At 46.7% G+C, this 144,179-nt stretch overlaps 2 protein-coding genes across 4 annotated transcripts; both read left to right on the top strand.

Moving 5' to 3' along the window:
- The first annotated feature begins 1,828 nt into the window (after positions 1-1,828).
- Positions 1,829-69,102, top strand: LOC119951661 (sodium- and chloride-dependent neutral and basic amino acid transporter B(0+)-like). 2 transcript variants are annotated; one of them, XM_038774850.1, is made up of 14 exons: positions 1,829-1,900; positions 2,708-2,861; positions 5,184-5,315; positions 12,608-12,775; positions 19,226-19,364; positions 23,823-23,955; positions 26,134-26,274; positions 28,584-28,812; positions 36,315-36,440; positions 42,067-42,185; positions 54,905-55,004; positions 62,732-62,841; positions 62,933-63,103; positions 68,826-69,102. In XM_038774850.1, exons 1-14 carry the CDS (start codon positions 1,829-1,831, stop codon positions 68,961-68,963), a joined length of 1,932 nt encoding a protein of 643 aa, XP_038630778.1. In that variant the 3' UTR covers positions 68,964-69,102. The 2 variants fall into 2 exon arrangements, with proteins under 2 accessions (XP_038630778.1, XP_038630779.1); XM_038774851.1 differs by lacking the exon at positions 1,829-1,900 and adding an exon at positions 4,124-4,277 and having other exon boundaries at positions 2,609-2,861.
- Positions 69,103-74,407: 5,305 nt separating this feature from the next.
- Positions 74,408-140,361, top strand: LOC119951665 (sodium- and chloride-dependent neutral and basic amino acid transporter B(0+)-like). 2 transcript variants are annotated; one of them, XM_038774856.1, is made up of 14 exons: positions 74,408-74,430; positions 75,250-75,403; positions 76,151-76,282; positions 87,406-87,573; positions 90,649-90,787; positions 106,054-106,186; positions 107,614-107,754; positions 111,982-112,210; positions 118,005-118,130; positions 119,474-119,592; positions 130,135-130,234; positions 137,712-137,821; positions 137,925-138,095; positions 139,695-140,361. In XM_038774856.1, the coding sequence occupies exons 1-14, from the start codon at positions 74,428-74,430 to the stop codon at positions 139,788-139,790; spliced, it is 1,821 nt and encodes a 606-aa protein (XP_038630784.1). In that variant the 5' UTR covers positions 74,408-74,427; the 3' UTR covers positions 139,791-140,361. The 2 variants fall into 2 exon arrangements, with proteins under 2 accessions (XP_038630784.1, XP_038630786.1); XM_038774858.1 differs by having other exon boundaries at positions 75,250-75,298.
- The last annotated feature ends 3,818 nt before the right edge of the window (positions 140,362-144,179 follow it).

Consider the following 144,179-nt stretch of genomic DNA (forward strand, 5'->3'; position numbering starts at 1 on the left):
TGGTACGTGTTCCCGATTAGGGACCCCACCCAAAATTATTTACCAGCATCACGATGTCCAGGACCACCAAGGGGCAGGGGCCAAGGCTGAATGAATTATGGGATTCTGCAGATGGCCAGCAGAATGGCATTACGTCGATAACTGCATATTCTGATCCCAGAAAAATCCTGACAAGTATACCCACCAGGGAGAACTGAGACACACCCACCCCATGGAAGGTCCCTGACAAATCTGCAGATTGATTACATCGGTCCCCTCCCACCTAGATCAGGGGGTTATAAATACATCTTGGTCATCATCGACACTTTGAGTTGAAGCCTTTCCCACTCAGACCAATACTGCCACAGTCACGGCAGACATCATAGAGCAGCAAATCTTCACTAGGTGGGGTCTCCCTCGAAGTATAGATTCCGACCAAGGCACTTGTTCCACCACTCAGGTGATGCAGAAGGTGATAAACTTATTTGGGATCAGCCAAAAGTTCTACATTGCATTTTATCCTCGATCCAGCGGGATAGTGGGAAGGATGAACCGCACCCTCAAAGAAATGATCCTAAGACCTTCCCAAAAAATAATCACACCGGGAACAAAGTCCTGTCCTTTATTCTATTGATAGTGTGGAACTCAGTTTCCAGTTCCACTGGGTTCATTCTCCGCTCCCACTCCCCCCCTCACCCCCCCAGCCCCTCCCCCCCTCCCCCCCACTCATCCCCTCCCCTCCCCTTATCCCATCCCCCTCCACCCCCTGCGCCCCCCTCCCCTAACTCCATTCCCCCCTCCCCCCCTCCTACCCCCACTCCCCACGCTCCCCCCTCTCAACAAGAAAGAATCTAACCATTGACCCTTGACATTACTGACATCAGCTACTATTAACATCCTGGGTGTTACCATTGACCAGAAATTGAACTGATCTGTCCACATAAATATTGTGGCTGCAAGCGCAGGTCAGAGACGAGGAATTCTATGGCAAGTAACTCACCCCCTGACTCCCCAAAGCCTGTCCACAATCAATAAGGCACAAGTCAGGAGTGTGAGGGAATACGCTCCACTTGCCTGCACAAGTGAGGACAAAGCAGCCCACTGATTGGCATCCCTTTCCACAAACATTCACTCCGTCCACCACTGACGAACAGTAGCAGCCATGTGCACCATTTACAATATGCACTGCAGGAGCTCCTTAAGGCTCCTTCAGCAGCACCTTCCAAACCCAGGGCCACCCAGGACAAAGGCTGCAGATGGATGGGAAGTTGGAAGTTCCCCTCCAAGCCATTCACCATCCTGACTTGGAAATATATTTCTGTTCCTTCACTGTCGCTGGGTTAAAATCCTGGAACTACCTCCCTAACAACACTGTGGGGGGCACCTACAGAGGTTCAAGGAGACAGCTCACCACCAACTTGTCAATGGCAATTAAGGATGGGTAATAAGTGCTGGCCTAGCCAGCGAAGTTCACAGCCTTTAAAAAAAGCTACAGGTTCGCTTGCTGTTCTCTTTAAAAATGTCACTCTTGTCAAACCTGTAGAAGCAGAATAACTGCAATTTGAGACTGAGTGATGAGAAACTAATGCAAGTAAACTGTGCTAAAAACAGGTAGTATGGAAATTGACAAATGAACAGCAGAATTATTTAGGGAACTTGGATATCACCAGTAGCTGAATATTCAGACTTACAACACTTTTAGCAGTCTCGGAAACTCATTCCTGACTGGAGGAATTATTAAATGGTGAGAATCCAAACTAACTAGAGACTGGGAGCAGCTTGTTGACCTTTGTCCGCCTTAAGACTTACATCCAACCTCGAGTGGAAGAATCATACCATCGTCCAAAAAATGGACCAGAGCAAATTGGCTCTATTTGGGTTTTCACAGAAAGGCTATCAAACCCATCTTTCAGAAAAAATGGTGAGTAATTTTGTCAAAATGTGACAGCAAACTCCTGTACAACTCTGAGAGATGCTGATGATTTGGGGATTTTGGTTGTTGTGAATTGCAGAGTCTCTCTGTGGGGTTCAGGGTGTTTCCAACTGATTGCTGTAAAATGGAGATCAGCACACTGGGCTGGGTTTCTCGGAGGGGGTGGGGTTTGTGGTGAGGGTTTGTGGGATAGAAACCGAATGATCCACTTGCTGCTGTCCTCACCATCTCTGCTCAGCGGGCAGGTCTTTTCTACTGCCCACGTGAAACTGATGCAAAAGACTCTTAAATTCTTAAACGTCTCCTGGTCCGACGGCCGAAAAATGCTGGTTCATTATCTTGTCAATTAGTCATTTCAAAATGGTGGATGGGCGGCTAATTTTGGCACCTGCTTTGTAATTCTGATGACACCAGGTTAAAGTCCAACAGGTTTATTTCAAACACTTGCTTTCGGAGCACTGCTCCTTCCTCAGTGCTCCGAAAGCTAGTGATTTGAAACAAACCTGTTGGACTTTAACCTGGTGTTGTTAGACTTCTTACTGTGCTCGCCCCAGTCCAACGCCGGCAACTCCACATTGTAATTTTGATGTCTGGGGTAATGCCAACATAAAGGCGCCACGCCTAATTTTTTGACAGCACAGGGGGAGGGTGTGATGGGAACATGCCCTATTTAGCAATGTGAAACCAGCCTAACAGCACTGGGTGACGGCTGCACTCTTTGTTAGAGTTCTAGTCTGAGAAAGTCTAATTTCTGAGTTGTTCGTTTCCTCTCTTCCCCCCCCCCCCTCCCCCCAGTCTGTCACCAATGAAGATGTGGTTGAAAATGACGTCAATGTGGAACGAGGTAACTGGTCGTCGAATGCTGACTACTTGCTCTCGGTGATCGGCTGTGTTGTGGGTCTGGGCATCATCTGGAGTTTCCCTTACGTGGCTTACAAAAATGGAGGAGGTAATGTAGAATAATGTAGAATATTCTTGGAATATTCCTTTGGGCAGTATGCCAACCTTGGACCTGTTGCAGTGTGGAAAGCTGTGCCAATGTTACAACGTCCGTATTTATTCTGCAGCACACGTTTGACAACCAATTAAATGAGTAGCAGCGTTTAATTCACATTAATATACTAGTTATATATTCCTCTTGTAGCTGTGAGGAAAAAGCTGTTCCTATGTCTGGATGTGCGGGTTTTCATACTTCTGTACCTTCTGCCTGATGGAAGGGTCTGAAAGAAGGTAATGCCTGGGTGGGAGGGGTCTCTGATACCATCTCCACTTCAGAGAGATTAATGCAGACGGGAGTGCGTGGCATGCTACGCTTCCTGAAGTCATGGGCATAGTTGTAAATCATTTGTTAATCATTTATAGATAACATTACGTTCTGTAAAGGAATTCCAACTATTTTTTTACATTATAAATTTAGAGTATCCAATTATTAGTTTTCCAATTAAGGGGCAATTTAGTGTGGCCAATCCACATACCCTGCACATCTTTTGTAGGTGAGACAAACGCAAACACGGAGGGAAAGTACAAACTCCACACAGACAGTGACCTGGGGCCGGGATCGAACCCGGGTCCTCGGCATCGTGAGGCAGCATTGCTAACCATAGTGCCACCATGCCGCCCTATTCCCACAAATATACCACTGTATATGGTCCCTTGTTATGAACTGTGTCCTTGTCATTTTGAAATGAAAATCTGATTACCGCTCAAGATCAAGGCAGGATTCTCATTCCTAGGTTTCTTCCTGGTTTATGACTGTGGTTCATTGTCCAGTGTGCAGCTTATTAATTCTTGACAATAGTCTTGGAGCGGTAAAAAGTTTGACGACCTTTGTGTCCTCCTCAAGTTTTAAATTCGATCCCTGGGCAAGTGGAAGGAACATTGTTCATCATCGTCCAAAAAATGGAGCAAAGACAAATGCCTCTATCTGAGTTCCCACAGAATCACTGTCCAACACACCCTCCAGACAAGACGGCGAGTATTTTATTGTGCTGATGATTTGGGGATTTTGGTTGCTGTGAATTGCAAAGTTTCTCAGTGAAGTTCAAGGTGTTTTCAAACTACCAACCAAATGTTATTAAATGGAGAACAACAAAGTGTTTCTGTAGCGGGCCAAAACTGTACTTTTGCTTAAGTTCCTGCCTTAGAAAGTCTAATTTCTGAATTGGCCATTTCCTCTCCCCCCCCCCCCCCCCCCCGCCCTTCCCCCCTCAGGCTGTCACCAGTGAAGATGTGGGTAAAAGTGATGAGAAGGTGGAGCGGGGTAACTGGTCGTCGAAGACTGACTACTTGCTCTCGATGATTGGCTGTGCTGTGGGTCTGGGCAACGTCTGGAGATTCCCTTATCTGACTTACAAAAATGGTGGAGGTAATGTAAAAAAATCTGAAATACAAGAGAGAGAAAGAGAAAAGTTAAGGGGAACAAATTATAAAGAATCTTAAATTCACTGGAAAAGGAAACTTCTTGCACAAGGTAACTAATACAAAATTAAACAACACTGATATAAAGAATGATGAAGTCAATCTCACACCTTTGAACTATTTATACAATTTGTCTTGGGATGTGGGTGATGTGTCAATGTGATAGTTGAGAACTGTAGGCAAGAATGAGATCCATCAATGATATTTTAAAATAAATATGAATGGACCTTGACAGTTGAGTTAAATTGCTGATTTATTAATTTTGAATATCTTTTAAAGTGATATTGTTTAAATCTCATGAACCGTCCGCATCAGTCACGTTTACTGCCCAATATCTGAAACACTCAGTTTTTCGCCACAGGCTATGGGGTCAGGTTTGGAGGTTGGGTTCAAACCTGCTCATTTTTGGTGCACTTCACACGCAATGGAAAACCAACAACAAATGTGTAAAAATACTATAACACCATTGCAAAAAGAGAGAGAAAAAATGTTGATTCAGTTAGTGAATGAAATTCACAAAATGGGAATTTCTTTACAATTTCATTCAGTTACTGAACATCCCGCATTGGAGCTAAGCACCTCTCATACACTAATGAATAATCACACCATAAAATCCCATCGGAATGAAGATAAATGGATTCTTTGTATCGCGACGTGTGGAAATAAAGATATTTCTGGACAAACAAGACTGACAGATTCAGATAAACAGAGAGACAGATAAACTTGTTTTCGTAGCGATCAGAGATACTTTTAACTCAATTTCCCTGGGAGGAACAATAATGTTCAGTTTGAAAACTTGTTAATTCCACTAGTTGTCACGATCCACACTAATGTCCTTTACTATATTTTCCAGGTGCGTTTCTCATTCCCTACACACTCATGCTGGCACTGGTTGGGATGCCAATGTTTTTCTTGGAATCTTCCTTTGGTCAATTTGCCAGCCTCGGACCTGTGGCAGTTTGGAAAGCCGTGCCAATGTTCCAAGGTTAGCGATTGTTCAGCAAAGGTGTTTGGCAGTAGTTTAAATGGGTAATAGCGTTCAAATCATAACCTGCTGGTTTTATTTTTGTCATGAAACAAGGATTTAAGGTAGATGTGCTGAAGTACTGATCGACTATATATTTTGCAATATCGTAGATGCACTGGTAATGATCTTCCAAGAATCCTTAAAATCTGGAAAAGTACCTGAGGATTGGAAAACTGTCAATGAAACACCTTCATTCAAGAAGGGCGGGAGACAAAAACATGTAACTATAGGCCAGTTAGCATTACATTAAGAAAATATTTGTGTCCATTAGTCCATTATAAATGAAGTGATAGAGGAGCATTTAGAAATGTAATATAATCAAGCAGAATAAGTGTGGCTTCATGAAGGGGAAATCGTGCCTTCCAAATTGATTAGAATTCTTTGAGGTGGTAACGAGGTGGATAGATAAAAGGGGAATCAGTGGAGGGGAACCAGTGGATGTAACATATTTGGATTTCCAAAAAGCGTTCAGTAAGGTACCGCACAATAGCCTGCTTAATAAGATAAGAACCCATGGTGTTGAAGATGGTATATTAGCACGGATGGAGGGTTGGCTAACTAACAGAAGGCAGAGAGTTGGGATAAGAGGGACATTTTCAGAATGGCAACCTGTAACTAGTCGAGTGCCGCAGGGATCAGTGCTGGGACCACAATTATTCACAATATATATTAATGACCTGGACAAGGGAAGTGGATGTATTATTGCCAAGTTTGCAGATGACACAAAAATAGATGGGGAGGCAAGTAGTGATGATGGCACAAAGAGAAATATAGATAGGTTCAGTGAGTGAGCAAAACCCTGGTGAGCTGGAGACCATGTTGGACACCGTGGAGGAGAGGTGGGCTACCAGGTACCCCGTGGTGGGAAGGAGGCTGCCATCCATGCGGTACACCAGGGCTGGGCACGAGAGCACCGTGGGCCCTGCCACCAGGACCGGACAGCAGTGCCACAAAAAGCTGCACGGCCTCCTCAGGGCGACCAGGGTAAGTAAGTAATGGACAGCGACAAGAGCCCCCAAACCACAGCCCGAGACACCGCAGAGCTCCAGTCTGGGGTTGACACTGACTTCCCATCACAGCCTGTCTCCAACACCCTCCATCATCCTAGGTGCACTAACCTGAGTTGGTCATGTTAGCAAAGAGGCTCCTGGGGCACTACCTGTTGTGCACCACCATGTGCTGTGGTACATCAGGTGGAGGTAGGAATGCCCGAGGTGGCAGACGGTCGGAGGGCAGCTCGACCCCATGTACTAGTTGCCATCCAGACAGGTCTCGGACTACTGAAAAGTGCAGTCCCATCGATAGTGGTGATGCCAGGGTCTACATGAGGGGATATCCATGACTATCCAATGTCTGCAGATGCAGTTGGAGGAGTCCAACTGCCTGAAGGGCAGGAGGCAGTGCTGACCATGCCTGCTACCCAGGCCAACACCACACGGGTGGCATCTGCAGTGGTTGTCTTTGGTGCAAAGTTATCAGCTATGGATCAGTTCCCAAGGCCTGGAGCACTCTGTGTGGGCAGTGGTCAAGTCACAGGACAGAGCTGACCTGTCACAGGAGATTGCAGCGGCGCTCCAGAGCGAAACCCAGTCACGGCGGGTCATGGCAGAGAGCATCTGCGGCTTTGCCCAGGCGCAGGCCGACCTGAGCCAGTCACAGAGGCAGGTGGCACAGTCACTGGGTGATGTGGCACAGACCCGGTGGGAGGTGGTCCAGTCTCAGATGGACCTGGCACAGTCACTGGGTGATGATGCACAGTCCAGAGGCAGGTGGCGCATCCCCTCTGCTCCTTGGCCGTGAGCATGGTTGAGATGGGGGTGGGGCCTCCAGGACTGGCAGTGCCAGATAATGGGGGAGCTTCACGGGTTAGCTCCACTTGCATCCACTTCCTAAGGAATATCCCGGGGGCATCGGGCACCCTGAGGGGGGAGGAGGCAGGGGAGGTGCCAGAACACCACATGCCTCAGTGCACCCCCCCCCCCCCCCCCCTGCCCTCTATCCCTGGTGCATCTGATGGGCAGCAGGCAGAACATGCTGGACTACGCCACCTGGGACAGCAGAGTGGCAGAGTGACTGCCAGGTCCATCCAGGCCTGGTCGCTGCAGAGACCAGCCGTCAAAGGGTCCCATGTAACAGGGTGGGAACCGCAGCAGACTGCCTCCACTCCTGATGTACCATTTGGGGATTCAACGATGGGTAGCATTAGGGCCCATAAGGCCAGAAAGGTGGACACCAGTTCAGTTGGCACCGGTGCAGCATACAGTATAGAGTCAGGGGCTAGGGCACAGATCTGTACATATATGTTCACCGCTTCACAATAAACACCTGTTAAGATCATTGTAACTTGCCTCGGTGTTCTGTCAGAAGGGTGTGAGGGATGGGCTTCGAATGGGCAGACAATGTGGAGCAGCAGAGCTCATGATGAGTCATCATCATCCCCATCCCATGCACCAGACCCAGTGTTACTGCCAACCCAGGGCCTACACCCCGGAGGGGATTGCAAGGGTGGGGGAGGAGGGGTGGTGACACAGGGGGGTTGGTCATGGGAGGGGTTGGTCGGACGGGGGCAGATGTAGGGGTGGGGTGGGGTGTCCGTGCCGCTGGCTAAGCCTCCAAGTCGATGAACCTGGGGCGCTCAGGGCATCCTGTTCACACAAGCCCAGGCGCACAGGTTGTGCGGCCTCCTGTGCCTGCCCGGGCCCAATGTCCTGCCCATCCTCTCCCTTCCTGCACCCCCATGTCAGGCATGACCTGGCCTTCGTCACCGTCCTCCAGCACATAGCACCTCTGCCGCACGATGTTGTGAAGAATGCAGCTGGCCACCATGATGTGGAAGACTTTCCCAGCACTATTCTACAAAGAAAAGTACAGCACAGGAACAGGCCCTTCGGCCCTCCAAGCCCGTGCTGACATTGCTGCCCGTTTAACTAAAATCTTCTGCACTTCCTGGGTCCGTATCCCTCTATTCCCATCCTATTCATGTATTTGTCAAGGTGCCCCTTAAACATCACTATCGTCTCTACTTCCACCACCTCCTCCGGCAGCGAGTTCCAGGCACCCGCTACCGTCTGTGTAAAAAACTTGCCTTGTACATCTCCTCTAAACCTTGCCCCTTGCACCTTAAACCTTTGCCCCCAAGTAATTGACCCCTCTACCTGGGGAAAAGGCTCTGACTATCAGGTCGCCCCTCAACCTCCGTTGTTCCAGTGAGAACAAACCAAGTTTATTCAACTGCTCCTCATAGCTAATGCCATCCATACCCGGCAACATCCTGGTAAATCTCTTCTGTACCCTCTCTAAAGCCTCCACATCCTTGTGGTAGTGTGGCGACCAGAATTGAACACTATACTCCAGTGTGGCCGAACAAAGGTTCTATACAACTGCAACACGACTTGCCAATTCTTATACTGAATGCCCCGGCCAATGAAGGCAATCATGCCGTATGCCTTCTTGATTACCTTCTCCACCTGTGTTGCCCCTTTCAGTGACCTGTGGACCTGTACACCTAGATCCCTCTGGCTTTCAATGCTCTTGAGGGTTCTACCATTCACTGTATATTCCCTACCTCCATTAGACCTTACAAAATGCATTACTTCACATTTGTCCGGATTCAAAGGCCTTACTGAAGTCCATATAGACAACGTCCACTGCCCTATCTGCATCAATCATCTTTGTGACCTCTTCGAAAAACTCTATCAAGTTAGTGAGACACGACGTCCCCTTCACAAAACCACGCTGCCTCTCACTAATACGTCTATTTGCTTCCAAATGGGAGTAGATCCTGTCTCGAAGAATTCTCTCCAGTAATTTCCCTACCACTGACGTAAGGCTCACCGGCCTGTAGTTCCCTGGGTTATCCTTGCTACCATTCTTAAACAAAGGAACAACATTGGATATTCTCCAGTCCTCCGGGTCATCACCTGAAGACAGTGAAGATCCAATGATTTCTGTCTAGGCCTCAGCAATTTCCTCTCGAGCCTCCTTCAGTATTCTGGGGTAGATCCCATCCGGCCCATCCTACCTTAAGATTTTTCAAGACGCCCAACACCTCGTCTTTTTGGATCTCAATGTGACCCAGGCTATCTACACACCCTTCTCCAGACTCAACATCCACCAATTCCTTCTCTTTGGTGAATACTGATGCAAAGTATTCATTTAGTACCTCGCCCATTTTCTCTGGCTCCACACATAGATTCCCTTGCCTATCCTTCAGTGGGCCAACCCTTTCCCTGGCTACCCTCTTGCTTTTTATGTACGTGTAAAAAGCCTTGGGATTTTCCTTAACCCTATTTGCCAATGACTTTTCGTGACCTCTTCTAGCCCTCCTGACTCCTTGCTTAAGTTCCTTCCTACATTCCCTATATTCCACAGAGGCTTTGTCTGTTCCCAGCCTTCTAGCCCTGACAAATGCCTCTTTTTTCTTTTTGACGAGGCCTACAATATCTCTCGTTATCCAAGGTTCCCATAATTTGCAGTTTTTATCCTTCTTCCACACAGGAACATGCCGGTCCTGAATTCCTTTCAACTGACATTTGAAAGCCTCCCACAGGTCAGATGTTGATTTACCCTCAAGCATCCTCCCCCAGGGCAGCACGGTGGCCTAGTGGTTAGCACAACTGCCTCAAGGCGCTGAGGTCCCAGGTTCGATCCCGGCTCTGGATCACTGTCCGTGTGGAGTTTGCACATTCTCCCTGTGTCTGCGTGGGTTTCGCCCCCACAACCCAAAAATGTGCAGAGTAGGTGGATTGGCCACGCTAAATTACCCCTTAATAGAAAAAATAATTGGGTAATCGAAATTTATTAAAAAAAACATCCTCCCCCAATCTAGGTTCTTCAGTTCCCGCCTAATATTGTTATAATTAGCCTTCCCCCAATTTAGCACATTCATCCTAGGACCACTCTTATCCTTGTCCACCAGCACTTTAAAACTTACTGAATTGTGGTCACTGTTCCCGAAATGCTCCCCTTCTGAAACTTCGACCATCTGGCCTGGCTCATTCCCCAATACCAGGTCCAGTACAGCCCCTTCCCTAGTTGGACTGTCTACATATTGTTCTAAGAAGCCCTCCTGGATGCTCCTTACAAACTCTGTCCCGTCCAGGCCCCTAGCACTAAGTGAGTCCCAGTCAATATTGGGGAAGTTGAAGTCTCTCATCACAACAACCCTGTTATTTTTACTCATTTCCAACATCTGTCTACCTATCTGCTTCTCTATCCCTTGCTGGCTGTTGGGATGGCCTGTAGTAAACCCCCAACATTGTCATTGCACCCTTGTATTCCTATTCTCTACCCATATAGCCTCACTGCCCTCTGAGGTGTCCTCCCGTAGTACAGCTGTGATATTCTCCCTAACCAGTAGCGCAACTCCGCCACCCCTTTTACATCCCCCTCTATCCCACCTGAAACATCTAAAACCTGGAACGTTTAGCTGCCAATCCTATCCTCCCCTCAACCATATCTCTGTAATGGCAACAACATCATAGTTCCAAGCACTAATCCAGGCTCTATGTTCATCTGCCTTACCCGTAATAATTCTTGCATTAAAACATATGCACGTCAGGCCACCAGACCCGCTGTTTTCAGCTACATCTCTATGTCATCTCTTCCTCAGAGCTATACTGGCCCTATTCCCTAGTTCTCCCTCAATGCTTTTACCTTCTGACCTTTTGTTCCGGTTCCCAACCCCCTGCCATACTAGTTTAAACCCTCCCGTGTGACACAAGCAAACCTCGCTGCCAGGATATTTATGCCTCTCCAGTTTAGGTGCAACCCGTCCTTCTTACACAGGTCACACCTGTCCCGGAAGAGCTCCCAGTGGTCCAGATAACGGAAACCCTCCCTCCTACACCAGCTGTTTAGCCACGTGTTTAGCTACTCCAGCTTCCTATTGCTAGCCTCACTGGCACGTAGCATGGCGAGTAATTACAACCCTAGAGGTCCTGTCTTTTAACTTTCTGCCTAGCTCCCTAAACTCCTGCTGCAGGACCTCATGCCCCTTCCTGCCTATGTCGTTAGTACTAATATGTACAACAACCTCTGCTTGTTTGCCCTCCCCCTACAGGATGCCCGCTACCCATTCGGAGACATCCTGGACCCTGGCACAAGGGAGGCAACATACCATCCTGGAGTCTCTTTCATGTCCACAGAAGCGCTTATCTGTGCCCCTGACTATAGAGTCCCCATGACTATTGCTCTTTTGCGCTTTGACGCTCCCTGCTGACCATCAGAGCAAGCCGTGGTGCCACTGCTCTGGCTGCTGCTGTTTTCCCCTGATAGGCTATTGCCACCGACAGTATCCAGAGGGGGTCAACCACAGGGGTTTCCTGCACTGACTGCCTGTCCCTTCTGGTGGTCACCCATTTCTCTGCCTACACCTTTGGTGTGACCACATTTATATAACTGCTATATATGATGCTTTCCGCCACCTACATGTGGTCTGTGAGGAGCTCTAGTTGGTTGTACTTTCTGCAGATGAAGCCATCCGGGATGCGGGAAGCCTCCTGGACCTGCCACATCTCACAGTCAGAGCACTGCTTCATTTTTAAATTTAGTGTAGATTCAAAACCAACCAATCAGGTCACTGCTTTACTGTGATGTCACTTCAGTCCCGTTCTCCCCCCCCCCCCCCCACCCCCACACAATTTGAAAAGGTAATAAAAATAAAAATGAATAAAAATCACTTACCTTCCCAGGTTCTCAGATGCTCTCTGGTTCTCTCCCTGCAGATTAAAAGTTATAGGCCAGAAGAAAGAGAGAGAACAAAACAGTAGGGAAAAGCACCTTCTCCCACTCTGCACCGAATTACCTCACTGCACCAAATTACCAAGTTCCAAATTCCCACTCTGGATGTGTCTCCTTCACTTGCGCAAAGGGGCCCTCGAGAGTGGTCCAGGCACCTGAATCGCATCTTCAGAATATCTTCTGTGAGCGTAGTGCATCTGTGGAATGGTTTATCCTAGAGGGCTATAGATGCTGAGTCATTAAGTATGTTCAAAGCTGAGGGAGCAGATTTTTAATTAGGAAGAGAATCAAGAGTTATGGGTATAAAACAGGAAAGTGGAGTTGAGGATTATTATTTCAGATTAACCGTTACCTCATTGAATGTCTCAGCAGAACCGATGGGCCGAATACCCTACTTCTGCTCCTATGCCGTACAGAAAAAAATACAATTGATTTGTCTGACCAGCAGAATCAGTTTAATTTAAAAACCAAAATTCCCAATCTAAAGTCCTTTTTTGTTTTATTTTAAGGTGTGGGGATCACCATGGTCATTCTGATTACAATTGTCAACATTTCCTACAATAGCATGATTGGTTACAGCCTGTATTACTTGTTCGCCTCCTTCCAATCCCCCCTGCCGTGGGCAGACTGCTTCAGTTGGTGGGGCGCAGATGAAACATGCAGCAGGACTCCCAAAGGTACTGTCTGAATGTCTATTGGGTAAAGTATCGAGACCGACTGTTTATTCTTCATTCTGTCAGACTGAATGTGAGGGGAAAATGGACAGTAGTTTCAGTGACCATCTTCATTGTGATCACACAGCAGAGATACTGGGATAGAAATCAGCTGAAGTAAGCATGGGCAACACGATAGCACAGTGGTTCGCACTGTTGTTTCAGAGCGCCAAGGTCCCAGGTTCATTACCCAGCTTGGGTCACTGTCTGTGTGGAGTCTATACATTCTCCCTGTATCTGCCTGGGTTTCCTCCGGGTGCTCCGGTTTCCTCCCACAAGTCCTGAAAGACGTGCTGTCAGGTAATTTGGAAATTCTGAATTCTCCCTCTGTGTACCCGACAAGGCGCCGGAATGTGGTGACTAGGGGCTTGTCACAGTAATTTCATTGCAGTGTTAATCATAGAATCTACAGTGCAGAAGGAGGCCATTCGGCCCATCGAGTCTGCACCGGCTCTTGGAAAGAGCATCACACCCAAGGTTAACACCTCCAGCCTATCCCCATAACCCAGTAACCCCACCCAACACTAATTTTGGACACTAAGGGCAATTTATCATGGCCAATCCACCTAACCTGCACATCTTTGGACTGTGGGAGGAAACCGGAGCACCCGAAGGGAACCCACGGGGAGGATGTGCAGACTCCGCACTGATAGTGACCCAAGCCGGAATCGAACCTGGGACCCTGGAGCTGTGAAGCAATTGTGCTATCCACAATGCTACCGTGCTGTCCACTTGTGACCTACTTGTGACAATAAATATTATTATTATAATAATGTCACCATGTCATCGTGATTGCAGGATAATCAGTAATGAATAAAAAATGAACAGTGGAATAAAATTAAAGAAAATATTTGAACTTCCATGACTTGTTCATGGAAAAATGAGTTTCTTTCTTCTTTGCCACTCAGAGGTTCATCGTCTTCTTTCAATTAGATTTATTTCTGTCTAGTGTTTGACGTCTGTGTGTCTGTATGTTTGGCTGTCTGTCTGTCTCTCTCTCTCTCTCTATTTTTGCATGTCCCACATTAACTCTCTTGTCTCTGTATCTCTGTGCTTGCCCAGGAATCTTTTTCTCAATTTTTCTCCTCATCTGAGTTTTTCCCTAAATCTCTCCCATCTTTTTTATTCTGTCAGCTTCGCTCAATCTCTCCCTTCTGACTGATTTTACTTCAAAGTTTTATTCCTTTTCCTTTTTTCTCATCCTTCCATAATGAATCGCTGTTCCACTCAAGATTCCAAACAATTATTTCTAAAGATATTGAAGGTTAATTCTGTTTGAATTGATCCGAGCAAGTTTAAAAATTATGGGTCACTATGAAACTCCTGAAAGAGATGAAAAGTGCTTTGATTTTTGGATCCCAACAATATCTGTACATATGTGAGTGAATCTGGGTTCCACTTCTACCGCTAAGCGATAGGAACCCCAGTAGAAACCCATCAAAACATTATAAAAATTAACACCACTGTAAAAATGTAAATTAGTATCCGGCGATGCCACATCCCATTAATAAATAAAATGAAAAAAAAAACAGACCAGCCATTGCTCCATCGGCTGACCAACTTTCCATTGTCCTATAACATGACCCCCATGCTGCCACGGGAGTCACACTGGCTGAATTGCTTCCGGGTCATTGCCTCAGAACCTGTTTGGACGTGATTTTTTTTTCAAATTTTGCGGGCAGGGTGGAGGCACATCCGGCCTCCCAGAAACAAGTTAGGACTGAGATTTTATTGTTAAAACTCACTCAGGTAAAAGTGTAAGACTTATTAAAAAGGTAAAAACACATTCCGACGTTCCTCTGGTGGTCTTGAAATTCCAGTCGTGTTACAGCTGCTGTGAGCTGAATGTGTTTCTGGAGACAGTCTCATTTAAACTGTAATCCATCGCTTTCTAAAGTGAATGCTCTGATATCCGAAGATGCAACAGAGATAAGGGCCGAGATTCTTCCCCAACCGCCAAAGAAGGCGCGAACCACTCCGGCATCGGGCCGCCTGGAAGGTGCGGAGTCCTCCACACTTCCGGGGGCTAGGCCGGCACTGGAGGGGTTGGTGCCGCACCAACCGGTGCTGAAGGGCCTCCGTCGGCCGCCACGAGGTGGCGCAAGCGGGATCCCTGCACATGCTCAGGGGGTTTCTTCTCCGCGCCAGTCATCGCAGAGCTTTACAGAGGCCGGCATGGGGGGAAAGAGTGCCCCCACTGCACTGGCCCGTCCACAGATCGGCACTGCCCCCCCCCCCCCGCCCCCCCCCCCCCAGGTGCCGGATCCCCCCGCTCCCCCCGAGGACTCCGCCGGCCGCCCTCAGAGCCAGGTCCCGCCGGTATCGAGCTTGTGCATTTCATGCCGGTGGGACAGGCCGAAAAGGGGCGGCCGCACGTCCCATCGGGGCCCGGAGAATCGCTGGGGGGGGGGGGGGGGGGGGGGTCACTGCCAACAGCCCCCAATCGGCGCAACGTGATTCCCGCACCCGCCAAAAAACTGGTGCCGGAGAATTCGGCAGCCGGCGTCGGAGCACCCCAACGTTTCTCCGACCCGGCGGGGGTTTGGAGAATCCCGCCCAATGTCCCAAGCCTGATATTAGCAGAGTGGCAAAGAGAGAGAAATGGCATGATATTCTGAAGCCGTCTTCCTGATGTTATCGTGCATTCTGCAGACTACTTCAGTACCATATAGATTATCGTATAGTCATAGATTTTCACAAGTGTGACAGCTGGCTATTGGCACACAATGGAGGACAATTCATATTAAATAAAGGAGCTTCAATCTCCCATCAAGACGCCATCGAAACAGATAGGGGAGCCTTAGCACCCTTCTTGCACAATGAGATTCACGAGTCTTTCTTTGTTCCTGGCTGTTTCTGGAGCCAAGAAGTCAAGTGGCCTATTGTCTATCGCCAGTAACTTTCAACCTTGATGGTGTCTTAACCCAGAGATGCGTTGGGAAATCAGGGTGCGCTGTGTGGGAGGTGGGGTATTTGGGGGGGGGGGGGACCAGAAGGGCCCACCTCATCACCAGGTGATCCTGCAAGACACAAGATAAGATGCATGATTTGACCGAGGGTTGGGGTGGTGCTGGTGGAGGGGCAGGGTGGGGAGGTTCGGTGTGTGGGAAGTGGTGGCTGTGGAGAGCAGTGTGGAGGTGGCACTGTGTGGGGGGGGGGGGGACACACCATTTTCCTTTGGAATTGGTTGTGTTCCATGTGCTAATGGTGCCGGTGCTAACCCATTAATGGTTGATGAATCGCTCTGGTAACGCCACCAATTTCGCTGTCGTAGAACACCACTGATCCAGTCCCGACGTCAACACGTAGTTTCTGGCAGGGAGCATTTTGCCAAGTGCCTTTGCAGTTTTAGCTGGGTTTTTTTTCTTTTATAAACAATCCAAGGCCATACACCAGCTGATGAAAGTAACAATTATTATTCCGCATTACACAAGCCACATTATGTGACAGCCCCTCCTGCCCTCCCCAACTTCCAGATGCTGAGTCCCTCAATTAGGCGCTGCATGCCATCGAATGAAGTATGCTCCACCCCCCCAACCCATCTTCCAAACCCGCGACCACTATAATCTAGAAAGACAAGACCAGCTGATACTTGGGAACATCACCACCAAGAAGTTCCCCTCCAAGTTGCTCACTATCCTGACTTGGAAATATATCCTTGTTCCTTCACTGCTGCTGGGTCAAAATCCGAGTATTCCCTCCCTGATAGCACTGTGGGTGTACCTAGCCCTCAGGAACTGCAGCAGTTCAAGAAGGAAGCTCACCGCCACCTTCTCAAGGACAATTATGGATGGGCAGCAAATGCTGGTCTAGGGGGGGTGAATGAAAAACAAATTATGGGCCTCAATTGGCAGTAGGCCAGAAAACTCAACCACAAGCTAGGGTCAGTTACTAATGGTGTACCGCAAGGATCTGTTTTGGGGCCACTGCTGTTTGTCATTTTTATAAATGACCTGGAAGAGGGTGTAGAAGGATGGGTTAGTAAATTTGCAGATGACACGAAGGTCAGTGGAGTTGTGGACAGTGCTGAAGGATGTTTTAGGATACAGAGGGACATAGATAAGCTGCAGAGCTGGGCTGAGAGGTGGCAGATGGAGTTTAATGCGGAAAAGTGTGAGGTGGTTCACTTTGGAAGGAGTAACAGGAATGCAGAGTACTGGGCTAATGGCAAGATTCTTGGTAGTGTAGATGAACAGAGAGATCTCGGCATCCAGGTACATAAATCCCTGAAAGTTGCCACCCAGGTTAATAGGGCTGTTAAGAAGGCATATGGTGTGCTAGCCTTTATCAGTAGGCGGATTGAGTTTCGGAGCCTCAAGGTCATGCTGCAGCTGTACATAACTCTGATGCGGCCGCACCTGGAGTACTGCGTGCAGTTCTGGTCACCACATTATAGGAAGGATGTGCAAGCTTTGGAAAGGGTTCAGAGGAGATTTACTAGGATGTTGCCTGGTATGGAGGGAAGGTCATACGAGGAAAGGCTCAGGGACTTGAGGTTGTTTTCGTTAGAGAGGAGAAGGCTGAGAGGTGACTTAATAGAGACATATAAGATGGTTAGAGGGTTAGATAGGGTGGACAGTGAGAGTCTTTTTCCTCGGATGGTGATGACCAACACGAGGGGACATAGTTTTAAATTGAGGGGTGGTAGATATAGGACAGATGTCAGAGGCAGTTTCTTTACACAGAGAGTAGTATGGGTGTGGAACGCCCTGCCTGCAACAGTAGTAGACTCGCCAACTTTAAGGGCATTTAAGTGGTCACTGGATAGACATATGGATGAAAATGGAATAGTGTAGGTCAGATAGGCTTCAGATGGTTTCACGGGTCGGCGAAACATCGAGGGCCGAAGGGCCCGTACTGCGCTGTAATGTTCTATGTTCTAAGCCTTCCCGCTCATGATTAAACTGGGATGGACGAGCCGGATTGCCCATTGGATTGGATTGGGTTTGTTTATTGTCACGTGTACCGAGGTACAGTGAAAAGTATTTTTCTGCGCGCAGCTCAGCAGATCATTAAGTACATGGGAAGAAAAGAAAATACATAATAGGGCAACACAACATATACAATGTAACTACATAAGTACTGGCATTGGATGAAGCATGCAGGGTGTAGTGTTAATGAGTTCAGTCCATAAGAGAGTCATTTAGGTGTCTGGTGACAGTGTGGAATAAGCTGTTTTTGATTCTGTTTGTGCGTGTTCTCAGACTTCTGTATCTCCTGCCCGATGGAAGAAGTTGGAAAAGTGAGTAAGCCGGGTGGGAGGGATCCTTGATTATGCTGCCCGCTTTCCCCAGGCAGCGGGAGGTGTAGATGGAGTCAATGGATGGGAGGCAGACTCGTGTGATGGACTGGGCGGTATTCACGACTCTCTGAAGTTTCTTGCATTCCTGGGCCGAGCAGTTGCCATACCAGGCTGTGATGCAGCCAGATAGGATGCTTTCTATGGTGCATCTGTAAAAGTTGGTAAGGGTTGATGTGGCCATGCCGAATTTCCTTAGTTTCCTGAGGAAGTAGAGGCGCTGTTGTGCTTTCTTGTTGGCAGCGTTGACGTGGGCGGACCAGGACAAATTCTAGGAATTTGAAATTGCTAACCATCTCCACCTCGGCCCCGTTGTTGCTGACAGGGGTGTGTACAGTACTTTGCTTCCTGAAGTCAATGACCAGCTCTTTAGTTTTGTTGCCATTGAGGGAGAAATTGTTGTCACTGTACCACTCCACTAGGTTCGCTATCTCCCTCCTGTATTCTGACTCGTCGTTATTCGAGATCCGGCCCACTATGGTTGTATCGTCAGCAAACTTGTAGATGGAGTTGGAACCAAGTTTTGCAACGCAGTCGTGTGTGTACAGGGAGTAGAGTAGGGGGCTAAGTACACAGCCTTGCGGGAGCCCGGTATTGAGGACTATTGTGGAGGAGGTGTTGGTGTTCATTCTTACTGATTGTGGTCTGTGGGTCAGAAAATCGAGGATCCAGTTGCAGAGTGTGGAGCCAAGTCCTAGGTTTTGGAGCTTTGACACCATCCTGCCTGTGGGCGGGATTTCCCGTCCCGCCACATCAGTTTCCTGGTGCGGCGTGCCCCCGCCGGCAGCGGGATGCTCCAAACCGCCAGCTGGCCAATGGGGTCTCCCATTGTGGGCAGCCCCACGCCATTGGGAAATCCCTGGGTGTGGGTACGCTGCCGACGCAATGGAGAATCCCGCCAGGGGAGAATTCAGCCCACCCTCCTGTATCTAAATTTACCACTGAAGACGGGAAATAATTCTGGTCTGTACCACTGTGTTCTGAACCATCTGTAACATGCCCCATGTAGTAAAGGAGTTTGGGCTGAGTGAAGTAGTGACCCTGATTACATCACGTGAATTAACAGCTTCATTCCCAGTGAAATGGAATTCTAAAACACATTCCCCATTTTCCAGATCCACTCTGCAATCTCACTCTGGATCATGGATATTTTGAAATGGTGAATACAACATGGCTGCATGTAAACAATGCAACTTGCCCAAATGGATCAGAAATCTACGTTCCTCACCAGGGCCCAAGTGAGCAATACTGGGAGTAAGTAAATGACTACAGAAAGCTGCACCTAGAACCTGCACGGCTGTACCAGCAGCTTCCTCTTGGGACAGTTCATTGGGGGAATGTCCTGTTTATTGAATGAAAAGCTGTTTGATTTAGATAGAGGTACTGTTTACACTATACACCTGTTACAAAATAACATCTTGGGCAAGTGACCACTTGGAAACGACAACTGTGGAAAACGTTTGATTTATTTCCTTAAATATTTACATTTTCTACTCCCCAAAGGGTCTCCCGGCACTGGCGGGGTCTCCCGCGCCCGGCCCACACTCCTGCTGCAGCTGGTGTAATGGCAGATCAATGGAGGACACGCATATTTATACAACTCCTAGTGGGCGGGGCCAGCCGGCAGGAGCTACTGGCGAACCTGTAGTACAGGTCCTACCTTACATCCCCCAATACAGTGGGTCACCACATTCACCCCCTGTTAAAAATTAGTCCGGCGGGGGTGGTGTGGAACTATACACAATGTTGCGAATTATGTACAGTGTCTTATAAAATGAGTGGGTAAGGACAAAAATGTCTACTTTGACGGTTCGGTGCCCGTCAGAGGTTCAGTCGATCCGGTGCTTTGACGATTCACTGGGAGCGCCGTAACTGTGGCGGCGATGTCGGTGCTGGCGGTGCTGGTGTCACCAACATTGGTGCTAGCTGTGCTGGTGCCGGCCTGTAGTCAGATGACCCCGGGGGCGTGCCGAAATCTTCTTTGTCCTCTTGCGTGGGCAGGGGAAGGAGGGATGGACTTGGTGGGGTTAATGTTGGTAGCGCCGGTAGCGGGAGGGTGGCACATGGGTGGGGAAGTGTGTTTGGCTGGAACCTGACAGTGCAAGGTCCCTGAGGGAGACAGTACCTTGGCGGCCATCAGGGAACTCCACGTAGGCATACTGGGGGTTGGCGTGGAGCAAGTGTAACCTGTCCACCAAGGGGTCCGCCTTGTGGAGTCGGATGTGCCTACGGAGCAGGACCGGTCCTGGAGCTGCGAGCCAAGTCGGGAGCGACACCCCGGATGTGGACTTCCTGGGGAAGGTTCATGGGGTGTGTTATTTGTGGCCGTGCACAGTAGTGACCGGATGGAGTGAAGTGCATCAGGGAGGACCTCCTGCCGGCGAGAGGCTGGGGGGTTCCTGGACCGTAGGGCCAGCTAGACGGCCCCCCAAACCGTCCTGTTCCCCCTCTCCACCTGCCCGTTTCCCCGGGGGTTGTAGCTGGTCGTCCTGCTAGAGGCGATACCCCTGCTGAGCAGGAACTGACGCAGCTCATCACTCATGAATGAGGATCCCCTGTCACTGTGGATGTAGGCGGGGAAACCGAACAGAGCGAAGATTGTGTTGAGGGCCTTGATGACGGTGGCAGACGTCATATCGGGGCATCGGATGGCGAGGGGAATCTGGAGTACTCATCGAACACACTGAGAATATATGTGTTGTGGTCGGTGGAGGGGAGGGGCCCTTTGAAATCCACGATGAGTCGTACAAAGGGGAGGGAAGCCTTCACCAGGCGCGCACGGCCCGGCCGGTAGAAGTGCGGCTTGCACCTGGCAGTCTCTGGTGACTGCCCGTAATTCCTCGACGGAGTAGGGCAGGTTGTGAGCCTTGACGAGGTGGTACAGTCACGTGACCCCCGGGTGACAAAAGCTGTCGTGCAGGGCCTGGAGTTGGTTTACTTGTGCGCTGGCACATGTACCTCGGGAGAGGGCGTCTGGGGGCTCGTTGAGTTTGCCGGGACGATACAACATCTCGTAATTATAGGTGGAGAGCTCGATTCTCCAACGCAAGATTTTATCATTTTTGATCTTGCCCCGCTGCGTTTTGTTGAACATGAAAGCTACCGACCGTTGGTCAGTGAGGAGAGTGAATCTCCTGCCGGCCAGGTAATGCCTCCAATGCCGCACAGCTTCAACGATGGCTTGGGCCTCTTTTTCGATGGATGAGTGCCGAATTTCAGAGGCATGAGGAGTGCGGGGAAAGAATGCCACAGGTCTGCCTGCCTGATTTAGAGTGGCGGCATGGGCAGCATCTGAAGCGTCGCTTTCTACTTGAAAGGGCAGTGTCTCGTCTATCAGTGCATACCGGCCTTGGCTATGTCTTCTCTGATACGGGCGAAGGCATGTTGTGCCTCGGCCGCGAGGGGAAATTGAGTGGACTGTATGAGTGGGTGGGCCTTGTCCGCATAGTTTGGGACTCATTGGGCGTAGTACGAAAAGAACCCCTGGCAGCGTTTGAGGGCCTTGGGGCAGTGGGGGAGGGGCAGCTCCATGAGGGGGCGCATGCAGTCGGGATTGGGCCCCAGAATTCCGTTTTGGACTACATAGCCGAGGACGGCTAAGCGGGTTGTGCTGAACATACACTTCTCTTTATTATATGTAAGATTGAAAAGAGTGGCGGTGCGGAGGAATTTAGTGAGGTTAGCATCGTGGTCCTGCTGATCATGGCCGCAGATGGTGACGTTATCTAAGTACGGAAATGTGGCCCGCAAACCGTACCGGTCGACCATTCGGTCCATCTCCCTTTGGAAGACAGAGACCCCGTTAGTGACACCGAAGGGAACCCTAAGAAAGTGATTGAGCCAACCGTCCACCTCGAAGGCAGTGTATGGACGGTCCAATTTATGGATGGGGAGCTGGTGGTAGGCGGATTTCAGATCAATTATTGAGAAGACCCGATACTGCGCAATCTGATTGACCATATCAGATATGCTTGGGAGGGGGTACGCGTCGAGCTGCGTGTACCGATTGATGGTCTGGCTGTAGTCCACCACCATTCTGTGTTTCTCCCCTGTTTTAATTACTACCACTTGGGCACTCCAGGGGCTATTGCTGGCCTCGATGATCCCCTCCCGAAGCAGCCGCTGGACCTCGGACCTGATGAAGGCCTTGTCCTGGGCGCTGTTACGTCTGCTCCTGCTGGCAATGGGTTTGCAATCCGAAGTTAGATTGGCAAAGAGGGAGTGGGGGGGGGGGGGGGGGGGTGAACCTTTAGGGTCGTGAGGCCGCAAATGGTGAATGGAGGTAGAGGCCCGCCGAATTTGAGGGTGAGGCTCTGGAGATTGCACTGGAAATCAAGGCCCAGCAATAGTGTAGCGCAGAGGTTGAGGAGGACGTAGAGACAGAAATTGCTGAATTCTACACCCTGAACTGTGAGAGTGACCGTACAGAATCCTCGGATTGGGACAGAGTGGGATCTGGAAGCCAGGGAGATCCGTTGATTGGCGGGGTGAACCGCGAGGGAGCGGCACCTTACCGTATCCGGGTGTATGAAGCTTTCGGTGCTCCCCGAGTCCAGCAGGCAAGAGGTCACGTGGCCGTTGATTTTCACCGTTGTCGAAGTGGTGGCCAGGTTGTGTGGACGAGACTGATCCAGCATCATCGAGGCACGGAACATACCTCTTCATTCACCTGAGGAAGGAGCAGTGCTCTGAAAGCTAGTGTTTGAAACAAACTTGCTGGATTTTAACTTGGTGTTGTAAGACTTCTTACTGTGATCACCCCAGTCTAATGCCGGCATCTCCACATCATGGCCCAAGTAAATGCATAGACACAGACAGACCCAGTATTAACTGTTAGGAATGGGTTAACAGACCTTCCAATTAAATACTACTTTGATATCAATTATCTAATAAAAGTCACTGATATCTAAAGGGGTTACCGATGATACTACTTTCTGGTGGAGATTTGTGTGTGAAGTTGGATCAAAGAAATAAAGGTGTTTTGTAGAGAAACAGTACTCTTGTCTCCTTTGCTTTACAGCAACCCAGGAGGTGTATCATTAGCCAGGGTCCACCACGTGGTGCTGTACAGGACCCCGCATCCCGACCTCCCAGTAACTACGTGCTTTTACCACAAAAGTGGCTAAACTCAGCATGGTGGATGACATCCTACTGTGGGGTTCCGAGTGGTCATTCCCGAGTGTGTCAGAGGGCAGGGAAGGAGGCAGCTTTCAATTGGGCACTTATTTGACACAATTCACTGTGATTCCTGTTGATATGCCGAGACATATTAAGGTTTTGGGTTGGGCATATTGGGTTAACATCCCAATGCTTATCGTGCCACATTTACCTTCCACTCTGCCTCTGAAGGTTGTCAAAATCCACCCATTCCACAGTGAGTAGTACAGGTAGTTTTAACAGTGAATGAAGCACTGTTAACAACTCCTTCAAATAATTTCTGCTGAGAATTTCATTTGCACTCACCTTTAAACAAATGTGTATATTTGCAAAGTGCCATAGGGTGGTGAGTGATATTGTAACGGATGCGAAATGTAATCTCAATTCTTAGTAATAATTAACTCCCAGTAATGAACTACAAATTGTATTTTGTTTAAATCTATCATATTTAATACAAATATAATGATATAAATACTGATGCGCTATATCTAGTAGTGAGTGTGTGTAACGAATAGTATTCTTGCCTAAGTTGTTCTCTGTTACTGTTTTATTCAGTAAAGCGGTTTTACGCCGTACCAGTTCAATCGATGAGACTGGGGAGATAGTCTGGTATTTAGCCCTCTGTCTGCTTCTGGCCTGGCTGATTGTTGGGGCAGCATTATCGAAAGGAATCAAATCTTCAGGAAAGGTAAAATAATTGGTGATGAATAGGTCAGCATGGTAGAACAAGTAGATAGCACTATGGCTTCACAGCGCCAAGGTCCCAGGTTCGATTCCCCGCTGGGGCACTGTCTGTGGGAGTCGGCACGTTCTCCCCGTGTCTGCGTGAGTTTCCTCTGGGTGCTCCAGTTTCCTCCCACAGTCCAAAGACGTGCAGGTTTAGGTGGATTGGCCATGATAAATTGCCCTTAGTGTCCAAAAAAAGGTTAGATGTGGTTATTGGGTTATGGAGATAGGGTGGAAGTGAGGGCTTAAGTGGGTCGGTGCAGACTCAATGGGCCGAATGGCCTCCTTCTGCACTGTATGTTCTATGTATCTATGTATCTATGAATTGAAATGAAATGAAAATCGCTTATTGTCACAAGTAGTCTTCAAGTGAAGTTACTGTGAAAAGCCCTAGTTGCCACATTCCCGCGCCTGCTTGGGGAGGCTGGTAAGTTAAAACCAGTTATAAAGTACCAATTTCTGCAAAAATAAAACAATTGGCGTGTTGCCCGCTGTTGGGATTGCTGGAAAACAGAGGAGGGTCTGACCTGGCATCAGAGAGGGGAGGTGCATGGTGGGCATGACAGAGGGTGAAAGGTGCACATGGGGAACAAAATTGTTGGCCAGGGGAGCCTCTGATAGATGCTGCATGGCACAGGGGGCCTGGGAAAGGAGGCCTCACTTTTATTGACCAAAAACATGCAGGGCTAAAACTGCGGAGTTACACATTGGGTGCCGACCTCTCCAACCGTCCATTATATCAGATCAGTGGCACAGTGAAGCCCTTTATTGGGCATTAATTGCCAATGGGAAAGCTCCATTTCCATTTGTACAATCACGGCAGAGTAGGGATGAGTGTGCTGGAGGCGGGTACACTGTCAATGGCACGGCACCCTAATTTACATGGCCACCCAACTGTATACTTTACCCTCGAGTGACCGTTACAATTCAAACCATGGGCTTATTTCAATCAAGTGAGATTTGTCTGAACCAAGAGAATGACCAAAAAAGCGAAGGAGTAAATATGAGGAGTAAAATAGATTCATCACATTGTTTTCTATTTTCCTGTTGCCATGTGAATGTCTCTTTAAGAAAAGTGTGCTTATCAAATGGCTGCAGTGATGTCATTGTGTGGGTGGAGCTGAATGCTCTTTTTGGCTCTCTGTTAAGTTCCACTTTCAGTTGGAGAGCTGTATTCAAACCAATGTGAATTGATCTTTCTCTCTGCAACCTGAAGAATGTCTCCAGATCACTTGATGATTACAAAGTAATACCTGTTTCTGTAAGGAATGCAAACCTACTGTCTTTGTTACAAAGGGTTTTTTGACTTATGGATGTTGTTTGGAAAGTTATTAATGTTAATCTATAGAGTATTGTATCTTTTTGGGGGGTTATCAGGGTTGGTAGTTGATAAGATGTTTCCTGTGTGTTTATAAAATGTTAACTGGATTCATAGAATAAACATTGTTTTTGTTTAAAAATACTTTTGGTTCTCTGTTGCAAATGGGTCCTTGTGCTCCACACAACCAAAATCTATTCAAAGTTGTGGGCCAGCTGAACTCCATGATATACTTTGATGTTCTCTAAACCCTAGCCCATAATACCTGTTTAAATGTTACTTTCCTGACTGAGAAACAATGAAGTTGGAATAACATTGTATTATTCAAACATTATGCAGCTCAGTGTTAAATATACTTTTATGTAATTATTACCACTCCAATTGTTATCTGCCTCATTTTCTGCTTTGATCACAGTCCCATCAGTTTACTATTCGATTGGATTCAATGCAGTAAATGTTGTACGAGCAACACTGTGGATAGCACTGTGGCTTCACAGCACCAGGGTCCCAGGTTCGATTCCCCACTGGGTCGCTGTCTGTGTAGAGTCTGCACATTCTGCCCATGTCTACGTGGGTTTCCTCTGGGTGCTCTGGTTTCCTCCCAAAGACATGCAGGTTAGGTGGATTGGCTATGATAAATTGCCCTTAGTGACCCAAAAAAAGGTTAGATGGGGTTATTGGGTTACGGCGATAGAGTGGAAGTGAGGGCTTAAGTGGGTCGGTGCAGACTTGATGGGCTGAATGGCCTCCTTCTCACTGTAGGTTCTAGGCACAATGTTGTTCTAATACAGGAAAATCTAACAAGCTCCTCTCCCTGGTCAGGTGGTTTATTTCACTGCGACGTTCCCTTATGTGGTCCTGACCATTCTCCTAATCCGAGGTCTTACCCTGGAGGGAGCCTATAAAGGAATTGAATTCTACATAGGAAGCCAGTCAGACTTTTCTAAACTGGCTGACGCTGAGGTAAACAAAATAATATAATTGATTGGATTTCAGATGTAATATTCTTAGAATTGATTTTTGTCAGCCCGTGATAGTCAGTTCAAAATAAGAGTGCTGATTTTGGCGTCTTGTCCAGAAGTGGAAACAATAATTTTAGATGTTACCAAGTTTTAACTAAGACTTTGTGACGAGATTGTATTGGATAATTTAGGGTTTTTATCATTTTGGGTCTGGATTTTCATGTTTGAGGTGGGAATGAGGAATTGTGCAAATTTCCCAGCATTGCAATCCTGCTGCCTGCCTGGGAGTGACAGCCAGCATGCTGTGGAGGTGGGCCGATGCCAAAACAATCTGTTAAAGTTCGGTCTCTGTCAACAGAACAATCACCCCTGTTCTACAGAGCAGTATAAATGTGAATCACATTAATATCTAGTCCTCGGCTCACACCATGTCAGCTCCCATGCCCCTTTGAATTTCTCCACAATCCCTTACCCTTCAGCCTCCAACTCTCACTCACACCCTCATTCAACCATCTCTGCACTACATCCCCTCAATACTCAACCACAAACCTCACTAACTCCCTCATTCCCCTCACCTCACTGCCTTAGCCCCAAACCCATTCAACAAGTATCCACCACGTACAAAACTCACAAGCCCTATTATAACATTTGAAATTGTTTCAAAAGCTCAGATATCTATCAAAATAAACAAATGTTGCTTGAATAATCACCTGAAAACCATTATCCTCTCCAGAAGATCCTTGAAAACAGTCAAAAGCTCAGACATCTTGGAAAGCTTTAAAACAGCCAAATAGATGGCTGACCTGAATTTCGGTGGAATCAGAAATGAAGCTTTGGGGGCATTTCACACACAGATCAGGATATCTAACTGGTATAGCCTTTCAAAATTGTATGACGCAGAATAATACTTTATCAAGTGGATAATCTACTCTGATGCATCTGAAAACCTTTGAATTTACAATGGACACGATTCAACAAAAAACAGAGTCCTATTTTGGGAGCGATAGGGGAGTGTTTCACAGAGTCTGCAGCACCAAGAATAACCCCGCTATTAAATGACACTTTGTTTTTTTGAGGGGCCTCTGAAGCTGCACTTACATTCATTTCTTACACTGACGAGCTCTGCAAGAAGAGATTGGGGGGGCCATTTTTAAATGCTGCCTTGATTTCTCAACCTCACACCATAGCCTCTGGACCCTCCCCTCCCAATGCTTCAACTTATAAATTAGGGGGTACTTGAGACCCCCTCACCCCATCTCATAAGGACAGGGCACCCCCGGGTCTGGTGCCTGGCACGGGCAAACTGGCACCTGGGACACCTTGCACTGCCAGCCTTTCACCCTGGCAGTATCCCTTCCAGCCTGACAGTGCCAAGGTGGCACTGCCAAGGTGCTCAGGTGACAATGCCAAGGTACCTGGATGGTATCCATGATGCTATGCTACCACCCTGCCCAGAGCCCGACCACTCAAGGGTCTTCAATTGCTTTTGAAAACCCCCCAAGTGCCATCACACCTGGTCCACCTTTGTGAAAATCAGTGCTAAATGGCCCTTTGTGAGATTTAACAACCACATTACATCACTGAATCGGGCACGAATAGACCGTTCGATCGCGTTCAATGCTGTTTTGCACCCCTGACAACTTGCCAGTTGTCAAAAGTTACACAATGGCTACCACATTATTTAATGATCATTTACCTGAATATAAACACTACAATAACTCATTGTAGTTATAACATATTGAACCTAGACTGCAATAGCTCATAATAATGTCAAATAGAAAACAACTTTTCTACTGATGTTTCATATGGTTGCACCCTCCAAACTATGGTTCACCTACTGTCCATGGCTTTGCTGCTCCAGTGTTATTTATATTTCCTATTTCTTTCCAAAACCCCCCCCGCCTCCTTTAAAATTGTGCATGTTGGGACTGCAGTGTGCAGGCTCTTGACCCACTCTGCACCCCACACAGATGAAAATTGCTTGCTCCGTAAGTGGGGCTGGCAATCCCTCCCTAGATGTTCAGAGGAGAGAAAGGATGGCAAAAACTGAGATAGGCAGAGCAGAGACAGGATGGAACTGGGTGAGACTGAGTGACAAGAATTGGGATATGATGGGATTTCGTCTTGATGTCTCCTTGTTGCCAAAACCTTGGAACAGATTCAGTAGGAATATTTTCAACTGAAATGTCTGATCAATGTATCAATGTATGGGTAAATGCCTGCCCAAAATTGGCTGCAGACGGCCCTCTCTCCTAGTTAGAATTGTGTGAAATTTCCCTCTCCTAATTAATTCAACTTTCTATTTGCCAGGTCTGGAAAGAAGCAGCAACACAAATTTTCTTTTCTATCTCAGTGGGCTGGGGCAGTTTAATCACATTGTCATCCTACAACAAATTCCACAACAACTGTTACCGAGACACCATCATTGTCTGCGTTGTTAACTGTGCCACGAGTGTGTTTGCCGGATTTACCATCTTCTCCGTCCTGGGACACATGGCTCACATACAAGACAAACCTGTTTCAGAGGTTGTACAGTCAGGTAACTGTCGAGTCAAACCTATTGGATTGGATGTTGCTGCGGTCCGACATCTTGTGATGTGCCTCATTATTTGGACTTCTTTATGCACACTTCAGCTCATAAATATTCGCACTGTAATCCACTGAAAGGGCGATCTGGCGGTTAACGTGACATCTGTGAGCCTCTTGAATGGTGGGGTCAATGATGTATCCCAGCTATAAGGATTCAGGAGGAAACAGAGGAATGATGGAGGGTAAATTAGAGTGGCTGAATTAATGACATCAAGTACACATGAATAAATGAAGATAGATTTAACTAAGAGGGAGAAAGAATGGGCCAAATAAAAAAGTACCAAAACAATTTCAATATTTTGAATTGGTCATTTTAAAAATCTCCAACAACAATTGATGAAGTGCAGGAGTGAGATTTTGGCTCCTTTTTATGATGATCTGCATAAGCAATCATGTATACAATGAAACACAATCTCTGACCACCTGGTGGCAGTGTAAATCTACCCTGGGGGACTCTGTACCCTGGGGAGTTGGGAGTTAGTCGTGTTGGTGGATAGTCATACTTGCAGTAGCTCTAAGATCATTTATTAGTATTAGTATTTTGTAATATATTTCTTACAGTTATCTTTACCACGCATTTATATTATATAATAAATTATTTTATCTCGTCAAGAACTAGATGTTCTATTCTACATTATTCCCACTGGCCATAGCACAGGAACATGACACTTTCATGGCCTCAAACATTGATTTAAATTTAGATTTATTGTTATGTGTCGAGACAGAGTTTTAGACAAAAGAGTCGAAGCGACAGTGAGCGACTGCACACAAGAAACATTCTAAATAGCACTGAACACAGGCGGTATTTGTCAAACTTATATAAGAGTTCTTCAGAAAACGCTTGAGAAGACAACTCAACTTAACACAGTAGTTGCCGACCCAAAGGAAAACACTCATTAACTCAAAACACAAATGCAAAAGAAGGAAGATTGAATTGAATTTGAATTTGATTTATTATCACGTGTACTGAGGTACAGTAAAACGTATTGTTCTGTGAACAGTCCAGGCAGATTGTTCCATACATGAAAAACATAGGACATACGATAAATACACAATGTAAATAGACAGACATAGACATTGGGTGAAGCATACGGAGTGTTGTGCTGCACAGTAGAGAAGATGCATGGAGAAGTCAGTTCAGTCCATAAGAGGGTCATTCAGGAGACTGGTAATAGCAGGGAAGAAGCTGATTTTGAATCTGTTCGTGCTTGTTCTCAGATTTTTGTATCTTCCGCCCGCTGGAAGAGAGAATACCCCGGGTGTGAGTGCCATATCCTGTTCTTAAGAATTGATTGCATTCTGGGCACATGCAACTCCATCAAGGACAGACACCTGAGCACTTCACTCTGCTGGAAGCCCACGGATAACCTCATGATGCTCCACTTCTACAGCTTCCACCCTAAACACATTAAAGAAGCCATCCCCTATGGACAAGCCCTCCGTATACACAGAATCTGCTTGGACGAGATCCTACAGATGCCCTTGTAAGAATGGGATATGGCGGTCGACTCATAGATCGACAGTTCCGACGTGCCACAGCGAAAAACCACACCGACCTGGTCAAACGACGACCACAGGATACAACTGACAGAGTACCGTCCATCGAACAGTACTTGTGGAGTGGAAAAACCATTACACCTTGTTCAGAGCCTTCAACATGTCATCGATGACGACTAATATCTCACCAAGGCCATCCTCACACCTCCACTACTTGCATTCAAACAACCACCGAACCTCAAACAGCCCATTGTTCGGAGCAAACTAGCCAGCCTTCAGGAGAACAGCGACCACGACACCACACAACCCTACCACGGCAACCTCTGCAAGACAAGCCAGATCATTGACATGGATATAACCATCACATGTGCACACGGTGCATACTCATGCGACTCTTCCAACATTGTCTCCCTCATAAAATGCAGGAAAGGATGTCTCAAGGCCTGGATTACTCAGCGAGACCATGCAGACACTGTGACAACGGATGATCGGACACCCAACAACAATTGCCAGGCTGGAGTGTTCCCTTCCTGTCGGGAAATACTTCAGCAGTCAAGGACATTCACTCTCTGATCTTTGGGTAAACATTCTCCAAGGTGCCCTTCATGACACACGACAACACAGAATTGCCGAGCAGTAACTGGTAGTCAAGTTCTGCACCCAACCGGGATCTCGGATTCATGTCACATTACATATAATCCCCACCATATTACCCGGGTTTGCAGAATCCTATCAACTGTCCTGGCTTGAGACAATTCACACCTTGATTACCTGTGATTAACGCTCACTCCACTAACCCTGTTTGTGCCTGTAAAGACTTGCCTACCTGTAATGACTGCACATTCCAACCACTCATCACATTATCTTGCAATTGTGTCTCTCTTATATATGCTGTGTTTGTGAACCTGCCTCCACTTCACCTGATGAAGGAGCAGTGCTCTGAAAGCTAGTGATTTCAAATAAACCTGTTGGACTTTAACCTGGTGTTGTGAGACCTCTTACTGTGCCCGCCTCAATCCAGCGCCAGCATCTCCACATCATTTATATAGCACATTTCAAGGCTACAGGAACTCTGAAGGCACTTTGCAACCACAAAATATTTTTGCAATGTGGTCACTGTTGTATGTGGGAAACACGGCTGCCAATTTGCACATAGTAGGTTCCCATAAGCAGTAAAATGAGAATGGTCAGATAACCTGTTCTTGCAACGTTGATTGAGGAATACATTTTGGCCCTGGTCCCGAGGATAACTCCTTGTTCATCCTTGTGATAGTGGACATTGTAATTTTTACATCCTCCTGAGAGTGTAGATGGGGTCTTGGTTTAATATTTGATCTGAATGAACAGTCAACAGCCTAAGTTGTTGTTATTTATTGATAATAACAAGTACTGCATTATTGTAAATGTACTGATGGTACATTTTGTTTATATAAAGTTTTGATACAAGTGAAATCCACGTAAGCATTCTGTGCAATACCAGTTACCGGACTAGATGCTGCTGTGATGAGTTTTAGAATAATGACCAGCTAACAATGCAATAAAACAACCTACAATCGCCTCAAGAGACAAGCAGCAGTACTACAATCTGAAGGCAATGGTCCAGCATAAAACCCACAACATCAATAACAAATTGTGGGAGATCGAACAACTCGCAGAGTGCAGTTTCTTCAGTGTTATCAAGGCAATCTATCACCCAATTAAATAAGGGTGTCAAGCATGGAGAGGAGCTCATCAAAGACAAGAAGGAGTCAGTGCTTCACTGGAGAGACCATCTTGAAGAATTCATCAACCGAGATTCTGGGCCAGATTTTAGAACATAGAACATAGAACAGTAAAGCACAGAACAGGCCTTTCGGCCCTCAATGTTGTGCCGAGCCATGATCACCCTACTCAAACCCACGTATCCACCCTATACCCGTAACCCAACAACCCCCCCTTAACCTTACTTTTATTAGGACACTACGGGCAATTTAGCATGGCCAATCCACCTAACCCGCACATCTTTGGACTGTGGGAGGAAACCGGAGCACCCGGAGGAAACCCACGCACACAGGGGGAGGACGTGCAGACTCCACACAGACAGTGACCCAGCCGGGAATCGAACCTGGGACCCTGGAGCTGTGAAGCATTTATGCTAACCTGCTGCCCTTAAATCTTCTGGTGAAATCAGGTGAAATCTTCTGGACCTGCTGACGGCGATCCCCTGCTGCAGGTCCCCCAGTGGGGGAGGATGCAAACAACAGAAAATCCCTTTGACAGCAGCAGCAGGAATGGAAGATCCAACCAATGGCAGGCCATGTTTGCCGCCCCAAAACACGCCATTGGCGAGTGTAAGATCCTGCCCAATCTGTCTTCGACTTAAACACCCACAACTCCCTTCCTCAATGACCCATCTAACTCAATCCCAGCACGACCCCAGTCCAGAGCAAAGCGACAAGAACCATTCAACAGTTGAATAGCACCAATGGAGCAGGTGAGATCCCTGCTGAAAATCTGAAACATAGCAGAGGTACACTCCTGGCACAGCTTCACAACCTCATCTTTAAAAATTCATTTACGAGATGTGGGTGTCGCTGGTTAGGCCAGCATTTATTGTCCACCCCTCAGAAGGTGGTGGTGAGCACTTTTCTTGAACTGCTGCAGTCTTTGAGGTGTAGGTACACCCACTGTGCTGTTAGGGAGGGAGTTCCAGGATGTTGCTCCAGCGACAGTGAGCGCACGGCGATATATTTCCAAGTCAGAGTGCTGAGTGACTTGGAGGGGAACCTCCAGGTGGTGGGATTCCCAGGTATCTGCTGCTCTTGTCTTTCCAGATGGGAGTGGTCTTGGGTTTGGAAGGTGCTGCCGAAGGAACCTTGGTGAGTTACTGCAGTGCTTCTTGTAGATGGTACACACGGCTGCCACTGTTCGTTGGTGGTTTGAATGTTTGTGGAACGGGGAGCAATCAAGCGGGCTGCTTTGTCCTGCACGGTGTCAAGGTTCTTGAGTGTTGTTGGAGCTGCACTCATCCAGGCAAGTGGAGGGTATTCCATTACACTCCTGACTTGTTCCTTCTAGATAGTGAACAGGCTTTGAGGGAGGCAGGAGGTGAGTTACTCGCTGTAAGATTCCTTGCCTTCGACCTGCCCTGGAAGCCTCATTATTTATATGGCTAGTCCAGTTCAGTTTCTGATCAACGGTAACCTCCAGGCTGTTGATTGTGGGGGGATTCAGTGATGGTAATACCATTAAATGCCAACGGGCGATGGTAGATCACTCTCTTGCAGGAGATGGTCATTGCCTGACACATGTATGACGCAAATATAATTTGTCACTTGTTAGCCCAAGCCTGGATATTGTTCAGGTCTTGCTGCATTTGGACATGGACTGCTTCATTACCTGAGGAGTCGTGAATGGTGCTAAACATTGTGCAGTCATCCACAATCATCCCCACTTCTGACCTTATGATGGAAGAGAGGTCATTGATGAAGCAGCTGAAGATGGTTAGGCCTCGGACACTACCCTGAGGAACTCCTGCAATGATGTCCTGGAGCTGTGATGATTGACCTCCAACCATCACAACCATCTTCCTTTGTGCCAGGTATGACTCTAGCCAGTGGAGAGTTTCCCCCTTGACTTCCATTGAATCCAGTTTAGCTTGGGCTCTTTGATGCCATACTTGGTCAAATGCTGCTTGCTGTCAAAGGTAGGCACTCTCACCTCACCTCTGGCATTCAGTTCTTGTGTGCATGTTTAAACCAAGGTTGCAAAGAGGACAGGAGCTGAGTGACCCTGTCAGAACCCAAACTGAGCATCCATGAGCAGGTTATTGCTGAGTGGGTGCTGCTTGACAGCACGGTGATGACTCCTTCCATCACTTTGCTGATGATGGAGAGTAGACTGATATGGCAGTAATTGGCTGGGCTCGGTTTATCCTGTTTCTTTTGTACAGGACACAATGTGTTTTCCACATTGGCAGGTAGGTGCCAGTGTTGTAGCTGTACTGGAACAGCTTGGCTAGGGGTTCGGCAAGTTCTGGAGTACAAGTCTTCAGTACTATTTTAGGAATACTGTTAGGGCCCATAGCGTTTGCAGTATCCAGTGCTTTCAGCCATTTTGATATCACGTGGAGTGAATCGTATTGGCTGAAGACTGACATCTGTGATGCCGGGGACATCCGCAGGAGACCGAGATAGATCATCCACTCAGCACTTCTGGCTGAAGCTTGTTGCGAATGCCTAGGCCTTGTCTTTTGCACATATGTTCTGGGCTCCTCCATCATTGACGATGGGGCTATTTGTGGAGCCTCCTTCTCCAGTGAGTTGTTTACTTGTTCACCACCATTCAAGGTTGAATGTGGCAGGACTGCAGAGGCTCGATCTGGTGCATTCATTGTGCAATCACATAGCTCTGTCTATTACTAGCTGCTTATGCTGTTTGGGGCACAAGTAGTTTCAAGAGTAGCCACAAGAGGGAGCTACAATTACAATTATATAAGACAGTGTTGCTAAGCCTTATGGGAGTTAGAAAGCAGTTGAAGATGGTGAGGCAGAGGAGCAGTTGCGAACTTGAGAGTTCTGTAGTTAAAGATGGCATAGTTTACTATAGTATCTTTCTACTTTTGGAATGTGAACAAATTATAGTTGGTGGTGTTAATACATTTGTAGTTTTGATCGTTAACAAAGCTTGGTGTTCTTTCTTCAACACTATGCATCTGAGCCAACCAGGCAAAGCAAAGTAGAGAACAACACAGATGACAGGTTTCCTTCCCTTCCCTGAAGGGCATTAGTGAACCAGATGGTCTTTTACACCATTAACAGTGGTTTCATGGTCATCATTAGACCTTTAATTCCTAACATTTTATAGAGTTTAAATTCCATCACCTGTCATGGGGAGATTCGAACCTGGGTCCCCAGATCACTCTCCTGAGTCTCTGGATTACTAGTCTAGCGACAATTCAGGGAAGCACGGTGGTAGCATTGTGGTTAGCACAATTGCTTCACAGCTCCAGGTTCCCAGGTTCGATTCCCGGCTTGGGTCACTGTCTGTGCGGAGTCTGCACATTCTCCCCATGTGTGCGTGGGTTTCCTCTGGGTGTTCCGGTTTCCTCCCACAGTCCAGAGATGTGCAGGTTAGGTGGATTGGCCATGCTAAATTGCCCTTAGTGTCCAAAATTGCTCTTAGTGTTGGGTGGGGTTACTGGGTTATGGGGATAGGGTGGAGGTGTGGACCTTGGGTAGGATGCTCTTTCCAAGAGCCGGTGCAGACATGATGGGCCTAATGGCCTCCTTCTGCACTATAAATTCTATGATTCCTCATCTGGGAAAAGTAATGCATGCCAGGGGATCTCAGGGATTCTGTGATGATGAAGAAGTGAGAGAGGTTTTCATGTGGATGGAGGATACAGAGGCACCAGGGAGTCCAGAGAAGATTTACAAGGATGGTACCAGATATATACTGGGATAGGATTGAAAGGCTGGGTAACTTTTCCCCTGAAAAAGAAGGCTGATATGACCAAATAAAAGTCTTTAAAATTACAAAATGCCTTGACAACTTGGATACTGAAAGAGTGTTTCCACTTGTGAGGAAGAGCATAATCATTCAAGGTCATCAATACAAGATGGTCACCAAGAAATCAGAAGAAAACATGGTGGGAATGTAGAACTCACGATCACAGGCAGTGGCTGAAGCAAGTAATGTAGATGCATTTAAGAAAAGTTTAGAAGGCAGAAGGGAATGAAGAGATACAATGATGGCTTGAACCGAATGGTTCTGTATCCTAAGTAATCCAATGTGCACAATATAAATTCAGTGAATTATATTACAAACGTATTATCATTGTAGCTTTCATATAATAATCCATTTGCAAATTTTGATTAAAATTGACGAGCTGGATTCTAAATAAATTGATGGATTTGAAGTAAATAATATGTCTACTCAGAGCTCCATTAATTGCATAATTTCATTTGTAACCAGGCTTCAGTTTGGCTTTCATCGCCTACCCAGAGGCCCTTGCACAGTTGCCATGGGCACCTCTGTGGTCCAGTTTATTTTTCTTCATGTTGATCACCCTGGGACTCGACACTCAGTTTGCAGGTTTAGGTAAGAATTGAATAGCTTCATTTATGCAATCTCCATCCACTTCGATAAAAGGAGATTATCCAAATTATTTTGTTCAGTATATAGAATGAGAAATTACTGTTGGTGAAATACCTGGACAGATGAAAAATATTTATTTGTGGATATCCTCTGCTCGCAGTTTTCAGGGAGCACATTCTGTTCGACCTCAACTCATGCAATATGGGTCAACGTGGACCCAATGTCTTGAAGATTTCGTAACATAATTTCTTGGCGTCTCAACTATATTCACCTTTTAAAATTCTCATTCTTGGTCTCCAATCCCTCCATAGCCTTGCCCCTCACTATCTCAGATATCTCTTCCAATCTCACAACCATCTGCGCTCCTCTCATTCTGCCACCTTGTGCATTCCCAATCATAATTGCTCCATTTAGTGGTCATGCCTTCTGTTTCTTTGGAAGTAGGGGTAAAGTTTTTTATTCTGTTATTGTGGGTCCATCTTAGGATTCATTAGCTTCTTACTCGGGAAAAGATCTTGTTGGATGCAAAGGTCTTTAGTCCAAATGCATTTTATTACATGCTAACTATTTACAAAGGTTACAGAAGGCCAAGACATAGCTGGAGCCTAATCTGTCAGATGCTTCACACTCAACTCCTCTCAGTTTGTCACATCACTGTGACAGATCTCATTACACATATGTTCAGTGGCTATCATTAGATAGCTTTGCATCTCTCCCCTCCCCAGCCGCGTTTTTATCCCAATATTATCATTTACATATTCTCCTACACTTCAACTAATTGAGAACAAAGTCCCATAGCGAGCGCATTTAGCTGCGTGTTTCCCGGCGGGGTCTCAGCAGGGAACGCGTGGCTGAGGCCGCACGTAGCCCCATTTTATACACCGATCTCTGAGGCCCTGAAGCAACCCCCTACCCCCAGCCAGAGAGCACTATGGGAGCATCCCCGGCCCTCCCCAGCACGCACACAGACCCCATCACGCGTACGCAAATAATGCCAGTTTGGCACCTTGGCAGTGCCAACCTGGCACACTGGCAGTGCCCCTGCCAGCTGTCAGTGACACCTGGGCACCTTGGCAGTGCCAGACTAGCATCCATGTGGTGCCAACAGCGCCAGGGCACCACTCTACCGCAAAGGGCATGCAGCTGGGGGCCTCCGATCCCCTTGGAGACCCCCACGTGCCGTTCCGTCTGGTCCCCGGTTGCGGAGACCAGTGCTGAATGGCGCTCGCCTGAGTTCCATGAGGCGAAGGGGATAAATCCCAAAGTTTCTCATATCTTGGGAATCTGCATGTTCGAGTGAGACTCGCTTTTTCCTTCGCAAATACAGATTTTCCAAAATGTGATTCTACCCACAATGGAACTTGCATCGCAACATTGGATCGCGCGAGGTGTTGCGATCTAGGTAGATCCCAGGAGCGGTGTCTCCTGGCTTATATTGGCCATGCTGCGCCACATCGCGCTGCTTTTTGGGCACAGCATACCATTGGACCACGTGCAGAGTCTCTTCTCTGAAGGGGAAGGTCACTTTGATGCTTTCACAAATCTTCCTGAATGTGTGCAGAGCTCCTTCTGCAGTAAATGGGAATCCCGTTGCTGCGTGGTCAGGTTGTGTGTATTGCCATTCCTGGTTTCTATCATTTAGAATTCTGATATCCCTACAATTAAATTTTAATGATTTATCCAGCTGGCCTTGAACATTTAACTTGATTCCCCCCCCTGGACCTTGAAGTTGAATAGAGAAACCCTGCCACAGTTATTTATTTATGAATTTCTTTTTGGGGGGGTGTTGGAGAGGTGTATGGGAGCATAATTTGCAAATAGCTTAATTTGCAGGAACATGTGTTTGTGTATATATACACCTCACTGGAAAAGTTAAATCTAAATCGCCAAAACAAATCACTTTCACGCAAGACACATTATTTTTGTGAAGCATGGATTAACACTTCAGTGAGTCACAGGCATAGAGCTGTTCAGCACAGAAAGAGGTCCTTCGGCCCATTGTGTCTGTGCCTGTAATCAAACACCTATCTATTCTAATCCCATGTTCCAGGACTTGGTCTGTAGCCTTGTATGCTATGGTGTTTCAAGTGCTCATCTAATTGCTTCTTAAATGTTGTGAGGGTTCCCGCCTCTACCACCCTTCCAGGTAGTGAGTTCCTGATTCTCACCGCTGCCTGGATGACAAAGCTTTTCCTCAAATCCCCTCGCAATCTCCTGCCCATTACATTAAATCTATGCCTGCTGACTATTGACCCCTCAACTAAGGGGAAAAATTTCATCCTATCTATCATATGTCCTTTATAATTTTGTACACCTCATTCAGGTCCCCCCTCAGCCTTCTCTGCTCAAAGGAGAACAACATCAGTACAACCAGCCTCTCTTCATAGCTGAAATGCTCCAGCCTAGGCACCATCCTGGTGAATCTCCTCTGCACCGTTTCTAGTGCAATCACATCCTTCCTGTAGTGTGGTGACCAGAACTGCACACAATACGCTAGCTGTGGCTTAACGACCATTTAATAGAGCCCCACCATAACCTTCATCCTCTTACTTTCTATGCCTCGGCTAATAATGGCAAGCAACCCACATGTCTTCTTCACCATCTTATCTACCTGTTCTGCTTCCTTCAGGCATCTTTGCACATGTTCTCCAAGGTCTTGATCATCTGTTATTCCTAGTGTGCTACCATTCATTGTGTATTCTCTTGTCTTGCTTGTCACACACTGTCACTTTATTCAGCCTGAAACACTTGTCAGGTAATGCTGAGAAACCAGGGCCAGGATTCTCCCCTACCCGGCGGGGAAGGGGGTCCCGGTGTGTCGGAGTGGCGTGAACCACTCCGGCGTCGGGCCGCCCCACAGGTGCAGAATTTTCCGCACCTTTAGGGGCCAAGCCTTCACATTGAGGGGCTATGCCCGCGCCAGAGTGGTTCCCACTCCGCCAGCTGGCATGAACGGCCTTTGGCGCCACGCCAGCCGGGGCCGAAAGGACTTCGCCGGCCACGTAAGTCCGCACATACGCCGGAGTGTCAGGAACTGCTGACGCCATACCAGCGCATGCGCAGGGAAGGGGGTCTCTTCCGCCTCCGCCATGGTGAAGACCATGGCGAAGGCGGAAGAAAAAGAGTGCCCCCACGGCACAGGCCCACCCGCCGATCGGTGGGCCCCGACTGCTGGCCAGGCCACCGTGGGTGCACCCCCCGGGGTCAGATCGCCCCGCGCCCCCCACTAGGACCCCGGAGCACACCCGCGCCGCCAATCCCGCCGGTAAGGTAGGTGGTTTAATACAGGCCGGCGGGAGAGGCCTGTCAGCGGTGGGACTTCGGCCGGAGAATCGCCGCGGGTGGCCTGCCAAATGGCGCGGGGGGCCCGCCGACCGGTGCGGCGCGATTCCCGCCCCCGCCGAATCTCGGGGGGCAGAGAATTCAGGACACGGCGGGGGCGGGATTGACACCGACCCTGGGCGAATCTCCGACCCGGCGGGGTGTCGGAGAATCCCACCCCAGCTCCTGGTTGAATTCCCATTTGCATCAATGTCAGCGCTCCAATATTATTTTTACTGTTTTCTTTTATTTCTTCTAGGAAGGTGCTTTCCTGGTTTTCAAGGGTTTGAATTTCTTGCATGGAGGTTCCTTTTACAGATTTCTCCCTCTGTCTGCTGAATACTGAGTTCCTGGAATGGCAGATTACTTTAAAATGGCTTAACTTGGCCCACCCGTGGCAGAACACAGTTTGGGTATGTCATGCTTCCCACGTGTGGATCTTCCCCCCATAACAGGGACATTGGAAAATTGTAGTTGGCACCTTTCCAGGGAATTTCCCTGGTTGTTGCCGTGCTATACTTTTGGATTTGCAAGCCACAAATTGAACAATTTCATTGAGCTATTTTGGGGAAATTTCCCTTGGGTCTCTGACAAGAGCCTTATACTGCCCTTGCTTTTTGACTTGTTGGCCTATTGTACAGTTTTGCATGAATTTAAATCTTCCAGCGATCATAAGGAGCCATTCATGTAGTTCAGAGAGATTCTGAACTAAAATGCCGACAACTGGTCTGTCTCTGATCATGTCATCTTTTTGTGTTCCATGCTCACAACTTTCAGTAAGAAACAGAGAAACTTTAGAAAATAGGAGCAAGAGGAAGCCATACATCCCTTTGAGCCTTCATTATGATCATGGCTGGTCATCCAACTCAAGGGCCTAATCCTGCTTTCCCCCCATATCCTTTGATCTCTTTCGTGCTGTATCGAACTGCTTCTTGAAAGCGCACAATATTTTGGCCTCAGCTACTTCCTGTGGGAACAAATTCCACTGGCTCACTACTCTCTGGAGGAAGAAATTTCTCCCCATCTCTGTCCTAAATGGCCTACCATATCCTCAGATTGTGGCCCCTGATGCCGTACACACCCACCATTGAAAACATCCTTCCTGCATCTATCCTGTCCAGTCTTTTTAGAATGTTATAGATTTCTGAGATCTCTGTTCATTCCACTGACCTCCAGAGAATGCAATCCTAACCAATTCAATCTCTCGTCATACGTCAGTTCCACCATCCTATGATGGTATTCTCTGATACTCAAAAATGAATTTTTGCTGGAGGTAATGGCCTTTTGTTTAAAAATGTTTATTTACCTGCTAACTGTTTAGAAAAATTAACAAAGAGTAACTGGAGTCACTCCCTGTGATTCTTCACACTCATCTCCTCTCAATGAGTGACATAGCCCCTGAGACATTGGCTCAGCAGCTATCATTAGAGTTAACCCTTTACTCTACATTCGCCTGCTGGTCTGTCAAGTCCCAAGACTCTAGAAAACTGATTGACTTGAGTTAAATTCCAAAAGCAGAATGGCATTGAGGCTTGCAGCCTCTTTATCAGATTGAAATTACCCACCTGCATTCTTTACGTTGGTTGTCTGCCTATTCACCCTCCAACCTCAGTTAAAGCCGGCAACGGGCGATTGGTGTGTGCTTTGATTAGGGCAGCACGGTGGCATTGTGGTTAGCACAATTGCTTCGCAGCTCCAGGGTCCCAGGTTCAATTCCCGGCTTGGGTCTCTGTCTGTGCGGAGTCTGCACGTTCTCCCCGTGTGAGCGTGGGTTTCCTACGGGTGCTCCGGTTTCCTCCCACAGTCCAAAGATGTGCAAGTTAGGTGGATTGGCCATGCTAAATTGCCCTTAGTGTCCAAAATTGCCCATAGTGTTGGGTGGGGTTACTGGGTTATGGGGATAGGGTGGAGGTGTGGACCTTGGGTAGGGTGCTCTTTCCAAGGGCCGGTGCAGACTCGATGGGCCGAATGGCCTCCTTCTGCACTGTAAATTCTATGAAATTCTATGCAACAGATTCCTGGGACTTAAGCCTCTCCTTCCCACTCGACCCAAGCCCACCGTTTTTAAAATTCATCCCTTGGTGTCTGAGGGTTGTAATCATATGGGTTTCCTTAAAAACGTCCCACACGCCAGAGTAATAGGAATGGGATTGGGAAAATACTTGGCTCAGAGAATGGACATGCGGATTGAGGAATCTGTCCCCATCTGCACCTCTGGTCCGCAGGGACTTGGTCTCCCCAGTGGTCTGTCTGGACTGTGTAAATTATGAACTAATTACTGATCACATTTGACATTTTCTTTCATCAGAAACAATTTTTACAACCCTGCTGGACCAGTTCCCGAAGTTTCTACAATCAAAGCGCCTTTATATGACAGCTGGTGTTTGTGCATTGTTTTATTTCCTTGGTCTTGTCTATGTGACACAGGTAAGTTATCCTTTAATAACTTGTTTCTTCCACATGTCATGCTGGTTATAACTCTAAAAGGAAAAACACTTCACAGGATGAAGTTTTGAAGAAGAAATCCGTTTGTTGGTCCTGTTGTTTTTCCATTTGTTGAATATTGTTCAGTGATGCTGTGGGGCTGACTAAACCTTCCTCGTCTTCTAAATATAGAATTTGGATAAACAGATGAAATTCAGCTTTATTCACATTCTGACAATCAGATTTACATTATGTTCATTGCTTGAAGTCTTTTCTTTCAGAGCAGCGATGACAACTCTGGTATGTTTCTAACTCAGTATCAGCTTGGTCAATTAAAAACATCTTCACCTCTCATCAGAAGCTTGTGGCTTGTGAAAATAGGATTCATGCATATTAACTAGGTCGACACTCCAGTGAAACACTGAGGAAGTGCTGTATAGCCAGAACTGAATGATGCTGAGGCATTTGAGAGCTTTGATGTGTTTGTAACAGCAGAAATATGGGGAAATTAAGACTGTAAATAAAAATAAGATCTAGGGGTTTTCAATGTTCAGGAAAGTCAAGATGGGCAATAATTTAAAAAAATTAAAAACAAGATATTTTTTAGAGTACAAAATGCTTTTGCTTATCCCCATTTAAGGGGAAATATACCGTGGCCAATTCACCTACCCTGCCTGCCCATCTTTTTTAGGTTGTGGTGGTAAGACCTATGCTGATACGGGGAGAAAGTGCAAACTCCACACGGACAGTGACCCAGGGCCTGTATCAAACCCGAGTCCTTGGCGCCGTGATGCAGCAGTGCTAACCACTGTGCCTCCGTTGTGTCCCTAAGATGGGCAGTTATAAAAGGAGAAGGTGCAAATCAAGTGTCAGGGATACCTGGGCAATAAATGAAGTTAATTCTGTGGGAAGTAGAAAGTTACAAATTATACAAACTTGGTTTGCCATTTAGTCTGTGAAATGTATCGCACAAGTAGGTGGGAAGAGACAGGAAGTGTATGAGGTTTTAGAGAAATCTTGATGGAGAAAAGCTCAAAAAGACAAAATGATTAAAGACCGTAGCTACCAAAGGTGGGTAGCTTGAACAAGGAAATTTCCCCCATTCACCAGACCCGTCTCAGTAAAAAGGTGCCCGGAATCGGGAGATTTTTGCTTGGATGAGGGCGGGTTGGCATGAGGTTGTGCCTGCTGACCCCTAAAGCAGAGTGTAGGTAACTATGGGGATGGACAAGTGCCAAGGCCGGCTTGTTAGAAAGCCTGCCTCGGCTTTCCAGGACTTGCTCCCAGTTGTCTTCCAAGATGTCTATGCCCTCTATCTCTCATATCCCCTCACTCCTTCACCTACATACTGTGGCCCCTCATACCCTATACAAACTCAGGTCCCCTCCCAACCCTTATAGCCCTTCATATGCCCCATGCCAATGACCCAGTATCCACCATGGACCGACTTCAACTACTTCCATGGAAAGAAAAACCATTGATAACTGTTACATGTTTTTATTCTTCTGGTTTAAAAGGCACAGTGGATTAAAAAAAACTTCAGATCACGACAGTTAATCAGAACTTACCTACCCTTCAAGATCATTTACATCTACTCTGTCAATTTATGACTCCAACATTGCATGTTAAAGCCCTTGGCACAGTCAAAATGGGGTCCATTTGAACTTAATACTAAGTTCAAATGACCATGATGGGATTGGGTTTCCTTCACAGAACTGTTAAAGCGCAGAAGGAGGCCATTCAGACAATCATGTCTGCATCTGCTTCTTGGATTGAGCAGGGACCGCACGTTGGCACAGTGGTTAGCACTACTGCCACACCAGTCCAGGGATCGAGGTTCGATTCCGACCTTGGCCGACTGGTGGAATTTGTACTTTCTCCCCCGCCTGCGTGGGTTTCCTCCGGGTGCTCCAGTTTCTTCCCGCAGTCTAAGGTTGTGCAGCTTAGGTGGATTAGCCATGCCAAATTGCTCCTTTGTGTCCAAAGGTCAGGTGGGGTTACAAGGATAGGGCGGGAAGAGTGGCCCTGGGTTGTGGCGCTCTTTCAGACGGTCGGTGCAGACTCGATGGGCTGAATGGCCTCCTTCTGTACTGCAGGTAGTCTATGATTGTATGAATTCCCAATCTCTCCCCGTAACCCGACACATTCTTTCTTTTCAGATACATCAATAATTCCCTTTTGAATGCTTTGATTGAACCTGCCTCCATCACATACTTGGACAGTTCATTCCAAACCCTAACCACTTGCTGCATGAATATGTTTTCACTCATATCATTTTTTGTTTCTTTTGGCAATTGCTTTAAATCTGTGCCCTCTCCTTCTCGGTCCTTTCACGAGTAGGCTCAGTTTCTCCCCATCTACTCAATCCAGACACCTCATGATTTTGAATTCTTCTATCAAATCGCCTCTCCGCCTTCGTTTCTCAAAGGAAAACAGTCCAACCATCTCCAATCTATCTTAATAACTGAAGTTCTTCATATCTAGAACCATTCTTGTGAAGCATTCCTGCTTTCTCTCCAATGCTTCACATCATTCGGAGATTGAAACATCCAGTAATGGATGCAATACTCCAGCTGGGGCTGAGCTAGTGTCTGATACAAATTCAACATAACCTCCTTGCTCTGGTACGCTATGCCCCTATTAATAAAGCCAGACTACTATATTCTTTATTAACTGCTCTCTCAACTTGTCCTTCCAACTTCAATAACTAATGCACATATATGCCCAGGTCCCTCAGTCCCTGCAACACTTTAGAATTTTACTCTTCATTATATATTGTCTCTCCATGTTCTTCTTGTCAAAATGAATCCATTCACATTTCTCTGCATTGAACGTCATCGGCCACCTATCTGCCCATTCCACCAACCTTCCGATGTTCCTTTGAAGTTCTGCAATCCCCTCCTCACAGTTCACAATGCTTCCGAGTTTTATATCAGCTGCAAACGTTGAAATTGTCCCCTGCACACCAATGCCGAGATCATTAATGTGTATCAAGAGAAACAAGTTCCATAACTGACCTCTGGGGAACTCCACTACAAACCTTCCTCCAGCCTTAAAAAACATCCAGTAACCATTACTCTCTGTTTCCCGTTTTGTCATCCAATTGCGTATCGATGTTGCTACTGACCCTTTGAGTCCATGACCTGTAACTTTGCTCACAAGTCTGTTGTGCGGCATTTTATCAAATGCACGGTAGCATTGTGGATAGCACAATTGCTTCACAGCTCCAGGGTCCCAGGTTCTATTCCGCCTTGGGTCACTGTCTGTGCGGAGTCTGCACATCCTCTCTGTGTGTGCGTGCGTTATCTCCGGGTGCTCCGGTTTCCTCCCACAGTCCAAAGATGTGCAGGTTAGGTGGATTGGCCATGCTAAATTGCCCTTAGTGTCCAAAATTGCCCTTAGTGTTGGGTGGGGTTACTGGGTTATGGGGATAGGGGCGAGGTGTTGACCTTGGGTAGGGTGCTCTTTCCAAGAGCTGGTGCAGACTCGATGGGCCGAATGGCCTCCTTCTGTACTGTAAATTCTATGATCTATGATAAGTCCATGTACACCACATCAACATTACCCTCATCAACCCTCTACATTACCTCATTAACAGACACAAGCAAGTTCCATGCTGACTTTCCTTAATTAACATGGATTTGTCCATCTGACATTTAATTTTGTACCAGGTTATTGCTTCTCGACGTTTTCTCACCGCTGAAGTTAAACTGACTGGCCTGTAGTTACTGGGGTTATCTTTATCCACTCCTTTGGCAGTCCTCTGGCACCATCCCTGAGTCTAAAGAGGACTGAAAGACTACGATCTCCACAATTTCCCCTCTCACTTCCATCAGTGTGCTAGGATGCAGCTCATCTGGTCCTGGTACCTTTTCAACTTTAAGAACAGGCATTCTATCCAAAACCTCCTCCTGAGCACATTTGAACCTTTCTAGTGTCTAAATTGCACTTTTTTAAAAATCATGGCCTGAGTAGCATATTCTTTCTTGGTAAAGACCGAGCAAAGTATTCATTCAATACCTCAGCTATGCCTTCTGCCTCCATGCCAAAATCAACTTCTTGTTCCTTAATCTGCCCTGCTTCTCCTTTTACCACCCTTTCACAATTTTTAGATGTAAAATAGACTTTGGGATTCCATATCATGTTAGCTGCCTGTCTCTTTTCATACTCTCTCTTATTTGCTTTTTCATTTGTCCTCTGGACCCTCCGCATTCGGCCAGATTCTCAACTTTATTTTCTACCTGGCATCTGACATCTTTTTCACAGGAGTATTATGAAAGAAAAGTACCACACTGAGCCACACAAGGAGATAGTTAGTCAAGCGATCAGAAGATTGGCAGGAGGCATGTTTGAGGGAATGTCGTAAAGGGGAAAAAAGCAGAAATCTCAGAGAGGGAACTCAGGAGCCTGGGGCCGAGGTAACTGAAGGTCTGACCACCAATGCTGTAGAAATTAAAATTGGAGGAACTCAAGATGCTGGAATATTGCAGTGCAAGATTGAGAATTTTAAAATCAAAGTGCTGCTTGACCAGGATCCAACAGAGATCAGCAAGCACAGGGATTATAAATGTGTAAAGAGACAAGCAACAGAGATTTCACAAATCTTGGGTCCATGCAGTGTAAAATATCGGAGACCAACCAGAATGTGTTGGAGTAGTTAAGTCGAAAGGTAACAGGGACGTGACTAAGGGACCAACAGCAGGTCAGTTAAAGCTGGACTGATATTATGGAGGTAGAAATAGAATAGAATAATTGTTATTATTACAAATAGGCTTACATTAACACTGCAATGAAGTTACTGTGAAAAGGCCCTCGTCGCCACATTCTGGCGCCTGTTTGGGTACACAGAGGGAGAATTCAGAATGTCCAAATTACCTAACAGCACGTCTTTCGGGACCTGTGGGAGGAAACCGGAGCAATCGGAGGAAACCCACGCAGACATGGGGAGAATGTGCAGACTCCGCACAGACAGTGACCCAAGCCAAGAATTGAACCTGGGACCCTGGCGCTGTGAACAAAGAACATAGAAAAATACAGCACAGAACAGGCCGTTCGGCCCACGATGTTGTGCCGAACCTTTGTCCTAGATTAATCATAGATTATCACAGAATTTACAGTGCAGAAGGAGCCACTCGGCCCATCGAGTCTGCACCGACTCTTGAAAAGAGCACCCTATCCTAGGTCAGCACCTCCACCCTATCCCCATAACCCAGTAATCCCACCCAACACTAAGATCAATTTTGGACACTAATGGCAATTTATCATGGCCAATCCACCTAACCTGCACATCTTTGGACTGTGGGAGGAAACCAGAGCACCCGGAGGAAACCCACGCGCACATGGGGAGGATGTGCAGACTCCGCACAGACAATGACCCAAGCCGGGAATCGAAACTGGGACCCTGGAGCTGTGAAGCAATTGTGCTATCCACAATGCTACTGTGCTGCCCTTAAGAACAAATTAATCTACACTGCATTATTCTACCATAATCCATGTACCTATCCAATAGCCACTTGAAGGTCCCTAATTTTTCCGACTCAACTATTACCTCAGGCAGTGCATTCCATGCCCCCACTACTCTCTGGGTAAAGAATCTACCTCTGACATCCCCCCCATATATCTTCCACCATTCACCTTAAATTTATGTCCCCTTGTAATGATTTGTTCCACCCGGGAAAAAAGTCTCTGACTGTCTACTCTATCTATTCCCCGATCATCTTATAAATCTCTACCAAGTCGCCCCTCATCCTTCTCCGTTCTAATGAGAAAAGGCCGAGCACCTTCAACCTTTCCTCGTAAAACCTACTCTCCATTCCAGGCAACATCCTGGTAAATCTCCTTTGCACCTTTTCCAAAGCTTCCACATCCTTCCTAAAATGAGGTGACCAGAACTGCACGCAGTACTCCAAATGTGGCCTTTCCAAGGTTTTGTACAGCTGCATCATCACCTCACGGCTCTTAAATTCAATCCCTTTGCTAACGAACGCTGGCACACCATAGGTCTTCTTCACAGCTCTATCCACTTGACTGGCAACTTTCAAAGATCTATGAACATAGGCCCCAAGATCTCTCTGCTCCTCCACATTGCCAAGAACCCTACCGTTAACCCTGTATTTTGCATTCATATTTGTCCTTCCAAAATGGACCACCTCGCTTGTCAGGGTTAAACTCCATCTGCCACTTCTCAGCCCAGCTCTGCATCCTATCTATGTCTCTTTGCAGCTGACAACAGCCCTCCTCACTGTCCAGAACTCCACCAATTTTTGTATCATCTGCAAATTTGCTGACCCACCCTTCAACTCCCTCATCCAAGTCATTAATGAAAATCACAAACAGCAGAGGACCCAGAACTGATCCCTGCGGTACACCATTGGTAACTGGGCTCGAGGCTGAATATTTGCCATCCACCACCACTCTCTGACTTCTATCGGTTTGCCAGTTCGTTATCCAACTGGCCAGGTTTCCCACTATCCCATGCCTTCTTACTTTCTGCATAAGCCTACCATGGGGAACCTTATCAAATGCTTTACTAAAATCCATGTTTAAAAAACACTACATCCACTGCTTTACCTTCATCCACATGCTTGGTCACCTCCTCAAAGAATTCAATAAGACCTACCCCTCACAAATCCGTGCTGACTATCCCTAATCAAGAAGTGTTTTTCCAGATGCTCAGAAATCCTATCCCTCAGTACCCTTTCCATTACTTTGCCTACCACCAAAGTAAGACTAACTGGCCTGTAATTCCCAGGGTTATCCCTATTCCCTTTTTTGAATAGGGGCACGACATTCGCTACTCTCGAATCCCCTGGTACCACACCTGTTGACAGTTATGATGAAAAGATCATTGCCAACGGCTCTGCAATTTCATTTCTTGCTTCCCATAGAACCCTTGGATATATCTCGTCAGGCCCGTGGGGCTTGTCTATCCTCAAGTTTTTCAAATTGCATAAAACATCTTCCTTCCTAACAAGTACTGTATCTCCGAGCTTTACAGTCTGTTTCACACTGTCCTCTCCAACAATATGACCCCTCTAGTTTGTAAATATTGAAGAAAAGTACTTGTTCAAGACCTCTCCTATCCCTTCAGACACAATACACAATCTCCCACTACTGTCCTTGATCAGACCTACCCTCGCTCTAGTCATTCTCATATTTCTTACATATATGTTTTCCTTGATCCTACCCACCAAAGATTTTTAATGCCCTCTCTTAGCTCTCCTAATCCCTTTCTTCAGTTCCCTCCTGGCTATCTTGCATCCCTCCAGTGCCCTGTCTGAACCTTGTTTCCTCAGCCTTACATAAGTCTTCCTCTGAACAAGACATTCAACCTCTCTTGTCAACCATGGTTCCCTCACTCGACCATCCCTTCCCTGCCCGACAGGGCCATAGATCATTGATCATAGAATTTACAGTGCAGAAGGAGGGCATTCGGCCCATCGAGTCTGCACCGGCTCCTGGAAAGAGCACCCTACCCAAGGTTAATACCTCCACCCTATCCCCATAATCCAGTAACCCCACCCAACACTAAGGACAATTTTGGACACTAAGGGCAATTTTGGAAACTAAGGGCAATTTATCATGCCCAATCCACCTAACTTGCACATCTTTGGACTGTGGGAGGAAACTGCACATCTTTGGACTGTGGGAGGAAACTGGAGCACCCGGAGGAAACCCACGCACACACGGGGAGGATGTGCAGACTCCGCACAGACAGTGACCCAAGCCGGAATCGAACCTGGGACCCTGGAGCTGTGAAGCGATTGTGCTATCCACAATGCTACCGTGCTGCCCACATACATACATATCAAAGACACGCAGTACCTGTTCCTTGAACAAGTTCCACATTTCACTTGTGTCCTTCCCTGACAGCCTATGTTCCCAATTTATGCACTTCAATTCCTGTCTGACAGCATTGTATTTACCCTTCCCCCAATTGTAAACCTTGCCCTGTTGCACGCACCTATCCCTCTCCATTACTAAAGTGAAAGTCACAGAATTGTGATCACTACCTCCAAAATGCTCCCCCACTAACAAATCTATCACTTGCCCTGGTTCATTACCAAGTACCAAATCCAATATGGCCTCCACTCTGGTCAGACAGTCTACATACTGTATTAGAAAAGCTTCCTGGACACACTGCACAAACACCACCCCATCCAAACTATTTGATCTAAAGAGTTTCCACTCAATGTTTGGGAAGTTGAAGTCACACATGGCAACCACCCTGTGACTTCTGCACTTTTCCAAAATCTGTTTCCCAATCTGTTCCTCCACATCTCTGCTGTTATTGGGGGGGCCTATAGAAAACTCCCAACAAGGTGACTGCTCCTTTCCTATTTCGGACTTCAACCCATATTACCTCAGTAGGCAGATCCCCCTCGAACTTCATTTCTACAGCTGTTATACTATCTCTAATTAACAATGCCACCCCCACCTCTTTTACCATCCTCCCTAATCTTATTCAAACATCTATAACCAGGAACCTCCAACAACCATTTCTGCCCCTCTTCTATCCAAGTTTCCGTGATGGCCACCACATCATAGTCCCAAGTACTGATCCGTGCCTTCAGTTCACCCACCTTATTCCTGATGCTTCTTGCGTTGAAGTATACACTCTTCAACCCATCTCTGTGCCTGCAAGTACTCTCCTTTGTCAGTGTTACCTTCCCCACTGCATCACTACATGCTTTGGTGTCCTGAATATCGGCTTCCTTCATTGCTGGACTACAAATCCGGTTCCCATTCCCCTGCCAAATTAGTTTAAACCCTCCCGAAGAGTACTAGAAAACCTCCCTCCCAGGATATTGGTGCCCCTCTGGTTCAGATGCAATCCATCCTGCTTGTACAGGTCCCACCTTCCCCAGAATGCGCCCCAATTATCCAAATACCTGAAGCCCTCCCTCCAACACCATTCCTGCAGCCACATGTTCAACTGCACTCTCTCCCTATTCCTAGCCTCGCTGTTACTTGGCACCGGCAACAAACCAGAGATGACAACTCTGTCTGTCCTGGCCTTTAACTTCCAGCCTAACTCCCTAAACTTGTTTATTACCTCCGCACCGCTTTTCCTACCTATGTCGTTGGTACCAATCTGCACCATGTCTTCTAGCTGCTCACCCTCCCCCTTCAGGATCCTGAAGACACGATCCGAGACATCCCTGGCCCTGGCTCCCGAGAGGCAACATACCTTCCAGGAGTCTCGCTCGCGACCACAGAATCTCCTATCTATTCCCCTAACCATTGAATCTCCTATTACTATTGCTTTTCTATTCTCCCCCCTTCCCTTCTGAGCCCCAGAGCCAGACTCAGTGCCAGAGACCTGGCAGCTAGGGCCTTCCCCCAGTAGGTCATCCCCCCCAATAGCATCCAAAACGGTATAATTATTTTGAAGGGGAACGGCCACGAGGGATCCCTGCACTGTCTGCCCGTTCATTTTCTTTCCCCTGACTGTAACACAGCTACTCTTGTTCTGTACCTTCGGTGTGGCTACCTCCCTGTAACTCTTCTCTATATCCCCCTCTGCCTCCCGGTTCATCCAGCTCCAGTTCCCTAACATAGTCTCCGAGGAGCTGGAGTTGGGTGCACTTCCCACAGGTATAGTCAGCGGAGACACCGGTGGTATCCCTCACCACCCACATCCTACAGGAGGAGCATGCAACTGCCCTCGCCTCCATCCCCTCTTACTTTACAGAATATAGCTGCCCTGTGGACCAACTGGAACTCCGCCCTCCGACTCTGCTCCCAGTCAGCTGCACTCTCTGTAAACACCTGGCTCCCTCTTTGCAGAAATGAAATGAAAGGAGCACCTTGCTCCCTCCTCACCTAACTCCCTCAGTCACCAAACTCTCTCTATAGCTCTCAAATGCACCAGATTTAGCACTCAATACGAACAAAGTCTGCATTGTAGCTGGCTCACTTTTATACTGTGAATCTTGCCTCTGAAAACTGGCCTAATCCAATTAACTAATTAACAAGCTCCAGCTGCAAGTACCCACAAGTAGAACCTTGTTTAAAGCTGATTGAAAATTCACCTATTAAACGAAACGGCAACTTTTAAGTTAATTAACTAAATAAAAGGAAGACTAGACTTTAGATAAAAATGAACCCTTATACTCCCTCAGTCACCAAACTCTCACTATAGCACTCAAATGCACCAAATTCAGCTCTCAGTGCAAAACAATAGTGAAGGTCTCAGTGAAGCAACAGTGTTAACCGTGCCGCCCAGAGTCTGCCTGAGTGGTAGCACAGAAATGTGATTTGAAGCATCTTGGGATTAGGGATCGTTTCAGACAGTTGCGAGGGAGAAGTATGGAGTTAGTAGTTACAGAACAAAATTCCGTGGCGGGTGAAAGACATTGGGCAGAATCTTGGGAAGCTCCCAGGAGTGGGAAACAAGGTAGATGGGGTACGTAACTGAGCAGGAAGTTCAAATAAATCAGCTTCCAGATGGGGGATGATACTAAAAAAATTAAGTTGGTGGCGGATGATGATGGATCAAGGTTCCAACAATCTTCCAAGAATCCTCTTTTTAAATATCTTTGTAGTTCATTAACATGCGACCTCGCCAGAATTAAGTGTCTATTTCCAATCCAGTGATCAACCAATGAGAAAAACATGCCTTCAGATTCACCACTGCTTAGCTGTGAAATGCAGTAGACCAAGTTGTCTCCATGATGGATTTGGAGCAAGCAGGAGATATTTTTTCATTTCTCAGGTGCTTTGTCCAGTTGCTGAAGAGGAAGTATTAATGGCTGAACCACTTTGCAGCTTTCACCAGAGATCTGGGCATGGATCTGACCCGAGGGAGGGAGGTGGCAACACTCTGAAGTCTTGTGGGGGACAGAGGGAGGAAGTTGGACTGTACAATTTCTGTATAGTTGAGGATGATGAACAGCTGGCCAAGGATAACAGGAGGACTTTTCAGTTGCTGGAGGGCTAAATAATGGTGAAGAAGGAAAACTTCAGGGTCAAGGATAGGTGGTCAAGTGTGATGGGGGCTAAGTCAAAGTTCATAAAGTCAGGGCAATCATGATGGAGTGAGAGTCAAGGGTGATGGAGTGGTGTTCAAAGTTCATTGACGCTGGTTCAGGAACTTGGCTTCCAGTTCTCAAATCACTCTGAGTGACCACAGACGAGTTTGTGTCAACAAGAGGTGTTCTCTGCAGGGAACCTCGAGGCTGGAGTTGACCAGGGTATTGTGAGAGGAGACCAGGATGTGGCTAATAATTATAGGGCTCCCCTTAGTCAAAAGTGCTCAGGACAGGAGAGGGTGGAAGACTGTACTGACCAAATCATCACCTGCCTCAGGCAGAAAAAATGGGTCAAAGTGTACCCAAATCTGCCGCACGCTCTGGCACAGCAGCTGGGGAACCAGCAGACGGTATCCCAGGTGTTCACAATTGGCACGTAATCAAATATATCACAGGCGGTGTCACTACTGACAAATGTCAGTCATGCAATGTCCAAAGCAGCTGAGATGATCACAGTCTTCTATCAGGACCTATGCCAGCTCCTTCACAGAGATCTATGTCCTCCTGTATTGGGAGGCAATCCATTGTAAACTGTTTTAAAAGTCACCACAGCATTGAAATGCTATTCCACCGGGTCATTCCACGGCTCCACGGCAGATAGCAGGACAATTGAGCAATGCACAAGACAAACTCGTGACAGCCTCGTTACAGCTAGATTCTAACTAGAATGAGGAATTTGCAAGATGTACTGGTTTGCTCCATTGTAAAAATTGCTCTGTTTGTGCCAGAAGAGCTGAAATATTCCCTCCAGACCATCAGTGTGACCTCTGGCACCGAGAGGTAAAAATGCAGCAGGCCCTGGGTATGACCAAGCCTATTCGGATGGTTTCAAGAGCACCACATACAATTTGGAAGGATGTTGCACTGGACTTAATGACACACACACTCCGAATGCCGGCAATGCCGATGAACTCCATTCACTCACCTGCAAGATGTGGAGTGCCTCAGCTGCAGACGGTGTTTTAACAACAGCTTCAGGTGGATGAGGAGGAGGTGGCTTAATTGCTGGGTTCCAAAGCCCCCAATCGTCTTGTCCAGGATAGAAATCTGCACAGATACTCGGAGATGCCACCCATTCCACACTGTAACTGACGTTTCCATTGGCCCACATCACCCACCATTGTTTGTTCATGAAGTACCATGCCCTTAAATGCATCCATCCATTATTACAACTCCCAACATAATGTTCATTCATATCTGAATCAAGTGGTCTGAAACATATATTCACACATGAGTTATATCAGTGCAGTGATTGAATACAATATAGCGACCTTTGTGGCATTATAATTTAAAAAACCTTTAATTTCCCTTCGCTCTGCCATGGTGCCAGCCTGACAGCTGCAGCTGAGGTGGAGTGTGCTGTGTGCTATGCCCTGGTTCCTGAGATGACCTTGGTGGCCATCCTCTGGTAGTCTGAGGCCTAGAGGGCTCCAGCCTGCTGAGGGCCTCACGCACAAGCCCAGATTCACCCTCTCCAGCCTGACCTACTGGAGGTGATGTTGTATCTGGTAGAGGGGAGCAGGGGTGGCAGTGCACCCTGGGAGCGCTCTGAGACAACAGGTGAGAATTGAGTGCTTTGCAGTTGAGTTAAGTGTAAATTTTCCGCATCCTATTAATCTCTTATTCTGAATTTCAGAATGATATGTTTTTTTTTCAAGTGGCACTTTCTAATTTACCATTTAATTTTAGGCTGGGATTTACTGGTTAAATTTTGTGGATTATTTCTGTACTGGATGGATTCTCATCACAGTAGCTCTGTTGGAACTCATCGGTCTCAGTTGGATCTATGGTAAGTACAAGAAAAGCACTGAAATCAAATCAAATAATTGTTAGGACCTCGGAAGAGCCCCCAATCTTTGTTCGGATCCCAGATGAGACACCCAACAATTTGCATTTATAAAACTATGAGGAAAGGGTACTTCATCCAGGAGTGTTAATCCCAGGAGTGTTGACCAATCGGTATCTTTTATGTGAAAACAAATTTTAATTTAAACACAGAATCAATCACATTAGCATCAAAGCATTACAGTTAACAGTTCAAATAGCCCTTTAACAAAAGAAAAATAACTTTAACTTACTCCCATGCACCTGAAACTATATTATTGAGATTCCAATTAAGCAAATAATATAGTTCAAAAAACACTTCCAAATAAAGTTAGCAGTCAGGTTTACTTGCTTTCCTCTGTGCAAAGACCTTGGAGAGAATCATCTATCAGCCTGCTGACTCCTGGGCCGGAATTCTCCCCCAACTAGCGGGGTGGGCCGTACCGGCACAAAAGAGTGGCGTGAACCACTCCGGCGCCAGGCCGCCAGGAAGGTGCTGAATTATCCGCACTTCTGGGGGCTATGGCCAGCGCATGTGCAAGAGCGCCAACGTGTTTCTGGCGCATGCGCAGAATCATTGGTGTGATCCCTGCGCATGTGCAGGGGGGTTTTCTTCTCCGCACCGGCCATGGCGGAGCTTTACACAGGCCCGGCACGGAGGGAAAGAGTGCCCCCACAGCACAGGCCCGCCTGCAGATTGGTGGGCCCAGATCATGGGCCTAGGCCACCGTTGCCCACCGTGGCCCACCGTGCCCCACCCCCCCACCCCGGGGCTTCGATCCCCCTGCCCTGCCGCTCCGATCCAGCTGTCGAATTCCTCACAGCGCCGTTTTATTGCCGGGGCGGGGATCACGTCGCGCCGGTCGGGGGCTGTTGGCAGTGGCGCGCACCGGCCGATTCTCCGGGCCCCGATGGGCCGAGCGGCCGCCCATTTTTCAGCCGGTCCCCGTCGGCATGAAATGGACAAGGTCCATACCAGTGGGGGGTCGGAGAATTGTTCGACTAAAATCTTATGGCAAACTACAAAACTACAGACAGACCTGGCTCCATCCATTAATTACATCATAAGGCATTATTCGGTCTCCTCCCACTGAGATGTTCCAACACCTTTTTTTATCCAGGGCTAACCACAATCCTTCATCAATTACCTACACCCCAAGGATCCTCCAAAATCAAAACAATGTTCCATTAGCCATCTATCTGTAAACAAGTAAATCGTTAAAACCAATGATAACCTCAATTTTGCAAACCCTTAATCACAGCTTTAGCAGACACTGCCTGTATGTATCATAAAGCAATGTTTTAATAAATTTACTGTAAATGTGGAATATAATATATAACAGTTTTGTACCTCCATCATATAACTAAATTAAATGGTACTTGTGTGGATCTTGAGGTCTCTTTACAACAATCAAGGCCATCAAATTTGGTAATGTGGTGTGGATGTTTCTTCATATTTGAGAACGATGAGATTTTAAATGCTCGCGTTGATTCTGATCGATCTCTCCACATTTGGCTCCAAAACCCAGGCAGGCAGTTCATTCAGCATCCTTCACTCATAATCCCCATATTTGTGCTGAGTTACAGCTCGTTACTGTTGGAGTACATTTTGCTGCAGCCATTTTCCTGTTATTGATGATGGGGACATTGTTCAAGCATCTTTCCCCTGAGTTATATAACTGCTAACCGTCTCAGCTCAGTCAGTCACTGGTGTTTCCCATCTATCAGGGCAGAAGGAACAGCAGGACAATCTCAACTTCAGTGTGTTCATGATGTTTCTGCTGACCTCCTGGCATCCACCTTGTATTCTTCAACTCTTGACAAAAGTTTCACTTTGAATGCCCATCCTCGCCATTCTAATGGCAGGGCCTGTCCATCTCTGAAACATGACCCTTGACTAGAGTCAGTTCTTCATGATTCATACAAATGTTTTACTTTCACTGATAATCGGGTTGGTGACAGGGAGCAACTTACCCACCCTGTTTGAAATGCTGAGTGAAATCTGCTGGTGGATCAGGTCTAGCCACCCATCTACGCACCTCCCTCTAGGATGGTTGATAACTTAACTGTGAAGCAAGCCCTTGCCCTCTGCTAATTTTTCCATAGAATCCCTAAAGTGCAGAAGGAGGCCATTCAGCCCATCGGTTCTGCACCTACCTTTTGAAAAAGCATGCTGCGGAGGCTCCCCCAATCCCCTCCCCCTCTATCACCATAACCCCATCTAATCTTTGGACACTTAAGGACAATTTAGCATGGCCAATCCTGCACATATTTGAACTTGTGGATGTTTGCAGCAATATCGTGGCCTTAAGAGAAACCTAGCTGAATGTTACTGACACGTTTCCCTTCAATGAAGCCTCCCCACCTGACTACATCTTCTACCACTCGCTCTATAAAGACCATTGCCATGATGGTGTGGCACTTATCCCCAACCTATCACTTGACCTGGCCCTCTGCTGTGAGATGAATTGGACATTCTGAATTCTCCCTCAGTCTACCCAAACAGGCGGTGGACTGTGATGACTAGGGGATTCTAGTGGATTTTCACAGTAGCATTATTGCAGTGTTAATGTAAGCCTACTTGTGGCAATAACAAAGATTATTATTATATTATTATATTATTCTCCTCTGGCACTTTCTTCCAATTGTGTATTTCACCTTTTTCCAACAATTTAACATCTCTTTCAAAACCATCCTCTACAACCCTTCCGACTGCAATACATTTTTGTCAATAAGTTATCTTATTGCACCAAACAGCTTGTCTTCCTTGATGACTTCAACCTCCATCTCAACTCATCAGGCTCTTCCCCCTTTTGAGTTCACTGCCCTCTTGTGCTCTCTCAATCTCTCCCTCCGTGTAAATGCTCACAGACACCACTGAACCTGCTATCTTACCTGGTAGTCCTATTGTATCAATCACAGATAAAGCCATCTCTGATAGCTTCACAGTATCACTCACCACCCATATTCCTCTTTCACACTCCAACTTGATCTCGTTCTGTACCCATCCCTGCAGAAGACTCTCACTCAATTCAGTTAAAGCTCTCCTTTCAAAAACGTGGGCATCTAGCCCACGTTCGCAACATTTCTCAGCTACTGATTTGCTTAGCCACACCCTCACCTCCACCATCCATGCTGGGATCCGCTGCAAAGCCACTAGTCTTTCTGACCTTGGGCCAAGTACACCCTCATCTCCGCTCCGTTAAATTCAAGGGATACCAGACTTGAAAGGATTGAGTGGATAACTGCGTTAACCATCCATTGCTGGATCTGACTGGATGACTCAGAACAGTGGATAATCCTGTAAGGCAAGATAACCTCCATCTTCTCCTCCACTGCAAACAATTTTGTTAAAGTCCTTCCTTGCCTCTGTTCCATCCACCCTCCTAGAGAAGATGCTTATGGGCTTTTTTAGCAGTAACATTGAAAGCATCTGATCGGCTGCCTCTTTAATAATCTTTTTTAATAATCTTTATTATTGTCAAAAGTAGGCTTACATTAGCAAATTGGGCGGGATTCTCCGACCCCCCGCCGGGCTGTAGAATCAGCAGGGGGTGGCGTGAATCTCGCCCCACCGTCCCGACACCGGCTGCCGGGTTCTCCAGCGCGGTTTTTCGGCAGGGACAGGAATCGCGACGCGATTGGCAGCGGCCCCCCCGGCGATTCACCGGTCCGTGATGAGCCGAGTGGCTGCCCGTTTTCGGCGGGTCCCGCCAGCGTCCCGCTGGTGTATATTACGCCAGTTCTGCACCGGCGGGAGTGGCTCTGCGGGCGGCCTGTGGAGTCCTCGGGGAGGCGTGGGGCAATCTGGCCCCGGTGGGGGGGGGGTCCCCCACGGCGGCCTGGCCCGTGATCGGGGGCCCACCGATCCGCAGGCGGGCCTGTGCCGTACGGGCACTCTTTCCCTCCTCCAAAGCTGTGTGATTCCTTCCTTACATCTCACACTCTTTCCACCTCACTTTTATATTTTAGGATGCTCCTTAAAACCTGCCTCTTTAACGATGTTTTCGGTCATGAGTTATATTTTTTTATTCGTTCATCCCTAATTGTATTCCCCATCCCTAATTGCCCTTGAGGGGGCAGTTAAGAGACAACCATATTGCTGTGGTTCTGGAGTCGTAAGTGGGCCAGACCAGGTAAGGACGGCAGATTTCTTTCCCTGAGGACATTAGTGAACCAAATGGGTTTTTACGACAATGGTTTCATGGTCATCATCAGACTTCTGATTTTAGATTACCTTATCAAATTTAAATTTCACCATCTGCAGTGGTGGGATTCAAACCCAGTTCCCCAGAGCATTACCCTGGCTTTCTGGTTACTAATTCAGTGACAATACCACCATCTCACCACCCTCCCCGCTCCTTATGCGGCTCAGTGTTATACTTTGGTTTGCCGTGTTCCTGTGATGTGCCTTGGGAAAATTAATCAGCGGGATTCCCCGTTTCGGAGACTATGGGTGGATACTCCAATTCTGCGGAGATGTCCTGAGGGTGCGTCTGGTCTTACGACCAAAACATCAGCACTTCCCCCGCACTGATGCGCCGCTCGGTAGGGGGCTAGCAGCCGCACGACGTAAAGACCACCGCTTTACCTGCCAATACGGACGTTAAATGGCGGGTCCATGGCTGCACATGCGCACGGAGACGGCCTGCAGCAGCCGTGGCGTACAACATGCCGCCGGTCGATCGCAGACCCGGCCTGCCAAATACTGACCCCCCTGTAACCCAGAGGGAGGCCAGTCCCAGAAGGAGATGATGCAGTCACTGGGTAATGTGACACAGACCCAGACAATGGTGGCACAGTCGCAACGCGATGTGGCGCAGTCCCAGATGGCGCAACTCCCTGTGCTCCATGACCGCAAGCATGCAAACCCTGGTCGAGACCAGAGTGAGCCTCCAAGCCTGGCAGCACCAGATAGCGGGGGGCCTCAGCGGATGGCTCCGCTTGCACCCCCATCCCATGGAGTAGCCCTGAGGGCCATCGGGCACCCCAAGGGAGGAGGAGGTGCCTGAACACCGTAGCACCTCGGAGTCCCCCACTCCTGTCCCTGGTGCATCTGGTGGGCAGTGGGCGGCACCACACCATGCTGGACACCCAAGCATCAGCTGGGTTCATCCAGGCTCGGTCCACCCAGAAGACGTGCACCAATGGGGACCCAGGTTGCAGACCGCCTCAACTCCTGCTGTACCAGTTAGTTGGCACAGGTACAGGTACTGTTTGTTATTGGGTCTAAGGCACACATCTGTAAATATTTGTGCACATTAAACACCTGTTCACACTGCCACAGCTGCCTCAGTGCTCTGTCAGATGGATAGGCTGATCTGGGCAGGGCTGGCCAGAGAGGGTGTGCAGGGGGGCAGGCGTTGTGGGTGGGCTGGCCTCCCCACCATCCCCCCTACTATCTCCACCAACGTCACCCCAGGGATCTGATGGGACCATTTGATGGAAGGGCCAGCTCGCATGCAGGGATCACTCAGGTGGACGGTGGACAGGGCTTCCATGAGCAGGAGCATGTTGCCAAATGATGCGGAGCACCAGAGCTCATCACAGAGGGGTTGTCATCATTCTCCATCCCATGGACCAGAGCCGGCGTTACTGCCAACCCAAAGTTCCCAGCCTATATTGCGGCAGATGTGTAATACGCAAGGAAGGAGGGGGATCTGGCCGGGGTGGCTGGGAGCGGATGTGTGGGGGTGGGATGTGATGTCTGTGCTCATGGCCAGTTTCCTCCTCCCTCCCGATAGTTGGTGAACCTGGAGGCAATCAGAGCATCCTATCCGCCTGTCGTGCAGCCTCCCATGCCTGCCCACCCTCGCCGTCCCCCACATCCTCCTCATCGGAAAAGGACTGGTGTTCATCCTCTTCCTCCAGCACGTCGCCGCTCTGCTGCACGATGTTGTTGATGACACAGCAGCCCGCTACGATGCAGGCGACCCTCTCAGTGTCATACTCCTGAAGCAACTCTCGCTCACGTCCCTGGTCGTTGCATGGGCGTCATTGTAGCGGTTCTCGGCATTTGCCTTTGGCGTCTGGATGGGCATCATCAGCCACAACCGCAGTGGATATCCCCATGTCGCCTAGGGGCCAACCCCCCAACTGGGGGCCCGGGGGCATCTCGAAAATGTCAGGAGTCGTCGAGTGTACCAGGATGAAGGTGCCGTGCACGCTGCCCGGGTACCGGGCGCAGACACGCATGATGAGCATCTAATGGTCACATATCAGCTACACATTCATCGTGGGGAACCCCTTTCAGTTTGTGCAGAGCGGCCTGTCATCTGCAGATGCTCGGGTACCTGGTGGACATGAAATGGATGTATTGTGCCGACTGGCCATATCGGGCCTTCGTGACGGCGCCGATGTACCTGTTCTCCGAGGTTTGTGAGATCCCGAACACGTCCCTACTTGGTGTCTGGAAGGAAACTGTCACATAAACGTTTGGGGCGACCGTCACCTAGACAGCCACTGGGAGCAGGTGTCCTTCCCCATACCCCTGCGGCGCCAGGTGTGCCATCACCTGGCAGTTATGTTGCTCTGCCGTCGCTTCTCAGCTGGAGTCTTCGATGGCTTGCCCGATCCGGCAGCTCTTCTTCCCGTCAGCCTATTGGGCAGCTGGCTCACAATCCTGGGTGGCTGCCGTCTGTTCCTCTGGTGCAGGCTCTGCTGCTGTCTGCTCTGCTCCTAAAGCTTCCTCTTCCTCAAGCAGCACCCGCTCTTTCAGCTGCAGGGCATCGCCCCTGCTGGGCTGGGGCAACCAGTAAGAAGACCAACATTGCTGGTTGAATTCCAATATTCATTGTCTGCAGGGGATAAAAGGCCGACATGTTAACATGGTGCGTACCCACATACCCAACGAGGTCCAATGGGCTACACGGTGGTCCTGGGATGGCACTGTGGACCCTGCCCCTGCATGTCGTCCTCTACCCCCGCAAGATCCCCGCACCCCTGGCCCAACGGTGCCTGGCACTGAGATGGCCTCTGGCGTCTATCCCTGCTAGCACTGCCCTTGCCAGCAGATTGCTCTGCGGCCCCCGTCCTGCGCCCCCTTAGGGGTTACAGTGGGCATTGACCTGGGTGGGCTGCCTGGTGCCCTGCCATCGGGTGGCGGCCGTTTGGGTGGTGGGGGTATGGCAAAGGGTGGGGTGCGGGGGTGGGGAGCTGGGGGCACCCATACGGCCAGTTTCACTTTACAGAAGCAGGGGCTACTGTGGGTGGCCAGTGCGGTGCACAGCAAGCTGGCTGCCTTGCAGGCCATGGCAATGGTGGTCAGTGGCAAGGCACCGCCCCAGTCCTGTGGGGGGAGGGTCACCCCAGCCACTCAGCCCATTCACCTTCCCACCCCCCCATTCCGGACCGGGCAGGGCCCCCCTCACTCCAGCCAGCCCGACAAGTGTCCGGCCCGGCATCCCACAGTCAGGCCTCTGTCTAGGCGACGGAGAATTGTGATTTGGTGTCAAATCGGCCTCACCATCATTTCGGTGTCGGAACTGATTCTCCACTCAATCGCATTTACCAACTTTACCATCAGCCGAGGAGAATCCTGCCCATTATTTTGGTTGCTGCTGTGATCCCTTGTCTGATTTAACCTGTTCATTAGTGACAGCCAGGATGAGATGAACTTCTACAATAAACAAGCTGCCCTGAAGACTAGACAGGCCAAATGATTGTGTCTCTTTGCTTTCTTGTCGCCCACAGGAGTAAACAGATTCATCAAGGACATTGAGATGATGATTGGGGAAAGGACTTGGCTCTTCTGGCTGTGGTGGAGAGTCTGCTGGATTTTTATCTCTCCGTGTTTGCTGGCAGTAAGGAACTGTTAAATCTTCTAGTGATTTAAAAAAAAATAATCAGACTGTAGATATTGTATCTAATTGTTTATCCCATCACATCATCCAGGTAATCTTAATATGGTCCTTAGCAACATTTGCCCCACCAACATATGGACCTGTTGAGTATCCTGCCTGGGCAATAGCACTTGGCTGGTGTATGATTATCTTCTGTATTATGTGCATCCTCATTGTCGCCATTGTGAGAGTTGTCCAAGCTGAGGGTGCCACCTTGTGCCAGGTAAGGAAAAATGTCATACAGATTGGACAAACCATTGATCAAGGGTGGCCTGTGGGATGTGTTCAGAGAGTGCATTTCGGACAGTTTCATACAACTACACATTGTGGAACCAACTAGGGAACAGGCTATTTTGCACTGGTAATAAGCCACCCAATGTAGTTAATCAGTGAGTTCATACTCTGCGTGGGAGGAATGATCATAACATGCTAAATTTTCATGTTCAGTTTCAGCGTGAGGAACCTTTGCTGGAACCTCATGTCGAAAGTTAAATCAAGAAAATTATAAAGGTATACAAGCAGAATCTAAGAAAATGTGCCGAAAAAAATAACAGTTGGCAGATAAGCAACGGCAGGCATTTAAGGGGGTATTAAATGACTCTCAGCAACCATATATTCGATTGGCAAAGGAAGGGCAGAATCTTTCTGTCCTACCTTGGTGGGGGCAGGGCTGGAAAATGTGTTGAGCCATTCAATAGTCCATTGACTTTGCGGGTGTGGAAAATTCTGCCGTCAGGCAACCTATAATATTTTGCCCATGGACTCTTGAGAATATTGATCCATCCATGGTTAATAAAGGAAGTTAGGATGGCAGTAAATTTTCCAAACCAAATTGTGGGTGTAACTACAGTGTTTGGAATACAACGGTTCAAGAAGGCAGCTGATACCATTTTCGCGACATCAATTCGGTGCGGGCAATAATGCAAGATGAGCCAGTGAAGCTCACATGAGAGAAATATATAAAACAAATTTAAAAGATATGCATAAATTTTGTGAAGATTAGTGTAGGCCAGAAGGTTGGGATCATTTTGGAAACCTACAATGGATGACTAAAATAGTAAAGAGGGAGAAAATAGATTATGTGATTAAACGGGGAAGAAATATAAGTACATAAAGTAAAAGATTCTACAAGTATATAAAAAGGAGAGAGTACTTAAAATAAACATTGATCCCACAGAGTGTGGGACTGGAGGTTTGAAAATGGGAAACAAGGAAATGGCATAGACTTTACACCAGTATTTTATATCTGCCGTCATGGTATAAGACAGTAAAAGTATCCCCAAAATATTAAAAATAGCAGGCCCAAATGAAGAAATCATACCACCAGAACAGAAGATTTCGGCAAACGAATGGCTAAATGGGACTAAAGGCTGACAACTTTCCAAATATTGATTGGAACCTCTGTCGGTCAAACAGTTCGGATGGGGCAGTTTTTGTACAGTGTGTGCAGGAGGGTTTCCTGACACAATTTGTGGATAAGCCGACAAGAGGGGGGGGCCACATTGGATTTGATACTGGTAAGGAACCGGGCCAAGTGTTAGATTTGTTTGTGGAGGAGCACTTTGGAGATTGTGACCACAATTCGGTGTCTTTCACTATTGCAATGGAGAGGGATAGGACCATAGGGCAAGGTTTATAATTGGGGGAGGGGTAATTACGATGCGATTAGGCAAGAGTAAGGGAGCATAAGATGAGAACAGAAACTGTCAGGGAAAGGCACAAATGGAAAGTGGAGCTTGTTCAAGGAACAAATATGGCGTGCCCTTGACAGGTATGTCCCTGTCAGGCTGGGAGGAAATGGCTGTGTGAGGGAACCATGGTTCACAAAAGAGGTGAACGTCTTGTCAGAGGAAAAAGGAAGAGTATGTAAGGATGAGAAAAACAAGGTTCAGTTGGGTCACTTGAGGGTTACAATGAAGCAAGGAATGAGCTAAAAAAAAAAGGGCTTAGGAGAGCTAGGAGGGGCATGAGAAGTCCTTGGTGGGTCAGATCAAGGAAAACCCCAAGGCTTTTACCCTTAGGTGAGATATAAAAGAATGACCAGGGGGAAATTAGGGCCGGTCAAGGACAGTAGTGGGAACTTGTGCATGGAGTCAAAAGAAATAGGAGAGGCATTGAATGAACACTTTCTTCAGTGTTCACCAAGGAGAGGGGCCATGTTTTTGAGGATGAGAGTGTGATTCAGGCAGGTAGGGCTGGAGGAGGTAGATGTTTTGAGAATGGATATATCAGCAATTTGAAAAACCTGAGGGTCGACAAGTCCACCGAACTAGATGGGATATAGCCAAGGGTTCTTTGGGAGGCAAGGGATGAGATTTCAGAGCCTTTGGCTTGATCTTTGGATCCTCACTGTCCACAGGGATAGTGACAGAGGACTGCAGAGTGGCGAATGTTGTTCCTCTTTTCAGAAAGGGAATAGGAATGATCCTGGTAATTATAGGCCAGTTAGTCTTACTTCGTGGTCGGTACGTTAATGGAAAAGGTCCTGAAGGATAGGATTTATGACCATTTGGAAAGATGCAGCTTAATCCGGGATAGTCAACAGGATTCATGAAGCATAAGCCTTTCCTCAAAAATTTGATTGAATTCTTTGAGGAGGTAATGTGTGTAGATGACGGTAGAGCAGTTGATGTCATATACATGGATTTTAGTAATGCTTTGATAAGGTTCCCCATGGTTGGCTTATGAAGAAGTGAGGAGGTGTGGGATAGAGGGAAATTTGGCCATTTGGATAAGTAACTGGCTATCACATAGAAGACAGAGGGTGGTGGTGGATGGAAAATTTTCAGACTGGAGACCAGTTATAGCGGTGTACCACCGGGATCAGTGCTGGGTCCTCTGCTATTTGTGATTTTTATCAATAACTTGGAGGAGGGGGCTGAAGGGTGGGTCAGTAAATTTGCTGATGATACCAAGATTGGTGAGTAGTGGATGAGATGGAGGGCTATTGTAGGCTGCAAAGAGACATTGGAGAGGATGTAGAGCTGGGCCGAAAAAATGGCAGATGGGCGTTTAAGCCTGATAAGTGCAAGGTGATTCATTTTGGTAGAAAAAAATTTGAATGCAGATTACAGGGTCAACGGCAGGGTTCTGAGGAATGTGGATGAACAGAGAGATCTTGGGGTTCATGTCCACAGATCATCTGAAGTTTGCCACTCAAGTGGATAGAGCCGTGAGAAGGCCTATAGTGTGTTAGCGTTTATTAACAGGGGGCTTGAGTTTAAGAGCCGCGGCAGTATGCTGCAACTGTACATGACCCTGGTGAGACCATATTTGGAGTATTGTGGGCAGTTCTGGTCACCTCATTATAGGAAGGATGTGGAAGCATTGGAAAGGGTGCAAAGGAGATTTACCAGGACGCTGCCTGGTTTCAGGATAGGTCTTATGAGGAAAGGTTGAGGGAGCTAGGGCTTTTCTCTTTGGAGCGGAGGAGGATGAGAGGTGAATTAATCGCGGTTTATAAGATGATGAGGGGGATAGATAGAGTGAACGCTCAGAGACTATTTCCTCGGGTGGATGTAGCTGTTACAAGGGGGCACAACTATAAGGTTCAATGTGGGAGTTATAGGAGGCATGTCCGAGGTAGGTTCTTTACTCAGAGTGCGGTAAGGGTGTGGAATAGACTGCCTGCTGTGCTGGTGGAGTCGGACACATTAGGAACTTTCAAGCGGTTATTGGATAGGCAAATGGAGCACACCAGAATAACAAGGAGTGAGACAGCTTGATCTTGGTTTTGGCCAATGCATGGCACAACATTGAGGGCCGAAGGGCCTGTTCTGTGCTGTACTGTTCTATGTTCTCTATGTTCTATCTTCTAAACCAAGTCCCTTGGTCTTGATAGCTTGCCTCCCAGAAGTGGCTGCAGAAATGGATTCACGAGTTGTAATCTCCTAAAATCCCTAGATTTCTGGGTCGACCCAATTTTGTCCGTTAAAATTTCCAGAATATCCAGAGGCTTTACTAATCTCTCACTGTTTCTTGGATAGCACAGCAGCGACTTGTATGTATTTGGTGGCTTTAATGAAATAAAATGCCCAAGGTGTTTCACAGGTGGGTTCTATAACAAAATCTGACTCCCAGTCACTTCGGAGATGTTAGGGCAGAAAACAAAATATATGGTCAACAAATAGTTTTTGAGCAACCTTTTAAAGGAGGAAAGAAAGGGGGAGAGATTTGGGGAGGCGGATGGGAGGGGGGTGTAATTCTAGACCTTAGGAACTCAGCAGCTGAAGGCTGAAAAGGCACCAATGGTGGAAGAATTCAATCAGGCGATGCATTTCTTAAAATTATGACAAAATATTAATATATTCATAAAAGGAAGAGAATCAGAATTCATGTATTTAGGACACATAGACCAGAACTCTCTGCCAATTCACGCTAGAGGGATTCTCCAGTCTCACTACAGTTAGCAGGGCAAACTAGTTGGTTTGTTTTAGATTTATTGTCACCTGTACTGTGGTGCAGTGAATAGTATTGTTCTGCATACAGTCCAGGCACATCGCTCCATGCATGAAAAACATAGGACATACGATAAACAAACACACAATGTAAATACATAATAATAACCTTTATTGTCACAAGTAGCCTTACATTAGCACTGCAATGAAGTTACGGTGAAAAGCCCCGATTCGCCACATTCCGGCGCATGTTCGGGTACACAGAGGGAGAATTCAGAATGCCCAAATTAGCTAACAGCATTTCTTTCGGGACTTGTGGGAAGAAACCGGAGCACCAGAAGGAAACCCACGTAGACACAGGGAGAACGTGCAAAGCCCGCACAGACAGTGACTCAAGCCGAGAATCAAACTTGGGACCCTGGTGCTGTGAAGAAACAGTGCCAATCACTGTGCTAACCGTGCCGCCCAGACAGTTGACATAGAATCATGGAATCCCTACAGTGCAGAAGGAGGTCATTTACCGACCCTAGGAAAGAGTGCCCTACCTAGGCCCACACCTCCACCCTATTGTTGTAACACAGTGATCCCACCTAATCTTTTGGACAGTAATGGGCAATTTAACCTGGCCAATCTGCCTAAACTCTTTTTTTTATAAATTTAGAGTACCCAATTTGTTTTTTCCAATTATGGGACAATTTTGCTCGTCCAATCCACCTAACTTTCACATCTTTGTGTTGTGGGGGCGAAACCCACGCAAACCCAGGGAGAATGTGCAAACAAAGTGGCCCAGAACCGGGATCGAACCTGGAACCTCAGCGCCGTGAGACTTCAGCGCTAACCACTGCACCACTGTGCTGCCCTCCAATCCACCTTACCTGCACATCTTTGGACTGTGGGACAAAACTGGAGCACCGGAGGAAAACTTGCAGACACAAATAGAAAGTGCAAACTCCACACTGATAGTCACCAAAGGCCGGAATTGAATCCGGGTCCCTGGCACTGTGAGGCAGCAGAGCTAACCACTGTGCCACTGTGCACCGGGTAAAGCATAGGGAATATGATAATAATAATATAAATAAAGGTTTGGTTTCCACTTTAAGCACTCTTTAGATCTCTCTTTTGTTAATGTGTGGCCTGTCAATGCCTGTGAGCAACGCAGGTCTAATTTCATAAAACTCCTTTATTTACATTCCAGTACATTCTAAGCTTCTAGTTAAGTACATTCCTCGATTCTACATCAAATCCATCTTATCATCTCATCTTTTCCACATGACAGCTGATGTCACGGTTACATCATGAAACACATCTCATTACCATAACTCTGAACCTATTATTCTCCAAATGACAATATATACTTCCTGATCAATTCGAGTTTCAACATGGGAGCATAATTTCTGATCAGCATACATGTTAAATATTTTTCAATATAATATGAATTATCATCTGTTGAAACAAACTGCAGGAGAATCTGATCAGAATGTGTTTTTTTCTAGTTGTTGGTTAAAAATCCAGCAGGAGTGGTTAAACATTTAAATTTTCCTTCCGCAGAAAATCTCTGCTGCTTGCACATCAGCTCCTGATTGGGGTTCAAACATGGAAAAACACAAAGAGGAAAGAAATAAGAACAAGCCCGATTCTACAGAAGCTGTTAACTCCGTGCTACTTCTTGTCATCCCAGAGATGTGAATATTTCTGCTCAAATTGTAAACAGTGGCTCTGAAAATTGTCAGCTGCGCTGGTATTCTCTGATTGTAACGAAAGCAGGCGTTCTCTGGAACAGTCAATAACTCGGCCAGGACCCAATTAAAATGATGTCTGAAGTTTCCTCTGCAAGCATCAATTTGGGGCAGGGTGGTTCGGGGTAGAATTACCGAGGATCAGATTTCATGCATCGTGAACCTTCAGTCATTCTCCTGCCTGAATCCTGGTGTTCATACAGAGGATTTCAGTCACTGAACATAGAACATAGAACATAGAACAGTACAGCACAGAACAGGCCCTTCGGCCCTTGATGTTGTGCCGAGCCATGATCACCCTACTCAAACCCACGTATCCACCCTATACCCGTAACCCAAAACCCCCCCCCAACCATACTTTTCAGGACACTACGGGCAATTTAGCATGGCCAATCCACCTAACCCGCACATCTTTGGACTGTGGGAGGAAACCGGAGCACCCGAAGGAAACCCACGCACACACGGGGAGGACGTGCAGACTCCGCACAGACAGTGACCCAGCCGGGAATCGAACCTGGGATCCTGGAGCTGTGAAGCATTTATGCTAACCACCATGCTACCGTGCTGCCTAACATTGTGGACAAGGTCTCCAGCTCTCACACAAAATTCTCACCTACAGTACACAATGGCTGGGTTCCCCTTCCATTAGCCACGGGATGTGGGTGAGTTTCACGCAGAGGGACCTGATTCACACTTAGCCTTATCACCAAATGTCCCACTGACTCAAAACACTGAGGGCGCGATTCTCTCCAAAGGCGGCGGGTCGTGAAGGCTGCCACGAAAACAGCCGTGTTTCACGGCAGCCCCCAAGCCCCCGCCCGGGACCCGATTCTGCTCCCCGGTCGGGGCTAGCATCGCGGCCCCGTGAACTATGGCATCGCGGGCTTAACGAATTTTGTTAACCCCGCGCGCCAAAGTTAGCGACGGCTGACGCATTGATGACGTCATCCGCGCATATGCGTTAGACCTGCGCATGCGCGGTTGGTAATGCCCCTCAGCCGCCCCGTGGACTGATCCAGCAGGGCGGCGGAGTAACAACGAGTGCGCGGGGTGAGTACCCGCTGTCCACGATCGGTGCCCACCGATCGCGGGCCCATGCCACCCTTAGCACGGCCGTGGTGCAGCCGTGCCAATCGGTGGCATGGTTGTGCAGAACGGCACTTTGGCCCCGTTTTCACGAACTTGTGTATTCAAATTCGTGAAAACAGCCGTAAAGGCCTTGGAAATCGGCCCATCGGCCAGGGGAGAATCGCTGCTCGCCGTTTTTTTTACATTCGGGGGGCGGGCGTGGGGGGGGGGAGAATAGCGGGACGGCGCTGCCCGCTATTCTCCCTCCCCCCGTCGTGAGTGCAGAGAATCTCGCCCTGACTGTCCATGTGTAATGCTGACAGTCGGAGTACCTGCTGACACAATTTACTCACGACTTGTTGATAGATTCCATGTCTCCCCAGGAACTGCGGTATGAAATATACGGGTCATTAGATCTAATCGGATCAACTCATGCTGAATAATTACTTTCTCACATTTGTATATTTGTGACAATATGTATTTTTATATTCACTATCTTCTGTAACACTGCACTGTACATGATAAGGTTGGTGTGCTTTAATCAAGGTAGAAAAATCTCCAACGTGTGTATCAGTTTGCGACTGTAGAATCTACAGTAGAAAACATTAACAGCATGTTTTCATGGCACACTTTCATCTTTCCATTCTCCGCTGTTCTATTTTTCCACCAAAGTGGACAAGGCCAGTTTTCCACATTACATGTCATCTGCTAAATTTTTTGCCTGTTCACTTAAACTAAGGGTGTCCCATTGTAAATTCTTCATATCACTCTTACAAATTGCTTTATTACTTGTCTTTGATTGTCAACAAAATAGTCTACAATAGAATCAGCCCTTCATGGATGTCATTATTATAGATTGTATATCTTGTCAGCGCTGATGACTGTGGCATTCCACTAATTCCAATTTGCCATCTTGAAAGTTTATTTCAGAACTATTTAGTTCCTGTTAGCTAACTCTCAGCATGTGTTAATCTTTACTTTTTGCAGCGACCATTTATACGACTCCTTTTGAATATCTTTTGGAACATCTTTGGAATGTCTTTTCTACATCTTCAAATAATTCTCAGAAACCTCTCAGACAAGATTTCCCTGTCAAAAATAAAAACATTTTAACTGTGCTTGATTTATTTGATTTCTCTAAATGTCCTGCTTTTTTAATAAAGGAGTTCAGCATTTTCCCAATGACAGATGTTCTAACTGGACCACATGGGGCAGCATGGTAGCATTGTGGTTAGCACAGTTGTTTCACAGCTCTAGGGTCCCAGGTTCGATTCCCGGCTTGGGTCACTGTGCGGAGTCTGCACGTCCTCCCCGTGTGTGCGTGGGTTTCCTCTGGGCGCACCGGTTTCATCCCACAGTCCAAAGATGTGCGGGTTAGGTGAATTGGCCATGCTAAATTGCCCTTATTGTCCAAAAAAAAGGTTAAGTGGGGGTTACTGGGTTACGATCGAGAAGACACATGGGCTTGAGTAGGGTGCTCTTTGTAAGGGCCGGTGCAGACTCAATGGGCCAAATGGCCTCCTTCTGCACTGGAAATTCTATGATTCTATGTATGTCTGCAATAGTTTAACTGAGTTTCTGCCACTGTGGGCAGCTCGAGGATTTGTCTCAGTAGGCAGGATCCATTTACCATCTGCGCATCCACTAAAGTGTGTTTTTCAGAATGCCCAAGGTCATGATTACGGCATCATTAAAGTTAAGCCTATCAGAGAACCTCCCCAACTGGCAACATGAGGGCAGATGAATTGGCCAAGCAGGACATCTGGGAGGGGGAGGCATGGCAACCCCCCCCCCCCCCCCCCTTCTTACCAAATGGATTAATGCCCTGAGGGTAAACCAGGCTATGGTTGATGACCTTAAACAAACTCAGCGCAGCGACCAGTACCTGAAACAGATCCAGGAAGGAGCAGCACACCCTCCTCCTTTTATAAGTGGCGAGAAACAATTACAATAAAGGACGGGCTCATTCTTAAGGATGGCTGGTACGTGTTCCCGATTAGGGACCCCACCCAAAATTATTTACCAGCATCACGCTGTCCAGGACCACCAAGGGGCAGGGGCCAAGGGTGAATGAATTATGGGATTCTGCTGATGGCCAGCAGAATGGCATTTCGTCGATAACTGCATATTCTGATCCCAGAAAAATCCTGACAAGTATACCCACCAGGGAGAACTGAGACACATCCGCCCCAACTGTGCTAACCACAATGCTACCATGCTGCCCCATGTGGTCCAGTTAGAACATCTGTCATTGGGAAAATGCTGAACTCCTTTATTAAAAAAGCAGGACATTTAGAGAAATCAAATAAAATCAAGCACAGATCTGACAAATCTGCGGCCCGTACCAGCCTCCCCGGACAGGCGCCGGAATGTGGCGACTAGGGGCTTTTCACAGTAACTTCATTGAAGCCTACTCGTGACAATAAGCGATTTTCATTTCATTTCACATCGGTCCCCTCCTACCCGGATCAGGAGGTTACAGATACATCCTGGTCATCATCGACACTTTGAGTTGAAGCCTTTCCCACTCAGACCAATACTGCCACAGTCACGGCAGATATCATAGAGCAGCAAATCTTCACTAGGTGGGGTCTCCCTCGAAGTATAGATTCCGACCAAGGCACTTGTTCCACCACTCAGGTGATGCAGAAGGTGATAAACTTATTTGGGATCAGCCAAAAGTTCTACATTGCATTTTATCCTCGATCCAGCGGGATAGTGGGAAGGATGAACCGCACCCTCAAAGAAATGATCCTAAGACCTTGCCAAAAAATAATCACGCCGGGATCAAAGTCCTGTCCTTTATTCTATTGATAGTGTGGAACTCAGTTTCCAGTTCCACTGGGTTAATTCCCCCCTCCAACTCCCCCCCTCACTCCCCCCTCCCCCGGCTCCTCCCCCTCTCCCCCCACTCATCCCCTCCCCTCCCCCACTCCCTCCCCTCGCCTTCCGCACCCCCTCCCCCCACCACCGCACCCCCTCCCCCACCCCCGCATCCCCCCTTCCCCCTCCTCCCCCACCCACACTCCCCCAACCCCTCACCCTCCTCCACCACCCCCTCCTAAACCCACTCCCCCACCCTCCCCTCTCCTCCCCACACCCCCACACCCCCTCCCCCACCTCCTGCACCCCCCTCCACCCCTGCACCCCCTCCCCAACCCCATTTACCCCCTCCCCCACACACCCCCCCCCACTCACCCCCCCCCCCACTCACCCCCCCCCCCACTCACCCCCCCCCCCCCACTCACCGTCCCCCCCCACCCCAACAAGAAAGAATCTAACCATTGACCCTTGACATTAATGACATTACCTACTATTAACATCCTGGGTGTTACCATTGACCAGAGATTGAACTGATCTGTCCACATAAATATTGTGGCTGCAAGAGCAGGTCAGAGACGAGGAAATCTATGGCAAGTAACTCACCCCCTGACTCCCCAAAGCCTGTCCACAATCAATAAGGCACAAGTCAGGAGTGTGAGGGAATACGCTCCACTTGCCTGCACAAGTGAGGACAAAGCAGCCCATTGATTGGCATCCCTTTCCACAAACATTCACTCCGTCCACCACTGACGAACAGTAGCAGCCATGTGCACCATTTACAATATGCACTGCAGGAGCTCCTTAAGGCTCCTTCAGCAGCAGCTTCCAAACCCAGGACCACCCAGGACAAAGGCTGCAGATGGATGGGAAGTTGGAAGTTCCCCTCCAAGCCATTCACCATCCTGACTTGGAAATATATTTCTGTTCCTTCACTGTCGCTGGGTTAAAATCCTGGAACTACCTCCCTAACAACACTGTGGGGGGCACCTACAGCGGTTCAAGGAGACAGCTCACCACCAACTTGTCAATGGCAATTAGGGATGGGTAATAAATGCTGGCCTAGCCAGCGAAGTTCGCAGCCTTTAAAAAAAGCTACAGGTTCGCTTGCTGTTCTCTTTAAAAATGTCACTCTTGTCAAACCTGTAGAAACATAATAACTGCAATTTGAGACTGAGTGATGAGAAACTAATGCAAATAAACTGTACTAAAAACAGGTAGTATGGAAATTGGGACAAATGAACAGCAGAATTATTTAGGGAACTTGGATATCACCAGTAGCTGAATATTCAGACTTACAACACTTTAAGCAGTCTCGGAAACTCATTCCTGACTGGAAGAATTATTAAATGGTGAGAATCCGAACTAACTAGAGACTGGGAGCAGCTTGTTGACCTTTGTCCGCCTTAAGACTTACATCCAACCTCGAGTGGAAGAATCATACCATCGTCCAAAAAATGGACCAGAGCAAATTGGCTCTATTTGAGTTTCCACAGAAAAGCTATCAAACCCATCTTTCAGAAAAAATGGTGAGTAATTTTGTCAAAATGTGACAGCAAACTCCTGTACAACTCTGAGAGATGCTGATGATCTGGGGATTTTGGTTGTTGTGAATTGCAGAGTCTCTCTGTGGGGTTCAGGGTGTTTCCAACTGATTGCTGTAAAATGGAGATCAGCACACTGGGCTGGATTTCTCGGAGGGGGTGGGGTTTGTGGTGAGGGTTGGTGGGATAGAAACCGAATGATCCACTTGCTGCTGTCCTCACCATCTCTGCTCAGTGGGCAGGTCTTTTCTACTGCCCACGTGAAACTGATGCATAAGACTCTTAAATTCTTAAACGTCTCCTGGTCCGACGGCCGAAAAATGCTGGTTCATTATCTTGTCAATTAGTCATTTCAAAATGGCGGGTGGGCAGCTAATTTTGGCACCTGCTCACTTCCGTAATTTTGATGACACCAGGTTAAAGTCCAACAGGTTTGTTTCAAACACTTGATTTCGGAGCACTGCTCCTTCCTCAGTGCTCCGAAAGCTAGTGATTTGAAACAAACCTGTTGGACTTTAACCTGGTGTTGTTAGACTTCTTACTGTGCTCGCCCCAGTCCAACGCCGGCATCTCCACATCGTAATTTTGATGTCTGGGCTAATGCCAACATAAAGGCGCCACGCCTAATTTTTTGACAGCACAGGGGGAGGGTGTGATGGGAACATGCCCTATTTAGCAATGTAAAACCAGCCTAACAGCACTGGGTGACGGCTGCACTCTTTGTTAGAGTTCTAGTCTGAGAAAGTCTAATTTCTGAGTTGTTCGTTTCCTCTCTCTCTCTCTCTCCCCCCCCCCCCCCCCCAGTCTGTCACCAATGAAGATGTGGTTGAAAATGACGACAATGTGGAGCGAGGTAACTGGTCGTCGAAGGCTGACTACTTGCTCTCGGTGATTGGCTGTGTTGTGGGTCTGGGCAACATCTGGAGATTCCCTTACGTGGCTTACAAAAATGGAGGAGGTAATGTAGAAAAATATGAAACACAGGAGAGCGAGAAGGGCAGAATTAGGTGGATAAATTAATGGATTTCTTATTCCTTACGCACTCATGCCGGCACTTACTGGGATACCCATGTTTTTCTTGGAATATTCCTTTGGGCAGTTTGCTAGCCTCGGACCTGTGGCAGTGTGGAAAGCCGTGCCAATGTTACAACGTCTGTATTTATTCTGCAGCACACGTTTGGCAACCAATTAAATGAGTAGCAGCGTTTAATTCACATTAATATACTAGTTATATATTCCTCATTAGACAAACATTCGAGCCATCATTGGCAAAGTAGTAATTGCATTCCGACCTGCTCCGCACTTTTACAAAGATAAACATTTTTTAGAAGATGGGATTCCACGTTTTTTAATGAAGCTTCTGGAACTGCAGCTGGGAACTGAACATCCCCCACATGTTAATGACCAATTCACGTCATAACATCGTTCAGTAACCATGGCAAACAAAATAGGAGCGAATGAAGTCAAACTGAATTGCTGTACTGGGATAAAAGGAAGTAAAAATATTTCTGGTAGATGAAAGCTGGATGGATAGAAGATAGATAGCTAGATAGAATGAAGCACACAGACAAAAATGCTTTCATGGAGGTTTCAGGGGTCATTTTAACACAACCCGCCTGGTGGAAACAAGGTTGTTCAGCGTGAATGGGTGATTTTACCACCCACCCCCCTCCCACCCATTGAAATCTGTTACTATATTTTCCAGGTGCATTTCTCATTCCCTACACGCTAATGCTGGGACTCGTTGGGATACCAGTGTTTTTCTTGGAATGTTCATTTGGGCAGTTTGCTAGCCTCGGACCTGTTGGAGTGTGGAAAGCCGTGCCAATGTTACAAGGTTAGTGATTATTCTGGAACATGTGACTGGCAACCAATTAAATGAATAATAGTGTTTAATCCATATTAATAGATTTGTTATGGATGGCGCAGTGGCTAGCACCGCTGCCTCATGGTGCTCAGTACTGGGGTTCGATCCCAGCTTCGGGTCACTGTCGGTGTGGAGTTTGCACATTCTCCCCGTGTTTGAATGTGTCTCACCCCCACAACCCAAAGATGTGCAGTATGTAGTGATCTCTATGTGTGCATGTACCCAAGGGATTAATGTTTAATCACTATGATCACTAGAGGGCCGGACCAACAGGCATATAAAAGGTAACCACATTGGGTCTCTGGCTCTCTCGGGGCTGCACTGTGGCCAGATCAATAGCAGAGTAGTTCAGATGGCTAGTGGAGTTACGTATAGTTACTGTAGTTAGATCTTGTTCACCTTATCACTAGTATCAAAGTTAAAGTAAAGAACTCATGCAATAATTGTTATAGTTACTCAATAAACCTTTTGTTACTACTGGATGAGTTTGAGTCTTCTTCATTGAGATTCAGAAGACCTCTTCATTAGTCAAGGATTGAGTAGCACATGAAATGAAAATCGCTTATTGTCACGAGTAGGCTTCAATGAAGTTACTGTGAAAAGCCCCTAGTTGCCACATTCCGGCGCCTGTCCGGGGAGGCTGGTACGGGAATCGAACCGTGCTGCTGGCCTGCTTGGTCTGCTTTAAAAGCCAGCGATTTAGCCTTGTGAGCTAAACCAGCCCACCATGTTACCGACCACACAGGTACAAAACGCAGGGTAGGTGGATTGGCCACGCTAAACGGCCCCTTAATTGGAAAAATGTAAAAAAAGATATACTAGTCATATTCTCCTCATCAGACAGACATTTAAGCTTGGCTTGGTGAAGTAGTTAGAGTTAGATAGTCATACAGCACAGAAGCAGGCCCTTCGGCCCATCGTGTCAATGACAACCATCAAAAAGCAATCTGTACTGATCTTATCAGTTGTTGTATTGTGATCTGTTGTGTGTTTTTAGAAAGATAATTATTGACAACACATGGTGCATGAATTTATTTTTGGCCTTGTTCCAAATTTAATCAGATATTAGGCCCAATCGCTGGAGAATCCTACCATTCCAGTATTATTGATCAGATATTAGGCCCAATCGCTGGAGAATCCTACCATTCCAGTATTATTGATCAGATATTAGGCCCAATAGCTGGAGAATCCTACCATTCCAGTATTATTGATCAGATATTAGGCCCAATCGCTGGAGAATCCTATCATTCCAGTATTATTGATCAGATATTAGGCCCAATCGCTGGAGAATCCTACCATTCCAGTATTATTGATCAGATATTAGGCCCAATCGCTGGAGAATCCTACCATTCCAGTATTATTGATCAGATATTAGGCCCAATCGCTGGAGAATCCTATCATTCCAGTATTATTGATCAGATATTAGGCCCAATCGCTGGAGAATCCTACCATTCCAGTATTATTGATCAGATATTAGGCCCAATCGCTGGAGAATCCTACCATTCCAGTATTATTGATGCTGATGTTGGTTGGACTTCTCATTTTCTAAAAGAATTGTTAATTGTTTCAAATTTAGGTAGAAGAAACAAAAGAAAATCAACAATTTATACGAATTCTTCAGGCGTTGGGATCATAAATGAATCATTAGGCGGAATTTACCGCATAACCTGCGGGAAGTGGCTTGCCATTGGCCGGCAGTGGGATCTTTTGGTTCACCCGTTGTCAATGGGATTTGTCATTGAATGCACCCCTGGCTGCCGGGAAACCCACGGCAGGGGTGTGCCGTTGGTGGTACCAGAATAACCTGCTGGCGTGAATGGCCAGGAAGTTCCCTCCATTAAGTCGGGTGACTGAAAGCCTGGTCAAAGTCATAGGAGTGGATTCTCCACTGTCGGGATTCTCTGTTTTGCCGGCAGCCCAGGGATTTCCCAACGGTGTGGGGCCGCCCCACAATGGGAAACCCCATTGGCCGGCTGGCGAGACGGAGAAGCCCGGGAGCGTGCCGCACCAGAAATCTGGAGACGAGGCCGGTCCGTCCGGTGTCTCCCCCTGGGGGGGTACCCAGGCACAGCCCCGAGATTCACCTGCCGATGAGGTGGGACTCGCTGGTGACCCGCAGAGCCTCCCGTTGCAACCCCACGACATCCTGGAGTACATGTCCGGGGGAGACACCGACTTTTTGTCACTGCCGTCACCAACACCCTCCACCATCCCAGAGATACGCACCTCAGCTTGGCTTAAGTGAACAGGCTCCTGTGGCACTATCTGTTGTGCACCACACACATCAGGTGGAGGTAGGATAGTAGGAGGGCTGCCTGACCCCAGATGTGTCTTGTGCTTCTGGAAAGGGTGGTCTCATCAATGTTGGAGATGCAGATGCAGAGTTGGGGACTACATGAGGGGGTGTCAGCAACAATCCAGTGCCTGCAATTGCAGTTTAAGGAGTCCAGCTGCCTGCAGAGCCAAGAGGCAGTGTCGACAATGCATGCCATTCAAGCCAACACCGCATGAGTGGCATCAGCATAGAGGTCTTGTATGCAAAGGTATTGGCCATGGGTAAAGATTTCCAAGGCCTGGGCGCTCTGTGCGGGCGGTGGCCGAGGCTCACAACAGGGCAGCCATGTCACAAGCAGCTATGTACCAGAGCAACACGGACATTGCAGCAGCACTCCAGAGCTTGGTCCGGTCACAACAGATCATGGCTGCTGGCATTGAGGGTATTGGCCTGGCATTGCCTGATCCGAACCAGTCACAGAGGGTCCGAGCTCAATCGCTGTGTGATGTGGCGCAATCCCAGAAGTACATTGTACAGTCCCAGGGGACCCAGGTCACAGGGTGAGAAACACAGCAGGCCGCTTCCAGTTCTGATGTACTGCCTGAGGAACCCACTAGATGGCACTCTAGGGCACTAAGGTTAGAAGCTAGTAGACACCAGTTAAGTGATGCACACAAGTTAGCGATAGGGGCGAGGGCACCTGTTGACCAACATTCTGAACTGACTCGGTCTTCTGTCTGAAGAGTGAGGTGGGTAATCTGGTGCGGAGGCTGTGCCGGGTGGGGGAGGGGTGATTGGACGCTGGCGGTGTGGGACACGGTTTGTAGACATGGGCACAGGCAGTGTCCCCTGGGGTCCCCCTCGGAGGCGGCAGGGGACAGGGCCAGATATGTGGGGACACCATTTGGTAGGGCCTACTGGGTGAGTGACCCACCGCCGAACATCGGCCCGGTACCCACAAGCCACCCCTCCCCTCCCCCTCCCACCCCCACCCCCGCCCTCGCCAGGATCCTGTTCCCCAATCCCACCACCACAGGAGTTCGATGGGACCGTCAGATGGAGTGGTCAACATGCATGCAGGGATCACCTGGATGGATGGTGGAGGAAATGCAACTAAGGGCAGGTAGGACCTCATCAAACGGCACTGAGCACCAGAGACCATCGCGCAGCAAATCATCATCATCCTCCATCCCATGGACTAGACCCACTGCTACTGCCAACCCAGGACCAGCACTGGAGTTGGTGGGAAACATGGAGGGAGGTGCAGATGCAGGGGTGGGACGGGATGTTCAAGCTGCTGGTGCAGACCACTTGTCAGTAAACCTTAAGCCGATCAGATTGTCCCGTGCACGGTATCCCTGGCTGGCATACTGTGTTGGCGCCTGTGGCTGCCCGGGTTTCATGCCCTGCCCATCCTGGCCCTCCTCCATATCCTCCCAGTCGGATGAGGCCTGGCATTCACCCTTCTCCTCCAGCATGTTGCCCCTTTGCTGCGCGATGTTCGGGAGGATGCAGCAGGCCATGACAATGTGGGAGGCTGGAGGGCCCCACCAGAGCAGTCTAGGCAGCTGAACCACCTCTTCAAGATGCTGGTGTGCCACTCTACTACGCTTCTGGTCGCAGCATGGGCATCGTTGTAGTGGTTCTCCGTATTGGTCTGTGGCTTCCAGATAGGTGACAACCGCACGGATGGTCCCTGTCACCCAGGAGCCAGTCCCTCACCCAGTGGAGTACCTCGAGTGTGCAAGGATGAAGGCATCCTGCACACTGTCTGGGTGTCGGGCGCAGATGTGCATGATGTGCAGCTGGTGGTCAAACACCAACTGCACGTTCAGCGAGTAAAACCTTTTTCGTGATGGGCACCCCCTCATGTGGTGGTTCTTGTAGGGGGACATGCATCCTGCTGAACACTCCCTGGATCTGAGGCATCCCGACATCAGGTACCCACCCTGGCATACTCCCGATCGCAGAGCACGCGTGACGCCAGTGACACCCTCAGCTCGCCCACCCCACATGTCGACCAGCTGTTACCAAGTGCTGCCTGCTCATTGCAGACCCACCCCAATCCATCTTGTCCCGAGACAAGCAGGCACAAAGGACTCCCACCACCCTGCAGCTGCGGCTCCTTCCACGGGCCCTGCCATCAGGCATACCACCAAGCATGGGGCCGGTTGGCGAAAGGAACTTGCTGTGAGCTAAGACACGGGCAGCAGGTCTTTCTATGACCTCAGGTTTACATAGTGTCGAATGTGGGAGGCCATCCGGGTGAGCATTTAAATAGTCAAGTCGACGTTAATAAAGTAAGAAGTCTTACAACAAGAAGTCTTTCTGTGCTCCGAAAGCTAGGGATTCAAAACAAACCTGTTGGTTTACATGGGACAGTAACCCAAAGTCTCATCTGCCTTGTCAGATGGAACTAAAATTATTTCAAAAGATGTTTGGGAGAGCTCTCCTCAGTGTCCTGCAGAAGATTTATCCATAGCCCCACAGCGAGAAGACAGATGATCAGTTTTCATTTCCTCATTGTTTGCCAGATCTTGCCAGATCTTCTTATGCACAAGGTTTCCGCCACATTTCCCCACACCACAGCAGCAAAGCTAGTGATTCGAAACAAACCTGTTTTACTTTAACCTGGTGTTGTGAGACGTCTTGCTGTGGCCACCCCAGTCCAACGCCGACATCGCCGCATCAAAGTTAATAAAGGCATGGTTGAGGATATCAATAGCAGTCGAACTGACAAAGGTGCGAAGTCGAACTAAGCTATGGAGTTGGAAATAATTGGATTTAGAGATGGTGCGATTATGAGATTAGGAACTCATCCTTGGATCAAATGTGACACCAAAGCTGCAAACAATCCTGCTAAATCTCAGGCTGCCGTGAGGTAGAGCAATGGAGTCGCGAGTGTGGGGTGTGGGGTGAAAACAACGGTTTCAACCGCAATCGGAGGATATTTCTGCTCATCCACTGCCAGACGTCATGGGAGGTGGAGGTGTCGAGAGAGGTAGTGGTGGGGTGGAATTGGGTGTCATTTAGCATAGATGAAGAAACTAATCCTGTGCCTTTGCTGAGGGGTAGCACCTAGATTAGAAATAGGAGGGGACCAATAGATGGTTCCGAGCAGGATACCAGAGGTAAGGGAGAGGAGCAGGGAGATAAGGCACTGTAAGCGAATACTCTGGCTTGGGGAGAGACTTCCCACCCAGCTGGGGGACAGTGGAAAGATGTTGCAGGAGGATGACGAGGAAACATGACCCGCATTTCAATTGCATCATCCATGATCATACAATGCTCGAAAATGTATGTGGAGCTTCTGCTGCTGTGGTGTGGAGAAATGTAGCGGAAACCTTGTGCACAAGCCAGATCTGGCAAACAATGAGGAAATGAAAACAGATCACCTGTCTTCTCGATGTGGGGTTAAGAATAAATCTACTGCAGGACACTGGGGCGAGCTCTCCCAAATGTCTTTTGAAATTATGCAATGAGAACTTTTAGTTCCACCTGATAAAGCAGACGAGACGTTGGGTTGCTGTCCCATTGAAAGGACAGCACCATCATTTGTTCAGCATTCCCTTGGTATCACACTGAAGTGTCACCCTGGATTACATGCTCCTGTCTGTAGAATAGGACTTGAACAAACCATGTTGCCACTCAGGCAGAAGCGTATTGTGGATGATTGTTTTTCTTTAGATTTAGTAATTGGGGTGTAATCAGGTTATTGAATGAGATTGAAGGATTTGGATAAATGTTGCCCATTGATATGAATTGGGGGAGGAAATTTAATCTCTTGTCGTACAGCCTCTGGAATATATATATTTTTTTCACTGAGATATTAGCATCGCTGGCATGGACATAAATTATTGCCCTACTTGATTACCAGTGAGAAGATGGTGCTGAACTGTCTTCTTGAACCGCTATTGTCCAGCACGGTAGCACAGTGGTTAGCACAGTTGCTTCACAGCTCCGGGGTCCCAGGTTTGATTCCCGGCTTGGGTCACTGTCTGTGCGGAGTCTGCACATTCTCTCCGTGTGTGGGTGGGTTTCCTCCGGGTGCTTCGGTTTCCTCCCACAGTCCAAAGATGTGCAGGTTAGGTGGATTGGCCAAGATAAATTGTTCTTAGTGTCCAAAAAGGTTAGGTGGGGTTACTGGGTTACGGGGATAGGGTGGAAGTGTTGGCTTAAGTGGGGTGCTTTTTCCAAGGGCTGGTGCAGACTCGCTGGGCTGAATGGCCTCCTTCTGCACTGTACATTCCATGATAGTACACATATGACACCTGTGTGGGCACATTCAAGGCCGAACTACAAACCATTGTTGACTCATTCACCGAGGTATATGAAAGAATGGGCCTCAGACTAAATATCTTGAGAACAAGTATTCTCCACCAGCCACTCCTCCCACACAAAACTTCACCCTACCATCAAGATCCACGGTGAGCCCTTGGACAATGTGGATCATTTCCCATACCTCCGGTGCCTCCTCTCAGTGCGAGCAGACATCGAGGATGAAATCCAGCATCGACTCCAATGCACCAGCGCAGTCTTCAGACGCCTGAGGAACCTCCCGCCGGGTCAGAGAATCGCCAGGGGGCGGCATGAATCCCACAGCGCCGCTCCGACGCCGGATGACGGATTCTCCGGCGCTGGTTTTCGGGCGGGGATGGGGATCGCACTGCGCTGGTCAGGGGCCATTGGAAGCAGCCTCCCCGGCAATTCTCCAGGCCTCGGTGGGCCGAGCAACCACCCATTTTCGGCCAGTCCCGCTGGCATGAAATGGACATGGTCCATCATGGCGGGATCTGGCTTGTCGGCCGTCTAGCGGGGTCCTTGGGGGAGGTGCGGGGGGGGGGGGGAATCCGGCCCTGGGGGGAGAGCCCCCACGGTGGCCTGGCCTGTGATTGGGGCCCACTAATCTGCGGGCGGGCCTGTGCCATGGGGCCTCCGCAGCGGCCTCTGAAAGGTTCCGCCATGGCCGGCCTGGAGAAGAAACCCCCGGCGGTTCTGCGCATGTGCCAAATCATGGCAGCCCTTCGGCACCGGTTAGCGTGCGCCAACCCCTCCGGCGCCGGCGGACCCCCCCCCCGGACTTGCGGAGTATTCTGCAACTTCCGGGTGGCATGACGCTGGAATAGTTCGCACCACTCTTGGAGCCGGCGTCGGGCCCTCGCGCAAAGTGCGGGAGAATCCCGCCCAGAGTGTTTGAAGACCGTGACCTCAAATTCAGCACCAGTCTACAGAGCAGCCATGGTCCCCGCCCTCTTGTATGCATCAGAAACATGGACAATGTAAAGCAGACACCTCAAACCCCCAGAGAGATATCACCAATGCTGCCTCTGCAAAATCCTGCAAAATGCCAGCAGATACATGGGAACACCACCACCTGGAGGTCCTCCCCAAACCATCTTGACTAGGTAATATATCGCCATTCCTTCACTGTCGCGAGGTCAAAATCCTGTAACTCTCCCTAACAGCACTGTGGGTGTACCTGCATCTCAGGAACTGCAGTGGTTCATGGAGGTAGCTTGTCACCACCTTCTCAAGGGCAATTAGGGGTGGGAAATAAATGCTGGGCTAGTCAGCAACATCCACATCTGGTGAATGAATATAAAAAGAAAAATAGCCACTTAATAGGAGCAAGGGTGGGCTTCATGTTTGGGTCTCTTCCCACCCGAAAGTAAAATCGTGTCCAGGTTGGGGTGGGCTGGATCCTGGAGGGAATCTGACCCATGCACTTTATCCTCCACACCATCCCAGCAGCCCTCCTCCTCAATATCCACGGGACGGGGTCAGCATGCAATTCAGGCCTAAGCGTCTCTGTCACCTCCCTGATGCAGCAGCTGATGGTGAACTGTGAGATGTTACCTGGCATCACCTGCCCCAGCATGGAAGGATACTGATGGGATTAAATTAATGGACACGGTCACCTTCACAACTAGTGGCTGCGCCCGCCTGTTCCTGCTCTAAGACAGCCAGTCTGGGTGTGAAAGGTGGCAGGTGCACACACTGCCTCTGGCCTTGGTGCAGGTCAGAGGAAGTGCTGCTCCAGCTGGATAAGTCTTCCTGCTGAGAGACCTCCTTCCGCTCCTTCTCCCTCTGTGAGCAGCTGGTCCTTTTCCTTGACGTTTCTGTTTCACCATCCTCTTCAGCTGCAGCCCAGTGGTGATTGCACCTTGAGGTATCACCCATACCTGGGAGCGAGTGCCCTATCCAGAAACCATGGACTGGATTCTCCATCGGTGGGATCCTCCGTTTCACCGGCAGCTCACTCACGCCCCCGGATTTCCCGATTGGCTGGCTGCCGGGACAGAGAATTCCGCTGCCAGTGAGTGCGCGTCCCACCAGAAAACGGGTACGGCGGGCCGAAGAACTCCGCCCCCTATTCATAATCAAGGCCTTCCTCATGTGATGCATCACTCCCTGTCGACTTCACCAAATTTGAAAAGAGTCAATTGAGATTAACAACTAACCTGCATGTGGTTGATAATCCCTTTAAATAGGTGTCAGCTGGGGCATTTTGAAGAAATTACCCCAAAAGACAAGGGGCGGGATTTTCCGCAGATGCAGATTTCGTAATCAGCGATCGGGCGGAGAATCCCTTTTGATGCTGAAACCGGGGTAGGCGCCTGTTTGACGCAGGTTTCGTATGCTCCGCCCTCTCCGAAATGGCATCTTCGTGGCACTCACCGCACGCTGTTGGGATGGCCTCAGCGTGTCACCTGAAGACCCTCCTCCGCCCCTGTTGAGCCGAGTCCATGACGGCGCGGTTCACCCACAGTCTCAGCCGTGCGGAAACCTGGCGTGGCGGCTGCGAACTGTGTCTAGCGCCGCCACAGTCGGGTGGGAGCCATGCTGCTGGCCAGGGGGCTTCCACGAGGGCTGGGGGGACTGGTAGGGGGTGTCCAGAGGGTGGCCAGTGGGTGGTTAGGGGGGAACCATCTGGCAGGTCGGGTCCGCGCACGGTCGGTGCCATGTTTGACTGCGCAACTGCTGCAGGTTACCGCCATGCGCATGCGCGGCCATGGACCCGCCCATTTTCCAGACATTTATTCCGTGGAGGCCGGGAGTTTTACGTGGTCGCAGAATTGGTGAGGGGGCAGCATCGATTTTGCTGCTAAAAGGTCTGGAACCATTGACTGGACAGAGCCCAACGAGCAGCTGAGTTTCTTTAGTTTCCAGGTTACTCGCATCTTTTCCTAAATAATGGAAAGATATTTGCAATGCAAATACACAACTCCGGAATGTAATGAAATTGCAAAATTATGACGTACACATCTCCAATTACCTCACCTATTTCTTTTAAGCCGCCTCGGATGAAAACCACTCAGCCCAGCAGGTTTAGTCTCTTATCTCACATTTGTTCCTTTCTTTTTGAAAATCCTTACATTAAATCCAATAAATTGAATTATTTTCAGTTCCCTCACAGCAATGGCATTTCCCCCCCTCCCCATCTCTTTGCTGTGAAATGGATGCAAAATTTAACGCTCTCCCGTTGATAATCTCATCTGAATCCAATCGCATGGGACTACATTCTCCCTTATTACCCCCTTTCAAATGTTAACTGTGAGCTCATGAGTGGGATTCTCCGCCGGCGGGGTGCTCCTTTTTGCCGGCAACCCGGGGGTTTGCCGACAGCGTGGGGCTGCCCCACAATGGGAAACCCCATTGACCGGCTGGCGTAACGGAGAATCCCGCTGGCGGGTCGGGGCAGAAATGTGGCGCGGCGGAGCAGAGAATCCCGCCCCATGAATCCTCTGCAAGTTTTATTTAATTTCTTCTTTGTCCTTTTAATATTTCCTTTGTCTCCCATTATTGTTTATTTGAAGCTTTCCCAATCAGTTCGATTCCGACTGATCTTTATTAAAATTATTTTACAGAAGGAGGGATCAATGGCTGGGCAGGCATTTATTGTCCATCCCTAATGGCCGTTGAGAAGGTGGTGATGAGCCAGCTTCCTGAATGGCTGCGGTCCACATGGTCTACTCTAGGTACACCCGCAGTGCTGTTAGAGGGGGTGTTGTAGGATTTTGATCCAGTGACATTCATAGAAGTCATTTTTAGCTGGATACTGGCTTGGATATATCAACCAACAATCCCCCACCCCGCCTCCTCCCCGACCACAGTGGGTTTTGCAGCAGTGGAAGAACTTACCATTGGCTGCTGGGGGGGGGGGGGGGGGGGGGGGGTCATTTGGTCCTATTGACGTCAATAACCATTGGCATTGCCCGCTGGCCGCATTGCCTGGGAATCTGCCATGGCAGGGCTCACTTCAATGGGAGGGGACAATTCCCCCCCCCCCCGGCGACGAGGGCCAGAACATTCCGACCACTGTCTTTCCCCTCATTTGTTGACGATGATTGTTTCACTGCACAAATGGAACGCTTGTCTTTTGGGGAAAGTTCAGACTTTGTATTGTATAAAAAACTTCCTTCAAAATGTCCCACTGTTTATCTGTTCACAACTAACCTATTGACGGCTCATCTCAGTTTATGGTGCTCCATTTAATTTGTGTCCTTTCAAAGTTATGGCTCAACTTCAAAACTTTGGTTGTGACTCTTGCTTCCCCTCCACTCAATCCTAACGTCAAAAGTGATTATACCATAAATTTCACCCCCTCCCTTATGTGTCAGAGTGTGTGTAACTCACGTTCCAACTCAGCGACTCTGGTTGGGAATGAGTTGAGGCATTGACATTTCAGAATGGTGTGGTCAGCCGGGACAGTCTCACTGGCCTCCATGGTTCTCGATTGCAGAAAAACACAGGTCAAAGAATTGATTTCAAATCAACAGTTTCCAATCTAATCTCCTGTTCCTTGTTTTATTTGAAGGTGTCGGGATCACTATGACCCTTTTGATGACAATTACATGTATTTCCTACAACGTCGTCATGGGCTACTGCCTGTACTACTTGTTCGCCTCATTCCAATCCCCCCTGCCGTGGGCAGACTGCTTCAGTTGGTGGGGCGCAGATGAAACATGCAGCAGGACTCCCAAAGGTACCGTATGAACTTCTAATGGGTAAATTAAAGAGACTTGCTGTTCATTCTTCCTCTGTCACTCTGAATGTGAGAAAAATGGGCAATAGTTTCAGTGACCACCTTCACTTTCATCACACAGCAGAGATACAATAAGAGTGTTGGCACTTGAACAAATGGAACCCTGCACTAACCAGAATATCTAATATACCCCAATACGAATTGTCACTTTCCCAAGCGAAGGCAATTATGAAGTTATCCAGAACTGAAGGCTTTCCTCGGTACTACTAGGCCAGGTCCCTGAAGAGGCATTGGTAGAAGTTCTAGTTCATAGTCACCTGGGTAATTTTAACTTTTGCTGTTATGTGAATTATAAACCCCATCCTGTAATTATGACATATGATAAACCAGGGAAAAGCCGAGAGAAGTTCAAAAGAGTTTTGTTGACTAAAACAGAAAATTGGTATCTGTAGACGTATTAAGGAGGGCATGAATTGGACTTTGTGATGAAACAAAAGTGCAGAAGTCAGATATGCAAGTTGGGATTTATAAATCCGAGAAAGCACCCAAGTCGTATCCTCGGGTCCAGTCTCCTCCAACTTCTACATCTTCTGGGACAGATGTAAGAGTTGTGAAGAATGTTGCAATTTCACACATATGTACTGTATTACATGTGGCTGGTGCAGTAATGGCTAAAAGCCTGGGTCAGTGAAATGAAATGAAAATCGTTTATTGTCACGAGCAGGCTTCAATGAAGTTACTGTGAAAAGCCCCTAGGCGCCACATTCCGGCGCCTGTCCAGGGAGGCTGGTACGGGAAGCGAACCGTGCTGCTGGCCTGCTTGGTCTGCTTTAAAAGCCAGTGATTAAGCCTGGTGAGCTAAACCAGCCCGAGCTAAACCAGTGTATATCTGACTGCAGGAATGATTAAACGTCCTGGTTTAAAAGACAGACATATTGGTTAGGTTGCAGCGGTGCAATTAAAATATTGTACAAGTAATACTATAATTCATTCCAATCCTGTATATTGTTTACCTGAATAGGGCAAATGGAATTTTGTTTAGAGAAAGAAGGCTCGCTCTGGAGTAAAACATTAGTGCCCTTGTGTTTAGCCTTCGTCAGATGGTCATAGACCAGTTAGTGGGATAGAGATGATGTGGCTCATGGAAGGAGCAAGGGGCTGAAGCAATCAGATGGTTTTTAGTTTTGATTTGTGTGTGAACATACCAGCAATTTTTTACCAAATGTTGGGACGTAAAACAGGACTTTGACACAGGCAGAATCTGCAAGCTGGTTCCTGAAATATCTTTCTCTCACTCTCAAAGCAGTTTATCCACGGCATTGATCTCGAGACAGCAAGTATTCCTGGGTCTGTTAATTGCATTTAAAAATGAGTTTTGACCTGAGATGTGTTTGTATGATTGGAGATAAAAAGATAGTAGTTAGGAGGTAAGGATAGGATTCTCTGTCGGTGGGATCCTTTGCTTCACCGGCAGCCCACTCACGCCCATGGACAGATGTCCCAGCGCCATGGGGTGTGGCCACAATGGAAAACCCCATTGGCCGGCTGCCGGAACGGAGGATCCTGCTGCCGGCGGGTATGTGTTGCAGTAGAAAATGGGTGCGGCCGGACAGAGAATCCCACCCAAAGTGTTTCATTTTATTGTGAAGCATTGTTTAACTGGTAATTGCAAGCTATTTTCTTGTATGATGTTAAAGTGAGTTTAATACTCTGTTAATAATAAAGTTTGTTTAAATATGCCATATCCCTATTTCTGTGTGGAATCACTCCTGGAATGAATTATGCTTTCCTCACAGTCTGGTACCCAGCAACTGTTGAGGTCTGGTCTAGATCATAATAGAGTTATCATGTGCAGTGAATTATTTTATACTTTGATCTATATCTCTGAGCTAGAGTCGTTGACTTTGGGTGTTTTGCAGGATTTACCTGTGTAGTAATCAAAGAAATGTTAGAGAGGTTAAAACCTATTCTAATACCTGATTAATGCTAGAACTAACCGCGCAATTATCCCTCTCACTCTCCAACTACCTGCAATGATCTAACCCGCTGCCCACTGACCACCCAACTATGCCCTTGACCTGACCTGTCTGCTCTCTTATCCGACTACTCCCCTTGATCTAAGCCAACTACTCCGCCCCGACCTGACCTGACCATCCCAGAACACCAGACCAAACCCCTGACTACCCCCAGACCCAGAATGACTTCCCTCCACGAACCGACTACCACCTCACCCATCTACCCATATTGGCTATTCACCTGCCGACCACCTCACCCGCCGACCTACCTCACTCACATCCACTCCGACAGAGGGGCATTACTGTGCCTTTCAGTGACAGCCGGGAAGATCCCGCAAGGACTGCGTTGAGTCGGGGGACTTTTTTGAGCGCAGTGGAAATCCATTCCTCATTGCTGCAGCTTGAGCATGGACCAACGACTTCAGTTTTGGTCGGGTTCCTTGATGCTACACCTTAGTTGAAAGCGACCGTGATGCTGAGGGTTTTCGTTAATTCACCGCTGGAAATCACCTCATTTATCTGTGCTTGGACAAGGTTATACTGAGGCCTGGAGCCAAGTGGTCCTGGCAGAACACTAACTGAATGTTGGTGCACAGGTCAATGCTTATAAGTGCCACGTGACACCACTGATGGCACTTTCCATGAATTTGCTTGAGATGTAGAGGCGATAGTTCGATTGGATTTTTCCTGCTATTCATGGGCAGGACTATACCTGGGCACTGTTCCACATTTTTGGGTAGATACCAACAGCTTGGCTGGTGGTTTGGCTTACTCTAGTGTACAGGTCATCAGAATTACACCCTGGATGTTGTCAGAGCTCACACCTTTTGCTTCATTTGGTGCTCTCTGCCATTACCCTTAGTGTGAATCAAACACAGCCCGGCATCTGTGATGGTGGGAATCTCCTGGAGAGACCAATTTGAGCCACGCACTCGGAACTTCTGTTATATACAATAAAAGCAAAGGGACTGATTCAGTCAGGGTGAAGCGGTAACCCTGATTATATCACTGGAAGTGACACCATTGTTCCCAATGAAATGTAATGCTGCAACTTTTCCAGATCCATTCTGCAATCTCACTCTGGATAATGTACATTTTGAAATTGTGAATACAACATGGCTGCATGTAAACAATGAAACTTGTCCGAATGGATCAGGAATCTACGTTCCTCACCAGGGTCCAAGTGAGCAATACTGGAAGTAAGTAAATGACTACAGAAAGCGACAACTAGAACCCGCACAGCTGTACCAGTAGCTTCCTCTTGGGAATGTTTGTTAGGTGAATGTCCTGCTCAATGAATTGAAAGCAGTTTGATTTAGATAGAGGTACTATTTACATCATACACCTGTCCAAAATAACATCACAACAGGAGTCTATTCATTAATTAACAGCTCCCTGGTTTCTAACACTGCAGGTTCACTTTAACAATATTTATACAGTGAGACTTTTTCTATTTTCATGCTTTTCAAAGACGTGGGGCGGGATTCTTCCCTAACAGGTGGGGCGGGCCGTCCCGTCGCCGAGAAGTGGCGTGAACCACTCAGGCACGGGCTGCCCAGAAGGTGCGGAATCCCCTGCACCTTTAAGAGCTAGGCTGGCCGTGAAGGACTTGGAACCACGCCAACTGGTGCCGAAGTGCCTCCACCGGCCGGCACGAGTTGGCACATGCGCGGGAGCGCCAGCGTGTGCTGCTACAATCCCAACGCATGCGCCGGGGTGTTCTCCACGCTGGCCATGGCGGATGTTTACAGTGGCCAGCGCGGTGGGAAAGAGTGTCCCCACGGCACAGGCCCGCCTACGGATCGGTGGGTCCTGATCGCAGGTCAGACCACCGTGGGGGCACCCCCCGGGGCCAGATACCACCCCCCACCCCCCAAAGGGCTCGGCAGGCCGCCCGCAGAGCCAGTTCCCGCTGGTAAGGACCTTCTTTGATTTATGCCGGCAGCCACTCGGCCCATCGTGGAGTGGAGGATCGCTTGGGGGGGGCACTGCCAACGGCCCCCGACTGGCACGACGTGATTCCCGCCCTGCCAAAAGAAACGGCGCCAGCCGGCAGCGGGGCTGGATTCACGGCACCCCCCCCCCCCCCCCCCCCCCCCCCCCCCCCCCCCACGGCGATTCTCCGGCCGGCGCAGGGAGAATCCTGCCCTTGATTCACAATTCTAAATATAAAACATTGAATGGTTCCAATTATCAGTCCCTTCCCCTGTGTGTTTAAGCCATAGACCTGGGAACTGAATTGTGGGAAAGTGTCTGGGAACAGGTATTATGACCTACATTACACAGGTTTAATATTCAAGGGAGAGCCCGGAAAGCAGAGCCAAAACTAAAGTATTGGCAAGTAACAGTCCCAATCCCAGTCGAGATGACTCTGCAGCTCAGCTCCTGCCTGAGCCGGCTTTTATGGTACTGAATTAACTAGGCTGCTGATGGGCCTCCGCCCTTCAGTGGGTGAACTCGTACTCCACGAGGCCCAATGGGAGATTCATTGGGTTACCCCCATGGTTCTCGTGGGGGTTTCTGCCCTGGCTTGGGACCATGACACCCCCCCTCCCTGCAATAGAAAGATGCCATCTTCCACACTGAGCTCCTGCATTTTGGCTTTAAAGGCCCATTCGGGCAGCTTCCCTTACTGGCCCCTGTGCAAGATGATATGGTAAATTTTGCCAATCCAGAGTCTCTTTGCATCCAGTTGTGTAATTGGATGACAGTGACCTGCATGGTGTTCTTAAAGTTAACCATTGAATCGACTGGGAGCCTGCTCAATGCATCCACAATTTACATGCCTGGCGACGCTCGTAGGTGTCGTCGTATGCTGCTAACAAGGGGCAGCATGGTAACATAGCGGTTAGCACAATTGCTTCACAGTCGCAGGTTCAATTCCCGTCTGTGTCGCTGTCTGTGCGGCATCTGCATGTCTGCGTGGGTTTCCTCCGTGTGCCCCGGTTTCCTCCCACAGTCCAAAGATATGCGGGTTAGGTGGATTGGCCATGCTAAATTGCCCTTAGTGTCCAAAAAGGTTAAGTGGGGGTTACTGGGTTACGGGGATAGGGTAGATACGTGGGCTTGAGTATGGTGCTCTTTGTAAGGACTGGTGCAGATGCGATGGGCTGAATGGCCTCCTTCTGCACTGTAAATTCTATGAACAACACCGCCCGTTGCTGAATCCAGGTGGAAGCTATTGGCGGGATCATCTTGTCCTCTATGAAAAGCCCTCGCAATGGCTTGTGGTCCATCACAATGGTGAATCGGTGCCTATACACGTACTGATAAAATTATTTCACCGCAAATACTACACAATCCTCCTTCTTTTTCTATCTGGGTATAATTGCGCACCACGGTGGCCAATGTCCTTGATATGAATGCTACCAACCTTTCTCTTCTGTCAGCAATGTGGTGACACAATACAGTTTTGATTCCGTAAGGCAAGGCATCACACGTCACCAATAGTGGCTTGGAGGCGTTGTAATGTGCCAATAATCCAGAAAACATTAGCTGCTGATTTACACTGGCAAAAACGTACTCCTGAGACATTCTCCATGCCCATGCTCGGTGCTTCTTCAGCAATGTATGCAGAGGGGTTTGGATGGTCGCTAGGCCAAGAATAAATTTCGAGTAGTGGTTTACGAGACCTAAGAATGACCATAACTCTGTCTCGATTTCCAAAGTGGGAGCTTTCCAAACTGACCATGCCTTCTCCTCTATCGAGTGTAATCGTCCTGATCCACACAAAAGCCCAAGTATGTAACTTCCTTGGTGCAGAAAATGCACTTTCCCCTCTTGAGATGGATGCTCGACTCGGAAAACCGGTGGTGGGCTTTGTCCATGTTGCTCAGGTGCTCCCTCTCTGTGGATCCGATGATCATGACTTCATCCAAGTAGACCACCGCACAGGGTCGCCATCTCTGGATGTACTCCATCTGAAAACTTGAACAAGCCGATAACACTCCAAACGGCAGTCTTGTGTATTCGTAGAGGCCCCTGCATGTATTAATGGTTGTGTAACACCTGGAATTGGCTTCCAGCTCCATCTGGAGATAGAGATGGCTCATGTCAAGCTTAGAAAAGGAATGACCCCCAGCTTACTTCGCATATAGGTCTTCTATCCGTGGCATTGGGTAATTGCCCAGACAGGAGGCCTTGTTGATGATTAACTTATAATCGCCATACAGGTATGCAGGTTTCAGTCCTGAAACTACTGGCATTGCCCAATCAGCAAACTGTACCAAACGGATTATCCCGTAGCCTTCTAGTCAGTCGTGTCCTTCTTCAATTTCTGCAAACAGTGCATAGGGGTCTGGGCGGTCCCGGAAGTACTTAGGATGGGCCTCAGGATCCACATATATTTTGGCTATGGCCCCCTTAATTTTTCCCAGACCTTCCTGGAAGACTTCTGGGTACTTCCCAAAACTTGGTAAAGTTCTCCACTGCCTATCCAGAAGATCAGTTGCCTACGCTTCCTACGCTTTACCTCCATCCCATCCTCATTGCCAATTTAGTAATCAAGGAGGAGCCTGGAATAGATAGGAAAAAGAGTGGTTATTACCAAAAGTAAAGTACTTACAAGTAACAGTGTCAGCCAGGACTACTTTGCAGCTCAGTTCCTACCTGGGCCGGCTTTGAGAATATTGAGTTAACTAGTTCGCTGGTGGGCTTCTGCTCTTCAGCACGGTAGCTTATACTCCAGGAGGCTCACGGGGAGATGAATCGGGCCGCCACCATGGATCTTGTGGGGAGTTATAACACAGGACCTAGACAGCTCACTCACTCACCAAGAAGGAAAGTAGACTGTAAGTCATCTCGCTCCATGCCAGATCACTCTGCAGCCATAGCTTGCTGTGACTGAGCTAAAGTTGTTGAGAATGCATATGACTTAGGGTTTTGAGGTATAAAACCCAGATAATCAATATCTCTAAATTCTGAATTCATAATTTTGAACACAAGAGTCCTCAGTTTGCCTCACCTAACAAGGGAAAATATCCAGTATTCAGGAGACAAATAGAATTCTTTCTGCACGATTTTACACATATTTAACAAAAAGGAATGTCCATTTAGAAGTCTCCGAATCTTCAAGTTCCTCTGATTCTTTGAGCGTTGCCAAGTGATGTATTTTTCTTTGTCTATCTCTGAAGTGGCAGTGAACAGTGACATATATTTAAAGAGACATGAAATTGCTCCCACATAAAATATATTCCAGAGAAGAAGAAAGATTGTATGAGTGAAAAATGCATCTGTGGCTAAACAAGGAAGTTAAAGATAACATAAAGCAAATGTCCAAGCGTTCAATATTACAAATATCTGTGGTAGGGTGGAGGATTGGTAAACTGTTGAGCACCAGACGATTACTAAAAAAACAATAACAAGAGCAAAGATAAATTATGAAAGAAAACTAGTGCCAAATATGAAAACAGATAGCGAAAGATTCTACAAGCATGTAAAAAGGAAGAGAGTAGCTAAAGTAAATACTGATCCCTTAGTAGACAGGAATAGGGAGTTAATATTATGGAGCACTAAATCATTATTTTGCCTCAGTTTTTACTTTGAAGGATATTATAACCATTAGAATAATAACAGGTAATGCAGAAGTTATTGAAAAGGAGGAACTTTAAACAATCACCACTGTTATGGGCCAGGGTTCAGAGAGCCCCAAAGTGTATCATGGAGTTCCCCTGACCCATAACTTTTAATAGATTGTGGTATGGAGAGCACATTGCCCACTCTACAGGTGTGGTACTGCAGAAATGGAAAAGTCTTTTTTCAAAGCAAAACAATGTTTATTCTATGAGCTCAAGTTAACATTTTTAAAACATACAGTGAATATCTTAGCAACCATCAATTCAAATACAACCCCCAAAGACTACAACACTAAGTAAACCTTTAAGCTTTCCTTTTGAACATCCTTAAAAACTAAAAACTAAACCTTTATCAGAAGCACATCTGGTTAAAGTCACTACTGAAAACATTTATAATGCTGAATTCACCAAATGATCAAGAGATAGTCTTTTGATGGCAGAGAGAACAGCTGTACACCTGCTTGGTCTGGCTTCAGCTCCAACACTGAAAATGAAACTAAAACACACCCTGCAGCCTGCTCAAAAAGGAAAGTAAAAAGCTGACAGACAGCCCAGCTCCACCCACTCTCTGACATCACTGCAGTAGTAAACGCCCATTTCTTAAAGGTACTGTCACTACAGATATTTATATACACACCCATTTATAAACACTCATTTCTTAAAGGTACTCTCACATGACAACATCACTATGGAAAAGGTTCCGAATAAGTAATTGGGATTAAAATTAGACAAGCCCCTGAATGCCTCTTCCTTGGATCTAATATTATCTCTAATTTCCCTTGTAAGCCATAGTTCGGCCACCTTTCCCATTTTATTTTTGAGCAAGACAGAAATCAACAATTGTTGCAGTTCAGCGATGCGCTCTTTGAATGTTTGCCATTGCCTATCCACCATCACCCCGTTAAGTCACATTACCCAATCCATCAGAGGCAACTTGTGCCTCATCCCATCAGAGTTTCATTTATTTAGATTCAGGACCTTGTCTCAGAATCAACTACAACACTCTCCACCTTGATGAAGAATTCTATCATATTATGGTCGCTCATCCCAAGGGTTCTCGCACAACTAGAATTCCATTGAATCTATTCTGATTGCACAATACCCAGTCTAGAATGGCCTGTTCTCTAGTTGGTTCCTCAATGTATTTATGCAGAAATCCATCCTGTACACACTCACGGAATTCCACCTCTACCATATTGTTACTAAATTGATTTTCCCAATGTATATACAGATTAAAGTCACCCATATTAAATCTGTTCCTTTATCACATGCATCTCTAATTTCATATTTATTGCCAACCCCAATATCACCACAACAGTTTGGGTATCTATATACAACTCCCACTAATGCTTTTGTCCCTTGGCATTTCTCAACTCTACCCATTCGTATCCTTCCTCACTACTGTGTTAATTTCCTCTTTAACCAACAATGTAACCCCACCTCCTTATCCTTTTTATCTGTCCTTCCTAAATACTGAATACCCCTAGATGTTCAGTTGCCAACATTGGTCACCCTGCAGCTATATGTCCGTAAACTCGACTATATCTTATCTGTTTACCTCTATTTGCACGATTAATTCATTCACTTTATTGCGAATGCGTCATGCATCAAGGCACACAGACTAAAGACTGACTTCCTAATTATATTTACAATGGTCCTGTGTGATTCTGGCCTTTGGTTTCTCTGCCCATCACTTTTCTTATTCCTCATTCTGTCTTTGTTTTCTTGTCCTTGTGTTCCCTTCTTCTGCATCTTTGAATCATTTCCCATCACCCTGCCAATTTATTTTAGACCCTCTGCAACCACTCCAGCAAACGGGACATCATTCCCAGTCCTGCCCAGGTGTAACCCATCCAGTCTGTACTGGTCCCACCTCCCTGCAAACCAGTTCCACTGCCTTAGGAATCTGAAACCTTCCGCCTCACACCATCTCTTCAGCATGTATCCATCCAATATATCCTGCTATTCCTGCTCTGACTAGCATGTGGCACTGATAGTAAACTTGAGATTACTACCTTTGAAGTCCTACTTTTCAACTTACTCCCTAACTCCCTATATTCTGCTTTTGAGACTCACCACTCTTCTTACTTAGGTTGTTCGTACTAATGTGCACCACGCCCACTGGCTATTCAGCCTCCCCCTCCAGAATGTCCTGCAACCACCCAGAGACATTCTTGACCCTAGCACCAGGGAGGCAACATACCATCCTGGAATCTCATTTGCAGCCACAGAAATGCCTATCTATTCCCCTTAAAATTCAGTCCCTTATCACTATTGCATCAGTTTTTTTACTCCTCTCGTGCAGCAGAGCCAACGGTGCTGCAACATATTTGGTTGTTACTACTTTCCCCCAATAGGCCATTCCCTCCAACTGTATCCAAAGCAGTATATTGGTTTTGCAGGGGAATGGCCACAGGAGGTCCCTGCACTGCCTGCCTAGTCCTCTTTCTCTGCCTGGTGGTCACCCATTCTCTTTCTACCTTTGGGATCTTACTCCCCAGATTTCACACTATCTTCCCCCCCCCTGCAGATCACCTCACACATGAACATGTAACATTCCTTATCCTTTTAACTGGAGGCTATTAATTTATAAACTATTAGGATGTCAGTACGTAGATGCGAAACAGTAGACTATGCACGTTCACACATGTGTTGCCTGAGATAACATTTTATTCGGTACAACTCACCGAAAAAACTTTTATGCAAATCATCCAAAATTCAATAATGACATCTAGAATCTGAGAATATGTTCAATTGATCTCTCTTCAAACCACACAGAGTTTCCTCATGACTCAGACTATCTTTCCATTTCACTTGGTTTATGAAAATTAAAATTGATTGATTCCCTTCAGCTTTAGTAAACTTTCCCTTTACATGCATGGACCAGCAACTCATATTGGTGTATTTTATCAGTTCAACATCAGGAACAATTACATGAAGGTGAGGTTGATTTAAAATCAAGTTACAGGAAACCATAGTGTCTACAGTCAGTATGTAAGTTGAAGGCAACTAATTACTTTAGCTGAAAAGATAGCAAAGAACAACAAATGAGTCCAAATAACTTAAAGCCATCTGTTTTTTTTTCTAAAAGCCCCAATTATCAGCGTGCGGTGATAAACATTCTTAAATTTATGAAGTGGCTCCAGTTGCTGGCTGTCTGTAATGACATAGTCTATCGATTGTGAAAATACTCAATGTGGCTTGGAGCCAAATTAGTTAATTTCGGCCTTGAAATATCCATCAATTTGAAAAAGTAAAATTTATAATCTCCAATGGGTATCTCCAATTTTCATTCAGCAAATCAGATGTTGGGTGAGCTAAACAGCCAAGCAGAAATAATTAATCTCAGCTGGTTTGAAAAGGGGCGGAACAAAGGTTTGCAAATTGAAATAATTACTTCACCTCACCTTTTCAAAAAAATGACAAGGAACCATATAGTTGTTATGAAACAAATTTTGATCTTCAGATCTTCATTTTTGACAATTTGAACTCTGGATACCGGGGATTAGTCCAAACTCAAACTGCAGTTTATATTCTTTGATTTTACAAAAGTCTAATTTTTCTTGATGACAATTGTGTTCAAAGCAAAGTTTTTAAAGGATGATCAAAACAAATATATATATTATATATATGGTGTGGCAAGTATATTATGGTGTGGGCCGTGTATCATTGTGTGGGCTGTTTATTATGGTGTGGGCCGTGTATCATTGTGTGGGCTGTTTATTATGGTGTGGGCCGTGTATCATTGTGTGGGCTGTTTATTATGGTGTGGGCCGTGTATCATTGTGTGGGCTGTTTATTATGGTGTATTATTGTGTAGGTTGTTAATGTTGGTGTGGGTGCGTATTATTGTGCACGTTGTGTATTATGGTTTGTGCAATGTATTATGATATCTGCAGTGTATTATGGTTTGGGCAATGTATTATGATATCGGCAGTGTATTATGGTTTGGGGAATGTATTATGATGTAGGCAGTGTATTATGGTGTGGGCAATGTATTATTTTGTGGCTATTATATTTTGGTGTGTGCAGTGTATTTTAGTGTGGGCAGTTTATTTTGGTGTGTGCACTGTGTTACGGTTTGTGCAGTGTATTTTGGTGTTGGCCATGTATTATGCTGTTGGCAGATCACCTCACTCATGAATATGTAACATTCCTTGTTCATTTCACTGGATGCTGTGAGTTCCTCAATTATTAGCATGTCAGTACGTAGAAGCAAAGCATCAGACTATGCACGTTCACACATGTGTTACCTGAGGTGATATTTTATTAGTTACAACCCACTGAAAGAAATTGATATTGCTTTTATATAAATCATCCCAAACTCAATAGTGACATTTAGAAGCTGAGAATATGTTCAATTTATCTCTCTTCAAACCACACAAAATGCTTCCTGGTGACTCAGACTGTCTTTCCATTTCACTTTGTTGTTCAAAAATTTAAATTGATTGATTCCCTTCAGCTTCAGTAAACTTTCCCTTTACATGCATGGACCAGCAACTCATATTGGTGTATTTTATCAGTTCCACATCAGGAACAATTACATTCAGGGGAGGTTGATTTAAATTCAAGTTACAGGAAACCAAAGTGTCTGTAGTCAGTATCAAAGTTGAATGCAACTAATTACTTTAGCTGAAAAGATAGCAAAGAAAAACAAATGAGTCCAAATAACTTAAAGCCAACTCTTTCTTTTTAATAAAAGCCCCAATTATCAGCGTGCGGTGGTAAACATTCTTAAATTTGTGGCTCGAGTTGCTGGCTGTAATGACGTAGTCTACTGATTGTTAAAATGCACAATTTGACTTGGAGCCAAATTAGTTAATTTCGTCCTTGAAATATCCATCAATTTAAAAACTTAAAATTTATAATCTCCAATGGGTATGTATCAATTTCCATTCAGCAAATCGGATGTTGGGTGAGCTAAACAGCCAAGCAGAAATAGTTAATCTCAGCCGGTTTGAAAAGCGGCTGAACAAAGGTTTTCAAATTGTGTGTACAGTGTATTATTGTGTGTGCTGTGTAATATGGTGTAGGCAGTGTATAATTGTGTGGGCAATGTATCAAGGTAGAGCAGTGTATTCTTGTTAGGGCAATGTATTATGGTGTAGGCAGTGCAATATAGTGTTAGTGGTGCATTATGGTGCAGGCAGTGCATTATGGTGCGAGAAGTGTCGCCTGGTGCGAGAAGTGTATTATGGCGTGAGTAGTGTATTATGGTTTGCCAGTGTATTATGGTGTGGCCATTGTATTTTGGTGTGGGTAATATATTTTGATATGGGCAGTGTATTATGGTGTGTACAGTGTATTATTGTGTGGGCAGTGTCTCATGGTGTGGGCACTTTATTATGATGTGGGCAGTGAATTATAATACGTGCAATGTATTATGGTGTGAGCAGTGTATTATGCTGTAGGCAATGTATTTTGGTGTGGGCTGTGTATTATGGTGTGTAGAGTGTATTATTGTGAGTATAGTGTATTATGGTGTCGGCAGTGTCTAATTGTGTGGGCAATGTATCATGGTGTACAGTGTATTATTGTGCATACAGTGTATCATTGTGTTTGCTGTGTAATATGGTGTAGGCAGTGTATAATCGTGTTGGCAATGTATCATGGTGCAGTAGTGTACTATGATATAGGCAGTGTAGTTTGGTGTGGGCAATATATTTTGGCGTGGGCAGTGTATGGCATGGGCAGTGCAGTGTGATGTCATCAGTTTATTATGGTGTGGGGACTATATTATGGTATGGTCTTTGTATTATGATATAGGCAGTGTAGTATTGTATGTGCAGTGTATTTTAGTCTGTGCAGTGTATTATGCTGTGGATGGTGTATTATGGTGTGGGCAGTGTATTATGGTGTGGACAGTATTATGTTGCGTGCAAGGTATTCGATTTTGGGGAATGTATTATGAGGCAGGCAATGTATTATGGTTTGGACAATATATTATGGTGCGAGTAGTGTATTATGATGTCAGAAGTGTATTCTTGTTGGGGCAATGTATTATGGTGTAGGCAGTGTAATATAGTGTTAGTGGTGCATTATGGTGTGCGTAATGTATTATGGTGCAGGCAATGCATTATGGTGCGAGAAGTGTATTATGGTGCGAGAAGTGTATTATGGTGTGAGCAGTGTACTATGGTTTGCCAGTGTATTATGGCGTGGGCAGTGAATTATGATATGTGCAGAGTATTATGGTGCGAGCCATATATTATGCTGTAGGCAGTGTATTTTGGTGTGGGCAGTATATTTTGATGTGGGCAGTGTATTATGGTGTATACAGTGTATTATTGGGTGTGCAGTGCATTATGATGTTGCCAATGTCTAATTGTGTGGGTAATCTATCATGGTGTGGCGGTGTATTATGGTATAGGCAGTATATTTTGGTGTGGGAAGTATATTTTGGTATGTGCAGTGTATTATGGTGTGGCCAATGTATTATTGTGTGAACAGTGTATTATTGTGTGTGCAGTGTAATATGGTGTAGACAGTGTATAATCGTGTTGGCAATGTATCATGCTGCAGTAGTGTATTATGATATAGGCAGTGTAGTTTTATGTGGGCAATATATTTTGGTGTGTGCAGTGTATTGTGGCACGGGCTGTGTAGTATGATGTCATCAGTTTATTATGGTGTGGGGAGTAGAACATAGAACATACAGTGCAGAAGGAGGCCATTCGGCCCATCGAGTCTCCATCGACCCACTTAAGCCCTCATTTCCACCCTATCCCCGAAACCCGATAACCCCTCCTAACCTTTTTGGTCACTAACGGCAATTTAGCATGGCCAATCCACTTGACCTGCACGTCTTTGGACTGTGGGAGGAAACCGGAGCACCCGGAGGAAACCCACGCAGTCACGGAGAACGTGCAGACTCCGCACAGACAGTGACCCAGCATGGAAGCGAACCTGGGACCCTGGCGCTGTGAAGCTACAGTGCTATTCACTTGTGCCACTGTGCTGCCCATACCATGCTGACTATATTATAGTATAGTCTTTGTATTATGATATAGGAAGTGTATTATTGTATGTGCAGTGTATCTGGTGTGGATGGTGCATTATGGTATGGGCGGTGAATTGTGGTGTGGCGGGATATTATGGTGTAGATGGTGTATCATAGTGTGGGCGGTGTATTATGGTGTGGGCAGTGTATTATGTGTAGGCAGTTTATTTTGGTGTGGGCAGTATATTTTGGTGTGGGCACCGTATTATGGTGTAGGCAGTGTATAATGGTGTGGGTAATATATCATGGCGTGGGCGGTGCTTTATGGTGTAGGCAGTGTATTATGGCGTTGGAAGTATATTATGGTGTTGGAAGTGTATTATGGCGAGGACAGTGATGTATGGTGTGGGCAGTGCATAATGGTTAAGGCAAAGTTTTATTATGTAGGCAGTGTATTCTGGTTAAGGCAATGCATTACGATGTAGGCAGTTTATTATAGTGTGGGCCCTTTATTATTGTGTGGGTCATGTATTATGGTGTGGACAGTATTATGTTGTATGCAATGTATTCTGGTTTGGGTAATGTATTATGATGTAGGCAGTGTATTATGTTTTGAGCAAGGTATTATGGTGTGGACAGTGCATTATGATATGTGTAGTGTATTATGGTGTGTGCAGTGTATTATGGCGTCGGCAATGTATTATTGTGTGGACAGTATAGTTTTGTGTGAGCAGCATATTTTGGAGTGAATCATACAACCATAGAATTTACAGTGCAGAAGGAGGCCATTCAGCCCATCGAGTCTGCATTGGCCATATAAAGAGCACCTATTGAAGCCCATATATCTACCCTATCCCCATAGCCCAGTAACCCAACTTAACATTTTTTTGACACTAAGGGCAATTTAGCATGGCCAATCCACCTAACCCACACATGTTTGGACTGTGGGGGGAAACCCACGCAGACACGGGGATAATGTGCAGACTCCGCATAGACAGTGATCAAGCCGGGAATGGAACCCGGGACCCTGGAGCTGTGAAGAAACTGTGCAAACCACTATGCTACCGAGCTGCCCAACACAGCAGTGTATTTGTTGTGTGCACTGTGTTATAATTAGGCAGTGTAATATTGTGTGGGCGGTGTATTATGGTGTGGGCGGTGTATTATGGTGTTGGCAGTGTATTATGGTATGGGCAGTGTATTATGGTATGGCCGGTGTATTATGGTATGGACGGTATATTATGGTGTAGGCAGTGAATTATGGTGTGGGTGGTGTATTATGGTGTGGGTGGTGTATTTTGTTGTGTGCAGTGTGTTATGGTGCATTATGATGTAGGCAGTGTACTCCGGTGTGTTCAGTGTATTATGATGTGGGCAGTGTATTTTGGTGTGGGGAGTATATTTTGGTGTGGGCAGTTTATTATGGTGGAGGCAGTGTATAATGGTGTGGGCAGTGTATCATGGTGTGGCGGTGTATTATGATATCGGCAGTGTAGTTTGGTGTGAGCAGCATATTTTGGTGTGTGCAATGTATTATGGTGTGTACAGTGTTATTGTGTAGGCAGTGAAATGTGGTGGGTATAGTGTAAATATTGTGTGGGCAGTGTATTATGGTGGAGGCAGTGTATTATGGTGTGGACAGTGTAACAAAAAGGGTTTCCTTTACTCCACAACAGGCTGGTATTGGGTGTCACAGATAACTGTGGGTGTCTCTCTCCTGCAGGTGATAAAACCACGACCCCGAAGTGTCGCACTGGGACAGCTTCACAAGAGAGAGGGGGCAAGTCTCACGGTTTATACCTAACCAGTGAGGTTGTCCTTATGCCACACCAGTTACCTTGACTGCCACCTACACCTGTGTGAGTCTCTCTCCTGTGATGGTGAAATGTCACCCGGAAGTGCCCCACCAGTGCAACTTCACAAGAGAGAGAGAAAGAGGGACCACTGTTTATTCCTGACCAGCAGCCTCTCTTGAGTGAGCATGTTTGAAGCGCTCAGATTCCCTTTTCCAGTCCTTCACTGTGGGATTATGTTCTGGCAATTATTGTGACTTGACCAGAGCGGACAGTGAAAGGAAGGTGAGAAACACAATATTGGTAGTTTTAAAATAATTGATTTATTCAAGAGAAATTAAGTCTTCTGCAATTCCGATTAACCCACACACACACACACACACCGATTATGAAATACTATGTGTAAAACAAGAGACTAAACGGCACATCGAAAATTCTTACAGTTTACACAGATTTACTTTAACGACGCAAACACAGATACATTCACTCACCCACCCCAAACCTCAACAAGCTATACTAATTGGGAGTTTTCTGGGAGCTGGAGGAATATACTCACCGCTCCAGGGACAGGATAGTTAAAAAAAACTTTGACACAGATTTCTTTAGATCTTCTTCCAAGCTATCTGGTCCTTGCGGCTGTCGTTCCTTCATTTCTCGTGGTCGGTTTTCTGCCGGGCGAAGCGTGTAACAGGCAAGAGAGTAGAGCTTCTTGCAGGGGAGCAGAGTTCTTGCAGGGGAGCAGAGTTCTTGCAGGAGAGTAGAGTTCTTGCAGGGGAGCAGAGTTCTTGCAGGGGAGCAGAGTTCTTGCAGGAGAGTAGAGTTCCTTTCTTTCTTCTCACAGTTCCTCAGACTTGACTTTTTAAGGGCAAAACCCTGAATGGGTCAAACACTGACCCTCCCACCGGTGAGTTCCAGGACAAAGGAAGCCTTTCTGATTGATGACAGAATGGAAGTGATCAAGTTCCCCAATCACAAGGTGTCATAATGTAATCAGTGCCCTTACGAAAAACTTGCAATATCTCTGGTTTCTGCTGGTCTCTTGACAATGGTCGCTGGAGCCAACTTTGTTATCTCATTAAAGTATTGTGCTTCTGTCTGGCCAGGACAATATGTGATTTACATTTCAACTGCCCATGGTCTCTTGATGAGATTGGGCTGTTTCATGACTCATGGCCTGTTTGTCATGATTCCGTTGTCTGCCTGATCTGCTCAAATAAACTGGAATGTTGGTCCTTTGATGAGTTTGCCACAACTTACAGCAGTGTATTATAGCGTAGCCAGTCCATTATGGTGTAAGCCATGTATTTAGGTTTGGGAAGTTTGTTCTGGTGTGGGCAGTATATTTTGGTGTATGCAGTCTATTATTGTGTGCAGTGTATCATTATGTGTGCAGTGTATAATGGTGTGGGCAGTGTATTTTGATGTGGACAGTGTACTAAGGTGTAGGTAGTATGTTTTGGTGTGTGGGCAGTGTGTTACGATGTGTGCAGTGCATTATGGTGTTGTCAGTGCATTATTGGGTTTAATTAGCTTCTTACAAGCATATCTATTATTATTCATTGAATAATCATGTGCGCTGCCGATTTCAATGTCTGCTGTGTTATGGGGTGAGCTCGCACATGGGTAGAAATGTGGTAGTGTTTGAAGCTTTGTAATTTCAAGTCTCGTACCCCCCCCCCCCCCCCCCCCCCCCCGTCCCTCCAACCAGAGCTCCTGCTCCCCCACGGCTTCTGAACACACCTGCTAGAGGCATGTAAAATGTAGTCCCATGTTTAACGATATGAAAATGCCGAATTCACTGTGAGACACAGTGACTGGCCCAGGTAGTTTCAATAGTGCAACGTAAGATAGTCAATGAAACATCGTCAGGAACTCCTTCAAATCAAATCAGCTCTCCAGGGCATCTGATCAGGGCTCACTGCTTAGGCGCAGCTTTATGATTAAAAATATCAGTAGAGATAGAGAGAAATCAATAAAATTTCATGTTGATTCTTGAAAACCATGCACTTCTGAAAGCAGAACTGATTCTGCTTAATCAGATCATGTTATATCCATGTTTTTGTTGCTAAATATTTTGATACATTGTATCCAATATCATCAGTGTATGATGAACACTAAGATATCTTCTGTAAGATATTTACTGTTGTCATTTTGTTCAGTAAAGCGGTTTTACGCCGTACCAGTTCAATGGATGAGACGGGGGAGATCGTCTGGTATTTAGCCCTCTGTCTGCTTCTGGCCTGGCTAATTGTTTGGACTGTGTTAACAAATGGAATCAAAACTTCAGAAAAGGTAAAACGGTTGGTGATGAATCAAGTTAAAAGTCATGACAAAGTGCAGATGTATGCAACAATAAAACAGGAATTTATGAATCATTTGTGAAGTGGTTGATCTCACAGGTAATGTTCACAGTGACTCTTTAGGGAGTGGGAGATCCATAATCCATCAACACTTCAGGCCTGAGTGACGTCTGAAGATATTTCTCCTGAGGGAAAGAACAGCAGCAATTCTGCCAAACCCCTGAAATATGCCCTTCATTCCAAGGGTTTCAGTCACTGATTCAGACGTTTTCAGTGAATTTCCCATTGTTCTGGAAGGCTGAGCTGGACTGCCCCATAGACTCTCTACGTTACAGAAGGAGACTATTCAGCCCATCAAGTCTGCACTGACCCTTGGGAATAGTGTTCTGTCCAGGCCCACGCCACGACCCTATCCTCCTAACCCAGGGGTGGGCAAACTTTTCCGTGCAAGGGCCACATTCAGAAGTTCACAATTTTAAAGGGCCGGATAGTATATTAAGTAAAATAATTACTTCACCCGTTTATGATTCTGGGCGCCTCATATAGAACATAGAACATAGAACAGTACAGCACAGAACAGGACCTTCGGCCCTCGATGTTGTGCCAAGCAATGATCACCCTACTCAAGTCAACGTATCCACCCTATACCAGTAAGTAACCCAATTTTTTTTTTTTTTTAATTAAATTTTTTTTTTAATGACTTGGTGGGCCGCATAAAGACCTTTGGCGGGCCGCATGCGTCCCGCGGGCCGTAGTTTGCCCACCCTTGTCCTAACCCCACCTAATCTTTTGGCCACTAAGGGGCAATTTATCATGGCCAATCCATCTAACCTGCACATCTTTGGACTGTGGGAGGAAACCGGAGCACCCGAGGGAAACCCACGCAGACATGGGGAGACAGTGCAAATTCCACACTGACAGTCACCCGAGGCTGGAATTGAACCCTTATCCCTGGTGCTGTGAGGCAGCAGTGCTAACCGCTGTGCCTCCGTGTTGCCCTGATGGAGCAGGTAATCTGATGGAGCAGATTAAGGTCATGTTTTGATATTAGTGAAGTGTGGCCTTTCTGGACAATGTGAATGACAAGAAACCTGAGGAGTAAATATGTGTTAAATATGTTCATCACACTTTGTTCAATTATTTGTTTAAATCTGTTACTTTATTGAATATGGGATTTTAAAAAAGTATGCAGATATAAAACATAAGCAATATAAATAAATAAGGTAGAATAATATTACGTTATTTAAACTCAGTTATAATCTGCAGTGGTTCAATAATTATTTAATTATTAATCTTCCTTTTCTGTTTCATTCTCTGCTTTGATTGCAATCGTCTGAGTTTACCACTCAGTTGGATTCAATGCTGTAACTGTTGTACCTGCAATACAGGAAAATCTAACAAGCTCCTCTCCGTGGTCAGGTGTCTTACTTCACTACGATAGTCCCTTATGTGATTCTGATCATACTCCTGCTCCGAGGTCTTACCCTGGAGGGAGCCTATAAAGGAATTGAATTCTACATTGGAAGCCAGTCAGACTTCTCCAAACTGACTGACGCCCAGGTAAAATTACCACAACAATCCATAGAATCTCAGCTGTAATTTTCAAATTGCTACGTGTTCAACTTCAATTGTTTTTCCCCGTGTGAACTCGGGAAAGTCAAGTTAAAATCTGAATGGTGTTTTTGGGGGAGCTTTTTCGAATGTGAGAGAACTAACTTCAGACATTGCCTTCTTTCGCTCATGTGGAACTGGACAGAGCTTCAACTGAGACTTTGCGATGAATTGTGATGAGTACTAGTCAGTTAGTTTTAAACATCTTGTTGATAGCAAGAGGGTAGGAGCGACAAGGGCTGTGATGGGAAGAGCAGAGCCAGATGGGACTGGATGAGACAGAGTGACAGGGAATGGGATGGAATGGAATTTTTTTCCTGATATCTCCTTCTTTCTGATCTTGAAACAGATTCAGCAATCGGACTTTCAGCTGGAATTTTCACCAACCTATTTTTGGCTGGAAGTTGGCTGCAGTAAGGGTCCGGGCCGAATTCTCCGCTGCCCACGACGGGTCGGAGAATATTGGGAGGGCCTTCCCGACAATTTTCACGGCCTCCCGCTATTCTCCCCCCCCCCCCCCCCTCCGGCCGCCCCCCGACACAAATCGCTGCTCGCCGTTTTTTACGGAAAACAGCGATTCTCCGCAGGCCGATGGGCCAAATACCGCGGAGTGTACGACCGTTTTCATGGCCGCGATCACACCTGCTTTCAGCGTTCATGAAAACGGCTGCAAAGTGCCCGTTCCGGACAACCATGGAACCGACTGGCATGGCCGCACCACGGCCGTGCCAAGGGTGGCATGGGCCTGCGATCGGTGGGCACCGATCGCGGGCAGCGGGTCCGATACCCACGCTCTATTTGTTCTTCCGCCGCCCTGCAGGATCAGTCCATGGGATGGCTGAGGGGCATGACAGCCCGCGCATGCGCGGGTTTGTTGCGTCTGCATGATGACGTCATCCGCACATGTGCGGGTTGGAGCCGTCCATCCCGCGCATGCGCAGATTACATCATCGTGCGCGTCAGCTGCCGTGACTCTTGGTGGGCGGAGTTAGCGACGTTTGCTAACTCCGCGTCACCGTGATTCACCGAGCCCCGATACTAACCCCGCCCGGGGGGGAGAATCGGGTCCCAGGACGGAGCTCCGAGGCTGGCGTGAAACACGGGCAGTTTCACGCCAGCCTTCACGGCACGCCGGATTTGCGGAGAATCGCGCCCGGAATGTATGGGCCGGGATTCTCCGAGCCTCTGTGCCGAAATCGCGCTCAGCACAGAGGCGGAAAATGGGGTGTCAGACCCGCGATCGGGTCTGATGCTGTCCCGCGATTTTCCACGTGCCGGGCTGGTTCTAACATGGTTCCGCCCGGCGGACACTCGGGGTGGCAGCTGCGGACTCAGTCTGCAGTCGCCCTGGGGGGTGGGGGGGGGGGGGTAGAGATCTATCACAGGCCAGGGTGGGCCTCCAGGAAGGCCAGTCTCGTGATTGGGGGCCATCGATCGGAGGGCGGACGTGATTTGTGTCCGGTGTTTATGCAGGCGTCAACACCTAACCGCGTTTTGGAGAATCCCGCCCATGTGTCTGATCTGACTTCGACTTTACCTCGATTTGTTCAGCACCATCAATGAAATTTACTGCTGCTACTAATGAGAAGTAAGGTTTGGAAATGGTACATCTTCCTCTAGAGGTCATCAGAGCTCTGAATGAGCAGAGCAAGTATTTCCTCCGCCAGCCAGTATTGTGAAATTAGCAGTGAAGGAAATGTAAATTAGAGATGACAAATTAGATTGGCGAATTAAATATTAAATACATAAAGAGAAAACAAAAGAGGGCAAGAAAGAATGGATTTAGAGAAAGAGGAAACTTTTCAAGACCAGAGAGATTGACTGGCAACAATTGACACTGAACACATGGTTAAAAGCCACTTAGACTTGCAATGACTTGAGTTTAGTTGATATTTTCAGGGCAAGTACAGGAATTTTGCAGCAGCCAATATATGTTAATGATGAGACAGAGAACAAAATGCAACCTTCATGAAGCAAACACAGAGCTGGGTATCTTGGGAAAAGACTTGTGGATTTAATCTGAAGTTGCTGTGGTATAGCTGTGCCAGTGTTAGCCATCCCATTATCTTGATATTATAGAATATCTACAATGCAGAAGGAGGCCACTTGGCCCATCAGGTGTGCACCAATCCAGGGCAGCACGGTGGCCTCACGGCGCTGAGGTCCCAGGTTCGACCCCAGGTCTGGATAACTGTCCATGTGGAGTTTGCACATTCTCCCCGTGTTTGCGTGGGTTCTGCCCTCACAACCCAAAGATGTGCAGGCTGTGTGGATTGGCCACGCTAAATTGCCCGTTAATTGGCAAAAATAATTAATTGGGTACTCTAAATTTATATAAAAAAAGGTCTGCTCCAACCCTCGGAAAGAACACCCAACCTAGGCCCAATTCCCCACCCTATCCCCATAACCCCACCTAACGGCAATTTAGCATATCCAATCCACCTAACCTGCATATCTTTGGACCGTGGGAAGAAAGCAGAGCGCCTGGAGACAACCCAGGCAGACATGGGGAGAATATGCAAACTCCACACAGTCACCCGTGGTCGGTATTAAACCAGGGTCTCTGGCGCTGTGAGGCAGCAGTGCAAACCACTGTGCTGTTGGAGCTTTGACTTTGTGTGGTTGTCTAAAATGGTTGATATCAATTCGGTAGTCCACCACACGGAATCAGGGGTAAGCTGGCAGGTTGGATACAGAACTGGCTAGGTCATAGAAGGAAGAGAGAAGCTATGGAAGGGTGCTTTTCTGATTGGAGGGCTGTGACTAAGTGGTGTTCCGCAGGGATCAGTGCTGGGACCTTTGCTGTTCATAGTATATATAAATGATTTGGAGGAAAATGTAACTGGTCTGATTAGTAAGTTTGCAGACGACACAAAGGTTGGTGGAATTGCGGATAGCAATGAGGACTGTCAGAGGATACAGCAGGATTTAGCTATCTCCATTAGTTTGGAGACTTGGGCGGAGAGATGGCAGATGGAGTTTAATCCGGACAAATGTGAGGTAATGCATTTTGGAAGGTCTAATACAGGTAGGGAATATACAGTGAATGGTAGAACCCTCAAGAATATTGACAGTCAGAGAGATCTAGGTGTACAGGTCCACAGGTCATTGAAAGGGGCAACACAGGTGGAGAAGGTAGTCAAGAAGGCATACGGCATGTTTGCCTTCATTGGCTGGGGCATTGAGTATAAGAATTGGCAAGTCACGTTGCAGCTCTATAGAACCTTAGTTAGGCCATACTTGGAGTATATTGTTCAATTCTGGTCGCCAGACTACCAGAAGGATGTGAGGCTTCAGAGAGGGTGCAGAAGAGATTTACCAGGATATTGCCTGGTGTGGAGGGCATTAGCTATGAGGAGAGGTTGAATAAACTCAGTTTGTTCTCACTGGAAAGACAGAGGTTGAGGGGAGACCTGATATAAAATTATGAGGTGCCTAGACAGAGTGGATAGTCAGAGGCTTTTTCCCAGGGTAGAGGGGTCAATTACTTGGGGGCATAGGTTTAAGGTGCAAGGGGCCAGGTTTCGAGGAGATGTACGAGGCAAGTTTTTTACACAGAGGGTAGTGGGTGCCTGGAACGCGCTGCCGAAGGAGGTGGTGAAAGCAGGGACCATAGTGACGTTTAAGGGGCATCTTGACAAATACATGAATAGGTTGGGAATAGAGGGATATGGACCCTGGAAGGGCAGAACATTTTAGTTTAGACGGGCAGCATGGTCGGCACAGGCTTGGAGGGCTGAAGGGCCTGTCCCTGTGCTGTACTTTTCTTTGTTCTTTGTACGTTGCTCCAGAATTAGATTTTCATTCAATTCATTTCCCTCTTTTAAAAAAAAAAGACCCCTGTGTCGGTCGCTTCCACTGTGACTTTGCAGTTGACAGTAAAAGCTATGGAAAGATCTTTATTGATCTTGAGATCTATATTATTAATTTTTTTGGGACTTTGTTGGGACTTTCTTTCGTAGTTAAAATCTTCCCTTTGTTGCCGATTCCGACAAAAGAATGGAGGTCACTGGGTGTCAGTGTACAGGCTGCAGGTAACAAATCAGATCACTCACTGGAAAACATGGCTGACAAGTGGCAAGCTATAAAACTCCTGGAGAGAATTTGACAGCAAGTTGTGTTCAGGGAGATGGAATATTGGCTTGGTGCTGACGAATTCTCCATTCTATTTCCCAGGTCTGGAAAGATGCTGCAGCACAAAATTTCTATTCTCTTTCTGTGGGTTGGGGCAACTTAATCACACTGGCATCCTACAACAAATTCCACAACAACTGTTACATAGATGCCATCATTGTCTGTGTTGTTAATAGTGCTACGAGTGTGCTTGCTGGACTTGCCATCTTCTCCATCCTGGGACACATGGCTCACGTACAAGACAAGCTCATTTCAGAAGTTACACAGTCAGGTAAGTTGAAGTGTCCAAGTTATCAGTCTGGATGTTGCAGGCGCACAGCTTCTTGAAGCACCTTTCAGCTCCTGCATTTTTGCACTCCACATACTGGAATTTCAGACTGGCGATGAGTGCAAGTGGGAGTATAGGAAATGCTGGGACCAAGAGTGTTTGATATTTAAAGATTGAGAATTAAACTGAAGACCGGGGGTAAAGACGGTTAACGACATTGAATGCATTTGAGTCAGATGAGATGCAATAGGGGAAATGAAAAGGGGAGGGGAAAGATTGATGGCTTGCAGGCTGCGGCAATTGCGGTCCGTGCCCATCCACGCTCCCCAGCTACTCCCTCTGGCCCTGGCAGATGCCCCCTGGTCAGTGGCACAACTGCCAATAAACTGTAGCGATGTTGGACACTTTTCTTATCCCCCTCTCTCACTCAGCAACTGGTTCCTGATTTTCAATACCACAAGTCAACCGCGCTGTCAGTAATTCCGACTGAGCATCACGGGGGCCCAGAGAATTCCGGGTCAGGTCCATTAATGATATGCCAACGGAGTTTACTGTACCATTTGCATGCCCACTCCTTTGTGCGACGTAGAACACATTCACAGTGCTGTTGAGGCGCCGGAGCATGGAATGATTTTTGGCTGAAGCGTCATCCTCTGCCCGATTATAATTCGCGATTCCGGCGTCAGCCGACGGAGAATCCTACTAAGGCAGGATTTTCGGCTCACATCGCCAATCCCGCCTTATAGTAACAGGAGTGTGAATATGTGGGCTGAAGTACGGTTCTCTTTCCAAGGGCTGTGCAGACTGGATGATGGCCAAATAGCCTTCTTCTGCACTGTAGGGATTGTCATGTGAGAGTACCTTTAAGAAATGGGTGTTTATAAATGGGTGAGTATATAAATATCTGCAGTGAGAGTACCTTTAAGAAATGGGTGTTTATTCACTGCAGTGTTGTCAGAGAGTGGGTGGAGCTGGGCTGTCTGTCAGCTTTTTATTTTTGTTTTCAGCTTTTTGCTGCAGGGTGGGTTTGGTTTTATTTTAGTTTTGGAGAAGCTGCAATCACAGCAGGATGTGTGTGAATCTCTGCAAGCTTATTAGTGTCCATTTGCTGATTTCAACGTGGTAACTGTTCTCAGTCGTGAAGTTAAGCCTGATGTCTTTCTGTAAAAAGGTGCTTTTAAGTCTTACAGATGTTAAAAGGAAAGCTGAAAGGATTACTTGGTGCTGTAGTCTTTGGGGGTTATATTTAAATTAATGGTTGCTAAGATGTTCACTCTATGTTTTAAAAAGGTTAACTTGAGATCATAGAATAAACATTGTTTTGCTTTAAAAAATACTTTTCCATTTCTGTTCTACCACACCTGTAGAGTGGGCCGTGTGCTCCCCGTACCACAATCTATTAAAAGTTGTGGGTCGGGTGAACTCCATGATACACTTTGGGGTTCTCTAAGCCTTGGCCGAAAACAAATGAAAATACTCCCCCTGAATGTTCAGCCTGGCTATTCAAATATGCTGGAGAGTTGATGCTGTTCCCACATGGACCTCGGCTTCAAGGCACCAGAGGTGGGATTCTCTGTCCCAGTAGCCGGCCAATGGGCTTTCTCATTGTGGGCAACCTCACGCCATCGGGAAATCCACTGGCGTGGGTGCTCTGCCAGCGAAACGGAGGAACCCGCAGATGGAGAATCGAGGTTTTTCAGTGCTACAGGGGCTGTTTTGCCTTGAAAATGATGTTCATGGTGCTTGCTCACACTTCTAGTTATGGCCACATTGTACACTATTTTGATGAAGGTATTAACGCACAGGGGACCAGGAATATGCCTGTCAGCAGGTTATGACATCATTCATGTACAACACCGATTTAGCAATGAGCCTGCATGAACTTGTCGGACCGAATGGTCTCCTTCTGTAATGTGGCTCTCTGACTCTATGGGTGTGATCTACCAGTCATGTTGTGCCCTAATGTGGGCGGTAGATGTTGGGAAATGCCTCCATGGGCTTCCCACCTCTTGAGATCTACCTAGACTTTGCAAGGCTTCGCGATCAGGATCCTTCCCACACTGGGCGTGAGCAAGCCTCGCACGTCAGTAGGTTTAAAAACAGCTTAGGCATGCTCACCCGAGATTTACCGTGCTCCCGGCATCTACCTGATTCCCTAGGAAGTCCCCAGCCGGGCGGCATTCATTACTAGTCCACACAAATGTGAACCATGTGAAATGGCACTCAGAGTGTCTCCCGGGCCATCAAGGGACGCTGGGTGATCAGGGACAGGGCCCTGGCCCTCCCTCTGGAATGTGGGCACCTTGGTACTGCCAGGCTGGCACTTTGGCACTGCCAAGGTGTCCAGGTGACACTACAAAAATGGCATCTTCTCTCCAGGGCATTGAGCCCGGGGGTACTGGGGTTGCTGCCCCAGTGTTTCAGCGGGGGGTGGGTGGTTGATGGGGCCACTGACCACCCATAACTACCACTGACTGCGCAGACCTCTGACCGTGTGGCTGAAGGCGATTGCCAATTGGGAATTGCCAATCGTAGTTATGTGAGCACTTCGCAGCTCCAAATGGATTCCCCTGGGTAGGTGGGCCATGTAAAATGTGAGAGTTATTGCCTTACATCCCACTCAGACCGCGATGCCTGGACACTGCAGGAAGCAACACCACAGATGCAGCAGCCAACTGAACACCCAGGGACTGGGCCACAACACCAGAGACATTTCCGTGACCAGAGGGTGGGTGTGGATGCCGGGGAGAGGACTAGCATCTGGTCCAGGTAAGGTTACGTGCGGGTGTCCAGGGTCCAGGGTCTAGTGCTGGTGGCCAGGGTGTCCTCTGCGGCTGGAGGTGCGTGGGTAGGGCATGTCAGATGGCAAAGGATGTGGGTGGGGGTAGTTGGAAGCATGGGGGACGGAAGGGTCCCGGGGTGGGAACCATCACTGGTTGTCAGTCTCTCACCCTCTCCAATGCCTGACAGATATTTAACGGTATGGATGATATCTTGGACCCCATGGAAGCTGCCCTCACAATGCTGCTGACAGGCAAGACACCAGAGGAGGGGGTGGCAGCAATGTCGACAGAGGCTCAAGCCAGCAGCCCATGTGCAGGGCCCTGCCCCACACCCCAAGGACCCAGAGGGGGAGGCTGGCGACAGCCCAAGGAATACAGGCGTTGCTGGTCTTTCGAACTGATGGAGGACAGCGTGTGCTGCAAGAGGCTCTGCCTCGACATGACCCTCAGCACCTCATACAGTCCACGTGGACTGGGACATAACCCCCAGTGAGTCGGACATGCTGCTGAGGCTCTCAGCCACGGCCGTCACTGACTGAACCACACCTTCGAGACCGCAACTCATGTTGCTGATGTTGTGCACCAGGTTCTGCACTGTAGTCGTCACCCTAGCAGTGTTGACCTCAGTGCCACATATTGCTGGTGCTATCTCTTGGGCCTCTGATCTCTGGAACTTCTCCAGTTGGCTATGGACCTACTGGAGTGTCGCTAACATCCCCATCCAAACATCACGGCGACACCCTATCAATTGCATCAACTTCGAGTAAACCTGGTCCAGAGGCTCAGTCTCTGACTTGACCTGATCCTGGGATCCAACAAATTTCCGACTGCCGTCTCGCCTGGACATCCCTGCCTCCATCTCATGTACATCAACAACTGTGCCCTGCTAACCAGAATGTGCCCCAGAAACCTGACCAATACTGTCGCTCACCGAGGTGTGTGTCTCTGCACTGATGAGGGGTGGGGGGGGCGGGCGTGGGGATGGCAATTGTGCCACAAAAATAGTCGTCTCCTCAGATCTCCCCTCTCATGTTCTCATGGGAGATGGGGGTGGGGACGCGGAACCACCCAGATGGCACCGCCGGATGGAGATCCTGCGGGATAATGGACATGTGGTCAGTGGGAGGGATGAGTCAGTCTGCATAACATTAACAACCCATGTGTTCTAGGTCTTCTGGGGGCAAGGGGTGGGGGGCGCGGCGGATCCTCATCTCTGCGCCATTCACCAACCTCTACTTCCATGACCGCTCTGTCCTCTGCCACCCTGCAAACTCCAGGACCCGTTTCTTGCAGGAGGTGAGGACGCTGATGTCCGGCTCTCCGCTGCCCGTCTGGGCCCTCTTCCATCTGTTGTCGGTTACCTTCTCCTGTAGGGGCACAATGTGAGCCACACTCTTTGTTCATCGCGGATGGAGGGGGGTGGAGGTTTGCAGGGGAGGGGGCCAGCTTGGGCAGTTCTCCTGGACGTGGGTGTGCCAGGGTATGGTATGGTGGTGCGAGGCGGGGCGGTGCCAGGTGCATGCTGGCAGGGGGTAGTGGGGTGGGGGGGGGGGGGTGTTGATTGGCGGGTGGGGCTGGTGCCAGCGGCCAACCTCCAGTGGCCCAGTGGAGGTCATTTAGCTTCTTACGGCACTGGCCTGCCGGCCCTCCAGGTGACACTTCCCGAGCTGACGACGGCTGCCACCTCCTCCCAGGCTACTCCAGCTACCCTGTGGCTGACCCTCCAGGCCCTCTGATAGGACATCCCATCTGCACTCAACAATCTGGCCTGGTCAGCTTCCCCGAATCGTGGAGCTGGTTTCCTCGGTGTCATGGCTGTGAGCTGTGTGAGGTTTGCTCTGCAGGATCGATTTAAGTGCTGCTCCACCATGTTGGTGAGGAACTAGCGGGTGCGGTGCCGGTGAATCAGACGGCGGGACCATAATTTGCGGCGTGAAGCCCATAGGGCCTCGTTAAGTGGTCCAATTAATGTTTGATACCGGTCGGAAAGCTCGCGGCAGTCCCCGCTCACTGCCACACTTAGGAACATTCCTGTTAAATCATGCTCTTAGTGGTGGGCTTGAGCGGGGAGAATCTTCCCAGGGCCCAGAAAAGTGACTGTGTGGTTAGATAGGGGTAGGGTACTGACTGACAGAGCGTTCAGGAAGCTCCGAGCAAAATGCACCACAAAAACACTCAATAAAAACGTTTCTGTTCGATTGCAGCCTATGTTATTGCAACTACAAAATGATGATCCATTTAGCAAGTTTTGACACATGTGGGTGGGATTCTCCAATAATGGGGCTATGTCCCCACGCTGACGTGAAAAGCGGTGCCAACCACTCCAGCGTCAACGGTCCCCGATAATGGGGAATGCTCCCCTTCCCAGGGGGCTCGGTCGGCGCCCGAGTGGTCCCCGCAGCTCCAGCCGGCGCAGAATGGCCGGCACGAGTTTGCGCATGCGCGGAATGGCGGGCGTGATTCCGTGCATGTGCGGTGGTTCCCTTCCCCGCGCCTGGCACGGGGCCTGGCACGGCAGAACATAGGCCCCCACGGAACCAGCCTGCTCACGGGCCAGGCCACCGTTCCCCCCCCTCCCTCCCCCCGTTCCCCCCGGGGTCGGATCCCCCCCCCCCCTCCCTCCCTCCCCTCCCTCCGGGACAGCCCCGCAGACGTAGTTTCCAGGTCCCGCCGTGTGTGACCTGAGTAACCCACACCGGCGGGACTCAGCCAAACTCAACCCGTTGGGGTGCGGAGAACCGTCGGGGGCGGGGGGCGCTTTCAATGGCCCCCGACCGGCACGGCGGTAATCCTGTGGGCGCCCGATAATCAGCGGGAGAGACTCGGGAAGCAGGCGTCGGGCGGCAGGGTGCAATTCTCGAGTCCCCCGGGGATTCTCCGACCCAGCGCAGGGCCGGAGAATCCCGGCCATGGATTCTGAATGAATTAATACCTTCTAAATAAACATTATTGATTGACAGTGTTTTTCTTTTAGCAGCATTAATTTTAATATTTCATTTATTTCTGCCACCTAGGTTTCGGTTTGGTTTTCATTGCCTACCCAGAGGCCCTTGCACAGTTGCCGTGGGCACCTTTATGGTCCATTTTATTTTTCTTCATGTTGATCACTCTGGGATTTGACACTGTGTTTGCAAATTCAGGTAAGATTGACATTTCTTCATTTCAAAAATATCTGTCTACTTATATGATTGGAAGTTGTTGAAAATAAGGGCCCGTAACTTCCTGACTCCTCGGTGTTGTTGTTGGGGGTTACGCCAATGATATGCTGGAGAATCCTTCTCGGAAGTTCTTCGGTAAGGGTTAACCCGTAAATTGTCCAGAAGTGCAACTTACACTGGACTCTTGTGCTGTGCTGGGAACCATCTGACAAAGGGATTTGAATCACTACCTTTGGGTGGTTCAGCCAGTTATACACTCATAGTTACACTGAAAGACTTTGAAGGAAAAAAAACACCTCTAACTCCACAATAATTATTTCAAACATCCACATGGGACACCCCCCACATGGGACCCCCACCCGCCCCACCAGAGGATCCCCCCCCCCAACTTCCCGGCCTGACATGCCTCTAGCCTGGCCCAACACCAAACTACCCCCCCCCCGTTCACACTACAACCCAACCTGACACCCCCCCCACCCCCATCGACATCTGAATTCTCACCCTCACATCCCATTCACATACCTTAGAAACAAACCTTCTCCCTTTCGATCAGACATTTAAACTCACCTGCTTTACGGCGGCTCCTGCCGTAAAATGAGCGCATGTCTTCCTTGGCTGCGCTCCTTTGACACCTCGCTGCTGCAGCCGGGGGCGACGTTTCGCTGGTCCTACCTCACCCGGCCTGAGTCAGGAAGATCGGGTGAGACGGGGCCATGGAATTCCAGTTAAGGTAGGTCGCTGCAGAGGAATACTGATTGATACTGATTGCCACTTCGAGGAAGTTACAGGCCATGATGTTCAGAACGTAAGATCAGAAATTACATTTGTTCCTGTTCGTGGGCAAATGTATATTATCTCTTTGGAGCAATTGTTTGCTCACTGCTTTAATGCAACATCAATATGTTTGACTTCAGTGGGTTATTAGCTGCATTAAAGTAACATTCGGGAAATGTCACCTCAACTTGTGGAAGAGTCTGGAATACAATTTTGTCAGACATTTATTGAAGTGCGTTTGTGTCTAGCTGTTCTTTCGCTGTTCTTAAACCCAAAATACCCTCCCTCATATTCCCCTGCTGCACTCAGGACCTGCTGTTCCAAGCATTTGAGAAAAAGGAGTAGATAGTCTTCGATACATCCCTAAACATTTCTCACACAGCAGCGTAACAGGCACTGAATGGGTAACATGCATGAGCGGACACATGGCCAGAAGAATGAGTCTTTTTGTCTGGTCTGAAAAGATTTGGTCTCTCTCATGGTGGGTTTCCCCAGGACTGTTTTAAAGTATTTATACATTACTAATCTCATTCAACATCCTTTTTCCTCAGGAACAATCATAACCATCCTCGTAGACCAGTTCCCCAAGTTTCTACGCTCAAAACACTTTTATCTGACAACTGGTGTTTGTTTGTTACTTTATATCCTTGGCCTTGCATATGTCACACAGGTATGTTGTCCTTCAATGGTTTGCTATGTTTCCACATGTAGTGCTTCTTCTGACCATAAAAGGTGATAAATTTCACAGAGTGAAATAATAAAGAAGGAACGGGTGTATCGTCCCTGTTGTTTTCCCATTTGTTTAATATTGTGCAGTGATGTTATGTGATGAACTGACTCATTGCCATCTGCTGTTGCTATCGATCAGTCTTGTCCAGTCTTTTCGCTGGGGCTGGTGGGGGCACGTTAGCACTTTTTTCTCACTCAAGGAGCAGATCACTTACTCGACTTCACCCACTGTGAATAGGTGCGTGTGCAGATGGTTTGGTGTGTCTAGTGATAGTGAATGAGAATCCTGAGACCGGGAGTAAGGGAGACACTGGCTCCGAAGCATTCACTCTCTCATTCTCACTCTCTAAGAAGTCTTACAACACAAGGTTAAAGTCCAACAGGTTTAATTGGAATCTAGCTTTCAGAGCGCAAACACTCACCTGAGGAAGGAGCTGTGCTCCGAAAGCTAGCAATTCGAATCAATCCTGTTGGACTTTAACGTGGTGTAGTAAGACTTCTTATTGTGCCCATCCCAGCGACGACATCTCCACATCATGGCTCTCACTCTCTAGTTCACTCACATGATCATTCTCTCACACAGACACACTCACTCTTTCACGCAGACATACACACACACACACACACATTCTCTCACTTAGACACACACACTCACTCAGACACACAAACACACAACTCTCTCTCACACACATCGTCACTTACCCACACGCTAACCCTCTCACTCACACACATGCATTCACTCACTCTCTCACACACACACATAGTCACACTCACTCTCTCGCATACACATACTCTCTCTCACACACACACTGTCTCTCACTCAGACACACATTCTCTCTCACTCACACACATGCTTGTTCTCTCATTCACACACCCGCTCACTCTGTCACTAAGACATACACTCACTGTCTCACATGATAGTCGTTTTCCTGAAGCAGGTGGTACTAGGAGTGGAGTAGGGAGAGGTTAATGTTTCTTCGAACACATGTGCCAGTTGGTCCATGCAGGATCTGAGTGCACGATCTCTCTCAAATGCAAGCACACTCACTCTCTCTCTCACACACATATTCTCACTCACAGAGACCCTCGCTCTCTCACTCAGCCACGCACTCTCATTCACAAATTCACCCTCTCGCTCCCACACCCATTCCCTCACTCACACACAGACACACACACTCTCTCTCACTCCCATACATACACTCAGTCTCACTCCCAAACACGGACATACCGCTGCTCCACCCTGATCCCCGCCCCCAATCTGCATCCTCGACCCTTGTCCCCGCTCCCACCACCCCTCCCCCTGCCCCCATCAAAAGTCTGGTGCAAACACCCTCCCCCAGCCAACTGCATTTGATGCGACATACCCCTTCTGTATTTACCAATCATTCTGAGAGCTCTGCAGGCTGCATGCAACAATTCAAACTTACCTCTGAAATGACTGCGTCATGCCCGTCCAATCACAGGTTGGTTCTTCCCTACATTGGCTGTGGATTGGCTGCTGCTATGCTCAACGAACAAATGTCACCTGCCGCAATAGCCTCACACACACCGGTACCTACCGTCACAGTCTTAGAAGTTAGATTGGCCTTGGCGAAAATGAACTCACAGAAAGCAATTGATCCTGACCGAGTCCCTGATTGTGCACTCAGATCCTGCATGGACCAACTGGCGGGCATGTTCACAGGAAACGTTAACCTCTCCCTACTCCACTCCTAATACCACCTGCTTCAAGAAAATGACTATCATACCAGTGCCAAAGAAGAGCCAGGCAACATGCAGTGTTCAGAAAAGACAAGGTGGGAGGTGCAGCTCAAATGTCAGGGACAACTGGGAGGTAAATTAAGTCAATTCTGCGAGAGATAGACATTTACAAAATGAACTAATTTGGTTAGGCGTTTTTAATGTGGACAATTGCCACTCTCAGAGAATGCAATGCACCTGCAGGGCAGCATGGGAAGAGGACAATTAGTTCCAAGTAGGGACAGGATCGGTACAGGACATGGAAACAGAGCACTCTTGAGGAAAGCACCCTCCAAAAGTTAAATTATAACATTATCAGCAACAAGACCAATTGTTAGATACAGGACTTGAAAATTTGATGGAATTAAGGAGCACTTGAACCAATAAAATCAATGGAATCAGCCTGGTAAGCTTTCGCTGCACTCCCTCCATAGCAAGAACATCCCTCCTCAGATAAGTTCACCAAAACTGCACAAAATTCTCTATTCTTATACACAAATCGTCTCACTTTGAAGGCCAAAATACCATTTGCCTTCTCTACTGCCTGCTGTACCTGCACGCGTACTTTCAGAGACTGATGCATGAGGACGCCAAGGTCTCGCTGAATATCCACCTTTCTCAATCTACACCCATTCAAATAATAAGTTGTCTTCCTTTTTTTGCTCCTGAAGCGGATAACCTCACACTTATCCACATTAAACTACATCTTCCATGCATATGCCCGCTCAATCAGACTGTCCAAATCCTGCTGAAGCATCTCTGCATCATCCTCACAGCTCACCCTCCCACCCAACTTTGTATCATCTGCAAATTTAGAGGTAGAACATTTAGTTCCCTCCTCAAAATCATTAATATGTAATGTGAACAGTTGGGGTATGATGGATCTGTACTTTGTTAATATATTTATATGTCGCTGCACTATATATTAATCTTACAGAACTTGAGACTGAGCTTCTTGGGTGAAGTCACATGTTGCTTTATTTATGTCTGTTTCAAAGTCTACTGACCAAGTCAAATTTTATGCGAATATTGAATCTCGAAAGTTGTTTGTCCAATGCAAATACAGGTGGTTGAGTTGAATTCAATATACAATTCAGTTTGTGGTAATTTCTTCAGATCAAAATGCACAGTGCAAAAATGAAACGAAAGGAAATAGCAGTTTGCAAAGCAAAGCAGGACTAGGTTTTAGAGATTAGATTAAAGATGAATTCAGGGAGAGAGAGAGATGATTTTGGAGAGAGCAAAAAAGATTCTCTCTTGGTCTCATAAGGAAATCATAATCTTGTTTAGATTCTGTCCCCTTTCTGACTGTGATTGTGTTAAAATAATTATAATTCATCTAATTGACCAAAATGTCTGTCTATCAAGTTTCAAGAGATAATGTGGCATGAGAGAATTTCTATATGTTTCCATAATGTGGTGAGAACAGACCACCTGTTTCCCACCATATTTTCCAGAACTGGGATGTTTGCCCAGTAATGATAACAGCGAGTCTATACTGCAACGTGGATAGTCAGTTTGAATAATGACTTCCTTATCAGATCTTTTCCCATGCTCTCAACATTCTCTGTTGTCATGGCTTAATATATAATTTTTAATAGTATAATGTCACTAAATCATTTCTTCCCTTAAACCTTTATTACCTATAATAAAGTAGGTTTATATCAGGAACCTAGCACAGATCACTGCCATACCCCACTAGTCACTGCCTGCCAATCATAAAACAGTCATTTATTCTAACTTTTTACTTCTTGTTCTGCTAACCAGCTTTCTATCAGTCTTAAGACACTACCCACAATTCCATTCATTTTAACTTTACATAGCAATCTGCTATATGACACCTTGTCGAAAGCCTCTTGAAAGTCTAAGTAAACCACATCCACCGGGTCTCCCCTGGTCAACGCTAAAATTTACACCTTCAAAGAATTGCCGTAGATTTGTCAAGCATGATTTCCCTTTCGTAAAACCATACTGACTTTGTCTGATTATACCATTGCTTTCCAAATGCTGTGCTATGAAATCCTTGATAAAGGGCTCTCGCAGCTTCACTATGTTAGGCTCACTGGTCTACGGTTCCCTGTTTTCTCTCTACCTAACTTTTTAAATAGCGGGGTTACATTCGCTTTCCTCCAATCTGTCGGAACCATTCCAGAGTCCAAAGAATTCGTGAAAATTACCATCAATGGATCTACTACTTCTAGGGCAACTTCCTTAAACACTCTGAAATGGAGATTATCAGGTTCTGGAGATTTATCCACCTTCAATCCCATTAATTTCCCCAAAACCATTTCTCTACTAATACTGATTTCCGTCAACTCCTCACTGAAACTTCTGTTTCTCAGAACGTCCGGTACACTATTCATGACTTCCTTTATTAAGACAGAAGCAAAGTACAAATTTAGTTCCTCAGCCATTTCTTTGTTCCCCGCTTTGAATTCCCCCGTTTCTGACTGTAAGAGGCCATATAGTAGTTTTATTTCCCTTTTTCTGTTTACATACCTATAGAAACTTTTACAGTCAGTTTTTATGTTCCCCGCTCACTTACTTTCATGTTGTATTTTCCCCTTCTTAATCATTTTTCCTTCATTTCATCATGCCTTCTTTTAAAAGTCACCTTAAGCTGGTGTCCTCTGATTCTCAATCCGTTTACCAATGGGAATCCTTCCTCCCTCTTGAAGAGACCGGACTTGGTAAAATGAATCCAGTTCTTCCAGTGAAGGGAAATACACATTCAAATGCCAGTGGATGTGATGAGGAGAGCCGTAAAGCTAATCCTCAGTGTCATGGCTTTGAGTATGAGGAAAGGTGCAGAAGAAAAACGGGCTCTTCAGTCAGGAGATGGTGCATCTGAGTAGTCAACTTATTGAGGTTGCTCAAGGAATTAAAAAAATCATTAAACTGTGGAACTAGGGGGCATGACTTCAAACTCTTAAAAGTAATTTTACAGCAGATATCTTCAACACACATCATGACTTAATTCCCTCAATGAATAATGAGGGCTGAAACCTTGGCACTATTAAAGAAACAGCCATAGTGCAGTAGTTGGATGCTAGCGTAACCTTCAAATGTTGAATAAAGATGGATGGAATCACTTATAATTATGTAGTAGCCTTGAAACTTGCTGCTACATATAACCATGACAGCCAGATAGCATAATTTGAATGGGCCAGAAATGGCAGAAGCGATCACAGAATTGTTACAGTGTCAGAAGGGGGCCATTCGGCACATTGTGTCTGCACCAGCTCTCCAAAGGAGCATCGGCTTTGTATCATTTCCCTACTTTTCACTGCATCCTCGCACAATTTAATACCAGCAAATACCATGTTGCGAGATTCATGCAGAGGGAAGGTTGACGTGGAGGATGAGTTCAATGAGAATGTGGTTGATGTGTTGGGAAAGAGAAAGATCTTGGGTGCTTTCACAGATTCATCATCAATACCGTGAGCACAATTTCCCCTCACAGTTAAAACAGGAAACTGGTGGCGTGATGCATACCCAGGAGCATTGAGTATAAATCCACAGAGGTCCTTGGCCTGAGTGAGATCACATCTGGAATGCTCCAAGCAATTTTAGTCCTCTAATTTTAAAAAGGATACTCTGCCATTGAAGGGGTATACAGAACTGTTACAGTACATGTGTAGAATCCAGATGTAGAATAGGTGGAAATAAGAAATAACAAGGGGAAGAGGACACTTGTGGGAATACTGTTGTGATACAAGACCACATCAAAACATTTGTTAGATTACCGGACAAGAACCCCAAACAATTTTTTAACTGGTGCTCTTAACAAAAAATTCATCTCACCCAATTTCCTATCAATTTGATAAGGCCCACTAAATCTTGCTTTTAATGGTTCACCTACCTTTGGTAATAGTACAAATACTTTCTCCCCACTAACAAGAGGACAAATCTTTGATTTCTTACTCGCCCTTTTTTCATCACGTGCTGTGACAATTTTAAATACTTTCTGGTCAACTCACCAGCCCTATTTAATCTCTCCCTAAAGTTTGACATATAGTCCAACAAGGTAGCCTCAGAACAGACTCACCAATTTCTCCTTAATCAATTTAAGTGGTCCTTTTAACTCATGACCAAAAATCAATATGAATGGATGGAATGTAGTTGATTCATTAGGTGCATCCTTAATTGCAAATAGCCACAAATATAATATCTTTGTCCTTAAAGTTTAATACCACCTTTCTAACACTCCTTTTGATTCTGAATGATACATACTTGAGTTAAATCATGACTTGAAGTAAATCAGTATTCGTAGAGAAATGGTTTTGAGGAAATTAATGGGATTGAAGGTGGATAAATCTCCAGGACCTGATAATCTCCATTTGAGAGGCTTAAGGAAGTGGCCCTAGAAGTAGTAGCTTCTATGCATAATTTCCCGGAATAACTTCAATATAAAATTGGATCCCTGATCTGATTGGATTCCTTTTTGCAGTCCATGTCTGGTACAAAAAAAACTTAGTTAACTCCTCTACAACCCTCTTAGCTGTAACATTTCTTAATGGAATGGACTCCTAAAATCTAGCAGATACATCCATTATAGTCAACAAATACTGATTCCCACTTTTCATCACGGGGCAGCACGGTAGAATCGTGGTTAGCACAAATGATTCACAGCCCCAGGGTCCCAGGTTCGATTCCGGCTTGGGTCACTGTCTGTGCGGAGTCTGCACATCCTCCCCGTGTGTGTGTGGGTTTCCTCCGGGTCCTCCGGTTTCCTCACACAGTCCAAAGATGTGCAGGTTAGGTGGATTGGCCATGATAAATTGCCCTTAGTGTCCAAAATTGCCCTCAGTGTTGGGTGGGGTTACTGGGTAATAGGGATAGGGTGGAGGTGTTGACCTTTGGTAGGGTGCTCGTTCCAAGAGTCAGTGCAGACTCAATGGGCCGAATAGCCTCCTTCTGCACTGTAAATCCTATGATAATCTTGGGAAGTGGTTCCACGCAATCAATTAGTACCTCAGTAAAACGTATGAAATGGAATGGATATTAAGGTTTGATTACTGCTTGAGATTTTCCTATTACCTGACATATGTGAAATGTGTGGCAAAATTCAACTACATACTTGGGTTAATTTTCCTTACTCCTAAATGCCCACCTTTTGGAATCTCATGTGCTACCCACAAACCTTTTTATAATCTGGTAATACCACTTGATGAACTTCTGCCCATTTCTCATCTGCCTGATTATGTAATAGCCTCCACAACCTGATTAATACATTAATAACACTCTGGTTTACACTCAGATTCTACCCCTATGCTTTCTGATGCAACTGCATTATCTCTGCATCCCTCTTGTAATTCTACTAATTTTCCTGAACTAAAGGTACCCGTTTTATCCTCCATTTACTCTTCTTCTTTATCAACCATCTGGTGAAACGTTGTTTCTACTAACAGAACCCTGACCTCCCTATCTTTACTCAATGATTTCTCCTCCTCCTGTCCCACTCAACCTGTGGCTTTGTGATCTTGTTACCACACAATCTAGAAACATCCCAGGATATGTTTCTTGTAACACTTCAGTTATTTGACTTTCTACTGGATTTTCAACCATAGTAGGCATCACTTCCACCCGTGATCCAGCTATATCATTGCCCAAGAGAAACAGTACCCCTAAAAAAGCTAATTTCTCTATTACTCGTACCACCACTTTTCCTTGGACTCTCTAACCTACACATAGGAGGAATGGTGGCACAGCGGTTAGCACTGCTGCCTCACAGTGCCAGGCACCTGGATTTGATTCTGACCTCAGGAAACTGTCTGTGTGAAGTTTGTATATACTCTCCGTGTCTGTGTGGGTTTCCTCCGGGTGCTCCGGTTTCCTCCCACAGTACAAAGGTATGCGGGTTAGGTCATGCTAAATTGGTCCTTAGGGTAGGATTGTAGGAATAGGTCAGGGGAATTGGCCTAGGTGGTCTTTCGAAGGGTCGGTTCAGGCTGAATGGGCCGAATGGCCACCTTCTGCAGTGTAGGGATCTTTGATTCTATGATAGTGGAATACTACTCCACCAATAATCACACATGTCACCACTTTTTATGCCAATACTTCTTCCTATCTACATATCTCCTTCTCTCTCAATATTGATGATTGACTTGCTGCTGTGCCCCTTAAGATATTAAACTCCTTACCTACTCCACCTTGTACATGAACCAACCTTACCCTCACAAAGAAAATATTTTAAAAGATCTGACACTTTCTTATTGATCAACCTCTGAACTGGCTATACACTCTTGAGCTGCAGCCATTGTTTCTTTTGTCACTTTAATAAACCCCACTGACTTATCCTGTTTTGAAGAGTTTGTTTTCTGAGTACTTTTTTTATGCTACTAACACTGTGACTTTGTATGTCCAACTTTATTACAATGACAACATGTAAGTTTTCCTATCTCTCTTCCACCCTCATAAGTTTCCTTTTTAACCTGAGGGAAATCTTAATATGCCCAACTCAGTCTCATTTGCCTTGACCACCTGTGCATTTCTCATTTTCCCAGTTTCTATCCTTCACTGATTGAAATTGATGTTGAAAACCAAACTTTAATTTATGAACTAATTTAAAATCATCTGCCATTTCTGCTGCCCGTCTAGCAGTTTTAACCCTTCACTCCTCCACGTGTGTTCTCACCACTGTGGGAAGTTAATCTTTAAATTCTTCCAAAATGTTTGTTTCCCTAAGAGCCTCATATGGTGTGGTTTATTTTTAATGCTATTATCCACCAATCAAAATTATTTTGTTTGGTTCTTTCACGTTTCATATACATCTGACCTGATTATTTCCTTAGATTTCTAAACACCTGTCCGTATGCTTCTGGAACGTGTTCATATGCACTTTGTATGGATTTTCTCACCTCAACATAGTCCTGAGATACCTCCTCTGATAGTGATTCGAACACTTCACCAGCTCTACCTACTAACTTTGTTTGAATGAACAATACCCACATGGTTTTTGGTCAATGCAATTGTTTAGTCACTTTCCTAAATGAGATTTAAACAAAAGCCTCTACATCTTTCTCATCAAACTTTGGCAGTGCTTGGATATACTTAAACATATCCCTCCAATGCTTTTGACTATGGGTGGGGGGGGGGGGGGGGGGGGGGGGGGGGGCGGTTACTCCTTCCTCTAGACTTTCCTCAGCATCTGCATTTAATTGCAACCCTTTAAGTTTATAATCTTTGTGCAGTTCCTTTTGCAGGGGCTTTTCACAGTAACTTCATTTGAAGCTTACTCGTGACAATAAGCGATTTTCATTTCATTTCATTTTTCTGAAGTTGTAAATGTCTCTCATAGTCTCTTTCCTCTGTCATTGCCGCTTTCTCCTTTTCTTTTTCTCCTGCCCCTCTTTTCTTTTCATGTTCATCCCTTTGCTAATCTTTCCACTTCCACATCACATTTCCTCATTTACATTTCCTTTTGATGAGCTCTCTCATTTTCCTGCATGTCTACATTTTTTTATTTGTATTTGAATTTTAGCTCATTCGAAAGACTCAGACCGTGCCTCTTCCAAATTTAAATGCTGAGCTGTCTCTTGAATTATCTCCACCTACCCCACCTCTGGGGGGAAGGCCAACTGCAACTTGACCACCAGCATTGTTTGCACCAGTCTTTGTAAACCAACCATAGTGTCCTCTCCCACAACCAGGAAACACTTAGCTACTGAAAGAACCATTTTACCAGTCACTCACTATTGAAACTGACAAGAGTATCATCATTGGAAAGAATGTACCAGTTTCTCACAGACGCTGTTGTTTAATTCAATAATCCTAACCAAACTAGGATTATACTTTTTAATCCCAGACAAGCCCCCAATTTTGTTCGTAGACCAGCCCCCAACACTTGTTAGGATACTGGGCAAGAACCCCACACATTTTTTTTAATCAATTTGTAAAATTGTGAGGAAAAGATACTTCACCCCATGAGCAATGACTCTGGCCACTAGATATTTTTTATGTGAAAACAAACTTTAATTTAAACACAGAATTAACTACATTAACATCAAAGAAAATAGTTTTCCAGTTATCATTTAAACAGTTTGTAAACACAAGGAAAGAATTAAACTTATTAGCTATACCAGCTTCTCACGTCAATAAGCAACCCAATACAGTTCAAATGCCACTTATAAATAAAGTTAACAAACAGATTACTTGCTTACTTGTGTCGACCTTTGCATACAGAGAGACCCTTTCAAGAGTAGAACCAGTACACTTCTGATCAGTCTGGCAGCATTTGTCAAAACTGTAGTTCAACTTACAATGCTTCTATCTTGCCACTCAATTCCTATGGCAAACTATGGCAAACTGTAAAACTACAGACAGACATGGCTCCTCTCATGACCTGCTCAGCGAGGACTAATTGCAACCCCTCAGAAATCATCTACCCTTCAGGGATTTTTCAACAATCATAACAATGTTCCATTAGCCCTCTATGTGTAAACAAGTAAATGGTTAGAATCAATCATAACCTCACATTTTGTGACTTCTTAGTTACAGTTGAAGTATACACATACAGACTGAGTACCTTAATCTGTGTTCTTAAATAATATCATTGTAAAAATGTATACCTTAGCCCAGACTTTTAATAACATTACTGCCATAACTATGAAAATTAATATATAACAATTTCTACATTCATTCCACTGGTCTAAAGGCCCCCAAACAGTAGCCAAACTATAGGATGGAGAATTATTGTTTTGAGTGTTAAGTTTTCTCATATAACATTTCCATTTAATTGTAGGCTGGAATTTACTGGTTAAATTTAGTGGATTATTTCTGCACTGGATGGATAGTCATTATAACAGCTCTGTTGGAACTTGTTGGCCTAAGCTGGATCTATGGTAAGTAAGACATGAAAAGTGCTGAAACAAAATAAAATAATGAAATTAAAAAGTACTTGTGTACATCTTCAAGTTTCTTCAGAAAAATCAACACGGCAGAATTCGGTGAGTCACTGCAGATAGTTCTTCATATTCAATGCCCTCATTAATTGTGAAAGGTTTTTCCCCCATTTGGTTTCGAGAGCCAATGCGAGACAGGCAGTGCCTCACGCATACTTGACTCATGAATTCTGTCACATTATAGCTGATTGTAGTTGGGATCAATTTTCCTGCAGCTATCTCCCCGCTGATTGCTGATGGGGATTGTTTTTTAAGGATCTTCATTCTGAAATGGCAGTATAGCTGTTAACCACCCTGACTCAATCAGTCAACAATTTCTTCTGACCATCAAGGTAGATTGAACAACAGGATAGGTTCAGCTTCAGTGCACTCATGATGTTTATTATGAGCTCATTGGATCAATTTGCTGTTCCTCAGCCCAAGGACTGAATTGATGCTCCCCCATTCTGATGACGGGGCCAGATCTGAAAAACAAGCCTTTCCTAGAGTAAGTTCTTCAGGATTTTCACAAACATTTTACTTCCACAGGGCAGCATGGTGGCGCAGTGGTTAGCATTGCTGCCTCATGGCGCCGAGGTCCCAGGTTCGAACCCAGCTCTTGGTCACTGTCTGTGTGGGGTTTGCACCTTCTCCCTGTGTTTGCATGGGTTTAGCCCCCACAACCCAAAGATGTGCAGAGTAGGTGGATTGGCCATGCTAAATTGCCCCTTAATTGGAAAAATTTTATTGGGTGATCTAATTTTTTTTTAAAAATCAGTCTGGTGACAGGGAACAATTGACTCATTCTGTTTGTAATCATGAGAGATCCCTTCTCTGTTGTAACTTGTTCATTAGTGACACCCTGAATGAGAATTTATAGCAAGCAACCAAACTGATCCAACATCTCGGACTGGATGAGCAGAAATTTCCTTCAGTTAAATATTGGAAAGATTGAAGCCTCAGTCCCCACTCCAAACACCATTCCCTGAATTCCTTCTCACCCACTGGGGACAGTTTCAGAATAAGCTAATTTGTTCACAACCTTGCTGTCACAATCGAGACTGAGATGAGGTCTGGCCTCGCAAGTGTCTCCACAGATGACTTTGTCCCCTCTGTAATATTACTCGACCTCGCCCCACTATCAACCCACCTGCTGAAAAAACTGTCACCAATGCCTTTATTGGGCAGCACGGTGGTGCAGTGGATAGCACTGCTGCCTCATACTGCCGAGGATCCTGGTTCGAACCCGGCTCTGGGTTGTTAGATGTTTAGCTGCTGTTGTATAAAGAGTCAAAGGTTCTGCTCCTTTTCACCAACACCTTTATTTCACTTTAACAGACTCTGCACAAAACTCTGTCATCACATCACCTGGCACAAAGGCCACCTGAAGCCCCTTTACATATCAGTGTCAATTCTTGGATACTTAACAAAAATGAGACAACTAATTGGAATGTCTCTTAACCCATTACTTAACAGTCTCCCCTTCCTTGGTGAAAAAAATAATTAGGTGAAAACAAAATTACAAGAAACTCAAAAACACACGCACAGTTTCCTCCCTTCTTTTGTTTCATTTTTGGAAGAAAAAAAACAGTCACAGAAACAGGCGCACTTCATTAACAAGATCCAAAGGTTTCTGTGAACTAGCCCCTTCATTTCATAGAATCATAGAATTTACAGTGCAGAAGGAGGCCATTCAGCCCATCGAGTCTGAACCGGCTCTTGGAAAGAGCACCCTACCCAAGGTCAACAACTCCACCCTATCCCCATAACCCAGTAACCCCACGCAACACTAAGGGCAAATTTGGACACTAAGGGCAATTTATCATGGCCAATCCACCTAACCTGCACATCTTTGGACTGTGGGAGGAAACCGGAGCACCCGGAGGAAACCCACGCACACACGGGGAGGATGTGCAGACTCCGCACAGACAGTGATCCAAGCTGGAATCGAACCTGGGACCCTGGAGCTGTGAAGCGATTGTGCTATCCACAATGCTACCATGCTGCCTAAAATTTGTAAAACAGTCTGACAATTGATAGCTACTGTCGACCAATTTAATTTTTGCTATTGCCCCTCTGTCCAACATCTGCTTCAAACTTGCGATGTCTACCTTTATTTATTGATACTTTTTGTCGAGTGCACATTTTCCCACAGGGATTTATTGTCAATGTGACATTCAATAGGTATATTACCGAAATCCTCTAATCCCAAACTTTCTGTCAATATCTGACTTATATAAAAGGCCATATCCACCGCCTCTACAAGACTCAATGTCTCAGCAGGAAAAGTACTTTTGACCACTGTCCTTATTTTCTTTGTTTCCCACACAAGAGGACAACATTTAACATTGTTCCCCAATAGGAAAATTATAAAACCTCCTGCGCTTGAAGGCCCATCACAGAAATTTGCACAGGACGCATCACTATAAACTATGAGTTTCAAGTGCCTAAGGTCACCTAAAACCGGGAACCTCAAAACACGCTCCTGTATTTTTAGCTTGACCAACGCTTTATTTGCTCTTATTATGTCTTCCACTTTGGGATCATTCATTTCTGTACTCAACTCTAAGTAAGACATCAAAACTCACGTCCGGTCTAGTTGCCCAAATAAACTTCGCAGTTGCTCTTTTTCCAACTTTGAAACCATTGCGTCTTTTTGTGAAACCCGGCCACGACTAATTGCTATTGGGCTGATGCTTTCCAAATAAGATTGCTGACGTAAAGTTGCCCCTAACTTAGTCTGTCCGATTTCCAGTCCAATCTATTTAAATGCACCGGAAGCCTGACTTCCAACCCTGAATTCTTTCCTCAAACCAGAGATTACAATAGCTTCAAAATCACTAGTCCCACCCCACAAAAAATCATCAACATGCATCATAAAGATGCCAGAAAGATTTCCTTTATAGTGCCAGTAAAACATTGCTGCATCTGCTTTCAACTGGCAACAGCCTAACTTTAACAAAACTGACCTTACCGAAAAATACCAGACTCTAGATGCATCATTTAATCCATATACACATTTGTTCAACTTCCAGAGTACCCCTCCTATGTTAACTGCCTCTTTAGGAGGATGGAGAAAAATGTCTCTCTGGAACCGATACCCCTTCAAAAAGGCAGCTTTTATATCTATAGATTTGCATTCCCATGCCTTTGTGGCTAATAGAGCCAAGAAGATCTTTAAAATAATCTTTCCTGCCGTAGGTGATCTACCCTTAAACCCTGATGATCTAAGTTTTCTTCAATTCCCGTTGCCACAAGCCTGGCGTTTGCCTTATAAGTTTCATCCGGAAGAACCATTTCTGTGCAAATCCAACTGTGGGATAGAGCTCTTTGTCCCCTGTCCGGTACTTCCGTGTATACCCCAAATTCACTCCAACTGTGCAGTTCTTGCTGTTTGGCATCTTTGATAACTTTTTCATCTAATTTATTGGAAGACACCAAAATCTCAGGTGCATGTGGGCTTCTCCTCCTATTAGTATTGGTAGTCTTACCCATATTCCGAGATCTTGATAAACTACGCCCCCTTTCCCGCCTGGTATATCGTTCTGTACTGCTTCTGCTTGATCTTTCCCTTCTGCTGTGGGATGTCCTTTCAATAGTTCTCGACCTTTTCCTGCAAACCTGTTCACTATTTGATGTACTATCTGAACTGGCACTGCGTTTCTGTGCCCTCCATTTTTGAACTTTGTGTTTCCAATCCATTGTCTTGACTCCCTCCCCTGAATGCTGTACATTCAACCAATGTTTATACTTTCCAGTGGCCTTCCCTGCTCTACTAATAACAGTTGTATCCTTCCATTGACTAGACCCTTCTGGCAAGTATGTCACTTTTGTATCAACATTTGGCAGTTGCCCTTTCAGAAAAATGGCCTGTTCTAAATCATCAGAAGTGTTGTGTTCCTCTACAGAAACCCTGTCTATATCAGTTAACTGGTCCTCATAGTTCTGTAATACGTGCATACCAGATGACCCTGGTTCCTCGTCATGTCTGTCTGCTCTGTCTAAATTTGAAAATTTGTATTCTGTATCCATTATCCTTGATGAATGTACCCTAACAGTTTGATTACCGTGTTGCAAAATAATTATTCTGCCATCTATGCCTATGGTCTTCACTGGACCTTTCCATTCATCAAAATTGTCTCTCTTATAGTATATTATGTCTCCTTGCGGAAAAACGGTATTTGATAGCCGTACATTATGCCTTAAAGCTCTGAGAATTCTTTCAGAGATTTCTGCTTCAAAACAAGCTTTTATGCTGTTATGTAATGCATTTAAATGCTCAGCAAAGGCAGAGCTAATTGTAGTCCCTTCCCAAGCTGGAGGCTGGTCATTCAAAATGGACGGAATTTTAGGATTTTTACCAAATACTAATTGATAGGGTCTATAGCCCCCAACCATCTGCAATGAATTTTTTGCATGTACCGCCCATGCTAAAGCTGAATGTAGCTTGCAATTCGGTCTGTCTGCCAAAATTTTCCGGAGCATGGTTTCTTTCACTGACACCATTACTAAATGGGCTTTCCGCAGCCGTATTCATAACTGTGAGATTCACGTTTTCACACATACCCTCAGCTCATCATGAGCAAATTCTCCCCCATTGTCCCTAAGGAATTTTGCAGGTGGGCCCATTCTTGTCCCTATCCATTTTTCCATGATTTGATCCAGAATTACTCTCTTTTCTTCAGTTCGTAGAATCGTTGATTGACTAAATCTGGTTGCTAAATGTACAAAATGCCAAATAAATATATTATTGGCTTTATCCCAGATCTTAAGGTCCATGGCCACAATGTTGTTAAAATCCCTGGTCAAAGGTAGGGTTACTATTGGTCGTGCTAGTGTCCTTCTGTACTTCCTACAAACTTCACAGCGATCACTAACCTGTTCTATCAGTTTAGTATAGTCTTCATCCCTTACCCCTGCATCCTTTAATACATTTTTCAGTCTCCGAGGAGACGGATGTGCAAATTGCTTGTGCAGCTTTAATACAAGCTTTTTATCAGCTAAAGTCCTATTTTCAACTGCCATTAACACATACTTAGCAACTCTACTTGAAATGTTATTTGTCAATAATGGAATACAATAGTTCCCCGACTGTGTAAATTGTAAGTCCACCGTCTTTCCAAAACCTGTTGCCTTATCCTGTTCCATTTCCAGCTTCATGTGTGCTTTCTTCATCGACGGTCTCCTGAGAAGCAAATGTATCTCACTTGATACAACATCCGTGCTAATTAAATTATTCACTCTGGCAATATTGCAAGGGATCACTACTCTTATCAGCGGCTTCAGAGTATTATCATCCCCAAACCTGAAACTTGCGGAACTTTCAAATTCCTTCACCGTGTTACGATTTTCAGCATTCAAGGAGTCCAGGTAACATTTTAACCAGTCAATCCCACACACAGTAGATGTGCAGCCACTGTCCAATACAGCACAATTGAAAGATTCTGAAACCAACACCCTCATTGCCGGTGTAAAACTGCTTGCTAATAGGACAATGCCGTCTTTCTGGTCACTATCTTTTTCCTCTTCTGACTCTTCCATGTCATGTGTCGTTTCAAACTCTCTATTATAACGTGTTGGACAGTTGGAATCATAATGGTATTGAGAGTCACATCAAAAACATCGATTTATCATGCCCCGTGCATTTCTGGGGTTCATCTTCCTATTGTAGGTTCTAACTGGGTTTCTGTCTTCATAATTACCGGGTCCCGATATCCTTCTATAGTTTTGGAACCTGTTCGTCGCTGTACCATTTGGTCATCCTGTTAGTAGTGTATCTTCCATATTCTGCTTTATTGCAGGCTGACCTATTTGGGTCATCAGAGCCATCGGAATCGAATGTTTCTCCAGAAACTTTTTTAAAGCTTCTGTCATCTGATCGAATAAGGTATCCTTATCCACAAACTGAACTCCTGTCAAAACCAGGAGCCGATTCATGTTGCTCACTCTAGCGCAGTCAAGTAATATAAAGGCCAACACAGACTGTGGAAATCCCAGGTTGTGTTTCTGCAGCCTTTTATATAGTCTGACAAATTCCATTATATAGTCTTCAATGGAGAAATCCTCTATTTTCCTGAATGTATCAAAATGCGACCATGCTTCATACACACTTAACAAGTCATCCTTTTTATAAATCTTATCCATATAAAGTAATAGAGTCTGTAGACCTACTTCTGAGTCTAACTCTTCCAATTCCAGCTCAGAAAATACTTTGCTCCGCATTTTACTTTCATAAGGTAGAGAAAGAGCCAATGCCATACCTTGTTTTCTGTTTCCCAAGGCAGTTACCTAAGTCCACATGACTACTGCACTTCTCCATTGGTTGTATGATCCCCTTTCAGAAAATAAGGGGGGAGGGTTAGTCATATCTGGCCATCTTTATCCTAGGTTCAGCCGTATATCTTTTTTTAAATTCTCACTCACTCCTTGGTTTGGTCTGGAAAAGTTGTATCTTTCAACCCTTCACATTTGTACAGCAACCATCCTCTGCTACCATTTGTTAGACATTTAGCTGCTGTTGTATAAAGAGTCAATGGTTCTGTTCCTTTTCACCAACACCTTTATTTCACTTGACCAGACGCTGCACAAAACTCTACCATCACATCACCTGACCAAAGGCCACCTGAAGCCCCTTTCCATATCAGTATCAATTATTGGATACTTAACATAAATGAGACAACTAATTGGAATGTCTCTTAACCCATTACTTAACATGGGTTACTGTCCGTGTGGAGTTTGCACATTTCGTCCCCACAACCCAAAGATGTGCAGGGTAGGTGGATTGACCACGCTAAATTACCCCATAATTAGAAAAAAATAATTGGGTACTCTAAATTTAAAAGAAAAACAATGTCTTCATTACCTCCTTGAATATTGCAATACAGTCCTGGTTGGTCTCCCACAATCTATTCACCATAAACTTGACGTAATTAAAGCTCTGCTGCCCTTGTCTTAAATAGCATCAACCCTTTTTTCCCCTCTCATCCCAATGTTTGCTCATCTCATTGGCTCCCAGTCAAGCAACACCTTGATTTTAACATTCTCATCCTTGGTTTCAAATCCTCCTACACCTTGCCCCTCTCTATCTCTGTAATCTCCAGTCCGACAATGCACCTCAATGTCTGCACTCCTCCCAATTCTAATTAAAAGCCATTGTTAGCCCTGCCTCCAGTTCTCAACACCCCCAAGCTCTTGAATTCTTTCCATAAATCTCTCAGACTCTCCACCTTGCATTCTTCCTTGAAGAGACTTTTTAAAATCCATCTATTTGCCCAAGCTCATCTGATCTAACACTTCGGTAACTCGGTGTCATACCTTGTTTTCGAATGCTCCTATAAAGTGCCTCGCAACATTTCATTATGTCAAAACCTACATAAATATAAATAGTTATTGCTCAAGATGGAAAAATATGTGTCTCTTTGCTTTCTTGATGTTACAGGAGTAAACAGATTCATCAAGGACATTGAGATGATGATTGGGGAAAGGACCTGGCTCTTCTGGCTGTGGTGGAGAGTCTGTTGGGTGGTTGTCTCCCCATGTTTGCTGGTGGTAAGGAGATGTTAGATTTTTTCATAATTTAAACTAAAAATAACCACTGCAGATAACCTCTCATTTTATATTTGACCTTGCTTTGTGCATTCATTTCATTCAGGTAATCCTAATTTGGTCATTAGCAACATTAGCCCCACCAACGTATGGATCTGTTGAATACCCTGCCTGGGCCACAGCACTTGGCTGGTGTATGATAAGCTTCAGCATTGTGTGGATCCTCATTGTTGCCATTGGGAGAGTTGTCCAGGCTAAGGGCTCCACCGTGTGTCAGGTACGAAAACATCTTGATATCTTTTAAAGGTTAAAGAAAAGAGGACACAATATTGGGCTGTGAAGTGGTCCTAGTTTCAATGTTGAGAACCAAAATGTTATCCAGGCTGCTTCTGCCCATTTCTGGCATGGGCCCCACCTTGACGAGGGCATTAGCGCAGGAATGTTTTTTTTTAAATTTTAGAGTACCCAATTATTTTTTTCCAATTAAGGGGCAATTTAGTGTGACCAATCCACCTACTCTGCACATTTTTGGGTTGTGGGGGCGAAACCCACGCAGACACGGGGAGAATGTGCAAACTCCACACGGACAGTGACCCAGAGCCGGGATCGAACCTGGGACCTCAGCGCCGTGAGGCAGCTGTGCTAACCACTAGGCCAGCGCAGGAATGTTAAACATGTATCAGAAGAATTTCATCAGTAGATAGGGATGGTACGGTTGCACCAGGGGTTAGCACCGTTGCCTCACAGGGACCAGGGTTCGATTCAGGCCCTGGGTGACTGTTTGTGTGCATTTTATATGTCCTCCCCCATGTCTGCGTGGGTTTCCCTTGCGTGCTCTGGTTTCACAGTCCAAAGATGTGCAGGTTGGGTAGATTGGCCCTGATCAATACGCAGGGTTCTGGGGATAGGGAGGGGGAGTGCTGTTTGGTGAATCAGTGCAGACCTGATGTGCTGAATGGCCTCCTTCAACACTGCAGGGATTCTATAGATGCAGGCAGCACAAAGTTTGTCCATTAGGTTGAACGGATGTGGTCACTCCAACACCCAATTTCTGAGGTTATCTAAATTTGCCCCCAGAATTTATGCAAGATTCTGCCGATCTCTCGTGATCTCTCACCACATCTTCAATAGCAACAAATGATATTTAATATCCTGTCTTGCCGTAAATAGGACACAGGGGGCCTGCACGGCACAGGAGTGACCCACGCCGCTCCAGTTGCTGATCTCGGCATCAACGGGGCGCCGTGGGGTCTGCGCATGTGCAGTGGCACCGGCGCCAACGCACACATGCACAGTGGCTCCTTTCCCCGCGCTGGACCCGACGAAACATGGCGTCGGGCTCCAGGGGCCGGCGCGGAAGAAAGGAGATCCCCAGCCCGAGAGGCCAAGCTGCAGATTTGCTGGGCTCCAATGGCGGGCCAGGCCACAATGGAGGGTCCTCCCCGGGGTTGAGCCCCCCCACACCCCACAGGCCACCCCCGGACCCTTCCACACCGAGGTGCCGCCGGCTGAGTGCAGATTAGAACGGCGCTGGTGGGACTCGGGTTTTTTGTTGCGGCCGCATGGCTGAGAATCGGCAGGCGTGGCCCCCGACCGGCGCCACATTGACCACGCCAGCGCCAATGGTGCCGATTCTCCGCTCCGAGGAGAATCGCATCCCGCCGTCGGGACGGCGTGGCGTAATTAGCGGAAGTCGCGGGGATTCTCCAGCCCGGACCCGCGAATAACATACAGGTTAAATAATTTTTGGTATCATGTGTTGGAACAAACTGCGGGGGAATCTGATTAAAATCAGGGATTTTCTTTCTAGCTGTAAGTTAATCATTGGCTAAAAACCCAACAGGCGTAATTAAACATTTTGCTTTTCCTTTCACAGAAAATTTCTTACGCTTGCACATCAGCTTCTGATTGGGGTCCGTTCTTGGAACAACACAGAGGGGATAGATACAGAAAGGAACCTGATTCTACATGAGCCCCTGAACTTGGGCAACTCGTGAGATGGGACAATTTGCAAACAATGAAAATCCACGGCTGTTCTGGGATGCTACCACTCCAACTCCCATGGGAGTTCGCCAGAACAGTCAATAACTCAGCCAGGATTCAGATACAACTTTGTTTGAAGTTTCCTCTGCCCACTACAAACAAAGGCATCAATTTGGGGCAGGGTGTTGCATGATAGAATTATTGAGCATCAACGTTCCTACATCATGAACCTTCATTCATTCTCCTGCTTGAGTCCTAGTGTTAATGCAGAGGATTCCAGTCACTGAACATTGTGGACAAGAGCTCCTGTTCTCACAACAATTCTCACCTGGAGTACACAGTGGCTGGGTTCCCCTTCCATTAGCCACAGGATGTGGGGAAGATTGGCACATAGGGACCTGATCCACACTGAGGTTTATCACCAAATGCTTACGCACTGGACTGTTATGTTCATGGCTGGTGTATCTGTTGACGCAGTTCAATCAAGACTTGTTGACTGGTTATAAATCACCCAAGGATATGAATGGTTATTGGATCATTAAATGTCATGATTTATTCATGCAGAGTATTTATTTTCTGCAAGGTAGCATTTGTAAAATTGTTACAAGAATTTTTCATTCTTATCGGGCAGTTCGTAGACTTGTCCAAATCAACCAGTCTCCAGATAATTGGAGGCTGGACATATGACCCACGATGCGTGTTGGGATCCTGTGGAAGTCTCAACATGGGAATTGTCCAGGAAGATTGAACTTCCAATGCAAATTTCTTCCATCGGGCAGGAGATACAAAAGTATGAGAACACACACAAACATACTCAAAATCAGCTTCTTCCCTGCTGTTGCCAGATTCCTAAATGACCCTCTTATGGACTGACCTCATTAACACTACGCCCCTATATGCTTCACCCGATGCTGGTGTTTATGTAGTTACATCGTGTATCTTGTGTTGCCCTATTATGTATTTTCTTTTATTTCTTTTTCTGTTCATGTGCTTAATGATCTGTTGATCTGCTCGCAGAAAAATACTTTTCACTGTACCTCGGTAGACGTGACAATAAACAAATCCAAATCCTCCGACTCTCTAGGATCATATACAACAGTTTCTGTCTCTGAGTGGAGTCAGAAAGTTGGAGACAGAAATCTCCCATACTAACCCTTATGTAACGATAGAACTGACCCACCCCACCGCTCGACCGATTCCTTGTACTTTACCCCTGACTGCCCCCAATAGCCACCCCAACCTGGTCCACCTACTGGTGGCTCACCCATTCACCTACCTAACCAACCTCACCCACCTGCCAGCCAACCCACCTAATACATCTGCTACCGTACTAATCCATCAAACTGCCCATGTAACACCCAACCAAACTGACAACCTGCCACTCTAGAAATTTGTACCCACATAACATCCTACACACCAAACACCCTACCATGTACCACCTCACTCACCTGCCACTCACCCAGTTACCTTGCTACAAACCATCCTACCAATTCACTTATTCACCCATTCTCTAACATTTACAGTTACATAGATACATAGAACAGTACAGCACAGAACAGGCCCTTCGGCCCTCAATGTTGTGCCGAGCCATGATCACCCTACACAAACCCACGTATCCACCCTATACCCGTAACCCAACAACCTCCCCCTTAACCTTACTTTTATTAGGACACTACGGGCAATTTAGCATAGCCAATCCACCTAACCCGCACATCTTTGGACTGTGGGAGGAAACCGGAGCACCCGGAGGAAACCCACGCACACAGGGGGAGGACGTGCAGACTCCACACAGACAGTGACCCAGCCGGGAATCGAACCTGGGACCCTGGAGCTGTGAAGCATTTATGCTAACCACCATGCTACCCTGCTGCCCCATTGATCTTTGAAACCAACATCTGGCAGGGTGTGCTGTATAAAGGGAGAATGTTCGGTGATCCCGACGCTACAATGCTTCGAGGGAGAGTTTCTGGAGAAGCCAGAAATGCAGAGGACCACCAGGGCTGGGAAATGTTCAAGTGGAGCGGCAAACTAAGGAGGAATGCCAAATCGGGAAGGATCCGGGCCTATGTGTAGAAATCTGCGTTATAATCTGTAACACTGCACTGTACACAATAGATTTAATGCACTTTGACCAAAATAGATGCTCAACTGGCCTCAAAAACAGCAGTGTTCAAATATACAACTTATAGTGGAAAATATTAAAAGGACAAGTTCAGAATGAGCACCATATAATGGTAACTGTCTGTTATAAGTTTGTCGACTTACGTTGGCCAGCATCAAATAGATTTTCCCTATTATGTATTTTCTTTTATTCCCTTTTCTTCCCATGTACTTAATGATCTGTTGAGCTGCTCGCAGAAAAATACTTTTCACTGTACCTCGGTACATGTGACAATAAACAAATCCAATCTAATCCAACAAAGGACAACTTAGACAAGAATACTATTCATTGTAAACACTCACTACAAGATACAGTGCATCAGTATTTATATCATGACACATGTATCAAGTATGATAGATTTAAACAATATCAAATTTATAGTCCAGGAAGAAATCTTACAACACCAGGTTAAAGTCCAACAGGTTTGTTTGGAATCATTAGCTTTCGGAGCACAGCTCCTTCATCAGGTAATTCAGTGTTCTTCAAACTTGAGGGTGCGACCCGCAGGTGAGTCGTGGGCGGGTGTCGGGAGGGTCGCGGAGCCGTCCTGCGCGGTGCTCCTGATCGCGCGAATCAGCCGCAGCAGCTGCCGTTTAATAACGGCGGCTGCAAGTGGCCTTCAAAATGGGCACAAACATATTTTATAACATCGGCTGCATTGCGCATGCGCGCCCGATCATCGGTGTGCATACGCAAAACTATAGAGTGGTGAGCGATATTGTAACAGGCATGAAGTTTAATCTCAAATTTTAGCAATAATTAACTCCTAATAATGAACTATAAGTTACCTCAGTGTTCTGCGCATGTGCACCAATGATTGGGCGCGCATGCGCAGTGCAGCTGCTTTTTAAAAAATCGGTCGCAGCTTTTTGTTTTACAAGTTCGGGGGGGTTTTATTCATTTAGTTTAGTAATTTAATTTTTATTTTTTTCATTTATTTTATTCATTTTATTTTTATTTCTTTTTACAAGTTCGGGGGCTTTTATTTGATAAAATTTTACAAGAAAAAATTCAGAGCTTTGGACAGATGGAGACTCCATACTTTCCCACACTGGAAGGCTTCACCTTCATCCAACAGGTTCCATTGGAGGAGCGTGTACGAGGGCCAAAGGGACCCAAAACCATTTCCACCATTTTTGTCAGCAGCAAACAAGTTAAGAGAAAAGGGTGCGTCGCGCAGGTCGGCCGGCGCGGGCCGCGAAAGTCGGCTGGTGTGGGCCGCGAAGGTAGGCGGGTGCGGGTTCCGAAGGTAGGCCGATTGGTAAAAATGGGTCCCCGGAAAAAAAATTTGAACACTTTGAGGTTAAATTTGATATCCATTACAATATCACTCACCACTCTATGATACTTTGCAAATATATACATTTGTTTCATGGTGAGTGCAAATGATATTCTCAGCAGAAATAATTTGAATGAGTTCCTAACATGCTTTATTCACTGCCTTACATGGCACTGTTAAAACTACCTGTATTACTCACTGTGGAATGGGTGGATTTTGACAACCTTCAGAGGCAGAGTAGAAGGCAACAGAACTGGTCAATGTGGCACGATAAGCATTGGAATGACAACCTAATATGCCTAACCCAAAACCTTAATATTTCTCGGCATATTAACAGGAGGCACAGTGGGTTGTGTCAAATAAGTGGCCTGTGAAAGCTGCCTCCTTCTCTGCAAGCATTTTACCTGCTTCAATAGTTTGTTATCATTGTTTGTGAATGGGTGTTCAAGACCTGGACTTATCAATGCTGCTGGAGACAAGGCTGTGGGTAAACTTCACCTTTTATTGAACATTATATTATGTAATGATACAGACTTAGCATGAGGCTCTACATAGAACTATACTTGCCAGGCTCTGTTGTCATGTGATTTTATGTCACTGATGATGTAGACAAAGGGTTCCAAACTGGGGTCTGTGAACCTCAAGGGTCCGTGAGGGTCTCCAGGTGTCCGTGGAGCTGGCGGCCGCCACATGGCCGGCAAATGCTGGCTCAATTTCAAAAATAACTATGGTAATAAAATAGGCCAATCAGAGCAAATCCTCCTGGGACAAGTGGGGCGAAATTCTCCGACCCCCCGCAGGGTCGGAGAATCACCCGGGACCGGCGAAAATCATGCCCCCGCCGTGGCCGGAATTCTCCGCCACCGGGGAATTGGCAGGGGCGGGAATCGCGCTGTGCCAATCAACGTGCCCTCCGCGCCGATCGGCGAGCCCCCTGC

This window comes from Scyliorhinus canicula, chromosome 17, assembly GCF_902713615.1.
Source record: "Scyliorhinus canicula chromosome 17, sScyCan1.1, whole genome shotgun sequence".
Classification (NCBI taxonomy): domain Eukaryota; kingdom Metazoa; phylum Chordata; class Chondrichthyes; order Carcharhiniformes; family Scyliorhinidae; genus Scyliorhinus; species Scyliorhinus canicula.

What these genes read in the sequence shown, in the direction of transcription:
- LOC119951665 (XM_038774856.1), top strand. An exon ending in CACTGTGTTTGCAAATTCAG is followed by an intron (nt 118,131 to 119,473) that starts GTAAGATTGACA and finishes CTTTTTCCTCAG; the next exon opens with GAACAATCATAACCATCCTC. An exon ending in TCTCCCCATGTTTGCTGGTG is followed by an intron (nt 137,822 to 137,924) that starts GTAAGGAGATGT and finishes CATTTCATTCAG; the next exon opens with GTAATCCTAATTTGGTCATT.
- LOC119951661 (XM_038774850.1), top strand. Translation starts at nt 1,829, where the DNA reads ATGGACCAGAGCAAATTGGCTCTATTTGGGTTTTCACAGAAAGGCTAT. An exon ending in CACTCAGTTTGCAGGTTTAG is followed by an intron (nt 36,441 to 42,066) that starts GTAAGAATTGAA and finishes TTCTTTCATCAG; the next exon opens with AAACAATTTTTACAACCCTG. An exon ending in CGGTCTCAGTTGGATCTATG is followed by an intron (nt 55,005 to 62,731) that starts GTAAGTACAAGA and finishes TGTCGCCCACAG; the next exon opens with GAGTAAACAGATTCATCAAG.